The following is a 134,314-nucleotide window of genomic DNA, read 5'->3' on the forward strand; positions in this document are numbered from 1 at the left end:
GGAACCCAACCTATAGAGGAGACATGGAAGAGTGTGACTCTGGACTATAACTCCCAAGAGGCACTGGAGCAGCATTTCGGAATTGAAATTTTTCTGTTCTCAAGCAAAATATTTGAATGAAAACTCAACATTTCCTTTGAGGAGATTAAAAAAAAATCAGTTTCCAACCAGCTAAAATAAGTTGGAAATACAAACTCATCCATCTCTGGAGTCCAGAAATCATGTGAGAACAGGCCCAGTATAAGGTTCTTAGCTGATGGGAAGGTAAACGTAAGAACATTGCACTGGAACTGGGCTCACCTAAGCCTGTTGCAGTGTCTCGTTTGGGCTTCATTCACATTCGGGCATATTACACAGCTCTGCAGTGCAAAGGGACCTTGTAGTATGAGTACGCCAGGCCTCTTTGCAAAGCCGTAGCCCAGGGGTTGGCAGCCTTTCAGAAGTGCTGTGCTGAGTCTTCATTTATTCACTCTGATTTAAGGTTTTCCGTGCCAGTAATACGTTAACATTTTTAGAAGGTTTCTTTCTATAAGTCTATAATATATAACTAAATTATTGTTGTATGTAAAGTAAATATGGTTTGTAAAATGTTTAAGAAGCTTCATTTAAAATTAAATTAAAATACAGAGCCCCCCCGGACCGGTGGCCAGGACCTGGACAGTGTGAGTGCCACTGAAAATCAGCTCGCATGCTGCCTTTGGCATGCGTGCCATAGGTTGCCTACCCCTGCCAGGGCCTTAGCCTTGTCTGCATTTGAGAGTTATTTCAGATTAAGTATCGGGGTAGCCGTGTTAGTCTGTATCCACAAAACCAACAAGGAGTCTGGTGGCACCTTAAAGACTAACAGATTTATTTGAGCATAAGCTTTCGTGGGTAAAAAACCTCACTTCTTCAGATGCATGGAGTGAAAGTTACAGCTGCAGGCATTGTATACTGACACATGAAGAGAAGGGAGTTACCTCACAAGTGGAGAACCAGTGTTGAGAGGGCCAATTCAATCAGTGGATGTGGTCCACTCCCAATAATAGATGAGGAGATGCCAACTCCAGGAGAGCCAAAGTTGCTTCTGGAATGAGCCAGCCATTCCCAGTCCCTATTCAAGCCCAAATTAAAGGTGTTAAATTTGCAAATGAATTTTAGTTCTGCTGTTTCTCTTTCTCAGATTAAGGTAGGTCATGAATTTAAAGCACAATAACTATTCTGGAATAAGCGACAAAGAGTCCTGTGGTACCTTATAGACTAACAGATGTATTGGAGCATGAGCTTTTGTGGGTGAGCATGCGTCTGATGAAGTGGGTACAGGCAAGACTTGTCATAGGCGGGGGGTCCGTTCCGTGGTTATCGCGTAAAGCGAAAACTGCATATAGTCAAAATTATATCCCCAAGCCCTTTAAATCCCGCCCGCAGCTCTGGCGGCTGGGCCAGGGCAGCATTTAAAGGGTTTCTCCGGGCTGCCGGAACTGCGGGTGGAATTTAAAGGGCTGCACTGGGCTTCCTGCTGCGTTGGGGAGCCCGGAGGAGCCCTTTAAATCCCACCCACAGCTTTGGCAGCCTGCTGGGCCTGGCATTTAAAGGGCCCGGAGCTCCACAGTTCCTGGAGCCTCGGGCCCTTTAGTTTGCCACAGGGGCTACCAGCCACCTCTGCAGCTGGGAGCCCCCTGGATGATCTAAAGACTCTGGGACCTTTAAATCTTGAGGCCACCCCCCCCCCAGCTTGAGGCCACACCCCCGTACGTGTAAAGTTGAAATCGCACATGTTAAATGCGCGTAGGTTGCGACAGACCTGTGTTCACCCACGAAAGCTCATGCTCCAATACGTCTGTTAGTCTATAAGGTGCCACAGGACTCTTTGCTGCCTTTTAAAGATCCAGACTAACACAGCTGCTACTCTGATACTTGACACTATTCTGGAACAGTTTTTCATGTGGGCACTCTTATTCTGGGTTAATGTAGGGTGTTAATTTAGTGTGTTATAATTATTCTTTGGTTAATTTCCTCATGTAGACAAGTCCTTTAATGTAAGTGAGAATCGCTCCCTTTTGGCTTGGATGGAAGTAAATGTGGGTGTGAAGTGTGTGACTTTGTTCATAGTTGGCTCTTCTTGACCATGGCATGAAAACAGTGAGGTGAATGAAGTAATAGCCCCTCGTCTCTCCCCACCAAAAAAAACGTAGACTCAGATCTGTCTGTTGTTGTTGTTGTTCCTCTAGGTGATGGAGAAATGCCTGCAGCTGGGAGCAAAGAAAGTCTTTTACATCCAGGCCGATATGTCTTCCCCTCAAGCCCCGGAAGAGGTGATGCATTTTGCTTTGCAAAAACTGGGTGCGTATTGGGCTGTCTGAAGAAAGGTGACTGATGCTGGGTTCCGTGTAAAAGTCAGGATGAGACTTTAACAATTCCAGGTCCCCAGGGGCTGGAGGAGAATATGGTTGCAGCTGTCTTGTTCTGAATGGCCCGGTGGGAAAGGTTCCCTAATAATACCGAATTCCTGGGTCTGATTCTCATTCATACCAAGGCTCCTTTACACCGCTCTGCTAACGTAAAGCGCCCTCGGAGTGGGTGTACATTCATACTCATTGCACCCTGCCAGAGCAGCATTAAGGGGCCTTGCCTCAAACGAAAGTCAAGCCTTCTGTCTTTCAGGAGCGTTAGCTGATTAACCCTCACGATGCTTCTCTGAGGAAGGGGTGGAGGGAAAGGTAGTATTGTTCTCATTTGACATTGGGAAACTGAGGCACAGCGCAGTTCAGGTCACTGCTTCAAATTCATACCTAGTTACTATGGTGGCTGGTACCATATAAATACCAGTGAGATTAGATCAGACAGGTCTGGCCTAGCTGCAGACTGTTTTTCTCATGTAAGTTGTGTGCGTAATGAGCTCTCAGTCCAGTTCTTAACGGACACACGTCCACATCGCAGACATCACCATCCCAGCTAGTCTCAGGTGCGCCTTCTCATTGGTAGCCTCTGCAAGGGGGCCAAGGACTCATTGGGCTGTGGAGGTTGAACCTTTGGGAGTGGGTCCCTCTGGATTGAGGTGGAATCCAATGGGTGGGACAATGCGAGCAGACTTTCCCCAGGCCAGGAGGGAAGCCAGGCTGCAGAAGGCAGGAGCAGGGTTTAGCAGAGGTCTTTGTCCTCCAGAGATGCCAAGGCTGGAAATGAAGGATGGCCCAGTGATTAGAGTATTAGCCTAGGACTTTGGCTTCATTTCTCTGCTCTGCCACAGCTTTCCTAGGTCACCTTGGGCAACTCACTTCATCTCTCTATGGCTCAGTTCCCCATAATACCCTGCCCTGTTTCGCAGGGCATTATGAAGGTAAATACATTAGAAAGTACCTTAGATGGGTACTCATGTGATTCTATCTTTCTCTGGATCATGCCTGGCCCAGTTGCTCTCAGGCTGCGTCACACCCAGCACTGGTAACCCAATTAAGGGCAATCTGAACTGGGAGCTGCCGTCCTGAGGAGGTCTCTATTCATCCAGCTCCCTCTGAACATCCTGCCTCCATACGGGTAACGCAGCAGGAAATTCAAGATTCCCAGGTCACAAGCCGCCAAACGGCTTCCCTTGCTGTGTGACTCCCTTGAAGGGTTTGCTTTCATTTACTACAAGCATGGGGGCCGGGGGCAGTGTGTGGCTTTTCCTGTCCTGTGCTGGCTCTGCTATTGATCCATTTACGCCATGTTGCCTTGGTTGGAGCCAGGGGAGTGGGAGTCAAGACTCCTGGGTTCCGCTCCTGGCTCCAAGGGTGACCTGGGTTCTTTCTCCTTTGGCCTGACATGTCTTCGTGGAGCCCCCATCGCTGTTGTGGCTGAGTGCCTCGGTGTCCCCACCTCAGCCATGGATGGGTGTGTGAGGAGGGTGCCTGGTGTGTCTGTTCCAGCCTGGTAGTGGTTGCAGTCTCAGCAGTGCCTTTGATTGATAGCGGGGTGCGAACTGGGTCTAGCCAACTCCAGCTGTCTAGCGCCCAAGGCACAGCTTGTGTCCCAGGGGATACTCAACGAAGTCTGCACCTACCCTCCTTTTTGACATGGAGATGCAGCTTGCAGGGACTTCCCACTATGCAATGCTTCACTTGGAGGCAAGGGACACTGGAAAGAGACACCCACAGCCATCTCTCTAGGTGCTGCCTGGGGGGTCCCAAGGAGTTGCCTTGACTGGGCACATCCTGGGCTCCAGCTGATGGACCTCTTTCCGGCAGCCCAAAGGAAAGAACTGGCTGGTTTGCTTTCACTTTTGTGTTGCATCTCTTGACCCAGGGATGGTCCCGAACCTGACCCTGACCCCGACCCCCATCCTGCTCTGCTGCTTACAGTGGGACTGGATCACCTGGTGCTGAACCACATTGGCGGGACCCCTTTCCGGATGTGGGACGGAGACGTGGAACACACCCGCTGGCTCATGCAGGTGGGTTTCTGCAGCCTGGGATCAGCCTCGCCTTGAGAGACGCAGGGCAAATTCAGACTGGGGACAACTGAAGTAGGGCCCCTTGACTCTAAGCAGGGGTGAAAGGAAAAGGTCTGTAATGCTTTGCTGCTGATTGAGAAGCCTGCAGAGATGTGAGGGAGGTGGATGCAGGTAGTTGATCTGGTTAGGTCATTGCCATCTATCTATCTAATCTGGTCTCTCTCTCGGCCTGTCTGTCTGTCTGATTTCTAGGGCACCAATCAGTGTAGTGGCTAGTGAGGGTGTGTAACATGGCAGTCAGTGGCTCCTAGGACCCTGCTTACAGATGCAGGGTTTTCTGTTGAATCACTCCAGTGTACAGCCAGCTATTGTTCTATAGATATATGGGCCTATGCCATGGTAATGAACTGATTTATATGCTAATAAGCTTGAATTAAGAGGTCTTGTAGGAGAAGGGCACCCCAGCATTAGTAGGGTGAGGAAATACAGACAAGGAAAAGGGGCTCAGACACTTACTGAATGTGCATTAGGCATAGCAGGCATTAGCGTAACCTCTGATTAAAAGGTGGCACTCGGCCCATGCACTCCAGGGAGATTTCCTGGAACGTGCCAGGCCAAGGACCACTCGTGGGTCATCTTACCTACTACGGGGCTCCCCACAAAGGATGGTATGAGTATGCAAGTTCTGGCTGCTCGTTTTATCTACAACATAGCAAAGTAGATACAGAGTTTGTGATAGTGCTGATTGTACTCATAAAACTGTTGCAAATTCAAAAGGTCTTCCCTAAGTCTGAGTGTCTCTCTCACGTACGCCAGGGCCCTCACTCTGAAATTAATTGTAATACTGTGACGGATCTAAAGGCAAGCAAACACTGCCAAACCATGGAATGTTAAATAGGGAAATCAAAATAATACCTAACCAATAGGTCAGGCAATGGATGTCAGGTTTTAGGACCCTAGAGATGCTGAGCTGTTTTACTGACTCATCTGGGAGGCCAGATCAGTTGAGTCCTACTAGCTCCATTCCAGGATATGAAAGGGCTTGAGCTTCTTTTCAGACGTAGTAGTAGGGGTCAGGGGTAGAGAGATCCTGGAGGGAAAAAAAACAGGTAAGCTCAGGAGAAATCTTAGACCGAAGGTTATTCTTTGTTAATTAAGTTCACAATAAAGGTAAACCCAGGAATTTTGGACCAAAGCCAGGGTGTTAGGAGCAAGGTGGGGAATGCCACTGTCTAGCAGGCTGAAAACCAGAGAACAGCTAGCTCCTCCTTGTTATATGTAGAGACTCGAGGAATCCTTGGGTATATGTGTAGCAATAACCTTAACTCTGATTCCTCCTCGTTAATCTGAAATCTTAAAGCGCCCAAAAATGTAATGTTCCCATTATCCTATCAGTCCAGACCCCCAGATAGGCGCAACCTTTCCCTGGATGCTTTATATAGCAAATCAAGCACCCCGCCCCCTTCATTTCATGACCTCTGTAATGGGTAGGTGACCCTGTCCCCAGCCCTCTCACTGAACAAATGTTTAGTTTTGGCCTCGGCTGCCACGTTCCCATTCCTTTCATGTCTCATCTCCTTTCATTCCAGGTGAATTTCCTGAGTTACGTGGCTTTGGCATCTGCAGCTCTTCCCATCCTGGCTGAGAGTAAAGGATCTCTGATTGTGGTTTCTTCCCTCACAGGTCAGTGCTTGAAATCGGCACAGAGCTATGGCTGATAAAGACTGCAGTCCCCCACATGCAATGTCTCAGCTTGATCCTGAGTGAGTTTCTAAGCCCCGCCTGCTGCCGTCTTCAGAACTGCAGTGTGAATGGGACTCTGGCCCTTGCCAGGGCGTCTCTGGATTACATCATTTCATATTCCTATAGGCCTTCTCACCTTCAGAGCACTTCCCGGGGCATATACTCACTGCTGTGGCTGAGTGTATGCAAACCACCACACTAGATATTTTGGCCAAGAGTGTGAACTGATTGCTACAGGCCGGGGGGCAGCCTGAACAGCAAGGAATCTTTTTCTCCCACATGCATGACGATTGTCCTGGTGCATTGTGGGATTGGATGTTTCCGTTTTCTGATGCATCCACTGCTGGAGATGAGGAAACTTGTCTAGCTGGAGCAATGGTCTGATGCAATGTAGCAAATCCTCTGTTCCTATGTATTCCTTCTAGGGGGTTCTCTCCCAGCTGTGCCCTCACCCTCAGTTAGGCTCTGCCAGCTGTTTCATTTGGTTTCCTCTCCTTGTGTTTTCCTTTCTAGGGAAAATCTCAACTCCCTTCACAACCTCTTACTCTGCCACCAAGTTTGCTCTGGACGGATTCTTTAGCTCCCTGCGCCATGAGCTTGCCATGCAGAAGCAAGATGTGTGCATCACACTCTGCATCTTGGGGCTGATCGACACCGAAATGGCTTTGGAGAAGACGAGGTGCGTGTGTGCACAAGAACATGTGCACATGTATGTGGGCGTTTGCACGTGTGCAAGAGAATGTATGGTGTGAGAATGTTTGCATCGGTGTGTATTCCCGTGTGTGCGTACATGAGTGTGAGTGTAGCATGCACATGTCTGTGTATGCATTGGTGCATTCATGGATGAGTGTGGAAGGGTGTACGGGCATGTGCGTCTGGATATGTGCATCTCGGTGCATTGGTGCACGCATGTTAGTGTGTACAGCCCTATGGAGCTGGTTTTCATCTTTCACTCCTGAGATATCCGTTCGCACAGCGCGGTGATTGGGGTTTGTGTGACCGGGTCATTGTCCCCTTCCAGGGGCAAGGTGTACATGAGCGCCTATCCTGCTTCTGAAGCTGCGCTGACCATCATCAAAGGCGGAGCCACCAGGGCACGGGAGGTGTTCTACCCCTGGTGGCTGGAGCTGCTGTGCTGCCTGCGGGATTGGTTCCCCAACCAGAGGGATGTCGTTATACAGAGCTTCTATAACTACACCAGCGCCTGAGGGACGCAGAGCCGCCATTCGCTTTGCTCTGCAAATACAGGCACAAGGCCCTCGCCTCCTGCTGAGGTGAAGATCAGCCATTGGCTTCCGTCCGACCAGCATTTGGACCTGGAACAAGAAATGTCAGGAAATTCTTGGCTAAGGGTCCAGTAGCAGCCTTAGCTCTGACCCCTCCTCTGTCCCCATCAACCTTAGCTCTGACCCCTCCTCCATGCGTATCAGTGTCTGACCCTTCCTTCCTCCCCATCAACCAGTCTCTGACCCTTCTTCCATCACCATCAACCTTAGCTCTGATCCCTCCTATGTCTATCAACCTTAACTCTGACCCTCCTTCCATCCTTATGAACATCTGACTGCTCCTCCCTTCCCATCAACCTTAACTATGACCCCTACTCTGTCCCCATCAACCATAACTCTTTATCCATTCTGCTCCCTGTCTATATTCCATGCATGCTCCAAAGACCTTACACTGTTGTCTGATCGACGCTGCCTCAGCTTCTCATACTCCTGCCCCTTGCCACGTTGACTCCATCCTCTGTGACCTCACCCATCCATTCACATGGGCTGGAGTCTCCCCTCTGCCCCAGCCCACGATGTCCCAGGGCTACGGAGAAAGACTCCCCACTTCTCCGATGCAGGATAGAAACCATCCTCCCAGCTGTGTCACCCCCACCTCAAAGACAATCCCCTCTCCCCCGTAGGAGGCAGACCTCCCCAGTGGGATAAAGCCTTGAGTGCCTCCCACCACATTTCCAAGGGCTCAGGGCCTGGGATTGGCGAGCAGGGGGCTTGGACACCTTTCAGGAGCGATATATGTTCACCGTAAAAGGTGGACGATGGCCCCTTCCCCAACCCCAGGCCAGCTCCATTCAGCCTCTTCTCCCCTTTCCCTACTTAGCCAATAAGACGTGGGTGCTAGTCCGGGTGTCCCCTCCCATGGGTGCTACTTCAGGGGGCCCCCTTCCCCTCTTGTCCAATAAGACATGGGTGCTAACCCAGAAGTCCCCCCTGTGTGTGAGTCAAGTGGTTCCCCTTGCTATCACTGAGCAAGGAGAGAGTGGGGTGCTCCACTCGGTGCTTGGAGGTTTCTCCGCTCCCTGGTTGGCCAGAGCAACAGGCAGAGATGATGCTCCCAGATCCTGCCCCCTGCTGGCTGGTAATGAAAGGGAGTGTGGAAGAACCAGTATGCGCCCAACGTGTGACCACATCCTTCCGGCGGGGTCCAGGGAGCACATCCTTCCCAGCTGCGCTCTAAGATCCTTACCCAAACTCACGTGGAGTCAATGGGATCAGGGCCCAATGGCCTGATTGTCAGCAGCACCAGCCCCCCACAGCTGCTATGGAATCCAGTGGATTTTGTGGGTGATCCACCTTTCTGTAAATCGGGCTATACTAAGACCTGTGCAAAGCTAATTTGAATGGGGCAAGGCAGCTTGGTCACCACAAGGTGGCAGTAATTAGCAGCACAGAACCCATGTTGTGACCAAGGACAGTTCAGTGGCTTTCACCAGGGCACGGGGCTGAATACGATTCAGGGAAACTCAGGGAATTCACATAGTGCTTCTAGTCTGGCAGCGTAACGATAGCAGTGAACTGGGCCTCAGAAGGGTCTAGCCCTCAGACCAGTGTTGGGCCTGGTGTTTATAGCTCAGGTAACTGACAATGCACAAGTAATGGTCGTGCAATAAACGAGTTGTTCTCTTGTGAGCCGCGTTGTGTTAGATTCGTTCGTGTGCTGCCTGGACGGGGAGGGACGGTGGACAGCTGCCGGGTGCTCTTTGAAAGAGATGGGTGAGACGGAGAAAGTAAAAACAGAGCAGCCACCAAATCCTGCCACCATGGAATTTTGCTGGCAGCCAGGGGACGAGGGATTTAAGAAGGAAGGGGCTGTTTGAGTGTGCGTGGCTACTTGGGAGTGGAGACAGTAGTCAAATCAGAGAAATGTAGGGCTGGAAGGGACCTCAAGAGGTCACCTCGTTTAGCCCCCGGTGCTGAGGCAGGATTAAATATACTCGTCCCCAAAAGTTTACCATCTAAGCAGAGCAGAGGCAGATTATTATCGCCCTGTTGAACTGAGTCCCAGACAGATGCAGTGACTTGACCAAGGTCCTCCAGGGATTCTGGCAGAGCTAGGAATCAAGCCCCAGGACCTAGGCCTTTAATCACAAGGCCGCGCTGCCAATGGAGCTGTTCACAATCAAGATGAAGGCAAAGGAAATAAAGCGGAGTTAGGCAAAAAACCCCCAGTGTTATGTTTCCTGCAGGCATGCTGAGCCCAGCCGTCCAGCTTCCAGACCCATCAGAAACGTCCAACCTTAGGCCCACGCCAGCAATGCATAACAACAGTTGGCCCCTGCTTGGCTTTCCAAAAGCAGCATCATTTCCGGTCTAGGCTGCAGGCTGTGGATGTCTCAGCGCTGCCGGGTCCAGAGTGCCTCTATCATTCAATTCAACCCCTTAAACCGGACGTTGGGGGCCTTTCTCTCCATTTGTGAGCAGTGGGGCTGGGGGAGGCTGAGGGTATGTCTTCCAGCCGAGCAGAAACTGCAGCTGAATCCTAGGGATCCAGCCCAGAGTTCGGCTGCTTTGCTTGTGCTGCACACGGTGGGATTCCAGCCGCACCACGCAGGCTGGAGAATGCCCTTTAGGGATGTGCGGAGGGATTTGGAAGTGGCCCCAGGGGCCGGCCAAGCTGCACAGAATGGAAAGAATGTCTCTGCCCTTAGTCACTAACCTTTTACACTGGAAACAACAGGGAATGTGCGCGGTGACTCACCGTCACTGGGCAAACCCACTGCAGTGGGTATTTGTTAAGCAGCCTGTTGTTATTTTAGCCCTGTGTGCGGGGAAGTCTCTTCAGACACTCTAGGCATCCTGAGCATGACATGCAATCCTGGGGAGGGAGGGGATGGGATTTCAGCACATGCAGATGTGCTCCCAAGCTAATGTTTATCTAGCAAGCAAGGGTGCTACTAGCAGGGAAGCCACAGCAGCATAGGCTAGCCACCCACATGTGTACTCAGGGTCCCAGGAGAGCTTGTACAACCCGCTCTAAAGCCAGTGCTATTGTTATCTGAGTTGGCTGGGTCAGAACTAGCTCAGGTATGGCTACCTGTGCTTCAGTCACACCTCTGACTGCAGTATAGACATACCCTAAGTTACAGCAGCCTGTGGGCTGCTCTGACTTAGTGAGGCTGACAGATTATCTGCACGGATAGCTCTTTTTACCAGGGTGCTTCAGAGTCCTTCCCAAAGCTGGGTCAGTACCATTATCTCCATCCTATGTTTGGGGAAATAGAGGCAGCGGCTGCTCGGAGAGTCAGCCACAGAGTTACAGAAGCAGGAATGGCTCCGGCCCTAAAGGGAGCATGGCCGAGAGGGATGGGTCTGGGGGAGTAGACCCCAAAGGTTTGGCTTGTTGCAATACACACAGTTGGGTCCCCAGCCCTGCAAATATGGGGGGGGGGGCTCCCAATTCACTAGTCCCAGCCGCTTCTCTCCACTGCCACTCATCCCTCGCCACACCAATGAAAGTGCATTGAAACTGATTGTTTCTGTCCGACGTGCCGTACCCTTTTCTGCTCCCGGTCATGCTGGGGTACATCTAGATCCACTCCCTGGGCCTCAGGGGATTTACTCTAGCGTAACAGAGATCAGGATCTGGCTCGGGGGGTTTCAGAGATGTCCATTTGCTGGGGAACTTTGCTCCCCCGCAAAAACCAGGTCAGCACCAATGTGACTTTAAACAGCTGTTGTAATATCCCAGTGCCTAACTTTCTTGCTTAGTTCTCTGGCGATGGGGAGGGGGAAGAGGGCTTATTTCACCCCCCTACCCCGAATTCCTCCATGAGGTTTTCTTGGCTGGAACCAGTTATTGCCTGCCGATGCCTGCCCTGCCGCCCCCTGGTCCCGGGTGAAAAGCCAGCTCCCCGTTCTCCCAGGCAACCTGTCTGGAAAGAATGGATTCTAGCATCTTGTGCACACAAGGAAAGTTTTCACTGGTGCTGCAAGGAGGCGATCTGCCTTGGAGGGGGAGCGGGGAGGGGAGTAAGAGAGAAGCAAATTGACAAAGACTAAGAAGTGACCCATGAACGCTCTCCCAGCAAGGCCCGACAAACTTTTCAAACAAGGGCTGGTTTTTCCGAAGGCAGGAGAAAAGCCTACAAAGTGCCAATTAACAGTGAATCTCTTCCCCCTCCCGCCACCTCCCCATCACCTCCCTTGCAGAGCCTTGACAGCTCTGGTGTCTGGGTTAATACCAAAGGGCTTTGCAGGGGGAATTAGAATTCTCCTCTTTGTTTCAGGGGGCGCGTTTCCAGTTCACTGGGTGTTCAAAGGCTAATCAAACGGGACTTTCCCCATCATGCGGCGGCAGCACAATAAGCGCTGTAGAAATTATACAGTTATCAAGAGAGAGGCTTGTGTGGGGGGGCCTTGGCGAGCTGGAGGGGGATTTTAAAACCAACCCCTCCCACCAGTACCAGTGCCTGCTCCAGCTCTCAAAACCAAGTCTCTTGCCAAAGAAGGGAAAGGAGTAAGTGTGAACAGGAGGGAAAATGCGCAGGGGGTTGGGGGAATGACCCCTTCCCTTGCTCCCAAAAGTTTGCATCTGCAACCACTGCAGGTTCCTGGCAGCATGGGGCTGGGCAGGGCCAGGATCTCCAGGGTTTCAGGCTCAACGGGGAGTGAGGGGCGTTGTCAGAGAGCTGGGTCTGCTGGGCTCCAAAATATTCCAGGAGTTTATTTAATTCACGGAGCAGGCATCTGCCTCAGGCCTTCTCCTCTCATACAGCGCAGACTTTAGCTACGCTTTGGGAGGAGGCACTGGATTCGTTTCCCTACCCCCGCCCTCTTTTAGCTAGTTTGTAAATGCCCCCTCTGTACACAAAGCGCCTGCTCCTGCTTCCGTCTAACTCAATGGGAGTTTTGCCATTGGCTGCAATGAAAACGGGATCAAGCCCGAAAATGTTCAAGTTCGGTCCTTTTCCCCAGTGAAATCTATGGGTGTCTTCAACAAGGAGCACTGGCTTGGTCTTTGGTGTGAGGTGTTCCCCACAATCCATTGACAGGTGTCTAGCGTTAGATCCTCCTGGTCACTAGGTGTCAGCAAGGTCAGAATCGGGGCTGAAACTCTGGCCCCATTCAAATCAATAATAAAATTCCCATTGACTTAAGTAGGATCTGGCTTTCACCCCAAGGCCTGGGTGACCAGGCAGGCCAATGCAGCTGGCTGGCACAAGGGTCCCATGCCAGCAGTAGGGGTGGCAATAGACCTTTGCTGCGTGTGCCATCTTGGGGCAAATTTTCAAATGTGCCAGTTCAGATTTGCCACCTCGCCCATCTGTCCCAGCAAAAACCCGCCTGTGCTGTGCACAGATGAGGGGTGAGGGGACTTGGTGCTCTCATTAATGTTGTCCTTTTTCTAACAGACTTGAAAATTTGTCCCTTAAGATTTGTTGTTGTTGTTCTCAATTGTTTCCTGTTGTAGAATATTTGCCCCTGGCATAACCCAGGTAGCTGGTTTCCCTGTGGAAGAGGAACAGGAGATTTTAGGGTTCGTGCAACCTCTGGTAACTTTCCTATCTGTGTTTTCTTGTGTTGCTTAAATCTAGAATCAAGGTTATTAGATTTGGGGACCATCCTGCTAAATCACTTACATATGTTCCAGTGTGATAATCCAGATAGACTATTCCTGGCCTGTTGCTGGTGTTTGCTGAACAGCTGTTGCGTTCCTCCCCATAGGTGGCTGCATTCCAGAGTTGGGAGAGGTGATGGCTGGGGAGTTTTGCCATTGACCTCAATGGGTGCAGGAGCTGGACCACAGTTGGTGAAGAGCTTTTGGATCCTTCGAGATGCAAATTACCAAGCAAGGCATGGTCTTCTAGAGTGGGAGTTAGCCACCAGTGCAAACCCCTAGATGCAAGCCCATAGCAGTGACACTGGATGGGTCGGGGGAATAGTTTTATCTGGGGAGTCAGTTGCCAGCTGGAGGTTCTACAGCCAAAGAAGTCACACATTGGATTGGTTTTGTGTCGGTGGCATTTCGGCGTCTTCAGAGGCCTCTGTTCAGGTGGCGGGGATGTCTGTGTGACAAGGAAGATATGGGTATTCAACGGTGTAATGATGACACTGTCATATGGGGCAGAAACATGGCTGGGGAGAGGAATGGAACAGTTTTTAGTGTCAAAAGTTCCGGCATATTCATTGCATCGGTTGGCTTGATTTTATCACAAAGGAGGAGACGCTTAGACAATTCAGGCGCACTGCAGTCTTGCAGCAGTTGGGAACTAGATGAGTGCAGTAAGGGCGGGTGGGGATCATGTCCAAACTGCAGAAGAAAGTCCACTTTTCCAGAAGATTTATAGTGCGGAGGTCAAAGAAAGTAGAACTCAGGGCCACCCAGAACAAGGTTGGAAGATGCAACTTGGAAGGATATAAGGAACCTAAATCCTCCCATAATGACTCTTGCTGAAGGACGAAGGCTTGCAAGGGACTGTTCAAAAAGGAAATCCACTGCACACACTGCTCTGGCTACATCCTAGCCACGTGACACATCTGCTACATGCTGCAAACCCCCTAGTGTAAACACAATTCACAGCAGTGCAGCACGATTTGCACCAGTGCACCTTGGTGGGTGGGGTGTCACCAGCACAGATGCAAATGGAGCTCCGCGGGTGGAAATTGTGTCTTTGCGGAGCATGTTGCACCGCGGGTCTAAAATCCCGGTGTGAGTATGTGTCTCTGCACACACCACTGGCCTGAAAGGGAGTGAGGGGCCCAGGGTTTAGAGATTATCTTGTGGTCCTTAATGTGAAGAGAGACGCACCAAAGATCCCTCACTGTGGCGTTACAAACCTTTGGACTGATCAGCCAGATTTCTGCAGCCTCCTTTCATAGCCAGGGCTCCTGGTGGCTGCAGACAAAGCACCAGAGGGTGAAACTAGGGCCACTGTGGCCCAGCTCCTGCCACTCAGCCGACCGGGGTGAGTGAATGACTCATTATTCCTCTCCTGCCATTCACAAGGTGCCTCCCTCTGAAGCGCCAGAAATTTCAATGCTCCTGCCACAAAAGGGCGTTTTTTCCACTGTAGGGATCAAACGCAGGGGACACAGAGGCATGTGAAATGCCTCTTTTCCCTCCAGAGCATGGGCTTCCCCTTCCCACCCCCCGCCACCATCCTCCCCTTTTATTTAGAAAGAAAGGAAGAAAATAAGTTTTGTTGGGATTCTGTGCTGCTCCTGGGATCACTTCAGCATGCTGCCAAAGGGGGCTGCGTGGATTAGAAATCACAAGGGGAAAAGGAAGGAAAATGGGACTTTGGGGGAAAATGATTAGTGGTGGTGGTGTTGTGTTTATCTCTAGCACCCAGAGGATTGTGCTGGGTGTTGGATACAAATATGTTTTACAATAGAAGGTCTCTGTCCCAAAGTGCTTACCTCAAACAGGCGAGAGCAAGGGAAAGGAAGGTGTGCACCCATAGAGCGATCAGTGATGGTTAGTAAGTGTTGTGTTAGTTTCACGATGATTGTGGAGGGTATTTCATGTTTTCTTTGCTTTATACATATGCACCAGGCACACACTCTCTGTTGCTCTCTTTCCCTCCCCCCCACTTACACACACACACACAACCATTCACATACTTGCACAGTCATACATAGACACTCATACATACGTGCACCAGACACACAAGCACCACTAACAAACTTATGCAACACGCACTACATTAGTCACACAGTCACTTGCACATACCACCCGTACACCACGCACACACAACATAGACCCACATACACCACACACACACACACAACATAGACACACACGCACCACACCACACACACACATAACATAGACACACACACAATATAGACACACACATAACATAGATGCACTACACCACGCATTCTCATACGGTCCCAGAGACATGCTGACAGCTGCATATCACACTCACGGATAACCATGTTAGATGTTTAATGGGGTAAGGAGGACAGCGTGAGAGGGTTAGTTAATAGGAAAAATAAGCAAGAAAAGGGCAGAGCTGTTTGAAAAATGAAATTTTCCTTTCATGGGAAATCTCAGCATCTCAAATTAATTTCTGTTCCATGTTGGAGCAGAAAATTGAACCATGAAAAACTTTTTGCAACATGAAAAAAATCCCCAAAAGTTCCCAATAGGGAACGTCAAACTAGGGACATTCTGCGTTTTTTCCATGGGAACGAAATGATTTTGACACATTGAAACAAAATATTGTCTTTTGAAGCCACATTTGAGAAATGAAAATTTTCCTTTCAAACTGACGTTTCGATCAAAACGAAATGTGTCCATTTCGATTCTCCTGAGCTGAAAATCAAAACATTCCATCACTGTTTCCCCACAGAAAATGTCAGCGAAACCACTGGAGTTTTTCAGCTGAAAAATCTGGACTATCTCTAACTGTGGGGAGGAGGGTTAGGGGAGTACAAGGGAGGAAAGTGGAGGTCAGTTAGCTAGGGAGGGAGAAGTGCTGATTTAAGCATCCCCAATGGACTGTTTGTTCCTTGCAGGGCCACCCAGAGGATTCAGGAGGCCTGGGGCAAAGCAATTTCAGGGGCCTCCTCCATAAAAAAAATACTATACAATACTATATTCTCATGGGGGCCCCTATGGGGCCCGGCGCAAATTGCCCCACTTGCTCCCCCCACACGGGCGGCCCTGGGAAAAATAAACCTTCTGCATCTCGGCACAAACCTAGTTTTGAGAAAACTTTACAAGGTATCACTGGTTCTCAGCATCAGCTAGCGCTAAAAGGCACTGAAGCTCATTAAAAGGGTTGGACAAATATTTTCCATCAAAACTTTTTCTGGATTGAAAACTAGAGGGGTTTAAAAAGCAGAAAAAAAATCACAGACAATATCTGCTTTCCTTCAAAATTTGTTGTGGTTTTTTTAATTGAAAAGCTGAAATTAGTCTGCCAAAACCTGAATATGGTTTGGGGTTTCAGAAGTCTTGTCAATATTTGCCCTTGCCTCTGTTTAAAACACAAGTAAAAAAATATTCTGCTTAAAAAAAGTCCAAAACTTTTGAACCACCTCAGCTTGTGACCAAACGTCCAAGCCCATCCAGTCAGAGATTTTTTCCAGGTTTCTGATACTCTGCTGGCTTCCTTGACTCATATCTGTCTCCATAACTTTGGATTCATTTAGGTTAGAACATAAAAACAGCCATACTGGGTCAAACCAAAGGTCCATCCAGCCCAGTATCCTGTCTACTGACAATGGCCAATGCCAAGTTTCCCAGAGGGAGTAAACCTAACAGGTAATGATCAAGTGATCTCTCTTCTGCCATCCATAGGCTAGGGACACCCTTCCTTACCCATCCTGGTTAATAGCCATTTATGGACTTAACCTCCATGTATTTATCTTTTTCCTAGGGACTGGCTCCATGGGGTCCCTCACAAACAGGAGACGGTTACTGTGGGTGTGTCTTTAGTATTGCTTATGTACATACTCCACAAACTGAGCATTTGAGCTTGTTCCTGAATCTGGGATGAGCCTGTGTTGTAAACACTAAAATGGTCAAAATAGCACATGCATGTGAATAGACACAGCGTGCTAAAATTAAATTAATCCAGGGGTTCTCAAACTGGGGATCAGGACTCCTCAGGGGATCACGAGGTTATTATTGGGGGTTGTGAGCTGTCAGCCTCCACCTCAAACCCCGCTTTGCCTCCAGCATTTATAATAGTGTTAAATATATAAAAAAGTGTTTTTAATTTATAAGGGGAGGGTTGCACCCAGGTTTGCTATGTGAAAGGGGTCACCAGTACAAAAGTTTGAGAATCACTGAATTAACCCCTTTGAAGTCTCAGGGAATGCAGGGGAGGGGGGTCTCCCTTGGTAGGGTTGGGAAGGATATTGCTCTTCTCATGTGATCACTCCCCCAGTGGCTATTTTTAAATGAAGCTACCCATCCATGCCATGACTCTCCCTATGGCACTGAAATTAAATATGGACTGTAAGCTGGCATTTGAGAAGTGAAAGGAACAGTAGCCCTAATGGAAAAGCTTGGCTCATCTGCAAGCCTCAAACTGCTTTAGAGTAGGGAAGGCTGTGCCTCCCAAACAGCCTGGCCCTGCCCCCTAGCCGACCCCCACACACTTTCTGCCCCCCACTGCCCACCCCCCTCAGAATCCCTGACTCATCCTGCTCCTTGTCCCCTCACCGTCCCCCAGAGACCGCCCCCCAACCACCACCCCAGGACCCCATCCCTGATCCCTGTCCCCTGACTGCCCCGACCCCTATCCACCCCCCCGCTGAGTCCTGACAGACCCCTAGAATACCCACAATCCAACCCCCCCCATTCCCTGTCCCCTGACTGCTCCCCCAACCTCTGCCCCCTCCCTGTCCCTTGACTGTCCCTGGAACTACCTGCCCCTTAGCCAACACCACCCCCCCCCCGGCCCTGGCCCCTTACCCCCGGCTCCCCCCTCACCCCGAGCCTCAGCGCATCCAGCAGCTTCCCTCGACAGAGGAAGCGTGGCTCCGGCGGGGCCCCTGAGCCCTGCCCCGCTCAGAGCCGCATGGTAACGGGGCGGGACTGCGAGTTCCAGCGGGGCCTGAGCTCCCTCTGCTCAGCCTGGAGCTCGCAGCCCGGCCCCCAGACCACATGGCGCTGAGCGGGGTGGAGCTCAGGCCCCGTCGGAGCTACACTGCGCTGCTGTCCCGGGAAGCTGCTGGATGCGCTGATGCTCCAGAAGAGGGGCGGAGATGGGGTTGAATCGGGCTGGGACCGGGGAAGGAGCCTCAGCCATTCTTGTGGGGGCCCCTGCGGAGCCCAGATCCTGGGGCAAATTGCCCCACTTGCCCCCCCGCCCCCGGGTGGCCCTGGCTGCTTGAAACAACCTCACTTCATATTGTCTCTTTTATCTTAAACTGGGTGGCTGGACGCTAGACACCTGGAGTGGGAGCTCAAAATCATGAGAAGTGATGGGATAGAAACCAGTGGGATGATCTGATGGTCTCTTCGGGGCTTAAAATCCATGGAACACTGCAAAGCACCAAGGTGATTTAGGAGCACACATCTCATTGGACATTGGTGGGCCTGTGCTCCTAATTTACTTGGGCACCTTGGAAAATCTCACCCCTAGATATTATGGTGAGGGGCCTGTTAGCAACACAGACAGAGGAAGGTGCAGTGTCACTAAGGCCTGGTTAATACAGTTTTTATATCGTAATGCCAATGTGGATTCGTGCTGTGATTTTTTTTTTTACTGCTGTAGTTATACCGCTAAGGTCCCTAGTGTGAACACAATTATAAAGATGCCTGATAGCAGTGTAGTTAGTGATACAGCGATACTGGAATAAAGCACCGTTACACCAGAATAACTGCAACCACACTAGCTAGGGTGGTTGTCTTGCTTTAATTATACTGGTGTAGTTAAAACGGGACAACTCCTATGTGTAGACAAGCCTAACTAAGGACAGATGAACCAGTTTGAACCCACTCTTTGCCGCAAGCCACAAATGAAACTTTTTTTAGTTTTGAAAAAATGCCAATAGCTTTTCTCCTCCTTCCTACCTCTTTTTTCCCCCTTCTCACCCAGTCTCTGCATGCTGTGATTTGATCTGGAAGTGGAAGCGTCAGACTCCAGCGGACGGGCACACTGGCAGCCCCCTGCTTCTTTTGTGCCCTTTCATTTGTCTCCACCTGCTCTCTGGGGCTGCACAGCTGAGCTCTCAAAAATCACCCCCATGTCCAGATGCCACTGCAGCCTGGAGAGGCATGTACCATAGAGACTGAAGAGATGCTGGGCAGCCAGATTCCCTCCTCAGAAGGGTCGGCAGATTGGGAGGAAATGAAGGTACCGTAGGCGGTGAAAGAGAATCGAGTGGAGTTCCCCTTGGGGCACAGAGATATGAGGGCCAGTTCCCCAGTGAGTGTAAAGTAGTGTAGCTCTATTGAGTCTAAGGGTCTGGACCAGGTTTTAGAATAAAATCCAGCCCTGTTGTAAGAAAGATCATTTCTGCGGAATTACCCTTGCTTACCCCACCACCTGAGTTTGGCCCTTTTCCTGGTGGGGAGGGGTCTCAGGCACAGGGGCTGACTTTTTTCTTCCCAGTGGGTGCTTCACCCCTGCCACACCCCCAGCCTGTTCCTGCCCCTGCTCCTCCCCCTCCCCCTCCCCTGAGACTCCACCCTTGCTCCATCTCTTTCCCTTGCCCCCACTCCGCCTCCTCCTCCGAGGTCCTCCCCATGCGGCCACCGCTCACTCCTCTCCTCCTTCCCCAAGTGCCTCCCAAGAGCCACTCGCTGCTCCGTTGGCTGCCCTGGGGCCCTCTGATCAGCTGATCGGTGGCCAGAACTGCTTTTTTTCCCCATGAGGACTTGAACAGCGGAGCACCTATAGCCAGGGATGGAAAGTTGATAAGAGTCGTGACTGCTCATTCCCAATCATACAATGTGGCTGCCTCTGGGGTGTCAGGCCCAGGGCTGCCCACTGCAATAGGAACACAGAAATGCCCATGAGTGGTTCTCAGGGCTTCGTGAAGATTTGTTGGGGCTTCCCTTGAGGGGGATGGACGTCTCTCGGAATCCTTGAGTAGCTGGGCCTGTGATGTTTATAGATGTTACCCAGAGCTAGGGGTTGGGAGACCTGGTTTCTCTCTCCAGCAATGCCACAGGCTTGCTGAGTGACCTTGGACAAGTCTCTTCCCCTTTCTGTGCCTCAGTTTCCCCTCCCATCCTGTGGGGCTCCGCTGGGGTGGGGGTTTGATGCCTGTAGATGCTACTGCCCTATGAATAATAATAATACTCTGAATAAATAATATCAGTGAGGGTTTCCATCTGTGTCTTTTATAGGCTTTTCCTCCTCCTAGTTGCTTCTTCAAGTGGACGTGTCTGAATCCTCTTCCTTTGTTACTGATTAGCATGATTATTACTTCATTTGTATCGCTGTAGCTATGAGGGGCCTCTCTCCCAGACCAGGTCCCCATTGTGCTAGGCATTCTGGATTCACACCTTCCCTCTGACCCCCACGTTAATTTTGAGGTTGTCTTTTGAAAACAGCGGGAGATTGAGGAATAGAAAAAGAGAATCGGAGGGAAAGAGAAGGGAAGGGACAGAGGAAAGGTAAATAGCATTGTCCCCCAGCTGCTCAGGTTTCAGAGATGTGTTCCCTGCTCGTGCTCCATTGGTCCTCGCCTGCCTGGACTGCAGCCCCGTATTGACTCCTGGCTTTTTTTCAGAACTCGACAACCAGCACTTGGTGTGTGAAGAAGGTGAAAAGTTCAAGCTAAGATCCCTGTAAAGAGACAAGTTTGGTCCCTCTAATTATCTACCAGTCAGGGGCCTTGGCGCTCCGGACGGGTTCAAGTTTGGTTCACACTTGTTCGGTATCAGAGCCTCGCTTGGCTTCACACTGGCTGATTAAATGTCTCTAATTGTCAGTTCCCATTATCCCAGAGCTCTGCAGTCTGCTGGGCTTAATTGTCTGCCCCTTGGCATGCTTGTCCTGTGCAGCATTGTTCCTTTTGCGGGTAAATGCTGGCCTCAATTAGGGTTCACACACACAGACATTCACCACACACAACATACACAGCATATACACAACACAATCACAGCACACTCATTCACCACACACAAACACACACAACACATACATTCATCACACACAAATACACACTACCCACTCATTCACCACACACTCCCAGACATTCACCACACACAACATACACAGACACACACACAGCATATACACAACACAATCACAAGACACTCATTCACCACACATAAATACACACACCACATCCACAACACATACATTCACCACACATAAATACTCACTCATTCACCACACACACACACACACACATTCACCACACACAACATACACAGACACACACACATTCACCACACACAGCTTATACACAACACAATCACAACACACTCATTCACCACACACAATATATACATAACACATGCATTCACCATACACAAATACACACACCACACCCACAACACATACATTTACCACACACAAATGCACAGTATACGCTTATTCACCACACACACAGACATTCATTACATCAGTGGTTCTCAACCCGGAGTCCGGGGGCCACCTGTGGCCCAATCAGCACACAGCTGCGGCCCATGTGACATCCTCAGAGCCACACCAGTAGTATATATATTGTGTGGATGTGGCCCACATAACATGCAGAAAGCTGCATATGCAGCCCACAAGTGGTAAATACATTGAGAACCACTGCACTACACACACCAGAAAGACATTCACCACATACAATACACACACATAAACATAACACAGAGATATTCACTACACGCAATACAACGCAACACACACATTCAACACACACACACATACATTCACTACACCCATCACACAACACGCACCTATTCACTATAAATATTCACACACAAACACACAGCACATAAACTAACGCACATGCACACACTGCATACTCTAATAGCTCACATACCCATATGCACACACTGGCATATGCAAATACACACACACAACACACATTCGCTCACTCATACTCACGCACACACACCACCCTTATACATATGCACACAGAATATGTGCGCACACATACACACACTACAAGCTCAAGCACACACACCACACAGCTTCACAGCCACACAAATACACAGTCACACATACACAATCACTTCCACACACCTCACTCTCATACGTGCACAAGCGAAAACAAAATCACACACTCTCATATACACACGTCAGACATTCTCATGTTCACACACACAAAAAGTCTCAACTATGCAGTCACATATTCACACTTCACAGGGCAGCTCTTCGAGTGTGTTGTGAAGAGAAGGCTGGTGCTAGTGATTAAAGGGATGTTCACAGTGCTGGCCCTAGGTAGCCTTTTCCTAGCCCCATTCTTTTGAGGGGAGCTTCATTGTCCCAAAACAAGACAAAACCATCAGCTTTATGCAACCCACTTCCTCAGATTGAACCAGCCTGGTTTAAATTTGCAAACAGAGCTGGTCAAAATGGGGATGAGGAGGGCTGAAAAGGTTTTGGAGATTTTTTTGGATAAAATATGGCTTTTTGGATGATACAAGGTTTTTCACACACCATTTTCCTATTGTTCGAAATGTGTACATTTTCTGTACAAGGGGGAGGGAACCCCAAATTCCCCTAAAAATGACCCTTCCCCCCCAAATATTATTTCCACGAAAAATCTAAAATTCTCTCAAAATACCATCTTTTTTCATTTCTTTCTCATTTTTCTTCCAATGCCTTTTTCCTCTCACCAGCCCTATTTGCAAAGAACCAAAGCCGTGTTGTCCTGCCCATCTCTAGTGCTGTCCTCTCATAGCTATGACGCCCTGCATTCCCCGGGCCAGGCCCTCTGGAGACCTGCCCCTCGCCGTTCTTGAAGGTTGAGTAGCTCTGCCCACTTTGAAATCTCACACAACTTGGTGTTGCCCAGAGCTGGCCGGATGTGAGCGCCCAAGGTGAGGGATCATAGGGGCAGCGAGTGGGGTAATTCATGATGACCTTGGATTGAGTACGTTTTCTTTCAATATCAGCTCTGTTTTGCTCAGTTCTGATTGGCTACCTCAGACAGGCCGTCATGTTTCTGTTCCCCTGATTGGAGGATTCAGAAGCCCATGCCTGTAAAACTCCGCTTGCAGGAAACACAAAGTAGTGTGAGCACAGACGAAGTGACAGCATTACAAAATCCAGTTGAATAGCCATGGAAAATCACAGGTATTATTCAGCCAGCTGTTGTGAAGTGTGCAAGAAGGTCTTGTGGTTACAACATTCAACTGGGCTCCAGGGTACCTGATTTCAATTCCCAGCTTTGCTGCAGGGTCCCTTTGTGTCCTTGGGCAAGTCATTTAAACTGGCGCTGCCTCAGTTTACCCCGCTGTAAAATGAGCATGGCAATTTTGACCTATGTCACAGAGATGTTCTGCAGTTAGACCTGTCTGTGTTTGTGAGGTGCTCAGATATGATGGTGATGGGTGCCAGATAAGCAGCTGGATGGAGGGGCTATCCCTGTGAGGCCAAGGAGAGATGAGGCCCCTGCGTGTTCTTTAGAGCAGGCCCTGCCAATTAGGGGTGATTGATTTTGATGGGGCGCTGCCATGTGTTTGCAGCAGATGCTGATGAGAGCAGACAAATTGCTCCGGAGAGAACATCTCATTCATCCTTGAAACAAGCTCTCCTTCCCTGAAGCGCTCCCAGCCCCCTCTCAATAGCCTCTTTGTTATTCCCAAACCCATGCCCCAAGCGTCCAGATACTGAGACAACAAGAGACGCATGAGTACAAGAGAAACCTTCCTCAGCTGCTTTTCATTTGCAGGCCCAGTGCAGGAGAGCAGCCTGCAGGAGCCCAGAGGCAGCAGCAAATGGTTCGGATCCTCTGTCCTCCTGGCCGGATGTGTCTCACTGCCCCAAGATCGTTTCGCTTTTCCGGCAGCAATTCCAGCTCATAGTGGTTAGCACTAGGGTGCAATGGGGTGCAAATGTGTGTGTGTTGGGGGGGGAGTCATTCTTCGTAATGCCGTGTTCAGCCCGGCAATAGAGGGGAAATTCCACCTCCCTTCGCCTCTCCATCTGGCAAAGGGTTGAGGCAGCCCCTTGGGATTCAGCCCCATTCAGGGGCTTCAGGCATCTCCAACTCCCACACGAGGTGCTGAGCAGCACAGGCTGGTGCTGGAGACGAGCCAGAGAGGCCCAGATTTTCATCTTGCCGCCTTGTAAACCCCACCGAGGCACCTCCCCAGCTGCACCAGAACGGCCCGACTGTGTGGAGGAGGCATTGTGTTAAAAAGATGGACGACCCGTTTCCTGGGGGGCCAGAGGAAGCTCCATTTTTTTGCCCCGGGGTAGCCTCGGTGTTGGCCTCCGTCAGTCCGAGAGCCCCCAGCCTTTCTGTGACGCTGTGAACTCAAGGATCGTTTGAAATCTGCCTTTTCCTTTCTCCTTTCAGCATTGCCACAGGTCTGTGGATGCTGAGGAAAGGAACAGGGGTGGGGTGAGCTGCCTAAAGGGGTTGGGGTGCAGAACCCTTCTGAGCTAAATCACCAGCTCAGATCCAGCCCAGTGACCCAGAGGGGTTATCATCTGTCTGGTGCCCGTGCCACAGAAAATGCCACCAAAGGTGGCCTTTTTGCAGAAACTCCTAAGAAAGCCAAGGCCTGAATGGTCCCTGGGTGCTTAACGCTTCTCTCGCAGGTGATGAGCCAAAACCAGAAGGGAGTCCAAGGAGATCTAAAGGGAGCATGAGCTGGCGTGGCCTACCCCTCCCACCGAGCCCATCAGTGTGAGTGTGCACCAGGAGAGCCATGACAGCCAGGACAGTGACTACCATCTACCTCCCCCCCTCCAACTACACATCACCTCTGAATCTGGCTTACCAGGCCAAATCCTCAGCGGGTGTAAGCTGGCAGAGCTCCCCTGATCTCCGTGATGCTGTGCTGAGGAACTGGTGCCCGGAGTCAGAGAGCCCAGGCACGTGTAACTCAGTTGCCCAGGGGCCAGAGAAGAGGGGCATAGCAAGGAAAGACGCTGCTAGCAGTAACGCCCTCCCCACCCCAGCCTTCTTCAACTCTGTGCTCCTGCCTGCGTGGCATGTAGATTACACCACAGTGGCCGGGTGCCCCCAGATCTAAAACAGCCTGTGTTAGTGTCAAGGGGGGTGGATTGTGTCTTCAGAGGAACCTGGGCACTACCAGACTGGAACAGACTCTTGGGCCATCCAGCCCAGTAACTCCAGCACCAGATGCTTCAGAGGCATATGCGAGGACCCCCGCAGTAGGATAATCCCCAACCCCATCCCACCCCCTGCCCCCGGCCATGAAGGTCTCATTGCCTGCCCCTCTCTGCCTCTCCCATTTGGCCCCTACTCAGCAGGATTTCCAGATGGGACAGTCCCTGGGATTTTTCTTTTCATGGACGAGCACTTCAGTGGATGATTTTCCACCCCCTCCCCTATTTTTTAATGATTACTTCTCTCTCTCTGCAGTTTCTCCCCAGTTGCCTTACTGAAGCCAACATGAGGCAGAGCTGTGCTGTCCCTGGAAGGAGAGGGTGGTGTGTGTATGTGTGCAGAGGGCACAAGCAGTGCTGAGTGACAGGCGGCTTGTTTCCACACCTGTTGCTGCTCCACAAAATAAGGTCAGGCCACACCCCTGTCTGTAGGGTGAAAGGGCCTCCCAAAGGTGTCATTCCCCTGTCATTTACTGCGCATTGGTTTGGGATGGAAATCCCACCATCAGCCCCTCCCCCACCTGCCCTCCAAAAAATGAACCAGGACTTTTGGAGCAGGGGCCCAAGACAGGGGTCTGCTTTAGCCTCTGACAAGGCTGGCAGCTGCTGAGTGGGGGAAAGGCAAGGTCCATCTCTCCACTCCCCTGCACTGGCACAGGGGTGAAGTGCCCCTGGGAGGGTAGCTGGTGCTGCCAGGATGCCTGTAGTCTGCAGGACTCCCGTTACTTTCTGGCCCTTGTGTGACACTCCAGTGCTTTGATTCCAGAGCTCCGGGGCAGCAATGCCCCTGAGAGCAGGGGCCGGGTACCTCATCAGTGCGTACCAGCTCTGCTCCCCGTCTCCACCCACCAGCTGAGCCCTTCCCCTGCCTGCTGGCTGGAGCGGGAGCTGGGCAGGCTGGGTGTGAAATGAGCGATGGTGCCTGCTTGCAGAGAGCAGCAGGCAGAAAGGAAATGGTGCACAGCGGAGTGGAGACTTTACTGAGCTCCTCACTACCCCAGCGGCCTCCATCCGCCCTCTCCACTCCCAGCTGCTCTCGCTTCCTGCCTTAACCTCCCTGCGATTCCCTCACCTTGTGCCTGCTGTCTGCACGACCCCGGCCTCTCAGCCTGTCCCCACCCCTCAAGCAGGATGGAGGTGGCTCTAGCCAGCTGCCGGCTGAATACGTGGAGAGCTCTATGGGGTGAGTGAGGGGATCCGGCTCAAACACTGGGGAACTTTTGACCATGCGCCTCGGATCTCAGAGTTGTTAACCTGCCTGCCAGACAGGATGCTGAGCAGCAGCACCTACTCAAAGCCTGAGCCAGGTTATGCCCAGGTAAACCCAGAGCAGCTTCACTGAAATCCATGCAGTTTGCCACAGCGGGGCTGAGAATCTAGCCCTCCATCTCGGAGGTTGCAGAAAACCAGTGCTTGGAACGGCTGAGGCTTCCAGTGTCCTCACGTAATACCCATCCATCCCAGGCATTTGGCAAGTGTTGGTCATCCCACTTGGTTGCAAGGGCTGGGATGAGTTTAACTAAAGGGCAGCTGCGCCTAGGCTGACCAGACAGCAAACAAGAAAAATCAGAACAGGGGTTGGGAGGTAATAGGAGCCTATATAAGAAAAAGACCCAAAAATCAGGACTGTCCCACTGCAAGGGAGAATGTGGCAACCGCCTTTGTCATGGGTTTGACGGTCCTGCAACAGCTCCTAGGCAGGGCCGGCTTTAGGCCTATTCCACCAATTCCCCCGAATCGGGCCCCGCGACTAAGAGGGCCCGCGCCCAGTGAGAATCTCTTCTCTGGCTAGAGGCGCCTTTTTAATTTTTACTCACCTGGCGGCACGCCGGGTCTTCAGCGGCACTTCTGCGGCGGGTCCTTCACTTGCTCTGGATCTTCGGCGGCACTTTGGCAGTGGGTCCTTCAGTGCCGCTGAAGATCTGGAGTGAGTGAAGGACCCACTGCCAAAGTGCTGCCAAAGACTTGGAACACCGCCCAATGAGTACAAGCCCCACGTGTTTTTTTATGTGTTTTTTTTTTTTTTTTTTAGTCATCCCTGCTGGCGACCCATCGAAACTGTTTGAATTGGGCCCCACATCTCCTAAAGCCGGCCCTGCTCCTAGGCCAGGGAGTGAATCCTTCCCCTCCTCTACAGGAGCAGCAGGATTTGGGGGGCTCGCATGGGGCACACTCTGAAACTCTGCCCGGAGGAGATATTGGGTGGGGCTGAAGATGCCTTGGGAACAGGATTCCCCTCCCCTGTCCATGAAGAGACCCACCCCCATCTTTTTCTCCGCCCAGTGAGGGCCAGAGAGTGAGGGGCGTGCGTGCGATGAGCTCGATCCTAAGGGATCTAGCTGCTTCCCTAGTGCCTTGCACTTTGTGTGAAAAGCTGCTCCCTTTGCACTGGTGCAAATGGCAACACGAGGGGAATCAAGAATATTTAGCCCTAAGTGTAGACGGAATCGGAAAAGGAATACGCCAGATGAGCTGCTAACACACGTGAACCAGGGGAGCTCGGGAGAGGTGGGGGCAGGGGGAGAGCTCCATTTCCAGCAGCGGCTGTTATGTTTTTGCTCCCTGGTTCAAGAAATTCACCGTTTCCAAGATCGTACAAAAGAGGCATAAAAAGCCTCATTTATCCTGCACACATTCCACTCACGAGGAATTTCTTCCCTGTAATATTTTGCAGGCCCCCTTCTTCCTGCCTCTGGCCCCTCATAAATAACCCATTTTCTCCGGGATGGCTCTGGGGGGTGAGGTGGGGGGATAGAGAAGTTGCTGAGTCTGTGAGAAAGGTGAACCAGCTGTAGTGGCTGGGCCGGGGCCGGGCGTGGAGATACCAGCCAAACTCTGGCAGCTGTGCAATGAAAGGGGAAATTGTGCTGCCGTGGGGGTCTGAGATGTTCTCTTCCTCGAAGGCAGGGGGAGAAGTTCTGACATTCAGAAATAGCTTCGAAAAATCAATCTGGTAATTGACTGCATCAGGGCCAGATCCAGATCCTCAGCTGCTGTAAAGGAGCACAGGTCCACTTGGGCGCTATGCTGCATTACACCACTGACGAGCTGGACCTGATAATTTAACAGCAGCTCTGGAGTGTGTGTGTACACCACCAACACCGCCCACCCCCCACGACCCAATTTCCTGGGGATTTCCTTTGAGCTCCAAGTCTATGAGTAATTTGGCAGTTCTGTTTCCCCCATCTGTATTTCCCAGCTCTGTGGCTCGTAATGACCCCCAACTGGGCAATATAACTGGATGCTTTTTTAAAAAAGCCATGAGATCAGTCTCTATAATAACATTAGTTTGTAATATTTGTATTGCGGCAGCATCTAGTCGCCCCAGTCATGAGTCGGGGCTGCAGGTAATAGGTGCTGTATGAGCATAGAACAAAAAGATGTTTCCTGCCCCCAAAGAGCTTGTTACTTTAAAAATATTAGCAGTGGCACAAGCAGTGACACCTGTAGTTAAGGTCACCTGGCACATTATAAAGACTTTGTTTTCACAATAGTGCATTATAAGACTTTGTTTTCAGTTCTTTATAACTTTGGCAAACTTGAACAAGTCAAGCTAAAATTTTCCATGCCTGAGGTATCTTCCCAAGGCTGAAATATTTTGGAAAGTTTCAGCTAAAACGGTTCAGCCATCTCGAAAAACAAAGTAAGGAAAAATATGCTGTTTGCCCATGTTAAAAAAAAAAATTCTTACAACCATTTTGGTGAGAAAGTCTAGCACCCCCAGGCTTTGGAGCAAGGAATTGAAATTTGGCAGAGGGGGTCATCTTTATGCCAGGCAGATGCCTTTTGCTTTCCTCGCGAAATGCACCCAAATTTGGCCAAGTTATAAGTCTCTAAAAGTCTCAGTTTGCACATACTCAGTAAAGACTTGTTAGAGTTTTGCAGCTGCATTCTCTGAAGAGTCTGTCTGCACTGAGCATGCTCCATCCCTTCACAGCTCCTATACACGACCAGACTGGATGCACCATTCTCACTGAGCCTGCTGCGAAAGGTGAACCAGCAGTGGAGGGGCTTGAGCAGGACTTTCTCTGCAATTATTGCTCTCAACTGCTGGAGACCCGGAAGCCACTGGACAGAGAATCTGGGAGACCATCCCCTGGTGGCATGGAGGAGGGGAAGGAGGAAACAGCCTGACTCGAAGGCCAAGGGGTGAGGAATGGAAAAGAGGTGCGGGATGGTGGGGGGGAAGAGGGTTAGGAGCAGGAGCCAGGAGAAGGGACAGAGGTAAGAGCAGAGGGGGACCTCAAACGGCATAGGAACAAAGGATAGGGGAGGAGAGGACCAGGAGAGGAAAATGGTAGGAAATGAGAACAGGGCTGGAGCCAGGGCCAGAGGCTGACAATTGGGTTGGGCCAAAGCCAGAGAGGCACAGGGGATCTGTAACCACTAGACATGCTGCCCCCCTGAACACGGAACTGGCCCCCTTATTCCTGAGTCTCAGCATTCCGCTACTGTCTAGCAAACAGCTGTGAAACCCACTTACTCTGTTGGCTCAAGTGTCAGAGTCTGTGCGGTGGATAAAGAGCTCACCCTGCTGATGACCTATGTAGGGGGTCAGGCTGTTCCTATGTGATGATTTCCCACACACACACACCACTTCCAGTTTTTAAGGTTTTAAAAAACTTGTGAAATTACCCTGTGACCTGACTGAGGCAGGGATCCTGTGGGGGAAAAATAGTATGTGAACTTGTGATGGTTTTAATGCAGGTGCACAGGGAGGCCAAATTAAGGTTGCATGGAGGGCCATGATTTCGAGGTCTTGACTTTTCAACCTTAACGTGCTTTTCACACAGTGGTTTTAAAGTGTAAGTATTAAAAGCCCCAGCTGAGATCAGGCCCCTGTTGTGCTTGGTGCTGCACAGACATAATAAGAGACAGTCTCTGCCCTGAAGAGCATCACAAGACAGAAAGCGGAGGAGAAAGGAAGGATTGTTATCCCCGCTTTATAGATGGGGGAATGGAGCCACAGCAAAATATAGGGCTTCTTGGGGCTGCTCTAACTTACGCGCTGCTTCCCATGGCCCCTGGGAAGCAGAGACTAGCCACTGTGCAGGGCATCCTGACCAGGCGGCTGATTTGCTCCCTATTCTGAGGAACGAGGCTGCTCCAGAGCCTAACAACACGTCTGCATGACCTGGAGAAGTCCCATGTGGTGAGCATCTCAGGGACTGTTTCCCCTCCACTTCAAGGCCCTTTTGCAGTCAGAGCGGGATGAGGCCCTCATTGTTTGGCAGGGGCTCCCTCTCTCTCTCTCTCTCTAGCGTGTAAGTTCTCAGCAGTACAAGCCCTGCATGTATCGCATCTCCACCTGCAGCGCCTACCTCAGGGATAGCTCTGACCTGCAGGGAAGTAGCAGGAATCTGCCTGGGGAAGGTATGGTGTCTCCAGCTTTCCTCGCTGCTCACCCAGGCCCCTTGTTCCTTCCTCCTCCCGTACCTGGGCAGTGAGGGGAGGCAGCTGGATGGAGGCTCGGGGTGGGGTGGTTGAGATGAGGATTTGGCTGTGCTTGGACAAGTGGGGATAAATCGGCGACATTGCTGTTGGCAACGTCACAGGGGCGGTGGTGGGGTCAATGGCAGCTCTGTAACCCTATCCTTCTGCCCAAGCGAGGCTGAGCCGCCTGGGGCCAAGGGTTAAAAGAATTGGCTGAAAGCAGTGCAGGCATCAATGCCCATGACCAAACATCCGAGGAGAAAAGGCCCATAGTTCTGAGTGTGGTTTTGAGAGGGGATGGATGGGGCTGAGGATTTTGTGGGGGTGAAAGTCGAGCAAAGCAATATTCGTCCTTTTATCTTCTACTTCTGGGCCCCACTGAGACCAGTACCCTGGCTTGGATACTGGGTGGGTAGGATCCTGGGGCAGTTGGGAAATCATCTCTGAGCTGGTTTCCAGACAAAGTTTGGTAGACACCAGGCCTTCAGGAATCAAGGAGCAGCCCCTCTGTCCCTGCTGTCAGACACAGATTGGGGGGGGGGGGGGCTAATAAAGCTAGGCGGAGCTCACTTTTCATGGCCCAATCAATCCCAGGCCCCTTGGCTGAGTGCCCTTAATTTTTCCATGCCTCCGTTCCTCCTCAGGTAAATAGTGATAATAAGACTTCCTTTCTCCCACAGTTTGTTGTCTTGTCTATTTAGACTATAAAATCTTCAGGGGACGGGCTATGGAGCACCCAGCACAATAGAGCTGTCTCCAGACCCCCTGGTAATACACATAATGATAATTAGTTGCTACCACCCTGAGGTGGATTTGATCTAGCAGAATCCTGTGAAAGGCTCCATTTTGCCAGTCCCCCCAAGCCATGCAGCCCAGCTGCTGCAAGTGTGACAGCTTTCCCCACAAACAGTTCAGCGGCGTTAATTCCATCCATCACCAACAGCCACCCTCAAAGCACATGGCACGATCACGAGCCAGAAAGCCAGGCTCCTTTGTTCCAAGGGACGGGGGGAAGCGGGATGGACATCAGGTTCCCAGGAGGTTTATTTGTAGCGTTGAAACCAGACTCCAGCGGAGGCGATTTCATTCTCCAGATGTCTGAGTTTATTCACACACCCCGGCATGCACTCCTCTCTCTTCCCCAGCCTCCTGCTTTGTGGAGAGACAGGTCTTTCAAAACACGCTAGTTCCGCTGTGCTTTTTTTTCTTTTTCTGTTCAGTTTAAAGCGAGACCTGGCAGGGTGACAGTAACAAGAACTAAGAAACTCAAGGTGGGGAGAAAGCGGAGCCAAGACAATGATTTAAAGGCCTGCGGTTTCAGGCTGCCGTGGTATCTGGCTTTGCACACATCTCCATCCTGGCTAACTGTGAGGCCTATCCCGCCTGGGTTTTTAATGTTTTCCTTTCCCCCCGCAACTGATTTCAATAATCACAGACTCCAAGGGCAGCTGCCAATTTGCTAATTTGGGTTAATCGCCGCTCCGGTGATAGTGTAGCTGGTTCGCTCTCGACCGCCGTCCTTTGAGACCCCCAGGGTGGAGGCGTGACAGATTGTCTTGCAGCTAGGCCTCAGCGTGGGGCTGCGGCTTCACAGTCCCCTCCGCCGTTGGCGGGGCGTGGAGAACGGGAGGTGAAAGGTTAGCCGATGGGGACAGAGGCACTTGCAGTTCAAGTCTTTATGAGGAAACCATCTGCACAGCTGCAGAGCTGTGAGTTAAGAATTCCTGAGGCCTAACTTCCTGTGCAGGAATACCAGGCAGCCTGTAATAGCCTTTGCTCGTTAATGCTTTGTGATGTCAGGGCTTTGTGGTTTCTCTTTTTAAACGCTAACAGGTGGGGATGTCTGGGTTTTTGTTGCTAGCTTTTTTGGGCGCCAGGTTCCTGATCTGCTTGTCTCCGTTGCTTTTAGAAGGTTCAGCTTCTCTGTCCTTTCCCCTCAGGGAGGCCCAAAGACACCTTAGTTAAAACACAGCTCTTTCCTTGGGTCAAGCATGCTGGGCAGCTCTGCAACCAAGGAAGACGTGCTCTCCTCCTGTTGCTTTCCCACGTCCCTTCTCTCTCCCCACCCTCCCTCCACCTTTTCCATGCTTCGGCCACCTGCAGGAAAGCAGCAGCTGCCGCACAAATCCCCCCCGCCCCCTTTCCTCCACTGCATTCCCCAGTTTACTGCCTCTGGTCGAATTCCTCAAGAGCTGCAAAAGGTTCTTCTTGGCCTCCATGAGGGAAGGAAGGACCTATAGGGAGAAGTGGGGTTCCAAGCTGGACTTCCTATTCACAGGCTGCAATTGATTTGTAAAGTAGATGCACCGTTTATATTAGTATCCACTTATAAATCTCACCCTTACTCCCACCACTGATAGGCAGCCACCTCTGGAGTGAAGCATGGCAGTAGCTTAGCACAGGAAGTGAAGAATAAATGTATCCAGCCAGAGCCACAAAGCGGACTATGGCTAGACACAATGTAATTGCTTATGTTGGAATCTGGCCAGTGTGTCTGGGGCTAATCCCCCAGCCACAATGAAAATTGCTGCTGGCTTTTTACTGACCCCAAGTGACATGGGGCTTGGTTTGATGTCTCTCCTGAAAGATGGCACCTCCATCAGCACGGTGTCCTCTCCCCACAGGATGGTGGCGTTGATTCATCAGAATCGCCATCAGCACTTCATGGAGCACACAGGCGCTCTCTGGAGATCTCCCGTTCAAGTTCCAATGTGACCCACCCATCCTTGTGAAAAAGGACAGCCTGCTCATGGGGGAGCGAATGGCCACTGGGCACTGGATGGTGCCCCCACTGGAAAGAGAAGTGCAAGGGGTGGGGGGAAGAATTAAGAGTTAGGACAGTTTCTGAAATTCGTGGCCCTGCTTCTCAGCAGGTGTCATGCAGCATAGCTCTGCTGAATTCAACGGTGCAATGTCAGGTTTCCCCCTGCTGAAGATCTGGCCTCTAGAGATGTTTCTCCTATATGAAGAAACAGCGAGCGCAGGCAACAGTTCAGAAATGACAACCACACTTTTTCATCCGTGGCCCCTTCCCGCCGCTCAGCCTGCTGCTGACCCATAACCATCCCTCCCACCCCACGTCAGACCTGCCATTATGTGCCATGTGATCACACAGAGAGCAAGTAGACAGAAAGAGATAGCCGCCTGGGAAAGGAAGGTTTGGTGGAATGTCAATAAATCTGGCCAGTCCACGTAAAAAGTGCTGTCCTCCTGAAATTAAACACTGAATCCTGTGGGGTACATGACGCAGGCTTCTTATGCTCATGAGACAAGTAGTCAGAGAAGGCGCTTGGGGATATTGTGTTTGGAGTATCCATCTGTTTGTCTCCATATGTACCTTTCTATCAAAGTGTGCAGCTAATCTATCAAGCTGATCTCCAATGGTACCCTATGAGAATTATTATCTGCTGTGTCAGAGCTGACGGTAGCTGCAGTGGAGGGAGAGTAGATTGGTGAGCTAGCTGGGTCCTTTACCTCTGAGATCTATACTTATGTCATCATCTCTAAATCACTGTGGGATGCCAACTCCGTGGTGTCTCAGGGTCAGGCTCAGGCAACAGCTTGGCATGCATTGCCACACATACTCGCAACTCCTCCGTCAGTGTGGGTTCAACCTCTGGGGATAGGATCAGGGATGAGGGAAAGCTAACAGTGCCCCATGTCCCCCGTGAGCAGCAGGCCTTGAGAAGGAGCTGACTTTTGCCCTTACCCACACACACGTGCCCTGCAGCAATTTAGGGTGACTGCAGATAACGAGGCTAGTTCTGATCTCAGTGGTGGGTGGAGGCAGATAGTTGTGGTAAATGCAGAGACTGGAGTAGGAGCACTACCTGCCATCCATCTTGCTGGGCGTCTCTCCCCGTCTCCCTTCTCACCCTGACTATAGCTGGGTCACATCATTGGAAGTTTCCTTCTCGGTTTGTTGTTGTGGATCCCATCCTGTGCAGAGTCAGGTGGAAAATCCCCCACCATCCAGATTTACAGCCGAGAGGGGGAGGAAAACAGCTTGGGGTTCTAGGAGGGAAGCCGCTTGATATTCCCGCACATTGGGATTAGCAGCTCACTGGGGTGTGGGAGTGGGTAGGGAGGGTGTGTGGGGATTGGGGGGAACGCCCTCTTGGGCTCAGCCTCCTTTCACAGTTGAGACCTGGAAAACAGCAGAGGGGAAACGTCATAAACAGGCAGGCCCTACTGCCTGTGCTGTCTTTTTGTGTAATTGGCCTTTTCTCTTGTGTGCAAAGGGTGCTGGGGTGGGTAGGAAGGCTGCTTGATGGAGGTGGAAAAGCATGGGGCAGACCTGGTCCCTCAACACCATGATGCCAGCTTTTCCTCTGTGTTTCAGCTGCTTCCATTGTGACCCTGGGGCCTGGGGAAGTGTCTGCCTCTATTTTATGTGTGTGTGTGGGGAGGTTTTTTTCAGGACCCTGACAGGGCCTGATGTTGAGAGGTGCTGAGTACCCACAGCTCCAGGTGTAGTTAATGGATGTGGGGGTACGTGGCACCTCTGAAAATCAGGCCTTGGGTGTTTAAGTCAGGTGGCCCCAAAACAGTCATTACAAGGGAAATCTGGCCTTCGTTACTAAGCTGAGTTAGACTGTGTTCGATGGACACAGGCTTTCCCCAGGACTGTAACCCCCAGGTCTGGTGGCAGTATTATCTGTTAAGCACAGCTGTCAAGACCCTCAACACCTGTGGTCAATAAGGTTTGTACTGAATATTTGAGTACCTGATCTCCTGCTGGGACAGAATATCTGTGCAGGAAACCAGCTGAGAAGCTGCTGCAGAGGCCTTACCGAGATCGTTACACATATAAGCGTGATCATTTGTGTGCAGGACGGAAGACAGAGGGGTGTGGAGGGAGGAGTGAAGGGCCAGCATGGGGATTGGACACAGGTAGATCTAGAAGAAGGTGCTGCAGGGAAAGGGATCTCTACCACCTGAGCTAAAGAAGCCACTCCCGGAGCTGGTAGGAGTAGTAGGCTGTTATCCTCAGTGTGCACCAGCCACGAGAGAGGAATGCTATACACGCTTTATCAATGTGTTACACAAACATTGGTCACTGCTGCTCATGGCTCAAAATGGACAGTTTCTGCCCCACATTGCTCATCGTCTGGGAGATTGAATGACTGGGAGAGTGCTAGTTTGGAGGATGCAGAGGGATCTCCCTGCATAGAATCAAGATGTTGTCTGGTAAAAGGCCTGGAGAAAGGAGTGAGAGCAGGAAATGAACAAGGCACCGGAGCTGGCATGTTGGAGGGTTGAGGTCGGGGAGAACATGATGTGAGATGAGGTCCAAGGGGTAAGCTGGAGAGGGTCTATGTAGGGGCTTTAAGACATTAATGACCAAGGGGGGAGGGATAGCTCAGTGGTTTGAGCATTGGTCTGCTAAACCCAGGGTTGTGAATTCAATTGTTGAGGGGGTTACTTAGGGATCTAGGGCAAAAATCTGTCTGGGGATTGATCCTGCTTTGAGTAGGGAGTTGGACTAGATACCTCCTGAGGTCCTTTCCAACCCTGAGTCTCTATGAAAAGCATAATGAGGCAGAACTTGGTTGATTCCTGTGCCTTCCGCCCCCCCATGCTCGACTTCAGTGCTCCTTGCTGACTGGGGCAGATTGGTCTATTTCCTTCCCCCTGTCCCCTTTTCTGCAGCACCTCCTTGTAGATGTGCGAGCCTCACACCTATCTTGTCTGTCTAATCACCACGCTGGCTCGACATGGGAAATAATCAGAGGTCTCCTCCTTCACTGCTCCATCCTGGCCCCTCTCTCTCTTTCATCCCATGCTCATTTGTGTAGCAATATCTGTGAGGGCTTTCCTGCTGCATCTCAGCTGGTTTCCTGCACAGACGTTCAGTCCCAGCTGAATTTTAGGAAGCCCTTAGGTGCTCAGAGATGAGTGGGATGAGCGTGTTATAAATGTGTGGATAGATAGATACTTTGGAACTCCACTTCAAGCAGAGAAATTCCAGGCGGGGCTCAGCTTGTCTGAGTTTGGCTGCTAAAGCAAAGCTTGTTTAAAAGACTAGACAGAGATTAATGAAAGGCTTTTCATCTGCAAAACAAAAGGGTCCCTAGGCAAGCCTGCATCTAAAATGGTGCCAGCAAGATGAGATCAGAGCCCTGGACAAGTCCGCAGGGGCCATGCATGGATGTAATGCTCTGCTTGGCCTGTTACAGTTCAATTTAGGACGTAACTAAGTGCACCAAGAGAGAAGCTGCCATACTGTTTCGTTCCCCATTAGGAAGAGAAGGACAAAACGTGGCTCTGTGGTGAAGGAAGCTGAGAGACAGGTAATAAAGGATGGGTGAGTTACGTGGAGAAAGTGGGGGTGGGATCCACACAGATGGGCTGAGAATTGTGATCGCTGCTTTACAAAGAGGGAAAATAACTTGCTCAAAGCCAGAGGACTAGATGATGTCTAGCCCACTGCTCTCATGATGTCTAGTCTGCTGCTCTAACCACTAGACCACACTGGCTTCATCATTAGAGTCTCACTTTCCTGCCCTCCCCTCCTATAAGGTGAGGGGGGCAGGTCACAGTTCCTACCAGGGTTCTGCATCAGCCAGGAGTGCCCTGATCCTCCTCTGAATTTGCCTGTGCTTTCAAACAGTTGTCCCCAGGGTTTCCAGTAATCACAGCAAAACTAATGCAACCCTCCAGCTCCAAATGCCTTCCGTTAACCCTTTTATGCAAGGGCACAACTTCACTTCGCACCCCACAAACAATAATCCAGGTCCTTGAGTAAAAGAAACAATCCTTTTGCCATAGAGACACCTGAGGACAAGGGACCAAAATCAGCCCTGGCACAGCACCAGGACTAAAATTGGCCTGAGGAGTTAAAAATATCCCCTAAAATGGTGATGGAGTGAGACAAAGAACTTGAGAACAGCTACTCTGGAGAAGATGAATGGTCTGTCCATCAGTCCTAGCTCAGACAGAGGCCAGTATGCAGCATTCCTTTTTGCAAGCTCCCCCAAAGCCTTCCTGTATGGGCTTTTCCTGACTGGTCTTCATGTCCCACCTCAGCCTGCTTTGAATGAAGATATGAACTCAATGTCTCTTTGCAAGGAGAGTGTTGAGATCGGATCCCCTGACGCTGCTTATTTGTATCCACCCAGCGGAAGACAAAGGGGTTTTTGGCAAGCACTTTGATTCACAGCAGCGAATGCCATGTAGGGAGGAGGTAAATCTGATCCTTCAGTGGTCCCTGTATGGCGTCCCCTGACAGGAGAAACTTGGTCCAAAATCAGTCCTCAGAGAAGGCACAGCAGCCTCCTTTGCCCTGGTGGTCTTTATGCCTCCTTCTGGCCCCCTTGTGTCAGCCTGGCTGGTGTAAAGGAGCTGCAGGACAAAGGTGAACCAGACCCCCAGTGAACAGGCAAGTCAGTGCAATAGAGTCCAAAGTAACGTAGAACTACAAAGTGCAGGGTAACAGTTCATCTTCCCACTAACGTCAGCTGGAGTTGCACCTGAGCAACAACTGAGTGAGGACTTCAGGATTTGGCCTAATATTCACAGTTGTCACTTAGCCCCCCACTAAAAGGCAGTCACCTCTGGGATGGAACATGGCAGCTGTTCAACAGTTCCCTTTAGGATAAGGCGTGGACAGAGAATGTATCCAAATACGGTTGCAGTGGGTGGATTTTAGATAGCGGAAGGTAATTATGCCAACAGGAGTAACACTTGGTCTTGCCTGAAGAGCCATGAGATTTTGAATGATGACAAGTGCTCAGGGTTTCAATTTTATGTCTCGTCCAAAAGACAGGTGGGTTGAGGTCAGCTCATGGGAAGGTCTGTGTGAAAGTCAGAACTGCAGGGTTTCTGGGAGGTTCAGAACCGGAGCTTCTCTGAGGGAGCTAGGAAGGTAGTCAGGCAGTGGCTGGGGATTTACAGTGACTAAGGTAGGTACTTGAGGTGAGGATGCGGAGTGGTGCTGGCTAGTGCAGAAGTTCTCAACTTTTTTCTTTCTGAGGCCTCCTCGATATGCTGCAAAAACTACACAGTCCACTTGTACCACCACAACTGTTTTTCTGCATATAAAAGCCAGCGCCAGCATGAGGAAGCAGCAAGCAGGGCAGTTGCCCAGGGCTCCACGCCACAGGGGCTCCTGCAAAGCTAAGTTGCTCAGGCTTCAGCTTCAGCCCCAGGTGGCTCAGGGCCTCGACTTTCTGCCCTGGGCCCCAGCAAGTCTAATGCTTGCCCTGCTTGGTGAACCCCCAGGGGGTCCCGGACCCCTGGTTGAGAACTACTGGGCTAGTGGACTGAGACCAGACCTGGGAGTCAGGAGCTCCTGAATTCTAATCCCTGCTGCTCTTCCACTGACTTACTTAAGGGCTTTGGCCAACTCATTCATCCTCCTGTCACCATCTGGAACATGGGAATGATGCTTATACTGTAACAAACTGGCTACCTTATATGTCGGTGGCATCACTGCCCAATCCTGGTTAGGATCAGAGCCCTTCAGCTCTATAATAGGCCCCGTGCCACTAATAGAGATTCTCCTTTGCCTCAAGGCCTGTGGTTTTCAAAGGGCAGGAATTGAGTTCTCCTCCTGGTCGTGCCATGAGGTTGTGTGTGGCCACAGTGTGCAGCAGAGCAACAGCTGGGAAATTCGAGGGGGCCTGAATGTGACAGTGCATGCTACGTACCTCACATGAGTTTGTTAGAATTAGTTAATTGGCTAAATTCTGCTCTTACTTACTCTGGTGTAAATCTGGAACAACAATACCTGCAGTTGCTCCAGATTTTCATGAGTATGAATGAGAGCAGAGCTGGCTCCAGACTTTGTCAAGTGTCCAGAGAGATCACATGCAATTTGGCCTAGCGAATATTGGGGTTCTCTTCCTGGCTCTGACACGCTGTGTGACCTAGAGCAAGGCCGTGACCTCTGTTTCTCCTCCCACCCTTCGTCTTTCTTTTCTATTTAGCTTGTAATCTCTTTGGGGCCAGGGCTGTCTGTCTCTCTGGGTTTATCCAGCACAATGGGGCCCTGATCTTGGTTCGGGACTTTATGGTAATGCAAATAATAATCAGGTTGCTTGCTCGCTTCTGCAGATCCATGCATTGATTTAAAGTAGATTAATCCATGAGCTACCCTTGTACAGGATTTCTCTGTCCCACCCTGTTTTAGGAGAGCAGCACCTTGCACCTACAGAGGAGAAATTAAAACGTTAAGAGACAGTGAGAGAGGAAGCTTCCAATTTAGCCCAAGCTGCCTCTCTGCCTGTCCTCCATTACCCATCTCCTACCCTCCAACCCCACTAATGTTACCCTCCCGAATGTTTAAAGAGAGTTAATAAAAACAGGAGCCCTTTGTTGTCAGAAGGCCAGCCTCCGATCTAAAGCCATCTGAAGTGAAAATCCAGCTTTGGGACCTGGCGGGTGTGGGATGGCTCTTGGATCCAGCTAAGGTGCAGGGCCCCCTCTGGCTGCACAGCTGATGGGCCAGGGGATCAGCCTGACTTCACAAGAACAAAAAGCAGCTTTAGGGGGCTTTATCTGCCAAGCTCCCCTTGTGGAGCTTTGGCAAACTGGTCTGGAGTTAAAGAAATGTCTAGTTTGTGAAGAGGGAGGTCCTTTAGCAGAGCAGTGCAGGCTGTTCTCTATGTCTGCACGTCTGTATACGTGTACACACATCTAGATGGTGGGTATGTACTTCGGCACGTGTGTGCACACAAATGTAGGTTTGTGTGTATGTGTTTACTGATGTTTGTACACGCAAATTTGACTGTGCTCGTGGGTTTACATGTGTGTTTATATGCAGGTTTGCTGTTGCGGAGGTTGCATGGATGTATGTGCATGCAAGTATTTAGTGGCTTTCTCTGTGCACATTGTACAGTTTTACATGGACAGGTTTGACTGCATACACCTGCGCATACAAACATAACCCTATTCTACTTGCAGGTTCCTGATTTAGAGCAGTTTTCCTAAGAGCGTGGAGTGGAAACAGAGTGGATGATCCTAGAGACCAGATTTCTAATTGGCGGCTGTCCCTAAAATGAAAGCTCCCTTCATTCTCACCTTAAACATATGCCTTCAAACGTGGCTTTTTTCTTTCTTTCAGCAACAGAGAAATGGAGACTCTCCAGACAGACCCACCACTCAGTGAAACGCAGCACACAGGGGGACCCTGGCACAGAGAGTGGGTTTTTTCCCTGCCTAGCCTTAAAATCAGGGCAGTGAGTCCACTCTGCAGCTTTGCAAAATATAATAGGAATCACCCAATCCCTCCATTATTTTCTCCAGTGCGAGGAGTTCCTGTAATCACTCTTGGAGCTGACAGAAAGGTCATAGTGAGATCTGAAGCACAAGTGGCTGTAGGCAACGGGGAAAGAATTACATTTGCCTGGATCATGTCTGTGATTTGTTGCTGGCAATAGCTGTTTGGAGGGGAGGCAGGGCACAGGATGAGGGAGGTTTGGAATCCATTCTTCTTTTAAAAGAAAAACTGTAACAACACAGACCTTCTGCCACACCTGTCCCTTGTAAATCTCGCAGCACGGTTTACAAACAGAAATGAATCAAGCTTGATGGCTGCTTCCACAAAATGGGGAAACTGAAGCACAGATTGGCTAAGCGCCTCATCAAGTCAGGTAGAGAACCCAGAAGCCCTGACTCCCACCCCATCACTGGGCCAGGCTGCCTGTTAAGGATGGGGGTGGCCAGGTGGGACCGCTTAATGTCATTCTAAGGATAAGCGGATCATGTCCTTGGGGCTTGTGTTTTGTAGGGTGCCACTTGGGTGGGATAAAGCCTTCTTAGGGGTTTGCGGGCGGGAGAGAAAGCCCCTGTAAAGGGTCATGGGGGGAATAAGCCTCCTGTAGAGGTATCCGTCCTCTCGCCCCACAAATAAAACACTATGATACATGCCATGTGGTTCCACCTGGCGCACTCCTAAGGCAAATATTTGCCCCATCCCCAAGTGTCTCTCTCGCCCCCACCCCTTCTGGCTTCATTAGACCCAGTGTGCAGCAGCTCCTCTCTCTCCATTGCCCTCAATAGCAGCTCTCTTGTCTTGAAGGACAGCGCTGTGAAACAAGATTGCCACGGATTGGCTGAACGGTAATGAATATGCAGATTAACGGGGCCTAGGTGCTGTCCCATTGGTGAAAGGCTAATTGTTATGCAGATTAGCTTGGTCTGGCTCTTTCCCTATTTGCTGGAGGTTCCCATTTGGAGCTGCCCTATTGGTTGGAGGCTATTGAATATACGAATTTGGGGGCGCTGCTTTCGTGCCCATTGGTGGCAGGATAATAAATATGCAGATTAGTCGGTTTTGGCTGCTTTCCCATTGGCTGAAGCCTTATTAATATGCAGATCCTTGGCAGCCTCTGCTGCTCCATTGGCGGCGCTCGGGTGACGGAGGCGGCTGGACCCTGCAGTCTCTCCCGGGCCGGCGGAGCGGGGCGGACTGGGCAGCTCTGCTCGGAGCTGGAGGCTCCCGGGCCGATGGCTGGATGGTTATGGGGCCAGGCAGCCTCCCCCCGGCGGCTGTGGAGCGGCCCCGGGGGCCGCGGCGGCGGCCTCTGCTCAGCGTGGTGGTGCTGCTGGTGTCCGTGTGCCTGGCCCCGCCGTCCGCAGGTAGCGGGCGGGGCGGGCGGTGGAGCCTAGCGGTATGGGGATTACTGCGGGTGGGTGGGACGGGAATGAGTTGGGGCTGACTTGGGGCTGCTGGGGTGGGTGCTGGCGCTTGGGGCAGGCGGAGGGGGAAGGACGGGCTGGGGATGCTGTGGATGGTGGGGGCTTGTTTTGGGGTGTTGGGTGAGAGCTTGGCGCAGTGGAGGGGGAAACGGGGCCAGATGGGGATGCTGGGGGGTGGGGGGACTGGATTGGGGGTGGTGGAGGCTGGGCGGTGGAGGGTGGAGGGCCTTGGGCTGGGGCTGCTGGGGGTGGGGGACTCAGATTGGGGATGGGCAGAGCTGGGGCAGGTGGAGGGAGGACCTGTGGGCTGGCGATGCTGGGGTGGGGGATGATTGGGGTGGGCGAGCTGGGCATGGTGGGGTGGGGGCCGGTGGGAGGTGCTGGGCGACTGGGAGGGGGTGCAGGATTGATTAGGGGTGGGGGGCTGGATGGGGAGTGACGTGGGGAAAGGGGGACCGGGCTGGATGCTGGGGGCCCGGGGACTATGGGGGAAGCCGGTCGGAATGTTTGGGGTGGGGGGTGGGATGGGATGCTGGGGGGAAGGGGGGAGCTTGGCTGGGACGTCGGGGGGGGAGGGAGACCAGGTTGGGTGAGGTGGAGGGGCTGGACTTGGGATATGGTAGATGGTGGGAAGGGGGACTGGGCTTGGGAGATGCTGTCGTGGTGGGGAGCTGGTGGGACAGGTTATGGGGGAAAGGAACGGGGGACTGGGTGGGGAGGGTGCGTGAGGCTGGACGGGGCGATAGGTGGGTGGTAGGGGATGCCGGGGGGTGAGGAGAGCTGGACTGGGGCAGGTTGGGTGGGGATGAAAGGGGGACCCGGGTTGGGGAGGGTGAGGAGAACTGGACTGGGGCAGGTGGGGGGGATGGGGGACTCAGATTGGGGACGGTGGAGGGAGCTGGGCTGCGGAAGCTGGGGGGAGTTGGACTGAGGGGATCTGGGTTGGGGGAATGGGGGAGACGGACGGGGGATGCTGAGAGCTGGACAGGAGCAGGTGGCGAAGAGAAGGGGGAGCTGGAGTGGGGCAGCGAGAGGAAGGAGCTGGGGGCAGGGTAACTGGAGAGGAGCTGAGCTGGGGAGGAGGGGGTCAGAACTGGAATGGAAATTCAGGGTAGGGGCTGGGGGGTCAGCTGATGGGAACAGCCAGAGATGGGCTGAGGGAGTAAAGGGGGAGATGGGGTGCCCATGCCTTGGGTCAGGGGGTACCCAGGCAGGTGTCTCATTTGAGGGGCTGCAGGGAGCACCAGACCATGTGCCTTGGCTGCTGGGCCCCATGGGAGAAAGGGATCGCCCAGAGCACTTGCTTAGTGGGAGAGGATGAGGGCACCCCCAGTTGGCTGCCTCTTTTGGGGACCCCTCTGTCTGGGAGCTGGGATCCTTGCCGGGCACCCCTCGGTAGTGGCGGCATAGTTGGAAGCAGGGGTCCCAAAACACATGCCTTATTGGGGGGCAGTATGGGGGGCTGCAGGGTGTCTGAGTTGGGGGGCCGTTCTGTGGTGTGTGCTGAAGAGGAGCCTGGGTGCTCAGCTTAGTTGGCGGGCCCTCCTGTGTGTGCGTGGTGTTGGGGTGGACCAGCCTTTTCTGGGAGGTTTGTTTTTTCTATGAGGAGCGAACATGAAGCTCCTGCCAAAGCAAACAAGGCGGCTGCCTGGAGCACAGAGGCGCCTTTCTGCTGCCGGCGGGCCAGCCAGGGACAGCGGCCCAAGGAGGGCTGGGTCAGCTCCCTCTCCATCTCCTGGGCTGGGGACCCCTTCCCTGGCAGGGGCTGCACAGCGCTGTCCTCTCCATTGCCTGCTTTTCCAGACCCCCAGGCACTAACCAATAAAACCTCCCGGGACTCGAAGGTCCCACTGGGAGGTGGGAACTTTCCCAGCCCTCCCTGCTTTCTGTGCCCAATTCTGTTGCCCATGGGCATGTGAGCACAGCCATTCCTGGTAGGGAGAGGAATGATCCGCCTGATAACACTCCTGTCACGGGGGATTTCTGCTAGCTAAACATGAAATACAGCCCAGTAGGTACAGGGTTTGCACAAGATGTTCTTGCATCCTGTGTGAAGAACAATGATGTGGAAGTAGGACTGGGTCCTCCACCCTGCAGTCACTTTACCCCGCAGAGGGGGTGTGCGTGTGGAAGATGTGCTAACTTTGTTCTGTCAGAGCATTAAGGTTTGGTTTAAACCTAAAGTGAGAGGGGGAAATATGTTCTTAGTAGAGGTCATAGTATCTTTGTGACGCTGTCTAAGAACGTGTCGTTTTATAACAGATTTCAACTGTTTCCTCAGTTGCTGTAACTGGGAAAATCCCTAGGCCACTGGAGTGAAGTGTCTCTCTTTAGTATTGGTTTTTAAGCAAAAAACTGCACAAGGTGCTGAGCAGAGTCTTTAAAATACAATTAATTGTGGAAGCAGTCGAAGTGTAAACGAGGCATAAAGGTGGGGAATGCAGTGAATGACTCGCGTTCACTCCTAGCAGATTTCACATGTGGTGCAGAGCACTTAGGAAGGTGGATAATTATCCCTATTTTATAGATGGAGGGAAAAATCAAAAATATCAAATGTGCAGTAATTGGGGGGGGGGGGCGTCAGTTCTTCGATGCTCCGCTGGAGATGACCAGGGCCTGACTTCTGAGGTGCTGAGCACCCAATGCTGTTACTGAGTTCATTGGAAGTTAATGGGTGCTCAGCGTTTCGGAAAGTCAGGCTCCAGTTGGGCATCCAGAGTTAGTGGGTGATTTTGAAAACTTCAGTTTGAGTGATTCCCCCCCGCCCCCCCAAGAGCAGACAAGACAGTGGCAGAACTGGGAATAGAGCTCAGGAATCTTAACACCCATCCTCTGTCCACAATTCATTATTCCAATTGCCAAGAAGCCCAGCTATAGAAAATAACTTTTTTTCTTTTCCCTGAATAGAAGGGAGAGGGAGAACTGTTTTGTGCTTTAATGTAAAACCTAGCTAAACCTGTGACAGCAGTATGTTCACACATGGCTGTGAGATGCTTCCAGGGAGGTGGATATTGTGTTTAAGATCTGCAGCTAATCAGTACAGATTTGCATGCTGAGTCTAAAATTGCTGCATTGCTGATATCTGCCTCCGGGGAGGATACTGGATGAATTTAATAACTCACGTGTTTTGTCCTTTAACATTTGTGGGCTGGTTCAGGGTAGCAAACAGTGTAGCTTTGTGTGTATAAGAATACAACACAGTGCATTGATATTTCTGAATATATATAGGAAGAATAACAGTAGTCTAGACGTCTTGTAGATTGTTACAGATTTGACACAAAGTGGGTGGATATAAATCAGCCTTTCAAAATTCTGTTCACTTGAGGCTTGGAACTTTATTTTGAATAGCAAGTAAATCATCATTTTTTTTTTTCTTCTCTTCATAATGGTAAAAACAGGCAGTCGATCTTGTGACTTGGCTGGTAAATTTCAGTGATAGTTTTGCCACATTTGTATAGTACGTATATGAAATGCAAGTCATTGCGTTGCACTGCCTGATGCTGTCTTACGTATGTTTGTAGTACGTTGTAGCTTGTGTGACATCCATGTAATGCACAACACCTATTTTTCTACAGAAGTAACCCTGCTCCTTTATTTTCACTCTGTAACAATTTTTTTAACTGTGATTATTTTTTTGCTCTGCCTCACCTTAGAGAGAGGGGGATTTAGTTAATAAAAACCACAAGGAAATGCTGGTGATACTTAATTCTTGCTTAATTCTTGTCTGGCTCAGGAGTATTGTGATGGCCCTGGCTGGTAAAGTGCTTTGGAGATGGAGCGCTATCTTAAGTGCAAGGCGTTGATGAGTCACAACAGCCAATAGGTAGCATCTAGATCTCAGTCAAGCTGTCATGAAGAGTTTGGCCTCTGTGTTTTCTCTACCTATAGGACTTCTTTTTTAAGCCTCTGGACAGGAGCTTTCATTGCAGTGTCGGAAGGAGGGAAATATCCATCTTTATATGACTTGTGCTTAGGGCAGATCCTACCTTTCTAGTTGCTAGTTAGTGGGCGGATCATTGTCACCCATCAAACGCTTGCTATTGATCAGAATGACCTTTTCTCCTTGCAGTGCATGGCCAGCAGTGCCGAATCCAACGCTGCAACGCAGACTACGTGGCTGCCACATCTCCTAGCCATGCCTTGCCGGAAGAGACACTGCTGGACGTGGATTATTGCATTGCCTTGCGTGCATACTCCGTGTGCACCAGAAAGACAGCCAAATCCTGCCGGGGAGACCTGGTGTATCACTCCGCCGTCTTCCGAATCAAGGAACTCTTTACGCAGCACAACTGCTCCAGCGACGGGCCAACTTCCTCGGCGAAAGCCCCTGGGACACCGGACCCTCTGGTTTCAGAGCTGTGCAACTATGAGAGCCGATCTGGCTTTCAGAAGAAATTTGCCCACTGCGGATTATTTGGGGATCCTCATTTAAGGACCTTTAAAGATGAGTTTCAGACATGTAAAGTAGAAGGAGCTTGGCCGCTAATAGACAATCAGTACCTGTCGGTCCAGGTCACCAATGTCCCAGTTGTTCTGGGATCCAGCGCCACGGCCACCAGCAAGGTAATCAGACCACTTTTTAAAAAAACAAAACAAAAACCAAACCACCCCCCAACTCCCCACCCTTTAACTTAATAGCTTCTGTTAGGAGGGACTAAACTGCTGTGATCATCTGCTACCCCCTTGTGGTCATCGGAGGAAGTGAATTTCAGAGTGTCTATTTAGGAAACAGCCTCTGCTAAATGGGGGCTTAGAATTGTGTGTCTGTTCTGTACCTTTCTCGCAGGTCTGTCACGTTACCGTGGTCTTCTGTAATTACAGAACTGCGTTAGAGTCCGCATGGTGTCCTCCGACCCTGTGGGAGGTTGAGGGCCTGCCTCCATAGCAGGGCTGTGCAAACCTTCCGTGTGTAAGCGCCCCAAACCTGCTGAGTTTTGCGACAAACTCAAGACCGGTTACCAAACCTTCAGGCAAGCCTGGCTTAACTTCAGGGCTTTAAGTGAGGGACGGGAAAAGTGAATCTGTTTCCAGCTGAGTTTTTGTTTTGAGATCTCTAGAGTTGAACGAAGTCTAGAGAGGAGAGGCAGCGCATCTGTGAGCTGGAGCTGAGGAAGTGCGGGGGCTCTGTGTAGCCCCAAACCCTCTGTACAGTTCAGGTCTTGATGGTGAAAAATTTTTATTCCATCCTGGTTGGAGGCGGGCGGCTTTGGCAATACTCCAGGTGGAAGATTAAAAATCGTTGTTTAAAAACCCCTTGTCCTACATCCTTCTCCTACAGAAAGACAGTCAAGGACCTACTGGAAGGCAGAGAAATTGTGATTTGTGACAGATGTTGCTCATGCTTCTTAGTGTACCACTGGCAGCTGTTCAGATCTGCACTGATGAGCGCAGTAGCAGAACTGGACTAGAAGAGAGCCCCTGTCAGGACCCTCTTTCGGGTCATGCTGTAGGGTAGGACTCCGTTCTCAGCTCAGGCACTGACTTGGGATGTGAATATGGGCCTGTTAATCTGAGACCACACTTCTGTGAAGCTCTTTGAGATCCCCAGAGGAGAGATGGGCTCGGGACAAAGTATGATTGACTCCAGTGTCCTAGCTAAGATCCCTTCTTGATCGAAATTGGCTTTCATCTCCAACGCGGTGTGTGACTGCTCCGATTTTCTAGCTGCATCTGCAACAGTATCTGCTCTTTGCTACGATCTCCCAAAGCTTCAATATGAAAATCCCAACATCCACATTTTTCTGTCTTGCTTCTAGAAGTGTTAATTCGTGCATGTGGGTAGCGTTGGACTGACAACATGGCATACTGCAGCTTCCCTCTTTGATCTGATGGAAGGGTACGGCACCAACATTCACCACGCAAGCATCTTTCCCTGGCCTTGCAGGCTTCTCTGCCTGTCTGCGTGACTTAGAGCGCCAGCACCAGGGGCTGTGGCCATGGTGAATAGCCGGGTGTGGGAGGTGGCGGGTTTTGTGATGAGCAAACCAGCATTCTAGGAATAAAGCCATTCACTTGGGTCACGTGCTCTGCACGCGTCTGATGGTAACGACCTAAACTCTGCTCGCCAGTCTGGGATTAGACCCAGGCCTCGACCAGGGCTTCTCAACCTGTTTCTTTCTGAGCGCTCCCCCCCCCAAACATGGGATAAAAATTCCACGTCACAGCTGTGCCACAACTGGTTATAAAAAGCCAGGGCTGGCGTTAAGGGGGAGCAAGCAGGGCAGTTGCCCGCGGCCCCACACCATAGGCACCCGATGAAGCTAAGTTGTTCAGGCTTCTGCTTCAGGACTCCAGGCTCTGGGCTTCAGCCTTGGGCGGCAGGGCTTAGGCTTTCCGCCCTGAGGCCCAGCAAGTCTAACATTGGCCCTGCTTGTAGGGCCGGTGCAAGGATGTTTCACGCCTTAGGCGAAATTTCCACCTTGCACCCTCCCCCGTCCCCAAGCCCCTGCCCTGAGGCGCCCCTCCACCCCCTGTGGCAGCTCTCCCCCTCCGCCCTGAGGCACCCGCCCCTGCTGATTGGTGCCACAAGCCTGGAAGGCAGGAGAAGTGAAGCAGCCACAGCGTGCTAGGGGAGGAGGCGGGGCAGGGGTGAGCTGGGGCGGGGAGTTCCCCTGCATGTCTCCCCCTTGCCCCTTACTTGCTGCAGGTGGGCCTCCCCGCGCTCCCCTGCCCCAGCTCCAGCTCCCTCCACCTAAATGCCAGCGGCGACCGGGGCGGCCAAAGATCCAGCCACCGCGGTCGCTGCCAAAGAAAATGCTACCCCCAAATCCTAGCGCCCTAGAAGACCGCCTAGGTCGCCTAAATGGTTGCACCGGCCCTGCCTGCTTGGCGGACCCCCTGAAACCTGCTCACGGCCCCCCAGGGGGCCCCAAACTCCTGGTTGAGACCCACTGACCTAGAGGCTCCATCCCCCGTTTCCAATACGCCGAGGCCCTGCGCAGTAGTGTGTCAGGAGTCGGTAGCTTTATGCAGGAAGCGTCGCCTATTCCACAGACTAGACCAGCAGCTCTGAATTATGCTCCTCTGCATCTGTGGCTTCCCGGGCTCTCCAGCTACCTTTGCCCTGCCCTTGCAGTTTAACTGGAGGCTATTATCAGCCCCCTCTGGGGCGTGACTGACAAGCTGTTTTCAGTAGCACTGGCCGGGTTAAGCAGAGTGAAGCATTAGAGAGGGGTGTATCTTTACAACCCTTTATAAAGAGCCGTAGTGGCATGGAGATGCCTAACTCAGGGCCAAAATTGCCATTGGGTGGCAAGCTTCCTAGGAGGTAAGCACTGGTCTGCTCAGTCCAGCAACACCCAAATCCCTTTAAAATCAGCCCCTGTGTGCCTGGGACAAGTTTGACAGCAGTGCTGCATTTTACGCAATGTGTCCACTTGATTTTTTTTAAGGGAGGGGAGGAGGGATATTTCAGTGGTTTGAGCATTGGCCTGCTAACCCCAGGATTGTGAGTTCAGTCCTTGAGGGGCCGTTTAGGGATCTGGGGCAAAAATCTGCCTGGGGATTGGTCCTGCTCTGAGCAGGGTGTTGGACTAGATACCTCCTGAGGTCCCTTCCAACCCTGAGATTCTATTGTAAGTGCAATAGCTGTCGCTAGGCAGACAGGGAATGAGACGGGCAGCACTAGAGACACAGCAGTGATGCTCTCCTGGCTCCCAGCCCTGTGATCAGCCTGCTAGGCCACATTACCTCTCCATGTCTCCTGTCTGACAGGAAAATGAGCAGTTTGATCCTGCCTAGGCATCATTTCCCCCCTATACTGGACATACAGAGGGCAGACTAAGAGCTTCTCTTCCCTGTCTGTCTGTCTTTGGTCCAGCCAGTAGAACTCCCTGGCTCTTGGACACTGAGCGGCCTGCAGTGGCTATCTGTGATGCCACCTCCTTTTTCAATCCCTCTTCTGCCACGCCCACTTCCCTCACTTTCCTTCCCTTCTTTCAAGGTGGGGGCTTTTCTTGGCCACTGCTGCTTTAGTGCTTTTATCTCTACCTACCCCCGGTTGGTTTCTGCTTCCCTTTTCACAGATCTTCTCCTATTTGTATTCCCTTCCAGCCCCATCCTGCTGAGGCTCATGGCTGTTTCTCTGGTGCTCATTAAATGCCAGCTCTGCAGATGCTTCCACTTTCTGTTTGTCCCACTTGTTCTGCTTGCTGTGCCTCACCCATACCCTCTGTCCTGACCTCTCTTTGGCTCTCCTGCTGCCGGGGTGACGTGTATTTTGGTCTCAGGAAGGTACCTGCCATCCAGCTGAGCTTGCGAGCCTGGGGGACTCTGTTCTGTTTTGCAGCTCTGACCTCTGACCTGGGCAACCCCTTAGCTGCTCCTCTACTCGCCTCATGGCAGGGCCTCCTGCCAGTGCCACAACATTGAAGACTTGGTGTTGGGTGCTTGCTCAGAGGGGCTCCCCTCCTGTTTCCTCCTGGGTCTTCTCCAGTTGAGTGAAGCTAGGAGGTTCTTTTCCCCTCTGTGCTTCAGCTTCTTGGCGGTTGATTTAGATTAGGGGCTGTCCGCCTGCTTTAACAGGCCAAGCACCCTGCGTGGTCCCTGATATGCTCATTCTCCTTGTGGCTAGCACAGCTAAGAAAGGACGGGTGTTCATCGTCAAGGTTAATGCTCATCCAGCAGCCGCTGTTGCTCTGCTGCAGGGGAGCGTTGGAGGCAATTGCTCTGGAGTTGTAGGACAGGAGGGTAGGTCAGGACATGCTCCCTAGCAAAAGCCGTTGGAGGGGGGCAGCTGGATAGGTGGGCAGGCTGGGGCAGGGCTGTCATTCTCAGGTACCTCACTGAGGACTCTGTCTTTCCAACCCACCTTCCCTTCAATCTTGAGTCTCCGTCTCCCTTGCCACGTCTGCAGGGGTTGGCTCCCGGGAACTGGCAGTAGCAAGCAGGTGTGTGTGGGGGGATAAACCAGTTACAGTGCAGGGCTTAGTTACAGCCCCGATCTTTGTACGTCAGCTGCTCAGTTCTTCATGCTGCTGCTGGGGCTTTCTGTTCGTTAAGGACTGATTTCCCTTTGTGGGTGACCAAGGCCCTCGCCTACCTCCCCACCCCCAATCTCCTAGACTGCTTATTTCTGCCGCCCTGTGCATGGACATCCCCTCTTCTGCGGATTGTTTCAGCTGCACAGCCGGTAACAGGTGAATGTACACCAGAGAAGCCCCCTCTCCCCCGCACAAAGGGAGAGGAAAGAATGCTGCTTGGAGTAGCAGGAAGGAAGGATTCTCTCTAGTTTGGTTGGTCAGAGTCTCTGGAAACCATGAGCTGGGGATGGGTCTAGAACCAGGAGGAACTGCGGCTTGTGGTAGGCTTAGATTGTAAGTGCTTTGGGAGAGGACTGTAAGACCTTTGGGTCACACCAAAGGTCCATCTAGCCCAGTATCCTGTCTTCCAACAGTGGCCAGTGCCACATGCTCTGGAGGAAATGGACAGAACAGGACTGGCATTTTGTTCTGTTTGTGCAGAGCCTAGCACAGAAGGGTGCTGGCCCATGGTTGGCGTTCCTAGGTGCTATGGAGACATGAATAATAAGAGGTGGGGGCAGCAGCTTGGCACACCCCAGGTTGAGACTGTAGGCTGCCCCATGCTGGAGTTTGATCATGGTGTGCTGTACTGAAACCTTCAGGGCACTTGTCCTTACCTGCCTACTCCATGCGTAAGCCCTTTCGTTTTCAGTTTAAACTGATTTTTAATGATTTTTCACCCTACTTTTGTATCATTCAAATATATGCAAAATAACTGGTTTTGTTAGGAACATACGGTACATTGCATGAGATCTATGTATGAAGATAATACATTAGTCTGTGTGTATATGCAAATCTGCCTGTTGAAATAAGACTGTGTATTAGTCTAGAAGATACACACAATAAACAAACAGGCCTGCATGCAAGCTCTGAAGTGTGTGCGGATCTGAAGATACTGATGAATGTCATGCTTGCCACGTACACATCTCACAAGGAAGTATTTGCAAGTTTAAAAAAACAAAACAAAAACAGGAGAAAAGAATGAAATATGTGCAGCAAATGGTGTGGCCCAATTATTAAATGTAAATATTTATAGGCTAATATTACACGTCTGGTCTACGCTACAAACTTAGGTCGACATAAGCTGCATTAAGTCGATCTAATAATGTATGCGTCTACACTACCACATCCCTTCTGCTCACCTTAGTGGCCTGTAAAATCAACTTCTGTTCTCCACCTCCATGAGAGGCGTAGCGCTTAATTTGACAGCCAGAGGTCGACATGGCGTTGTGTAATTCGAATGAATTGGCCTCCAGGAGGTATCCCACAGTGCTCTGCTGTGACCGTTCTGGAGAGCACTTTCAACTCCACTGCACGTCACCCAGGTACACAGGAAACAGTTGCTCCCTTGTTTAAAGCCCCGGGAACTTTTGAATGTTCATTTCCTATTTGATCAGCTGGAGAGCTCGCTAGCACGGCTGATCATGGAGAATCAAGTCCGCAGACATGCTCCGGCATGGAGCACATAGGAGTTGGTGGATCTTATTGCTGGGTGGGGAAGAAGAATCTGTGCAGGCAGAGCTCCGATCCAGCAGAAGAAACGCTGACATCTGTGCCAATATCGCATGGGGAGAAGGGCTACATCAGGGACACACAGCAGTGCTGCGGGAAAGTAAAGGAGCTTCGGCAAACGTACCAGAAGATAAGGAAGGTGAACAGCTGTTCTGGTTTTGCCCCACAGACATGCCGCTTCTATGAGGAGCTGCATGCAATTCTTGGCGGCGACGCCATCACTCCCCAAAATGTTCCATGGATACTTGCCAGGAGCCATGGGCGACCTCGAGCAACGACGAGGAGGTGGAGAAGGTGAGGCAGGCAAGCAGAAGATCCATTTTCCCCGACAGCTAAGAACTCTTTTTAACCCTGGAGCCCATCCCTTCACAGGACCAGTTGGCAGCGGAGCCGGATGCCGGGAAAGGCACCTCTGGTGAGTCCACATTTCCAGTCAAACTGAAGGGGTTACATGCTATTATATTATGTTTAATCTGAACAAAAAAGTAGGTGTAGTGGATGTCAGTGGCCACTCCAGCTACACCGAGGGTGCTCTCCGAAACAGACGGTTTGTGTGCATGTGGTTGACCTGGGAATCCTCCATGGAGATCTCGAGGAAGCTTTCATGGAGGTACTCTGCAATCCTTTACAGAAGGTTTCAGGGAAGGGCTGCCTTTTTGCATTCACCATGGTAGGACACTTTCCCGTGCCACTCCAGTATTAACTCTGCTGGGATCGTTGCGGCACACGGCATGGCAGAATAAGGACCAGGTCTGTCCCCAGACGCTTGCTGCATCTGCTCCCTTGTCGCCTCTGTTACCGTCAGGAGAGTGATATCGCACAGGGTCACCTAGGGGAAACGGGGGAAGCTTTCAATGCTAGCTCTTAAACCACAAATAATTCAGCAAGAAATCCACCACCTGTTGGGTGAAATATGGGTCTCACAACCAGGCTTTCCCAAACGTGCCGTGGTTGTGGTTGGAAGGGATCACCAGGTATTGCAAGCAGCATGGGGGGAAGGGAACAGCGAGGGTGGCGGCTTCTTGTTTGTCTCCCTTCCGCCCAACCCAGTATCACTTTTGCTAAAAAAAAAAAAAAAATACAAACTATTTGGGGGGGCTTTACCCTGGTGCCTGTCTTCAAGCACCATCCAGGTTGCAAGGAGAAAGAGGGCTTTTCTCAAGTTCCAGCCTGTGATCCCAAGGATATCCTCACAAAAGCAGCAGCACAAGGCCTCTCGCCCATGCCTCGTGGCCATACTCACCCAAGCTGGAGCAGCAAACTGACACTTGCAATAGCCAGAAGTTGTGATTACGTTGTGGCTTGCAGTGAAATGCATTGATGGGTGGGGTTTTTTAATTTAAAGACAAAAACATCCAGCTTGCCCCAGAAACAATGTAAGCACCGTCAATGCTACCCTTGTGCTTTGCTGCAGAAACCTTGTCTGTCGGTGCATCCTCCACACCGGGACAGAGACTTTGCCAGGTTAGAAGGCAGAAAAAGAAGACTCAGGAGGATGTGTTCAATGCACGCCTCTGAGAGACAAGATGGAGCTCAGTGCAATCCTCCATGCTCTGTCTGAAAACCTGGACCTGAACAGGGAGGACAGGAGAGCATACAGGGATGCAGGAAGAGATCGTGTGGATTATGAATGAGCAGTCAGACATGTTGAGGTTCATGAAAGGCAGCTGGATGCGAGAGTCCCACTGCAGCCAGTTCTAAACCTGCTGCCATCATTGCCCAATTCTACATCCTCCTCCTCCTCCCCCAAACGTCCTTTTAGGTATGTGCATATGGGGTGTTCTGTATCCCTTGCACTCAACACCAGAGAAGGGTACAAGGACCAGAAGGTGCCCAGTCCCACACCTTTAATTGTTGCAGTGCATCTGTAAGCAAGCTTTCCTTGTTTCTCCCCCCACAGTGTTATCAGCCCTTCTGCCCGACGTTATCTTTCTTTTCTTTGCTGTCTCTGTATGTTTGTAGCATAATAAAACTTAACGGATTGAGGAGAAAAGGCTCTTTATTCATTCAACACATGGTGGTTGATGGGAGTGGAGTTTAAAGGGGAGAAAATGCAAGGAAGAGGACAGCTTGGTAAGGAACAACACAGATAAGTCTCATGTTACTCTGGCTTGTTACTGAAACTGGTTTTCAAAGCCTCACAGAGACGCAGAGCCCCTTGATGTGCTGTTCTGATTGCCCTGGTGTCTGGCTGCTCAAAACTGGCTGCCACATGATTTGCCTCACCTCCCACCCTGGCAGAAACTTTTCTCCCTTTGTTTCACAGATATTGCTGTCTGTTGTGTGCTCCATAATAACAATGGGGATATTGCTTTCACTGAGGTCTAATCTAGTAAGCAAACAGCGCCAGCAACCTTTTAAATGTCCAAAGGTATGTTTCACCACCATTCTGCATTTGCTCAGTCTGTGGTTGAACTGGTCCTTACTGCTGTCCAGGGTGCTGGTATGCAGCTTCATGAGCCATGGAAGCAAGGAGTAGGCTGGGTCTCCCAGGTTCATAATTGACATTTCAACATCACCAATGGTTATTTTGCAGTCTGGACAGAGTCCCTGCTTTCAGCTTTCTGAACAGGCCTGTGTTCCTAAAGATGTGTCTGTGTCATGCACCCTTCCCGACCATCCCTTGTTGATGTCGGTGAAACAGCCCCTGTGATCCACCAGCGCTGGCAACACTATTAAGAAGTACCCCTTTCTGGGTTATTTACTCTTTTTGGCAAGGTGGTCTGGTGCCAAGATAGAACGCATATCCCTATCACTCCACCGCAGTTAGGGAACCCCTTTGTCACAAAACCATCCACTATGTCCTCCAAGTTGCCCAGAATCACTACCCTTCTTAGCAGAAGTCTGTTAATGATCCTGCAACCTTGGATCACAACAGATCCCTTGTTAGATTTATTCACTCCAAATCGGTTCTCTACTGACCAGTAGCAGTCTGGCATTGCAAGCTTCCATGGACCTATTGCCAGTCGCTTCTCCGCTGTTAGAGCACCTCTCATTTTGCTATTGCTGCGTTTCAGGGCTGTGGAATGCTCTTCCTGGGAAGTGGCCTTATGCATTCGAAAGTTCTGCAGCCCTGCTTGTCATCTCATAGCTGCATAACCATGCAGTCCCACCAGGCAGTGCTTGTTTCTCAGGCTCAGAAACGGTGCTCAGCCGTGTCAAGGTGATGTGTGACTGTCACCAGCAACTGTGAATTGCTTCATTCTGCCTTCCAGCAGGGTTGTTCTGTGTGGTGGCTGTGTAAATACTGCAGGAACAGCAGAGTACAGAACAGAGTACAGCGTACCAGCGTCCATGCTTATCATGCTATGGTGTCCGCAAGGATAACCCAGGCTCACGAAAGAAGATGCAAAAAAGGCTTGGCTTGTTTGCTATTGATTTCAGGGAGGGAAGGAGGTAAGTGCATCATGGGAAGCTAATGTGATGTCCCCTTAACCACCTGTGCCAATGTTTTGATCCCATAAGGCATTGCAAACCCAACCCAAAATTCCACTTGGCTATGTGCACTGAGGCATAGCTACCCACGATGCAGTGCTCCATGCCTCGATGCAAGCCCTGCTTGCGAGGATGCACTCTGCCGACATAATGAACGTTGTGTGGACACGCAAGAATGACTTACTTCAAGCGAAGGCTTAATGTCGACTACCATGAAGTCAACGTAACTTTGTAGTGTTGACATGGCCTTAGTCTACTGCAGTAAGCTGTTTATTCAACTGACAAGTTTTAGGTGGGGATTAGAGACGTACTGTTTTCTTACACACAGAGGTGGCATTGAGTTTTCAGTTCTTTTTTTAGTTCTGCAGCAAAGCACATTGATGAACAGAATTCAAAGCCTTAATCTGCTGGATACTTTCCACCTCCCTGTCTTTCAGCCCACCAAAATAAACCCTGATATTTACCCAGGACAATTATTAATAGATTTTCACCTGTTTTTGTGGTGGTGGTAATAAACACTGCTCCATTCCCGAGAAAAATTAAATAACATAAAAATGGAAAATGAAGGGCCCCACCTATGCGCTGGGCCTTGTTCAGAGACGATCCTGTCCCGTAGCACGTAGCCGGCTGGCGCCTGGCTTCCCTTGCCACCAGCCAAGGGCACGGTGCTGATGGCCTCTATGCGCTGGGCCTTGTTCAGAGACAACCCTGTCCCGTAGCACGTATCCGGCTGGCGCCTGGCTTCCCTTGCTACCAGACAAGGACACGGTGCTGATGGCCTCTTGTCGCCTAAGTTTAAACCTGTTCAGGAACCTTGAAACAACTGCTGTCCCTAGCGAGGCCAGGGATGGCCTCACTGAACACTGATGGTCTCTAACCATGAGAGAGGCACAGCAGAGTTTGGGAAGGTCCCTTCCCCACACCACACTGTTGGCTGGGATAGCCTAGCTCAGGTCAGCATCTGCCCACACATAGCCCTTCTGCTGAGTGTGCCCTTGTGAATGCTCTTGAGGCTGTGTGGCCATCTGCCAACCCGGCTGACTTCCTGGTGGTTACCAAAAGCGATGTCGGGTCTGACAGTGGATGAGGTTGGAGTTAGAAGCAACGATGAACTTAGCTCTCCCTGTGCTCTGTGTCCTGGCAGCTGGATGTGCCAGCGGAGGGTTGTGGGGACCAGAGAAGAGCTGCAGCTATGGACAGCTCGTTAAGGTTGTGTGGCCAGTGGCCTCAGGGATCCGGCTGCCAGGTTTGAAACTACTTGAGGCAAGGTGCCTCTAGCAGAAAAGATATTCTGGGGGGCTCTGGGTTCCTCATGACCCACCCCGGCGGGTTTTGGAGCACAGTGGGACAGGTAAGCTTCAGCTCTAGTGGAATGTGTCACTGGGAAGTAGAGAATAGATGGCTTAGGGCAGAGGTCCCCAAAGTGTGGGGGGATGGATGAATGTTTGGGGGAGCACAGCTGGGGACCAGGCCCCATGGGGGATGGGAAGGGAGCGCCACCCAGCTCTGCTCCTGGCCCCAGACCAAGATGCAGACCCTGCTGCTGGCCCCTGCAGCCAGCCCCGCACCAAGTGTCCCCCGCAATAGCTCCACACTCAGGGCTCTGTGCCCAGCCTCGACCCCCTTACCCTGTCCACGTCCCCCCTTCCCGGAGCCGTGACCCCGCTCCCGGCCCTGGCTCCCTGATCCTCGTCAGGTGGGAGGCACTGGAGTGGGAGAGAGGAAGGAGCTGAGCGGTGGGGCCCACTGGTGGGTGCTGAGCACCCACTTTTTTTCTTTTTTTCCCGTGGGTGCTCCAGCCTGGACCACCCATGGAGTCAGCGCCTCTCCCCAAAGCCTCTTTGCGAGCTACTGTGTCACCCGGTGCCTTTCCCTAGTGGACACAGCTGCGGCGGGAGGTGGGGACCAGGCTGCGTTTTCACCAGGCTGATCTTGTTGCTTTCCGTCTCCCCTGCAGATCACGCTGATCTTTAAGAGTTACCAGGGCTGCACAGAGCAGAAGGTTTATCAGGCGACCACAGAGGACCTGCCACTGGCGTTCAGTGACGGCACAAGAACCGGAGGGTGGCAGGAGGGAGCCAGCAGCCTACGCATCCTGGAAAAGCCGGACGCCGGCCAGGTGGAGATCCAGGCCAGCTACATCGGCAGCACTGTCATCATCCGCCAAGTGGGCCGCTACCTCACCTTCGCCATCCGTGTGCCGGAGGAGAGCCTGAACCTCTCGGAGGAGAGCACCGGCCTCCAGCTCTGTCTGCACGGCTGCCCAAAGAATGAACTGATCCAGGAGCATAGGCTGAGCCTGGGGAGCTCCAGCCCCCTCTGGCCCAGCTCCCGCCGAGCCTACACGGTCGAAATGGCCACCGAGCAGTGTCGCCACATCCTGCAGGTGGAGGACGTGTATTTCCAGTCCTGCGTCTTTGACTTGCTCACCACGGGGGACCCCGAGTTCTCCATGGCTGCTTATGGGGCCTTGGAAGACTTGAAGGCCTTGTACCCCAGCAGACTCAAGTTGCATACGGTCTCCAATACTATTAACGTGGCCACTGGCGCTCCGGGGCCTGGGCAGCCTGCTGCCTCATTAGTCTGGTGCGGTCTTGCCTTCCTAAAGCTGTTCTGGTGCTGCTAATGAGTGCGGACATTTTGTCAGTATCTGGCCCCCATATAGGAAGAGAGAAGCCCCTGGCACCTCCCAATCTTGGAGCAGAATGAAGGGTCCAAATTCTTCTCCACCAAGCTGGGCTGCTTGGTCCAGCTGACTCCCCCTCTCCTCTCTGTTGCTAACTGAAGACAAAGTGCGGCTTGCTCAGATGTTCTGGTCTCCACTGAATCCCATAAACTACAGCTGCACCCCTGCCCTGGGAGCAAGAGTCGGGGACGAGCGTTGGCTCTTGCTTTGCCAGGGCTACTGCTTTGTAGGTTGGCCAGACTCTCAACTGCCTCAGGAGACTACGCCATGAAACCTGGCTCCTTTCCAATGCCCCCGAGGAAAGCTGCTGGTTTGAGCAGAAAGGGGCAGCGGGAGCCCTCGCACTGTTCCTCCTGCAGAGCCGTCTAACCTGTGAAATGGTCACGATAGCCTGTCGTAGCAGCCCCACCCCAGACACACACGCCTCGTGGCTTCAACTAGTCCGAGCCCAGACAGAGCCCGTCATGGATTTGGGAGCAGCTGAGCCTGAAGAAACAGCTTCTCTTATTATCATTGCTAAGATGTGTAGATTTGTGCTCTCCAGCCTGTAAATGTGTCTGTACGTTCTGTACAACTGGTGTTCCTCCACGCTGCTGTTTTTTGTGGACTTCATAAACCTCCCCCTCAACCAGCTGTTAATAGCATTTTAATCTCTATTTTAATTAAACCGCTGTTTTTTAAAGTATCCGTGGTCTTGTGCCTGTGTGCAGGGAAGGAGTCAAAGTGCCTGAGCCTTCAGCCTGATCCCCGGTGTGCTCATATGCAAGGGCTGCTGGTCCCTCAGGGTAAAGACGTAGATGAAATGCCCTCTGCAACAAATGGTACAAGAAGAAAGGCGGAGTGAGAGCTTCCCTTCTCCGCAGGAACCAGCCTCCGCGCTTGGAACCTGGTCCTTCATCAGAGGCCTTTACCAGCCCCAAGCCCAGTTTTCCTGTCTGCCGGCAGGTCACTCTGTACCCTGCAGCGTGATCTTGGCTAGGCTATGCAGATGCCGGGGCTCAAGCTGCATTGGCGACGTACCTGCAGTAGCACCGCACAAGCGCGTGCACCAAAAATAGCAGGGGTGGCGAGAGGGGCTGCCTGGTCTTGAGCAGGATCTGATGGGGGCAGGGGGGGGTGCGGAGTGTGGCTCACCCCTCCTGCCATTGCGCTGGGCTCTCCCTTGCTGCCCCACCTCCAGCCTAAGGTAGGTTTTGCTAGGTGAGCTGGCCTTGGAATGAAGCGCACCGACCCCAAGCTGCTCTGCTGCAGCAGGCAGCGGGTTGCTTCCATTTGCTCGCCTCCTCTTGCAGCCCCTTTTCCTCTGCTTCAGCCTGGGTCTGCAGCCTTAGAGCTGTGTCTGCGGGTCTGTGTGAGAACATCTTGCTCGAGCCGGTGGGTGGAGTATTGTACCGTGCTGCACTTCAGGTCTCCGATCTCCACTCTCCCTCCCTTTTCACTTTGATTTTATTCAATAGAGAAATCGTCCTGTTCTAGAACATGCAAGAGCAGAGCTGGGGCTTGACCTGGACAGGATGGGATGGGACAAGCGTCCAGCCACTCTTGGCAATAATTCTTTGCCTGAGGGCCTCCCTGGTGCTTCATACCCAAATCCTCAGTCTCCCCTATGAGCTCGGTGACCATTGCAGTAAACAAAGGCAGGTGGATGTGCGATAACTGACCAGTGCATCCGGTGGCCCATTAGCCACTGAGCCAACAGGGCCCAGGCCCAGGGGCCCTGGGCAATTGAGAGGCCCTGGAAAAATGCCCCCCCCCTCCACCTTAGCCCTCGTCCCATTCAGTGCTCCTGCCAGGGAGCAGGGTCAGGGCATGGGGGCTTGCCCCGCTCCGTCCACCCACCTGGTGCTCCTGCCCCCACGCCGCAACCACACTCCCCAGCAGGGCAAGCTCCTACACCCTGACCCCATTTCCCTGGCAGGAGCATGAGAGGTGGGGGGGAGGGGCTCCCACTTTCTCTGGCTCAGGACCCCAAAAAACTAATCCGTCTCTGAATGCAACACATAGAGATTGGGAAAAGGGTCTCCAATGGTTTAAACATAAACTAGAACAATAAGGGCACTTATAAAGCCTCTGCCAGGAGCACCATGACTTTGAGGGGGAAACATGAAAAGCGAGCCTGTAAGAGCCTTTATTTCTCCAGAACCCTTTGCTTTCCTTGAGCACCTTTTGTAGGAGTAGCCCAAAGCACTTTATAAAGCAGGGCTGCTTGGAAAAGAAACGTTAATTCCATTTTCAGAAGGGAAAACTGAAACCTACACGCAACAGACCAGGGCTGAGCTAATCTCGAACACAAGATCCTGCTGCCCTGGGCTGACCAGTCTCGCTTCCCTTATGCTACAGACCAGAGGAGGGTTTCTCTCTCTCTCTCGGCAGGCTCAGATATTCTGGTGTAAGTTAATAGATGGGCCAGTGTCGAGTTTGAGTCCTGAAGGGCTGGTCCATTTTATTTACCGAGCTGCTGTGGGAACTAATCGCTTAAAAATAAAACAGCTGGACTTTGTCACTAACACATTAGAAGAGTGAGAGAAGACAGTGGCGTAAAGAAAAGCCCATTCGCCTTGTAGCTGCTGTAGGTCACTGAGCTGGGGCTGGTTCTGCCCTGCTGGGGCGCGGGTGATGCGGTTGGCTTTCAGAGGCTGCATGCCAAAGTGTACGATTCTGGCCAGCTCTCTTCGGCGAGACACCTAGAGCTGGGGCTGAAACCGCTTGCTGGCGTGACGCGGTGGCTAAAACACAGCGCGGGGAGTGGGGAACTGACAGGTCAGGGCCTGGCCTCCATGTCCCCAGTTCTCAAATGCTGCCGCTCCCTGTCTCGCAGCGTTCACATGGGCTGGAGCCATCAATAAAGGGCGAGGTGCTGGGGCGGCTATTCTGGGGATGGTGCCATCGAACGTCCTAGAGAGCTACTGCCCTTTAGGGATGCCTGTTCATAAGAACATTTGCTGGCACAAAGCCTGAGTTGGACCCTCCTTTCTGTCCGTTCCCAAGTCTACAGGCCTTGCTGAATACAGAGGGAACCTAAGTACATGCTTGACTGTGGACCAGTGCTTAAGGGTACAGTGGCACTGCAGCGGGCTGACGTGATACCCAGCTTGGGGGGCGACATGCATGTGCTAGCTTTGATCAAGCTAGTGTGCTAAAAACAGCAGAGTGGCCCTGGCGGCTTGGGCTGGCAGCTCACGTATGAGCCTGTTTGAAGTCTTAGGCAGGTGCTTAGAGGTCATAAGACTCCTGCTGCCATGGCCACACTGCTATCTTTAGTGCAACTAAAGCTAACCCGAGTATGTCTCCCTGAGCTGAGGGACTCACATCTCCCAGCTGCAGTGCAGATGTACCCCAACTGATTTGCTGAATAGGGATGGCCTTAAGCCTGTATTTAAATGCTTTACTAATCTGGGTCCTTCCTGACTGTCTTCAAACCCAAGAAACCATTTGGCGAGGGACACAACCAACATCCGAAAACCAGTTACTTAACAAGTAAAACTTTTATTAAATAAATTTCGGATTCTTTAGACCAGAGCGAGGAGTTTGACATTAAGACACAGCTTGAATCTCACCTGCAACACCGGATCGATCACATTGGTAACTGTCATGGAAGAAACTGATCTTAGACACGTAGTTCAAACCAGCTCAACCTAAAATTTCCAAAGTCCTTATTTTTTTTTTGTTTTGCTTTTTGTTGGTAATATTTTTTGTGTTCAAAATTTGATTAAAGTTCAAACTTCATGAAATCACTTGTAGCAGAAATAAAGAACATCGTACAAATCACGTACATAATAGATGTTAAGTATAAAAATGGTATTTACAATCAGTAAACATGGACGATAGAAACGCACAAGCTTTCAATGCTTCATCCTCTCTCTCATGTGTTCTCAGAATCAGACAGCGAGGGTTGGTGAAGATCCACAAATGTACTTTCTTAAAGAGCCTGGGCAATATCTGCACGTGGGAAGCTGGAGAATGATGACAGATTATAAAGGTCCCAAGAGAAACGTAGTCCTCAGTGCTCTCTTCTAAACCTGCTACATCAGTCTTTCCCCACCAACCCTCTGCTGATGTTATTTAAACACACGCAGACACACACATACGCACGCAGACACACACAGGAATGTTCTTCGCACATTAGCAAACTCTGGACTAGTTGTTCAGAAGTTGTTTTTTTTCTTTTGCTTAAACTTATTTTGGTAGAACCTTAAAGGGACTCTTTCAAGTTGTTCAATGGATGCTGCTTGTCCATACGATCCCTACTTTAGGAGAGCTCCAATTAACCAAGCTCGGACCTGGGTTCTGTGCTTAAGTGTATCTATATCTATAGCTATATCTATATATGCTGCATACGGTATAATTTGTCCTTGGAAGGGTGAGGGAATGCTGGAAAAAAACAAAACAACCTCTTTTACAATGTTATCCTCCGTGGATCTGCTCTGAAAAGCCTTGCGGAGGGGATAAGAGGTCCTCAACTGGAGTAAACATCGTTGCCAATGGAATGTTTGGTTTGGAAATGCTAAACGCTTGATAAAAAGCTCTATGTTCTAGCTGGAACGTGGAGGCCATTTCAGGCTTCCATCTCTCTGCTGTAGGATTACAGCGCTGGCCTTTGATAGGTTGAGAAAAATTCCCTGTTGCCATGGAGAACGATGAAAGTCAAGGGTTCTTTGCTGAGCACGGGGAAGGGCTGCTGTTGCCGGGGATGAAGGGTAAAGGTACCTTATTTCCCATTCCAGGGGTGCTCAGGATGGGCTTCAGCGCCAAATTCCAGTAGCCTGGTCTCCAGAAGCCCTCCAAGAAGTAAGACTGAGACCTCTCAGTAGCTTTAATCAAGCTGGTGCTAAGGTTGATGGGTGAGTGAATCTTGAGATGGCCTTACTCCATTCCTGGAGGTATATAGTTCGCTCTCTCCTCACCGCTTGCTAATACCAAGTGGAGAGAGGATCTCCCCGTGGCCACATCCTCTGACAACATCCAGGCCCTTGTGCAGTCCCCGTAGAGGAAGTGCTGTCCCAGCAGTAACACTTTTGCTCCTAACCCCTCTGGAGGTGAGGAGGAGGGAGTCTCTGAATGGAAAAGTTTGGTCCTGTGATTTACGTTAAAAAAAAATAGAGACTGTATATATATATATATATATTATATATATATTTATATTTATATATGAAAGGGTGAAAGCCAAAATCCCGTGAGTTGCTGTGGTGACCTAGAGACGCAACAATTGAGTTTTCTTAGTCCACAGCACTCCACACCTATTCTGAGCAGAAGGCAGCCTGGTCCCCATGAGTGTCGACTTCTCTGGCCCCCTCCTCCCTCAGTAATGGTGGTGGTGGCAGCAGCCAGCTGTGACAAGACTCTTCCCGCTGGGTCGATGTCAAGCCTTCCAAAGCATCTCTTCTCTTTGGAGCATCACGTTTTCGGGGCGGGGGGGGGGCAGGGTGGGACGGAAAGGGGCGGTGTCAAAAGAGTTCTTAAATTTACTGGCCTCTCCTGAAATCAGCTTGAAGCAGAAGTTCTTCTTCCTCTGGATGGTTCCTTTGCCTGCATGAAAAGAAGGTGGAAGGTTAGGAGGCCCTAGGTGAACATCAGGCTTCTCGTTGTCCTTCTCCTCCATTGGAGGAAAGTGACCCATGTTATTAGGGTTCTCCCCACCCCTCCAGCCTTCCCTCAGCTTAGCTGTCTGAAGGCCCTGAACCCAACACCACTGGATCCCTGTGGGCTGACAGGACAGCTTCATTAGCTCAAAGGCTGTACCAGACTCAGAACCCTTCATACATGGTCTAGCCACTAGAACATTGGGGGCACACCCACACTGAAGGAGTATGGCTGACGTGGGCTGAGAACTTGTTTGGCTGCCAACAAAGACAGGGCTTCGCTGCCTTCCGTCCTGTGGCAGCACGAAGTCCCCGGAACATGCTCTGTGATGGGGGTGAAACATCTGACGCGAGTGTTGGAGAGGGCCAGCCCCAAATGCTGCAGTAACAGTAGTGCGAGTAGGTGCATCCGCGCTGGCAGCCAAAGCAAGTACCAGGCGCCGTCTGAGAGGATGGCCAGGTGTGAGCGGTGGCTGACATCCACCATCCGCTAATCATGTCCCTGCTGAAGCTGTGGCATCCCTATAGTTCCTAATGCAGCATCCCCGGGGAGAAGGGGTTCTCACATGGGAACAGCTGCAAAAACCAGCATTCGCTGGGTCCCTGATGCCACACAAATTTCACCATGCTCCAGACCCTTCCACCAGTGCCCTCGCTAGCAAAACCCCTCCAGCCTAGGGTAGCCAACAGAGAAAAACAAGCTGTCACCGCAGAAGTTCAAACCATGGCCAAACTAAACAGCAGAAGTGGTGCTTCACCCCAGCCCCTGGTTCCTAACCCAACGTATTGTCCCAGTGTCCACAGAAAGCAGAGATGGAAGCTCTTTGGCTTTCTGGCTGTATTAGGACATAAGAACCCTGGGTCCCTGTCTACTCCACCTAGCTGGATTATTCCCTCCAGTGAATGCTTCAGTCCATTTTTAAATGACCCAAGTGCCGTGGCTTCCACCACTTACCTTGGGAGACCGTGCCACAGGCTAAGCCCACGCCACGCGCACCACCTGAAAACAATCTCTCAGGGTTAATTCCTACCTCTACAGCAGGGCAGACAGGATGGACTGAGGCTGCTGAACAACTGAGAGCTGGTTAACCTGCTTCTGGTAAGGATCTCTCAGCTGTAGAGTCACAGAGCAGCGGTGGAGGTGGACCTGGGTGGAGGAGCAGGAGCTGGGAGGTCTAATGCTTTACCTGTGCTGCAGCACTGAATCCTGGCTTCACATACTGTCAGTAGGGGTGGCTGGCGTCCTTGGGTCGTTTTAACTGAACTTTCAACCTCTTCATTCCGACCTGGAAGCCGTTCATGGCCTGGATGGCAGTCTGGGCACTGGACGGGTTGTCAAAGCTCACAAAACCTGCAGAACGAAGACCGGGGAGACGGAGACTGTCGCAGTTTCTCATAGATCTAATGCCCCAGCATCCGACTGAGATTGCTGGGATGCACTGGCTCAAATCCATCCACCTAGGGTAGCCATGCCAGTAGAAAACATCCCCCTTCCAGCTGTGACTGGGCAAAAGGCTGCGCCCCGGCGACTAGATTCAGGCTCTGCCACAGTGATGGGCACCTCTGCGTGCTCCAGGCCTGACTGTTGAAATTCAGGCTATCTAGGAATGAGGCTGCATGCCTTGAAAAAATGCTCCAGCTGGGGAAAAAGGCAGCAGCCTGCCTGGTGAGCACCCCGGGTTCCACTCTGCATGGGCTCCCCGTTCCAGTTCCAGGTCTCTGCCCTGCTATTCCATGGGATCATTCTCTGCTGCCCGAGAGAAACCTCGTGCCCGGCAGCCATGATCTCCAAGTTCCATGGGTGCTGCTGAGCAGTAGCAGGAGACTGGGGATGGCAGCAGATAGAACTGGCCCAGGAGCTGGGCCTAGACGGTGAAATCCGCTCCCAGCAGAGAGGAGAGACCCCCCCCAGATGTCGCCCTCCTCCGAGCCACAGTCAGTGCAAGTCTCAGCCCACCCCCGCCATAAATTCTGTACATGCATAGCAGCAGACATCCCTCCACCAGTTCACACTCATGCACAAACACCGAGCACACACACCAATAACCGTAGTGACCAAAACAAGCCCCTATAAATGAACCACACCCTGTGTCCTCTAGGTTGGTGTGCTGACATATTGCTGGGGGGAAGGGGCATGTATGTACCTACACTGATAGTGTGGACACACACACACACACACACACACACACACACACACACACACACACACACACACACACACACACACACACACACTGCACTCCCAGATCACCTGGTATATACACAGACACATCCACAAGTTCATACACATACATCTCTTGGTGTGTGCACACACCCAGTCTATACACAGCCCCAGTCCGCATGTGCGCGTGCACACGCACACACACACACACGCACGCATTGCTGAGCTACTCTCTCACACTTCCGTTGTAGCCTCCACTCCACCCAGAACCAGATGCAGGACTTCGGGTCCCCCAAACGCCTCTAGCTCAGAGCGCTCCATGCCCCAGGGGAGTTCATCTCCTTTCCACCTCGTGCCCCAGATGGCTGCTATCTCACTCAGCCTTGCCCCCACTCTGCCTCTCAGGGCCCCCTGCTGCTGCGGGAAAGGGGCTTGCTTACCAAAGCACTTGCTCTGGTTGGTGGCTCGGTCCATGAACACCTTGGAGGAGATAATGTTGCCAAAGGGCAGGAACATTTGCATCAGCTCGTTATCTCCAAACTCCTGAGGGAGGTGGTAGATGAAGAGGTTGCAGCCTTCGGGACCTGCAGTCAGGGACGAGGAGGGGGTGGGAGGGAACAGGACACAAGTGTGCACAACCCCCGAGGGAAAAGAGAAAGAAACGGGTTCAGCTCAGAGAACAGAGAACCTCTGATGGGCCACCTCCGCCTCCCAACCCCCCTACTGCTCGGCTCTCACCACCGGTTAGCTTTGGATTTGGGGTGGGGGGTGCTGAGAGGGCTGCCCCCACAGCCACAATTTGCGAACTACTTATCCCAGCAGTACCTTGGGAACAACACATGACTGCAGGGTTCTGCAGAGCAGCTTTGGGTCTCCCAGCCCCCAGTTCCCACCGGTGACACCGGACATCTCCCTCAGTGATGTGCCAGAGCCTGGGCACTGACGGGTTTGTTCCATTTGCGTGAATTTAGCCCTGGTAGAAGCCGTTGGGTTGAGAGCCCTGAGGACTCATTGGTGAGGTCTGACCCTTGGATTTGAAGTCCCATCTGAAAGACGACCACACAGTAAACCTCAAGGATTGCGCTGGACACACACGGGGAAGGGCTGAGCCGGGCAGCTTACAGATTACAATCCTGCTGCTTAAAGCAGTGAACCATGCCCTCCATGGAGCCTGCTGCATTGAGCAGGGATGGCTGGGGGAATCCACCAACGCTCCTCCCAGAAGAGCCAGGAGGAGCCGCTGCAGAGTGATGCCAGGGGCTCTCTCCCCATGCTGGGCCGGTCTCAGGAATCTGATTTAAACCTTTGGCATGGCAGGGCAGAGCAGTAACTGCACTTCCAGTGCAGGGTGAGAACAAAATCCTCATCTCTTTCGGGTCACATTATTGAAAGTGACAGGCTGAGAAACAAATCCCAAGGCCCGGAAAGTCCAAGAAGTGCAGAGACTTCACTGGAGTGCATCTCTTCCCTCTCTCTCCCCACTCATCAAGGGCCTGATCCAGGCTTTCCACTGACTTCCACAGGCTGTGGAGCAGGCCCTGTGTGACTGGGGACGACCCCAGAAGAGGGCTTGTGCAACTGGCGCGGTTTGGTGGCACCAACGCTGCCAGCTTTGAAGCCAAGCCATGGCTCATATGTCGGGCTTCTCCGGGACACTGTGTGAAGCCTGCTCACCCTCCACAGGGGAGATCAGAGCCCATGAGGCTCAGCTCCCCCAAGGGAATCCCATGGGCATCAGAGCGTCAGCCCCCAGACCGGAGCTTCCCGTTGTCCCAAGTCCTCACCTTCTCGCTGCTGCTGCTGCAGGATGGGATGCGGCTGGGGGATGGTCTGGGCTATCGGGGTGATGGTCGTGGTCGGATACATGGCTGTGGTCAATGAGACGTAACAAACCAGTTATCCAACGGGACGTGAACACAAGGGAAGGCTGGGGAGGGCTGGAAAAGGGGACAGGTACCTGCATACTGCTGAACCCCGGTAAAGGCTGGGTGCAAGGTCTCTGCCACCGAGGGGCTCTGAGCTGGAGTGAGGGAGAGAAAGAGAAAGGAATGAAAAGAGAATCGTGGGAGAGCTACACATGTGCTCTCTGACTCTGCCGCAAGCCCAAGGGACTCAGTGCGGCTGCCAGGAGCTATGAGAAACTCCTTGTTTGGAAAGCCAGGGAGGGCTACTAGTTCTGGCTCCCTGAGGTCTCTGGGTTGTGATGTGTAGCTAAGCCCAGACACAAAGACGGGGAGAGAGAGAGATCTAGATCAAGCAGGGATGGGGAGCGGGAGGAGAGAGAACACACAGCGTAACAAGAGGCACAGCACTTCATTGGGGAGACGGTGGAGTCGATCGGATCGTCTGGCCCTACGAGTCAGGAAGATGGCAGTCAAGGGTCCTCCCCTCCCTCCATACCTGGGTAGGGCACGAGGCCGTTGGCGTAAACTGTCTCCAAGGTGGGATGGCCGCTCGGGAAAGGCACCACCCCAGTGAACCCGTTTGTGATTGGCGCTACCAGCCCCGGAACTGCGGCTGTGCCCAGGAGAGGAGGCGAGTGTAGCCCTGAGGGAAAAGGAAAACAAATCCCATGTTAGCTTGGCCTCCACAACCCACCGAAGACTCTGCCCAATGATTCATTATCATCTGGCTGGCACTACTGCAAAGAAGCTCACAACCATAGAATTACCGGACCAGGAGGGACCTTGAGAGGTCTCCTAGTCCAGTCCCCTGGGCAGTGCCGTGGGGATAGGTGCACAATGCCACAGGCCTAAATAGCATTAGTAGGGCACTGGAGCTCTGCAGGCCAGGGACAGGCTACTATTCTGTTGCCTAGCACAATGGGGCCTTGTTCTTGGTTGTTACCTAAACCCTGTATAGGTAAATAACAGTAATAACAGTAACTCTGCTCTACTCAGAGCTGAGAGTGGTGGGCACCTACCTGAGGTCGGCGCAATCGGGGTGGCTGGTAGCCCGTTTAGACTGACGGCGCCGATCTGCTGGATATGGCATGGGGAAAAGGTGACACCTGGGCTCAGGTAGCTGCCATGAGATGTGGAGAGAACCGTCGTCTGCTGCTGCATCAGCTGCGAAATGAAGCAAAGAGATGTCCCTTCAGCCCTGGTGCCAGGGTACGTCTAATAAGTTACTCAGCCTCGGACTCCAGGGCCAGACACCCCCCGTTCACACAGCGCCCACATGCAAACCCCACCCCAGCTACTAACTCAGCCACAGGATCTGAGAGGCAGGTTTCATCTCCGACCAGCCACTAGGAGGCACCAGATTCCAAGAATCCACCCCAAATTCTAGCGCTCAGACGGCTGCTAAGGGAGGGAGCAGCCTGGCTGGCCAGGCCGTTCCTGATGATGGGGCTAGGACAGAGCTTCTTTGCTCCCTGGATACTCACCTGAGCAACGGCTCCTGCAGGGCCAGCTCCAGGCCAGCAAGGCACCGCAAACACAACCTCGCAGACAAACCCCTCCGAGCTTCAACCCCCAATTGGCTCCCAGGGACGTGAGCGTGGGTCTGATTCAGCAGAGGAAGGAGCCGATTCCCTGCAGCTGGGTTGGGATGCAGCCGGACAAGCTCCCGAGAAGAGCCGCTCCCAAGAGGTTTATGTCAATGCCTGACCCAAACCCTGGCCTCGACTGAGCTCCCAAACGCCAGGCTAAGCCAGATCCAGCTCTTAACATCACTGCTTCTCTCTGGCCCAGCTCTCTAGTACTGTAACAAAACCACTGCCTCCTGGGCCGTTTCTGTGCTGCACACCATGACCCCTCATGGCAGCAGCCAGGTTAGAACTTGAGGTGAGCTAAAGGAGAATCACTGTTAGCAGTATGGGGTCAACGACACACAGTTGAAAAGCTCTGATTTCTGTTCCACAAAGGGTAGTGGTACCGCATACATATTCGCCAGCTTGTTACAAGAGAAGCCCACAGGCACTTGGATGCATTGTGTGGCGATAGAACCGCCTCCACCCCATGCTCCTCCTCCCAGGCTTGTCTTCAGCTACTCATGAAGGGAGACCTTATAAATGAACCAGACAAGTGAGAGGGGCTAAAGGGTGAGTAAGGCATTTCCTTCCAGCCCTCTCCCACCAGGGGACCAGTGCAAGACTGCCCTCTAGGAAGCATTCCTTAGTGCACGGTCCGGTATGGTTTTCACTAGCCTGAAGGATGGGAATTCTACTAAGCAGCTCTGTGAGATCACTCCCCTCACACCCTGCCCATTGCCAGGAGCTGGCGGTTATACATTTGTATTTTGCTCAGACACATGCAGTCCCTTTTAGCCTCCACACTAACAACACACAGCACTTGCTGGGGCTGAGATCACATCACAGACTTTGCCATACAAAATCAGAGCAATTTTGCCTCCAGAAGCAGCCTCTGCCTGGTGCCTCAGGGGAAGGCAAACTCCCTTGCCCCCATAATGCACCCGGCTAACTAGGCAGTGATGCACATTGGGGTAGGAGAGGGGGAGGAAGGGAAAATTCTTCCTGACCCCTGCGGCCATCCATTGATTCTCTGAAGCATGAGATTCGATTACATAAATATTAGCACAAATAGCTGCAAAAGTCATGAATGGCCACCAAATTATCCAGCCCCTTTGTAGCCCTGTGATAGCATCAGACGCCGTCGTTTCTCACAGGCAAGAATGACAGTGAGTAAATGGTGCAACATTTGCAGGGAGGAAGATGATCCACGGTGCCCAGGCTGGGAGCTAATGAGCCGGAGAGAACCCTAAGATCTGTCTATGTCCAGAAGCCTCAGTACAGAATCCCCTTATATTCACTCCCCTCCTGTCTCTTCTCAAGTCTAATGGATACTGCAACTTAACGCACCCTCTTAAGAAGACTGAGCATATTCAGAGCCTTTGCAACCAATGTGGCCCAGAGATCAGCAAACACAGGGGACCAAAGCAGTGAGTTCTAGAGTCAAGGAGCTGGTAGCTCGTATACGTATAAATCTAGCTTGAGCACCTCATCCTATCACTGCTGTTGAGTCAAAATAGGAGTTAGCTAAGGTGTGGCGTCAATGTCTCTTTAGAGTGGCACGAGCAAGGCCTGCTGGAGCAGTATACAGCTTAGCAGGGCAGCGGTGGGATGGGTGGGAGAATCATAGAATCATAGACATGTCAGGCTGGAAGGGACCTCAAGAAGTCATCTCACCCAGCCCCCTGTGCTCAGGCAGGACCAAGTAAACCTAGCTTTGTAGCTCCCATGAGATCTACGGGGGGTGGACAGGGACTCAATAAAGTGTTTTGGCTTCTGGGTAGAAAATTTCCTTCGCTGCAGGCATCTGCACATCGCACACACCACTCGTGTCGCTTATCCATGCAGGGTGCAATATTAGTGGGAAAGACGGTGCAGTCTGACTGCCACATCCTCCCACCCCAAAGGAAACGCCCCAGGTGAGGATAGTGAACCCCGCACAATGACCACCACCCCAAGGCCTCTACACAGAGCCCTCTACATGCTAAGGGGAAGGCCATAGAGCCGCTATCTGGAACATCACATGGATGCTCCCGGAAGAAGCTGCTTGTCTGCCTATGAACTTGGCTTGTCACTATTCCCGCCCATGTGGCTTTTCCAGTGGCCCCCACTTCTAAGCAAAGCAGGGATAAGCTTGGAGGTTACTGGCCTGGGAGACCTCCTAGGCCAGGCAAGTTGGGATTGGGAGTTCGTGGGTATCTCAGTAGGTAGAACAAGAGATGGTATCAAATCAATACCCCAGGTTGGTGCTACGTGGTGCTGTGCTCCTGGAGGTGCTGTCTTTGGGAGGTGATGTTAAGCCAAGTTTTAACCACTCATGGTTCTTACTCAGGGTCACAACTGTTTTCCTTCTCTGCTCTGCGTAGGGGATTACCATCTGCATCTTTCTAACCTGTCTGATTGCTTCGGCCCAGAGACCTAGCGAGTCACAAGCTGGCGAAAAACTGCCAGCGTATTACAGAGCAGCCAGATCAAGGGAGGTTCCCTTGGGATCATGCAGCGCCACCATCACTTGCTGCACTGATACATTCTAATAACAGCATCCACTTGGCCAGGGAGTAGCCACATGTGTCAAATCTTCCGCGTCAGTGCTGCCCTGGAAAAACTTGTCGCCGTTCCAGAGATCAGCTGAGCTCTAACTCACCACAAGCCCCGTCACTCGAGGCTGCTCACTGGATTGACGTTCGGAATACATCTACAAGGACTCTGCTGGCAGATCCCTCCTCGGTACTTCCCCCTCCGCAGATGATGGGGGGGGGCACTTTGAAGGGTGAAGACTGCAGAGACTCACGACACCCTGATATAGTCAGCATGAGAACAGGCCAGGATCCCACCTCCAGACAAAGAGAACAGGCCAGGATCCCACCTCCAGGAGAAGCCAAAGATCAGGACAAGCCCAAGGTCCAAGGGAAGCAACAGTCCAAGATTAAAGGATCAGGGCTGGGCCACAGTCAATGAGAAGGGGGAAGGAAAGCAGGCCAAGCCAAGAGTCAAGGAGGAAAAGGCTAGGAATGAAGTCAAGGAGAAGGAGTGGGAGGCAGGGCAGCCAAGAGTGAAAGAGAAGACGAAGGCCAAGCCTAAAGTCAAAGACCTCTCACGCCATGACCTCCCTGAAGTCCCACCCCTGCCTACCCCACAACCTAACACACACACCAGAAACGTGTGTGGACAAAAGCCCCCACTGTGCCAAGGCTGGCCCCCTTTGCTAGGATCTAGATCAAGGGGTGGCCAGTAATTGGATGGGGGAGCTGGAAGCAAACCCTGGGGTGCTGGAGCAGGCGATGCTGGTAGCTCAGGACAAGGCACTGTCCCGTCCAGGCCCTTACTGAACCAGTATCCCAGGCACAGGGTGCTGGTGAGAGGAGGAGGCATTGTCATTTGAATGACACATAACACCAAGGTCCTGACCGGTGCTGGTCGTTACAGATCCTGCAATCATTTTCCATGAGAACAGTCCACTAGCCAATCCTGGCCAAGGCCCAGCTCCCTGAACTCCCCACTGCGCAATGGGCAGAGGTGGCTGCATTGGGAGGAGGGTGCGGAGCGAGTCCCCGGCGGGTACAATTCAAACTGAGAGCCATGTAAACTGCTGACATCAATTGGGGTTAGGTCCAGGCAGCTTCTCCTCCCTCCAAACTCAGACAGGGTTCTTCCCTCGCGTGTGTGTGCGCATGGTGAGGAGGGGTCCATGGGACAAAGGGGACTGAATGAAGATTGTACCTAACTCCAAATCTTTTGCTCCAGTGTAGCCTTGAGCAGGTCACTGAGGGTACGTCTACACTGCAGTAGAAGACCTGTGACATGGCCCCAGCTGACCTGGGTCAGCTGACTCAGGCTTACGGGACTTGGGCTGCAGGGCAGTGTGGACATTTGGGCTTGGGCTCTGAAACCCCACGAGGGGGCTGGGTCCCAGAGCCAGGCTCCAACCTAAGACCAAACATCTGCACTGCAATTTGTAGTCCCACAGCCCAAGCTCCGCAAGCCCCAGTCAATTGTGCCAGGCTCTCAGACTTGAATCTGTAGGTTTTTTATGACAGTGGAGACCCATGTAGAGTCTCTCTGGGCTTTTCTACCATATATGAAGTAGTCAGCTGACCTGAAGATGAAAATAACCAACCAGAGTTGGCTGAGCCACAAGAAGGTAGGATTTGCACTGTCAGATGGGACCATTGGTCCATCAGGCTTGGAATGCTGCCTCTGACAATAGCCCAGATCCCATTGAAAATAACACTACTGCCATCACACAGCTCTTTAACAACAGTGTTCTGCTAAGGTAGCCCTGGTCTGCAGTCAAAGGACCTGAAACCCCGCAGTAGGTCTTGAGTCTGAAAACATCCACTCAATGTGCAGCGGCAGTCAAAAAAGCAAACAGAATGCTGGGAAAAATTCAGAAAGGGATAGATAATAGGATAGAAAATATCATGTTGCCTCTATATAAGTCCATGGTACATCCACATCTTGAATACTGTGTGCAGATATGGTCGCCCCATCTCAAAAAAGATATATTGGAATTGGAAAAGGTTCAGAAAGGCAACAAAAATGATTAGGGGGATGGAATGGCTTCCGTCTGAGGAGAGATTAATAAGACTGGGACTTTTCAGCTCGGAAAACAGATGGCTAAGGGGAGATATGATTGAGGTCTATACAGTCATGACTGGTATAGCGAAAGTAGATAAGAAAGTGTTGTTTACTACTTCTCATAACACAAGAACTAGGGGTCACCAAATGAAATTAATAGGCAGCAGGTTTAAAACAAATAAAAGGAAGCATTTCTTCACACAATGCAGTCAACCTGTGGAACTCCTTGCCAGAGGATGTTATGAAGGCCAAGACTATAACAGGGTTAAAAAAAGAAGTAGATAAATTCATGGAGGATATTAGCCAGGATGGACAGGGATGGTGTCCGTAGCCTCTGTTTGCCAGAAGCTGGGAATGGGTGACAGGGGATGGATCACTTGGTGATTCCCTGTTCTGTTCATTCCCTCTGGTGCTCCTGGCACTGGCCACTGTTGGTAGATAGGACACTGGGCTAGATGGACCCTTGGTCTGACCCAGTAGGGCCATTCTTATGTTCTTATGAATCTATCCAAGGCTCAACCAGCCAGGAGAGAAATATAGCAGAGCCAGGTACGTTCTCCTTGATTCAAAGACTCTCCTAGCCACTGCAGGCCATGTGATCGGACCAGCAAAGAGAGAAACACTCCAGAACCGACTGTGTTGGACTAGATGTTGGGATTTTCCTGAGCACTGCAGCAAAACCTAAGAGAGAGAAACCCAGAAGGACCCGGCTTTCTAGGACTCACGACCCACCATGGCACAATCATTCCCAAGGGCTAAGAGAGCAATACGCCCAACCTACGGACACTGCACCGAATGCTAGAGGAATACACCACAACGTGAAGACTCTGCATATCCAGGGGACAAGTTCCAGGCAGCATGGCTCCAAACTGCCCACAAACCTCAGGAAGGTCTACACAGCAATCGCGGGGTGTGACTGCAGCTTGCGCTGAGGTCTCCAGGATAAGCTTTAATCTAGCTAGGCTAGGTCCCGGAGCAGGGAAGAGCAGCACACCCATTAGCACTGGGTAGCCTGGGACTGCAGCATAGTCAGGCCCTACCAGAGAAATACACCAGGGCACTCTTGAGCTGCCTCTCAGGACTCCCAGACACTTCAACTGGTCCACTAGCTACAGCAGGCACTGTACTGAAGCAATATGTCACAATTCAGAAATGAGACCAGATCTCTCCTGGGGGACCGTCGGCCAACCAGTCACACCCACTAGGAGAAACACACCGGGGCCAGATTGTGTGTCTCGCTCAGGCCCTGCAGCACAGCCAGCACAACAGGCTGAGAAGGAAACCCAGGAGACCACAGCAAACCGCTCCGGGAGCCGGTTGGTCTCCTCCAGCCCTGGTCTCCGTGGTGTCACGCCACGGCAATAGGGCCCCGCGATACTCACAGCCTGCGCGTACGCGCTGTACGGGCTGAACGGCAAGGTGAGAGACGGAGTGAAAATCCCCAGCTGCCCCACCATTTGCTGCATCCGACGTAGGGTCCTCTCCTTATCGGTGTCAGCAAACTTCACGACTAGACTGGAGGAGGCACCCTATGCACAGAGAGAGGAGACAGAGAGACAGAGACAGAGACAGAGAGAGAGAAGAGCACAGCAGTGAGGGCATCGAGCGGCGTTGGTGGGAGCGGCAGCACAGAGAGGAAGAGAGGAGGAGGGTCAGCAGAGCTGCAAATGTCAGAGTGAAAGGGTCCGGCTGAGATCCGAACCCGAGAGCTAAGGGGAGCCCTGCCCAGACACACAAGCTGGTGGACACAGATACAGACACGCACACAAGAAAACACGGTTGCTGCCGCAAGGATGCCCAAGGGCGCCCAGCCGCAGGTGCAGCACCGAACATGCGGCTGTCTCCACACCCACATGACACACAGCCGCAGATACTGGCAGTGAGGTGACAGGAAGGCACCAGTACAGCACTGGTGTACAGAGCTCATACACACAATGGTGTATGCAGGCAAACACGCCACACATGCACCCTAGGATAACAACCTCCTGAGCAATGCAAAGTCCCACCATGCCCCGGGTGACACGGAGAGAAAACGCACAACTATGTGGCAGCCATCGCTCCGGCACACAGGATAGATGTTGTTTCCCGCCCCCAAACATGTACGAAGCATGTATACCCATGCACGCCACACCCCAGAATACTCACAGTCACACCCACTCTGGACACAAACACATGCTCCTTTCTACACACACCCCAACCCCAGGTGACGGAAAGGCAGACAACAGGACACGCACACCGCCATATGTCCAAGCAGAGTAGATACAGGTGTACTCTGTCCCAGGGCACCCCTAATCACACCGACCCCAAATTAATCACAGATACACAATCTAACATCCAGGTAAGAAGGCGGCACATCAGGTCACACACAGCCACATGCCTATAGGAGCCCAAATATACACACACGCCCTGCCCTGTCTGCTCACAGTCAGACCTACCACGGCAAATACAACACCATGATCGCCACCCCTGCCTAAGATAGTCAGGATGATGGGATACCCTGGGCACACACAACCGAACGCGCAGGCAGAGCAGTAACACATATTGTACTCCCACACAGGTCACAACTCATGCATGTGCCTGTTGCTCTGCTGAGCGGTGATGGGGGTTCCCAGCCACAGGTGGATGGGGATCGGTCACTTGAACAGAGATGGGGGGCAGGGCACGTGACGGGTACCTTGGACTCATACTCACAGGCATCGTCTGGCTGCCGTGCAGTGCGTGGATTGCTGCTTGAGCCTCTGTGTGAGATGAAAACTTTACAAAGGCGCAGCCTGGAGAGGGACAGAGAGCAAGGGAGACTGCAGGTGAGAGCAAACCTGAGAGGGACGCCGGGAGCCAGGCGCCACCTGTGTACTGGGGAGCCGGCCCGAGGCTGGATCCAAACCAGCCCAGAGTCTGAGATCTGGATCCTGCTGCTCAGGCCAATCCCTACAAAGCATTCCAGGGCCAGGGCCAGGAGGACAGATGGAGGCAAGAGGCTGGCTTGGCAGGTGCTCCAACTGATTCAGGCAGACAACTGGGCACATCAACGTCTGCTGACCCAGGGACTTACCCCAAGCCATGCTCCCCCTCTCCGAAGCAGGCCTCTCATCTTGCCTGCCACCCTCCATCTTTGGCTGGGAAACAGCCCTGACGTACAGACCCGCCCAGCGCCGGGGTTGAGGTGGGTGCACCCCAGGGCGCAGAGACAGCAAGGCAGAGGCCTACCTGTGAAGCAGGCATGACAGACAGAGGAGGCTCGCACCTTTACTGTTGCCATCAGGTCCCCGGAGCACGGTACATTCGTCAATGACCCCAAAGGGTTCAAAGAGCCGGAGCACGTCATCCTCAGACTGCTGCTTATTTAGCATCCCCACAAACAGCTTCCTGTCCCCTAGGGGCAAACACAGAAACATCAACCTTCTGTGAGTCTCGCGGCTCAGAGGACAAGGACACAGGGCATCCGGCCTTGGGTATGTAACACACAGGGCAGGTGAGTTACTTTCCTTGGGCCACAATTCATCCTGGACAGCAATCCGATGAGGTTCCTGTGACACCAAGCAGGGATCCAGCCCCCTAAGGGTTAATAATAGCTCCTTCCATCGCAGGATCTCAAAGCACACTGCAGACGTTAAAAAGTGAAGCCTCGCAGGCCCACCCCCTGCAAGGTGGGCATTATCCTCCCCACATGGCAGGTGAGGAAATGTGATTTGCCCAGCATTGCACAGCAGAGGTAGGGAATGGAACCCAAGAGCCCTGAGTTCGAGTTTCCTGGCGCTCACGCCTGGAGAGGGACTAGAATCCAGGGCTGTAGTTCCCAGCCTCCGCAGGCTTTAACCACTAGACCTCCCTCTCCAGTGTCTTGAGACAGAAAAAGAACCCAGGTGTCCTGGCTTCCAGTCTCCCACACTAGAAATGTTGCCAAAGGGTTGGCACTAATGCCAGGGAGATGGGTGGATGTGGGGCCAAAGGGAGGACGAATATCCCCTCCCCTCCCTCCCACTGTCCACAGGACATGTCTTGAGGGCTCAGCACACTCTGGCCCTGGGGGGGAGAGGGGATGAAAGGCACAAGGCTACATTCACGTTAGGCAGCGAGTCGCTTTGGATTAGTTAATTGTAAGGGAGAAACTCAATTCAAGAGTTTATGGGGATGGGGAGGGGGGAGCGGAAGTGATGACAACGGGGTGCCTTCTTCCTATTCCCACCCTCCCCTACTCCCTACTCCGTCACCCCACACAAAGCGGCCCCCCAGCTGGCCCAAAGCCCAGGCTCCGATGCTAACATCTTACAGCCAGGTGTCATTAGGCCGGAGACAAACATGGCGTCTGCTTGCGTTGGCAGCATAGAGCTCTGGTCTCTGGATCACACCAGCCGGTTACTCATACTGCCTGACCCCAGAGATGATCCTACTCCCCGTCCCGCAGAGGGGTCGTGTCACCGAAACGGTTAAATACGCCCCCTGGAACGTGCATAGGCGAAACGCCCCACAGGGAATGGCTGTGTCAGGATGAGGTTTCGGAGGAGCAGCGAGGGAGGATTCCTTATTGTTAGTGACAGGATCAGAGTGGCCGGCTTCAAACAAAACCAATTGAATGTGACGTGTGTCAGGGAAAATAGAGACGAGGCTGCTAGCTGCTTGAGAGTGCAGTGACCTGAAAAACAACAGGTTTGCAAGCTACAACAGCACAGGGGAAGTGTGTGTGTGTGGGAGGGGGGGGCTTTTGTGCTGCGGGCAGCACCCATCGGCTTAGAAAGTGGCTCCCCACCTAGGTAACCCAGTGCTCCGTCCCCTCCCCCCCACACACAGACATGCGCATGCATTGGGACACGTGAGGGGAGGGCCCACACGTGCCGGCACACACTTACAGAAGAGCCCATTGGGAGACACATGCGCACAGCCATAAATAATAGACGTGACCACACATGGACTCATGCATGCCCGGCAAGATGCGTCGCACAGTGACTCCACGGATGCTGTCCGAGCCACGTTTCCAGAGAGCGAGCGAGAGAGACGTGCAGACAGAAAGATCGACACTCCTGCCGTACAGGCAGCACGGGGAGACAGACGTACAGCAGCGTGCACATAGGTGCAGTCACTCACACAAACACACAGGTCTCATTCAATGTCAAGGTATTTTCATGGGAAAAAGCTGCCCTCTGATCAACTTGATTGAAAGGGTTAAAAGTCACGGGTCTGGCTCTTGATTTACAACAGGGTGGGTGACCAGAAAATCCAGCCCCATTTTTTTTAAAGACAAAGGTTCCTGACCAATGCTGTTTGCAACGCTCCAATGTATTAGAACTGCACAGAGTTTTCAACATTTCCATTTGCTTGTCGCTGTTTTACCCTCCTCTCTGCCCTTGGACAATGAAAATAAATGGGACAGTTTCACTTTGGAGTGCTTAGTCACGTTCATATTATTGTGAGTATTTATTGTTTGTATCACTAGCAACCCTACTCCAGAATCAGGACCCCATGATGCTAGGGCATGTGTGCCAAAGGCCGCAAGCAAGCTGATTTTCAGTGGCACTTACACTGCCTGGGTCCTGGCCACCAGTCCGAGTGGGCTCTGCATTTTAATTTAATTTTAAATGATGCTTCTTAAACATTTTAAAAACCTTATTTACTTTATATACAACAATAGTTTAGTTATATATTATAGACTTATAGAAAGAGGCCTTCTAAAAATGTTAAAATGTATGACTGGCACACGAAACCTTAAATCAGAGTGAATAAATGAAGACTCGGCATACCACTTTTAAAAGGTTGCCGACCCCTGTGCTAGGGGCTGTACAGCCACCTAAGAAGGAAGACATCCTCTGCCCCAGACAGCTGACAGGCTCGGTGCTAGTCAGGAAGCAACAGGTGGACAAGACAAACAAGTGGGGTGGAGAGGCTAGGGTAACAAAAGGAGCAGAATTTAACAAACAATTGAAATATTTCAGGGTCTCATGCACACGTACGAACGCTGCAGTGTCAGGGTTGCAAACACCGCAGGGTGTATCTTTAAAAACACGTCAGTGCTCGATCGACCGGGGAAAATATCAGGGAAATATTTCGATTGATCTGAGACACTGTAAAAAGTCAGAGATTTTAACAAACACCTAAACTTTGGGACAAAACTGACCTGCTGAAATCCCTTTAAGTACATTCCTCAGACACCCAGCGCTAGGAGCCACTAACCAGTCCCAGTTCCTGCTCACCAGGCTATCCTTCCTGCCCAGAGATGGTCAGAATGGGACGGGGCAGCAACTGGGGAGATTTATATTTTAAAAAAAAAAGGTGTTAAGTTCATAGATTCCAAGGTGAGAAGAGACCTTTGTGATAATCTAGTCTGACCCCCTGTGTAACATGTCCCCCAATAATTCCTGTTTGAACGAGAGCAGATCTTTCAGAAAAATATCCAATCTTGATCTTAAAACTGCCAGTGATAGAGAATTGGGTTGGGATTTGCTGTTGCAAGATGATTGGCAGTTTGGATCTGGATCTAATTTTATCCAAAGCGGGATTATTTTTGGCCAGGGAGGGGGGAATGAATGGGGAAGGGGAGTGAGGATTTCAGATAAACTGTTCCATTTTGGGGCCTGTCCCATATTTTAATACAAATGCCTGTTGGTTGCAATTGTCCCAGCGAGAATGATCCCGGGCAAAGCGATATTCCTTTGGAACTATGAGGCACTAACTTGCATTGCACATGTATCAAAAAGGGACACCATCAACTTGAAATCAGTCAGTTTAAAAAATCAATTGCAAGTTGTTTCAGGTTCGCCACCAGCCCTCTGAGCCCTGTGGATATTTTGTTATGGTTTCACTATCACATTTTTCCTGTTTTCTTTTTTCATAAATGTTCCTCTCTGTCTTGTCGCTGCATGAAAGACCCACACAAACACCACCTAATGTTTCCCACTCTCCCAATTTTATCACACGTCTTGCAATATTTGCTGGGGACATTTCTGAAATCTCCAGCTCTGGGAGTCCTGCAATTATGTGTGAATCTCGCTTTCATTTTTTTTAAATGTAAGCATCTATTCCTCTTAGTTGTGGCGTAAAGCTTGAAAAAACGAACCCTTAAAGACCCAAACAACTGAAAGCAAATAAAACAATCTCAACTTTTTTTTTTTTAGCCTAATTTATGAATGCTGGAAATTGGCAATACTGCAACAGGGGAAACTGACAAAGGACAATATAGGGGAAATTTTATAGTCATTTTATAGTCACTGGGGGGAGGAGAGAGAAATAAATATTTCCCCCCTTTAATCCTTTTCTGTTAATAATGTGTTTATTTTGATGCCGTTGCTTTAATTAAAAATATTTTAATGATTAAAGCAAACCTCTCATTCCCCCCCCATCCCCAGGCCAATGTCGCAGCTAATGTTCTTGATTGCATTTTCCTGGTAAAAGCTGCAGCTCTTCTCCAAAACTCCTTACCTGGTTCCTAGTCCCTTCCTATTATGGGGGTGGTGGGGTGTCAATAATCACTTTGAAGCTGAGCATCACTGACTGAGCCTGCATCGCCCCCCCAGTTCTGCAGCTGGCCAAGCCACCAGGAGCCCCTGGCATCTTGCAATATTTAGAACAGCCCCTTGGATCTGAGGCATTGAGGCTTTTGCATTAGTGCCCTGGCTCGTGGAGCTATTGCAAGCCAAGCTGCAGGTCTCTCTCTGTCTCTCCATCTTCTTTCTAGCTCTTCTTTTTCACCCTCTGATTGGTAATTTCCCAGGCTGTCCAGCAACCACGAAAATTGTCTCTTATCCCCGACTGTTGGAGTTTGAGTTCCCATGGAAACCCATTCTCGGGCAGGCCGTCATTCAGGCAGGTTGGGGAAGGGAGAGCGCAAGGAGGGGCCTAGCGCCAAGCGGACTTCTGATGGAGCGATGACGAGGAACACTGGAGGGTTTTAAGGCTGAACGATTCAGCCATTAGAGAGAGAAACAGCAGGGGAAGCTGCTTCTGTTTAAAACCCAGTGGAATTAGGTCATCTGGCCAAACAGCTGTTGGCGGGGGCGGGAGGGGGAAGAAGAGCAGGGATGGCTATCGGAGAGGGAGGCGACCCCCTTGCGCAGCCCGATACGGATGGGATGGTTCCCACGATAAATCTCACTGGGAACGTGGGAGCATCCTTGTCACTAATACAGTGCTAATGGGCTCGGGTAAGCAACCGCTAGCAGCTCAGAGCAGCAGAGCATTCAAGCCAGCCCATGATCCCTGCCTTGCAAAGGACCAGGTGATGGCAGTCGCCAAAGAGGGACCCGGGTGCCAATTCGCCCTCTCATTCAGGGCCCTCCTCTCAGCTCCTTGCTGAGATTCAGGGGCCAGGCCTAACCCCCGGGATCCACAGCAGGCCACAGGGGGAGGCAGTCCCTGAGCCACATGGGGTGGAGAACAGGGCGTTCCTTCTCCAGCTCCATCTGGGTGGATAATTCACTGCAATGATGGTTTTAAAGCTGCCCCAGGCCTGGCTTTTGTCCTTTTCTTCTTCTTCTTCATCATCATCATTATTATTATTTTCTAAAATCCATCAGACTCATGTAAATTGCTGATTATTTTCCCCTGCTCCGGCCTCCCTGTCTCGGTCTCTTTAGCGCTTCCCTTCTCCTCCGACCCTCTTTCCCTGTACGATTTCTTTGCTCTGTTCTTCCCCCCTTCTCATTTTATTCCTTCCCTTTTTCATTTTTTTCCCCCTGATCCCACAATTTATTCTCTCTTTTCCCCTTCTAGCCCTGCTCTCTCTCTTCCTTCGCTCCCAATCTTTCCCGTCTCTCCCTAGCCCGCGTTCCTTTCCAACTCCCCCAGCCAGATCAAAGCAGCTTGATTTCACCCAGCTCAATTTCCCCCCCAGCCCCCATTAGCCCCTCCCCAGCCATGCCATTCTGTACAGGTTTCTATGCCACCGCAGCATCACCACGGCGGCATCTGAGCACCTTCCAGCAGTGCATTAAGTGCCATGACTCACATCTGTCACATGTGGTTTGTTCTCCCTCTCTCATCCTCTCCCCAAGGGGAGAACTGGGTGTGCAGGGGATGGCTTGCTTTGGTGGTGGTGTGGGGGTTGTTTTGAAATGCAGGATGCAGCTGTGTGTTTGTCGGAGAGGCGTGCTGTGCTGGCCACGTGGAGTGGAAGGTGGGGAGGTTTATGATGACCCCTAATTCCTGGGGAATTCATGCCACAGCTTTGGCCTGCTTCCCAAGAAAGCTCTGCCTCCTGCCCAGATGAGCTTTCCCCCTACACTAATCCTGCCAGGCTATCTTGCAATTCTGGAAAAGCGCCTTTCCTTTCTCAGGCTCCAACTGACTGCCTGGAAGATGTGTTCTGTACTGGTTTAATAACATCATCTTTGCAGTAACTCCTATCCGAATACACTGATCTAACCCATAAAAACCACTCAGTTTGAGACGGATGGGGGATCAGGAATGAATTCAGTTCCACCAGTGGACAAAAGGTGTCCTCAGTTAACCTGTAGGGCTTGGGTATGCTATGCAGCGCAGCAGGATCTTAGGGCATTGGATGTGCCATATCCAATCACACCGCTAGTAAATCAGCCCTAGCATCCTGCTTGCTGTCGTGGCAAGAATAGGGGAAAGATTCCTCTCCCAGTCATAATGCACCTAACCAGTTATGTAACATTCTGTGTGCATGGATGTATGTTTTACAGTGCATGTCATTCATGTCTGCGGCACGTTGGAGGAATATAACGCTAATACTTAGCACTTCTTAAAGCACTTTTTATCTACAGCACCTTGGTCAGAGAGGTAAGTATTGTGAGCTCCCATTTTTTTATCAGATGGGGAAACTGAGGTACAGAGGGATTTATTAAAGGGGCAGTGTCAGGACAACGTGGGCTAAAAAAGCTGAACACCCACAGAAACATTTTGAATGTTTTTTTTAAACTTCCAGGGGGAAACTTTTTATTTTTAAAGAATAACATCCCCCTGTTGTGTCAGAGGCTCAAACCCTATCAATATTGGGAAAGCACCAAAGAAACTGACTAAGACAAAAGTAAAACAGACAAGCCCAGAGGTGCCAGACCCTTTGTGCAGGAAGGGCTGAATTCCAGAGATATTGGTTCAGGCTCTCCGCAGACTCAGGCAGAAAGCCCTGCATTAGTTTATACTCGGTTCACATTTGAAAGGTTAGCTGTGCAATCATGAAGCCTAGAAACTTTTTTTTTCATGAAAACTGGGATTCTGCAGAATCCGAATACGGCATGAGAATCACCCACATCCACCAGACGGGCCAAGTGTTTGCCACCACCAGACTAGTCCATTTGTAGAAAGTGAGAGAAAGGCTAAAAGTCTTAAATAATGAAAACCTACTTCAATTTTAATTAGTTCCCCCTCCCCCTTTTTAATAATCTAGGGTATTCAAAGAAACAGGAACGGAACATAAAATATAAGCTGAGATTTGCACTTTAAGTGATTGGTCTAAAGCCACTGAATCAATATAAGAGCTGAGATTAATTAGAGTGTAAGCGCTGGTTGGGGTAGGAATCAGTTGTGTGCTGTGTTTGTAGCAGTGCACAACAGGGTCCTAGTCCGGGACTGGGGTTCCTAGGTGCTGTCATAATACACCTCCCATAATACAACTCAGAAGTTCCTGGCTCCCAGGCTACACCACGCCTCTGAGCGGAGGATTCATGCACACAGCTGTATCAGATGTATGCAGGGAGCTCTCAGTGTCCAAGGATGGCTGGAAACCTGGGACAAAGGCCCAAATAGTCTCAAGGAAAATAAACAGCTGGGGAAGATTCAGAACATGCCACTCCCTGTTTTGCAGGGCCCCGGTTCTGCACTGGTGATGTCACTCATTTACAAGAGACAAAGTGAAAGAACCCCAGGCTTGCATGGGATGTGGGATGGTATGGCTGAGTCGAAAATATGCAATCCAACAGAGCACCAGGCCAGTGGGAGGCAGAATATACTGAAATGTGGTGCCTGCCGTAATTCAATCATGAAAAGGCCACTCCCTGGAATCCCATGGGGCAAGTTGGCTCTGGGGTGACCCCAGGAAAGCTCTTCTGGTGTTTCTTTCCAATCAATGGCAATAAACGGCACAAGACTGCTTGGCCCACACTCAGCGTTGCTCTCCAAGGGGCAGTGGGTCTCCATTGCTGTGTAAGACCTCTCTATCCCGATCTGCGGATCGTGTTGCGTCTTCTCCAAGAATGGGGTTCCCGCAGAAGACCTTGGAAACAGTACTCTGATCGCCAATTCTTAGCTGGGATGAATCTAAGAGTATGGCCCTGGCGGGAAAGGGTCTGAGGCACAGCTTGAACTCTGCCAACTGGCTGGATCCATGTGCCCCAGATCTGCACAAAGAACAAGCCGTCAGGATGTCAAGGGGCAACCACCCCTGGAGTGTTAACATGGTTACAAACCACAGAGGTGAGATCAGCCTTGGGACGAAAAAAAACAAGCTGGGGTCCAACAGTGACCCCAGGAGCTGCCCCGGCATGGTGCTTGGGGATATCCTGTTGCTGGGAAACACCCTGTTTGGAATGAGAATCAAAGCTAATTTCCAGACTGCTTGTGGTCATTAATGATCCCCTGGCATTCTTCACGAGCTCAGGGCACTGAGCCCCAGTATCACAGCCAAATCCGTGTAGCAGAATCTACATTCTGCCTCTCGATTTCCCACGCCATTTCGGTTAGATACAATATTCATCTCCCTGCCCTAAACTGCTGGGTGGCTATTAAGCGGCTGCTAAGTTCCAGAGGTGGCTGTATTTCAGTGGTGAGTGAAGCGATCCCAGTCCACCATCATAAAGCTTTGAGCTCCTTGCTATGGAAATGCAAGATATTATCCCTTCCCTGCAGCTGAGAGAGAAGCAGCCCAGGTCCCTGCTTCAGTTCTGGCTCCCCAGCCTTCATTCTCCTCTCCATCAAGGTCTCTTGCAGGAGGCCAGGCATATCTGGGGGTTGCTGTTTCAGTCCTTTAGCTAGGGGATGGAGTTTTTCTGGTCCCTGTGTCCATGAGGACAATAGTCAGTATCCTTTGAACACAGTTTCAGCTGTATCCATATGATGCATGATCACTGGAGAAGCAACCTCATTGAGACTGTGCCCAGGTGGGAGGCTGGAGTCTGACACCCAGCGTGAGGTGGCTGGGATTTCATTCTAAGAGCATTAGCTTTGTTTAAAAGGCCAGGACCACAGTAGATTATGGGAAGCTGCAGTAACTTTTTGCAGAGGGTTTGCACTTGTATCGTGTGATGCTTAGGATTCCTTCTCCTCCCCTCCATCCAACTCCGTTCCCTGCAGACTTGGTAGTAAACTCCTTTACTTGAAATCTGACAGTGAAACAATAAAGTCCATCTCCTCCTGCTGTCTGCACGAAAGGAGCTGGGGGCATCTCAGACAGAAGGGAGCTCTGCTGCGCCTGGGCTGATGGGAACTTGCTCCCAGCTCCTCATTTATTCCTGCACTGTCATTCCCAGACAGGAAGGAAGATTTGCAACGTAAATGCAGGGAGGAAAAGGAAAGGAAGGGACATTCTCTGCCTCCCTTGCAAGCCCATTGGCATTAATGGCTGCAACTCAGGGCAGAATGGACCGTTGGACTCACGGAACACCCCAGACAAGTGTGAGGGGCGGGGGGTGGTAATAAAGGAAAACTTCAAGAAAGGAAGTAGTGCTGTGCTGGAAAAGGGGAAGGAAAAGATGGCTTTATGCCAACGTTGTGCCCTCTGGGTTCTGGGCTGCCCCAGGCACTGGTGTGGAAGACAGGGGTCAGTATCGAACTCCTAAATGCAGGCAGAACTTTGGATTAAATGGCCATAGTCTTGTAGGATGGATCTAAGCAGAACCTAAATGAGGATCACTATTCTTCTCCCATGCCACATGCACACACTTCATTGCAAACTCCCCATTACCTCTTAGATCTCGATAGCAAATTCTCCTTGTCACAGTGAAAAGCTGCAGGCGAGTTCTGGGCCTCCATCAGTCCCCCGCCCCGCAGAAGTGGCTGCGTTTCTGTGTTGTCATGTGTATATAATTTGTAGATTTATCGGAGAAAATTTGAAACAAAATTCAGAGACCTAGAAAATCAAGACTTCTGCCTTCCGGCTTTGAATTTCTAAAAATAGTCCAAATTTTCAACAACAATAATAAGAACAGGAAAAAATGCTAGCGAATTTCTTTTTCAGGTTTCATCTTGGAAAAACTGGAGCCTTTTGGAATGGAAATAGGTCCTGCACCCAAAAAAGAAGATCTTGTTTCCAATGCAAAAAAACTTACAGCAGTTTTGAAATGCAAAGTCCTTTGGGCTGAAAATCGATTTGCATTTAAAAAAGTGAAATCTTTTTATGTTGCATTTTTCTTAAAATGTGAAAAATGGCCATTTTGGCATCAATATCATGAGAAGGGAGGGAAAAATCCTCCTCTGTTTCAGAGCTGTGAAAATGGAAATAAACTTTTTTAAAAAATCCACAAATTAAATAAACATTTTTGACTCCTTTCTCCCTTCTCTAACAGCGACTGAGATGCTTTGGGATGGAAGTTGCAATAGAAATGTAAGATAATATTAATATTTAATAAAACAGTCACTAGGATTTTTTTTTAAATAATAAAGACCTTGCTGTAGAGAAGGCAAAAATAATGAAACACCAGTTTGTGATACTCTGACTCCATCTGAATAGTGCTTTCCCCATGAGCACCAAAGTCAGTGGCACTACTTGTGGAGTAATAGGTTATGGGTTGTAACAGGATCATAATCTGATCCTACACAGGGAAAGAAATGTCTTCTGCAAACACCACTGGCAGCTTTGAACTCAATTAAGTGGTCTAAGAAGCAGCACACCTCCTTTTGCTCCCCAATTATTATTATTTTGACCAGCCACTACAGCATTCTTAGCGCTTTTTCAAACATAGACAGATGCATGGTCCATGCCCAGAGGAAATTATGGTCCAGCACAGATGCAACAAGCTGAGGCACAGATAGGCCCTGATCCTGCACTCGACTCCCTGCAGGTGGATTCCTGCACTGATGGGGCCCTGCATGGGGAAGCAGAAATAAGTCTCAGATTGCAGCTTCAGGGCCTTAATTAAGCACGGCAGGATTCAATTTTCAATCGGTAAATGTCGGCGATCATCGTCAGCGTCTCTCCCCACTCATGTGTTGCGGTCATTGGCAGAGTTCCCTGGGCAGCTTGAGAGGACGAGCTGGCTGAATATTAACTCCATCCTTCCCAACACATCAGCAAGCTTTTATCTGGGCATTCAGCTTTCTGGCTACCTAAATCCATGTGTGCTCAGTAGTGCAGGTACGTGGTTCTAGGCAGTGCAGCCTAGAAGAAACAATCTTTTTCCTTCTGTAAGGAAGAATTTCCGTCACTGATAAGGGACATTTACAGAGAGGGGAAGTTATTTTTTTTTAATATGGCTTGAGGGCTTAATAAATGGATATGAGTTTATCTTTCTATTTATTTGTGCATGTGTATGGCTGGACTTGTGAATGTAGCTGTGTGAATGCACTCATGTCTACCAGTGTTGGATGTGGATGTTTTTATGTATCTCTGTGGTGTCTGTTCGGGTGTCCATAAACTTGTCTCTCTGAATATGGCTACATATTAACTGTGCACCAGAATTTGTGTGTGGTGTCTGTGAGCATCTGTGCATGGTTACTTGTGTGTACAAGATTTTGTAGCTCAACAAAGACTTCCATAGCCAAAACCAAGTGAGGCACCTGAAGCCCATTGAAGATCTGGGCCGAAGTGACTTAGGTCACTTATCCCACACCTTGCTTCCTACAGGCTCTATGGCTTGGATTTTCAGAGTAGCCTAAGGGAGTTAGATGCCTGAGTCCCACTGAAATTTGGAAATCTAACTCCCGTAGGCTCATCTGAAAATCGCAGCATCCGTTTGGAATAAAGGACTATTAATAGCAGACTTTTTTTAATTTTGATTTCCTGCTGATGCGAACATTGAAATCAATACAAACAAAATACTTGGAAATAATCCTTGAAAACAAAAACCAAATCCTTCCAATCCTAGACATGGTACATGTGATGTTCCTTTCTAAAGGGGAAAACAGCCCACCCAAATTCCACCAGCCCTACCACATTGCTTGATAAGGCAGCACAGGCAAATGAAGAGAAGGAAGGATAGATGCAGGAGTGTAGGAGGAAGACGAAATGGACGGTTAAGGCAGGGAAAAGCAACAAAAAGGATCTGTTCATTTGCGACGCCAGGGGGTTACACTTGCTCCAGCTGAAGAATGGCATCTGACAGGGGCGTGATCTCCAGTGTAAATTAACGCAGCTCGCCGCATATTCCAGCTCATAACCGCTTAGCATATGTTACTGCTGTCATGTTAATGCTTGCTAGGCCAAGGGGCTAACCTGCCCCGCTGAGGAGAGCTGTGCGAATAGCTATCGGCCATACCGAAAAACCTGTTTCATTTAATTTCTGAGGGTTTTTTATTTACTTTTTTTTTTAAATAAAAGGAAAACAAATTTCTAAACAAAAATTCATTTCGAATGGGAAAATGAAAATGTTTTGATATGTTTCTGCTTTTTTCTTTCTTTTTTTTTTTGGACTGAACACTTTGGTGAATTTGACCCAATTCACGAAATGGTTTGGTCAACCCAAATCTGCATTTTTCATTGAAAAAAAGGTTCCAATGAAAAAACTGGCCCAGTGCTATGCCTGAGCCTCCCGCAAACGTCCCCATCATGCTTGCCAGGCCCCAGGGCCGATGGTCTGCACAGTTCCCAAGTGCAGCACATGTAGTCTCGGCCTGGAGCCCAGCAGAGAAGCTGTGAGCTTGGCATACGCGGACATGGAGTGTTTCACCAAACCAGGAGCTCCCAACAGGAGCCTCTTTGTTCTATCCATAACCCAAACCCAGGCCCACAATCACCCGTAGGTGCACAGCAAGGGCAGGCCATAAACACTGGGTCTCTCTGCCTAGCAAGAGTGGGCCAGGAGGGCAGCTCTCAACAGCTACCAGCTGCCAGCAAAAAGACAAGGAGAAATAACAACTACCTCCACGGCTCTCGCTGTCCGCCGGCTTCACCTGGATTGGACGGGCCATCTGCAACGAGAGAGAAAGATGGGGAATGAGACACCGCTGCCCGCCTGCCAGTCACACGGTGGCGCCAGCAGCACCGGGGAATTCAACAGCACTGCCTTAGGGTGGAGAGATGCAGCTAGGAATATTACCTCCTCCCCATAGTGATGCTCTCAGGCCTGTGCAGTGGTATAAGCCCTTGGGCACTCCGTGCCCAACTACTCTCCCATTAGGAGCCCCTCTTCCCGCTGTGCCAGTAAGCGCCTGTCATGCCCGTGTGGAGAGTGTCCTGGGGATGTGGAGATGCACAACTGCAAGCCAAGACCCATGACATGATTGCAAGCCAGGACCTGCAGAAAGGTGCCAAAGCAGCTTCTTTCAGATCTTCTTGGAGGAATGCAGCCCCCACCCCTCCCTATCCTGGCAGTGCAGAGAACACCCCTCCTTTAAATACACACAGCCTGTACCAAGGAACCCTGCATCTTCCAGGCAGCGGATTGCTGGCTGAGAAAGACTCAGGGCCTTGAAGCAAACACTTCAGCATTTCAGAATCTAATATCCAGGGGGCAGTGTGGTCCAGTGGTTAAAGAATAAGCCTGGGGACCTGTGAGCTATTCCTAACTCTGCCACTGACTCAGTACGGCCTTGCGGAAGTCACTTAATTGTGTTTCCATTTCTCTCTCTGTCTTTCTGTAAAATGCGGGGAAACAAGACATCCATACCAGGCAGGGGTGGTGTTTCATTAATGCTCCTATGGGGAACTGAGATCCTTGAGGGATAACTCTAGAGAAGGGCTTGTGCCCAGTCATCTAATGTGCATGCACAAACCTGATCTGTATGCACAAAGGCTGCATGTATTTATGCAGGCGGACCTGCTGGGGCCAGTAGTGGAAAACACTGTTCCCAGTAGTGTAAAACACCTCAAAGCATCATCCGCACAGGAGAGGAGGAGATTACCTAGTGTCACAAACCCCTCCAGCTCTAAATGGTGTTTGGGCTCTGCACTCGTCTCACTAATTCTGATCTAACCTGGAGTGACTCCCGCAAAGTCAACAGGATGAGAGGACAATTAGGTTATTATCGGCACGGGGCGGGGGGGTGGGGATTTTCAAAGCACCTAAGTGACTAAGGAGACTGAGTCCCTTTTCCAAAAGCACATCTTGTGCTCGGGAGCCTGCGTCTCACTGAAAATGAATTCACAAGCAATATACCTTCTCCCTCGAGGAGCCCAAAATTGGAGGCCAACAGCCTCCACAGTTAGGATCTCTTGCGCAAGAGGCTCATTTCCATAACTACGTGAGAAAAATCCAGCAGCCTCAGTCCTCACTCAGGCAAAGCTCCCATTGACTTGAGTCGGTAAAATTTTTTTGCCTGAGCAAGATCTGCTCACATCCTAGAGGATTAGGTCCTCGACTAAGTTTGGTGGTTGAAGGCACAACCGTGATGAAAAACGTATAATGAAGTCAAGTGCAAAAAAGTTATGAACTGAAGTCTATAAAGAGACTATCCCCACTCACATACACCCATTGCTGAGAGATTCCAGCTCCAAGTGACTGATTGGTCACATGCTTTGTGACTCCCAAGAATTCAGCATTCTGGTGCTTCTGCTCCTGGGTCACATTTCCAGCTGTGTCAATGTCCAGGATGTAACTGCAGAAGACCATCCTTACCTGGGCAGAGAGATTGAGCATCTGGCTGCACGCTTGTGCCCAGTCATCCAATGTGCATGCACAAACCTGATCTGTATGCACAAAGGCTGCATGTATTTATGCAGGCGGACCTGCTGGGGCCAGTAGTGGAAAACACTGTTCCCAGCCAGCGTCCCTGAGGTTAATGGTTTCAGCGAGATATGTGCATCTCTCTTTCCGGCACCTGATCAAACCAGGGAATGAAGATTCTGCCTCTGGCCAAAGGGGTGATGAGTTGGAGATGGAGACCACACAGAGGGGAACTATTGGGCCCTTTCTGCAGGAATGGGGTTCTACCTGCTGGCTGACCGAGAGACAGATGCACAGACTTGCAATGCCTCCTCCATACCATGCGCCAGCTCCCAATGTTTCAGTGCACCAATTCGGAATGGTGCTTTTCTCTCTGCAGGCAGCACTATCATCAAACCTCAAATGCCCCCCGCGCCAGCTGATTGTTGCAGTCCCCTGCGGCATCCCGGGACTTTGTTGGCTAAGCGCTGGTCTTTGCATTAAGCCAGTGACTGGGCACCAAACCCAACCTAGCCTCTGATTCACTCATCCCCTTATTGCTACGGATTGATTGTATTGATTTATGGAGCGCCTCTGGCCATAGCCACCCTACTAGGTGCAAGCCCCAGCATGAGTCAGGCAGCAGTATCCAGTCTCCAGCCCAGTGCTGCCGCCCGGATGTCTCTTGGGTGTCCGTTTGGGTAGGCGCGGATGTAAGCGGGATTCCCAGAGAAGGACTCTCATCCAGACCGTTCCCCCAACACCCAACTGAGAGATCTGAGCAAAGCAGTGGCTGCTGCTTGCCGTCTGCATCAATAACCTGCGCAGGTTGGGAAGCTTTGTGCTGTCTTTGTGCACGGTCGGGCAGCATCGTCCAGATGTGCACTTGGGAACAGGCTCAGGGGAGGGCAACAGCTGTACTAGTCACACACACACACCCCTCCCACCCCTGCTGCATCCTCAAGAACCAGCTTTATTTCTAGCCAGGAAGAAAACCTGGGATTAAGATAAACAGATGGGGAGGGAAATGCAGGAACTGGACTCTGAGCTCAGCCCCACCAGTGCAAATCCGGGGGGGGGGGGTAGGGAGGGGGAGGCTTCATTGAAGCTCATGGCTTTACGCCTGCATATGGCAGAATCCAGAATGTTTAACGGCAGCAGTGGGAGGGGGAAGGGAGGAGCGGGAGAGGTTCAGGAGCAACCCCAAGGGGAATTCAGCACCTGAGAACATTCTGCCCCCTCCACCCCCCACCCCGGCCGCCCATCCCCCCACAGGCCTGTCACTCCAGCTCGTGGCACCTTGGGTAAAGGAGTTGTCGTCATGGAAACGGTTATTCACCACATGGAACCTGACATTTGTGGTTGCCATGGCAACCAGCTCTTAGGGGCATTCCCTCCGCTTTGCACAAAAGAGACATTTTGATATGATCTTTGGCGACGGGGCTGGTGGGGAGGAGTGGGGGGACAAGGGGGACAGGGCCCCCCCCCATTGCTCCCAGTGACTCTCTAGGCTCTGCCAGTGGGACGCAACCCTCGCGGGATCGGCAGGATGAACTGGCATTATATAAACAGGTCCCTTGGCCACCAAGGCCCCAGCTGCTCCATACGGGAGCCCCAGTGGGGCAGACCTTGGCCAGAAGCAGCCCCCGGTGGGAACTGCAGAGCTATGGCATACAAAGCCCTCTGAGCCCCTGGCTACAGGGGAGTGGGGAGAGATGCACTGAGGCCTGGGAGTCAGCTGTCTAGTCTCAGATGCCCTGGGGTGCATCCAGAGCAGATTTCAATGGAGTTGCACGAGGATAACTAAGAGCAGCATCTGGCTCTGGGATTGTGACCAAGATGGCCTGGGGGGCTCCCTGAGCCGCTCTTCAGACCCCAGCTCGCTCTCACCCCGCCGCCTGAGCCACACTGAGGTCTCTCCTCTGCTCTCACTCATCTCCGGGAAGCTGACCCAAGCACCGCTCAGACCCACTCCCACTGGCTCGGGGCTGCAACCAGAACCAGCCTGACCATGAGATGACCAGGTTCTGGCCAGGCTGAGCAGCCCCATGTAGCTCCCAATCCCTAGCCAGTTCTAACAAGCCCCACTTCCCACTTCCTCTCCCTCCAGTTGATCCGTTGCCAGCAGAGCCGCGAAGGGGCGGCTTGGCTCTTTCTCACCTGCTCAGGGAGACGTGGGTAGAGATGCAGAAGGCGAGATATAGAAGCCTCTCAAAGCAGTGAAAGGCATTTATATTTGGAGAAGAAATTCAGACTCCTCTGCTTAACATTTGCAGCGAGAGGTCTCCACCGCCGGCCTAACCATGGAGGAGGCATCATGCTTATCGCTGGAGTTTCCTGGCAATGGCAGCACAGAGCTAAGGAGGCACCATGACCTTAATTCCAGCTCCACCACTGCTATAATGGCAAACAAACTACAAAAGGCCCCACAAGCAGAGACGTAAATGTCAGGAAATTCGATAGCAGCTTTAACTTGGCCCATGTGTGTGTTCAGGCTGCATAGCCCAGAGACACTCCACTAGGAGGGGTGACCAGAACAATGAGCCATATAGAATAAGTGGCTTGATACCAGGTCTCAAGCCACAGCACCTTACGCTGACAGGTGAGTATTTGCTCCTCCCATTTTACAGAGGGACAGACCGAGGCATGGGGAGGGAAAGTGACTTGTCCAAGGTCACCCAGTGAGTCAGTGGCAGAGCTGGAGATACAACCAAAGTCTTGTGCTCCTCGTGCCCCGCTCTAGCTGTCATGTCCTACTGCATTAGACATGATGTGGCATGCACATCCACACATGTACAGACCAATGGGCACAGCTATGTACATATACGCAGCTACGTTCACGGTGCCCAAATGAACACAGAGACCCACCATGAACACATGCAGTCAGGACACATGCGTGCACACAAACACAAACATATAGAGGCAGGCACCCCTGCACAGACGTGTGTATTACACACAGACATGCCCTTACACAGGCATGCATGCATCTCCCACACACATATGTGTGAATCCTCTGAAGTATCTGACCACTGGTCTGGCCCAGGATGGCCGTTCTTATCTCCCACGTGCACGGACATATGCATGCATGTACCAGACCCACCCACCCAGACACATGCATGTACTACACACGCCCACACCCATGTGGCTCAGAGGATTTTTGATAGTGATTTATGAAGCCGAGCCTGCCTCACAGACTGAGCTTGATTTTCCTCATTAAATTATTTAGATGAGCATTAAAAATTAACCTATTTATTCATTTCTGAAGAATATCACATTAACATTTAGCACATGCTGCTGGGCCGGCAAGGGCCACGCTCCCCCGCCCCTCACCGCCAGTGCCTCGCAGCGCTTCCTACCTGCCGCTAATGATAGGCAGCGTTGTCAGCTCTGTGACCCACCGGGCAGGGGACCAATGGCCTTGCAAAGCGCTCCCAGCGACATGGTGGTGGTGTGGCCAGACACACCAGCAAGGGAACATCACCTGGTTAATCAATCCCTCCCTCTCTCTCTGTCACACCACCCCCCCGACACACCCACTGAGTGTGTCTCTCCCCCTTACCCTACTTTCTCTCTCTCTCTCTCTCTCTCTCTCACACACACACACACACACGCTCTGTGTGTGTCTGTCCCCTCACCCTACCTCGCACAAACACACACCACTCTGTGCATGCATCTCTTGCTTTCTTTCTCCACCTTCTTTCTCACACTCACACACTGTGTCTCTCTCCGGCACTACCCCCTTCTCTGTCACATGCACACATACCAATCCATCTGTGCGCGTGTGTGCGTGTGTGTCTCTCACACACACACACGCACACACACAGAGTGCCTATGCATTTCTCTCCCCTGGCCTCCCACTGGGCAGCGCCCAGCCAGCCTGGCTGGGATCGAGGGGTGCACTGACCGCAGGTGCGTTTGCAGGCTATCTGCATTTGGATGATGGAAAGCTCATCCTTCAGGATTCATGCCGATCCCCAAGTGGTCAGGAGCTGCCTTGTGGGAGGAGCAGAAGGACAGCCTGGAGCAGCCAATTCCTTTCCCGGTGAGGGAGACAGTAAGAGGCCTTTACGATGTGGCTCTGTATATATTAGAATATAAATTGCACCCTGCTCATGTAGGGTTTGGACTCTGAAGCCCAGTTGGGCGAGGGATTTGGTGGCTACTCTAGCTCCTTTACTGTGACATTCCTGCTCCTGTTTTCTGATGCAATTGCTGAGAATGAGGATGACTGGGATGAAATTCTGCCACAGGAAGAGAGTGGGAGTTTTCCTATAGATTCCAGTGGGGCCAGGATTTCACCCCTGGAGTCCCCCTACCTGTTGCCCTGCCCAAGGGCCAAATCCTGAGCAGATCCAGGCAAAACTCCTTTCGAAGTCGATAGGAGGTTTCCCAGTGAGCAAGGAGTGAGTAAAGCCCCTGGGCTTTGATTCCAGCTGATTACAATTTGCTCCACAAAATGCGCCATTTCCCCCAGAGTATTCCTGGGGATGAGCAGCCCCCAAACGGCCACACTGATGCACCGAGTGAGCGGCCACCCCAGTGACCCAACAGCCCAGCCCCCATCCTGCAGCCATCTCCTCCAGGAGAGGGAGAGACCGTCCCCTCCTGCTTCCTGGGACGTCAGGTCGGGATGCTCAGCAAACCATGTGCTGCAGAGAGGCCCAAGGGAGGAGCAGGCCTCGCTCTCTATTAATTACGTGTAAGTGATGTAGAATAGCCCCTCCGGTGCAACACAGGGTAACCCAGCGGCGTTAAGTAGGTCAGAGGCAGCGTGTGCTGGCTCTGTAGGGCCCTCACTAGAAACAAGAACACTGAAGCACTCGCCAGGATCAGGGCAGGGGTCTTCAGCATTGAATCACCGGTTCACTGCTGGCCAGTTTAGAACTCCCTGCCTATTGGATCACAGCCACTAAACATCCATTCAAAGCACCAGGGTCCGGAACCTCACTTGCCCATTCAGCTCCTGTATCTGGGCAGGCGATGATGGATCAATGCCCCAGAACATGAAGGGCGAATAGCAGCAGAGTGTATCTTTCTGCATGTCCCCACATGCTACTCTATCAACGGACCTCAATCCTGACCTGGCAGATGAAAGGAGAGTTTAGTCTTCATTGATCTTTCAGTCCTTGGTGGTCTCCATTGAGAGCATCAGTAAGGTTGGCCATTAACATGGTACTAACCGAACGCTGCTCTGGCACATCCAGCTGAGCATCTCAAAGCGCTTTAAGAACGTTAAAGAATTCGACCTCCCAACTCCCCTCCCCCATCAGGTAGGTAAGCATTGTCCCCATTTTGAAACTGAGGTGGAGGAAGTGACTTGCCCAAAGTCACACAGGAAGTCTGGAACAGAACCAGGAAAAGAACCCAGGGGTCCTGGCTCTACGACTCCTGCTCTAACCGCTAGATCCAACCTTTGTGGAATTAGTGCCAAGAGTGGTGGTAAATTGTCCTATGAGAACCGGACTGAGAATCCCCAATTCATTTCACCTGAGCCCCTGCTGAAGGCCATCATTTCAGGCAGAGCAGGATGGGTGTCATCCTTTTCCTGGCTCAGCTGGCTGTGAGTGACAGGCAGGTGGAGAGGGAAGCTGTCCCCGTGCCTCTGGAAGATGAGCAGTGAGTGAAGACAGATAGCAGTGTGCAGACATCCAGGCTGAGTGAAGGACAATGACACACAAGATCAGTCGCTTCACCTCCTCGGGTGCTCTGCCGCTTCTTACTTTTTCCTTAACACAATCAGTCACCCCCGTCTTCGCTCCTGCTACTCCGCCAGCAAGGCGAGCTCCTTATCACTGTGACTCGGAAAGTCTTTGGATTTCCCTGATATCCCTATGGAAGTGACAGCGCCATTACTGTGCATTATCATCAGATAACCAACGGGGGAGTCCATCTCATCGCAGCAATTATGAGCCTCTTTGCACAGCAGGCTCTTGGGCAGACACATCCTGAAGTGGGCTGTTTGATGGGGTGAGTCACTGGCCATTCTGCCCTCACTTGACCCTCTCCATTAGCGTGCCTGAGGGCAGCACGCCTGAGGCCACGGACACCAAAGCTTCCCCGTCACTCTGGTCCTTCCTTGCCCTTTACAATTGGTCTTATTGGAGGTAAGGGTCCGAAAGGTGGTAAGAGGCATGTTCCAGCTCTCCTGGAGTCCTTTTCACATGCTGCAAAAGAAATCTAAATCACATTTCCCAAAAGAAATCTAACTCATGGAAAGTAAAATCCAAAACCAAATCCAGTTGACATGGGTGTTGAAGTAATGCCACCGACTTCAGCAGGAGTCATTCTGAATGTACGCTGGGCTAAATAAGAGTGGAAGCTGGCCCATAACCTCTCGCCCAAGCCTGCACTGACGTAACTAAACACACTGAAAGTTTTTCTAGAGCAGATTCATTGATTTGAAGGCCAAAAGGGTCCATTGTGATCATCTAACCTGACCTCCTGCGTAGCACAAGCCAGAGAACATCATCCACTAATCTCAGCATCAAGCCCAGAACTTCTGCGTAAGCTATAGCCTCTCTTTTAAAAAGACATCCCGTCTTGATTCAAAGACTTCAATTAATGGAGAAGCCACCCCATCCCTAGGTATGCCAACGGTCAATCATCCTTTGTGTTGCAAACATGCACCTTATTTCTAGTCTCAATTTATCTGGCTTCAGCAGAGTTCCCAAGACCCTGCCCTTCAGGGGTTTTGTTATGTTTTTGTGGTTGGGATTTTATTATTATTCTATATGCATATTGACACCACCCAATGCCATGGCATCCCTTAGACTACTCGCTCCCAATCTTACTTGAGTGGCCCCTCTGTCTCTCCTGCTCGCTGCCTGTGGAAAGGTCTTTTGGAGAAATGCTCTGGTTTAAGTCCCTGGGTTTCATATAGGCGTATCTGGGTGAAATTTCATGGCCTGTGACATACAGGAGGCCAGACTAGATGATCTAATGGTCCCTCCTTAATAGTGAGCCTCTGTGCTGCCCCTCTCCTATTTGACTAGTGATGCTTTAACCCACAGGGCTAGGTCGCTGCTCAGAGCAAAGTGAAACACATCAGGCAGGACCGGAGGAAGAGCAAGGGAGCTGCATTCATAAAATGCTGCGGTGCAGTCACCTCGTTACTCCCACCACATAACAGGAACAAGACGGAAGGCAGGGGGTCGGGCGCATAGCTAAGCGTCTTGGTAATGCAATGAGAATGGTGCGATCTCCACCTCTGCCCTACCCTATGCATTGTAAGGGAGCAGGCATGCAAGGGACCTGAGACTCACTACTGCTCTGTGCAGCACATACACTTCATGCTCAGCCTCACCTGAGCCCCTGCACCGAGTCCCATCGTCTAGTGAGCCCAGCTTCACGCCACTCCCGGATCTGCAAGATCATTATCACCAGGCTTCTAAAAGCTCCCGATTCATGACTGGGAGCTGACCATAATGCCAAGTAGGCTAAGGCAGCTGCAGTGAGATGGGCGGAGGCAGGCATCTCCAGCTCAAGTCTTCACCTGCCGTTGGTACAGATGCACCAAGAAAGTTTCTCCATTCCCCGTGACCAGGATCCCAGGCTCCCCTAGGCCTGAGGAGAAACACCCCACTAGGGTAATTCACCCCAAGTATTTTCAGGTGGCCTTTTACTCCAGGTCCTTCTGGTCTTGACAGCTTAGTAAGGGGAAGCCAGCTACCCCCTTGCCCCAACTGAGGTCCCGGGGGGGCGGAAGCCCGTCCATTCCCCCATCTCCTATTTTTCGCTAGGTCACTCTCGCTCAAATCCAGGAGAAAAGCTCTTCTGGGGATACTGCCTCCATTTAGCAGACACAGAACAAGAAAGAGTCCTTGTGACAATCTGAAACCCAAGACTTCCGATGTTGTTGCACAAGGATAGATTGGGTGAGGCGATCAGAAACCACAGTACCTGTGCTGTTCAAATGCATTAAACTCACCCAAATCTACAGGGCTACCACTCTGAAACCAATCTTACTGGTGACGAATAAAGTTGTCTGATCCTGTTGGGGGACATCAAGCAAGGGATCTTCCCTAGTGGGGAAAATTACCATCACAGCAGCCTCCTGTATGAAATTCTCCTCTATACTCTTACCAACAGCATCCTTTCCTCCTCTCGCCCACTCCTAGTTCTCCCCTCTTGGATGCTCTCCATTTGCATAAGAAGGGTCATCACCCCCTTTGGTCTTACTGGTACCCACGGGGGGGGGGAGGGGGATTCCTTTTAGTAGTGTTCGGGGCAGTCCTGCCAATGATGCTTAATGAGAGAACCCTGATACTTCCCTCTTGGAAGGCTCCATCATCCACCATCTGCCCCATTTTCTCTCTGACTCTTGCAAAAGAATTATCTGATCAGATACATTGAGTCCTCCCTGCCTGGAAGGAGGCTGGATGACAGTAGGGCTAGGAACTGACTGGACAGGACCCACTGCTCCTCTAGCCAATTCTGCATCACTGCGAAGTGTCGAGATGCCCTCGGACATCCCACCTGAAGCCCCTGGAGTGATGCTGAAGGTCCTGAGACCTCAGTGATAGGCCCAAGGGCCTGAGAAATTCCCCAGAAGCTTTAGTCTCAGGCCAAGAGGCTGAGATCAGGCAGGAATGGTTAGAGGGTTTTTACTAAGGCTGGGAGAGGAGTGGGACCCATATCATGCCCCTCCAGAACAACATTATTCAGACCTGCGAAGCAAAACTTGGCTCCTGTTTGTAGGTATCTGCTCTTCTCCAAAGAGTCAAACCCAAATGGCTGTGGGACATGGCAGCACCTGTTACACAGTCACCCCCTCCCCCACTGCAGCTTAATTACAGTGATTTGGGAGAGATGGGTCCCTGCTAATTTAATGTTCTTTTGTTGTCGAGAAACAGGAGGCCGGTGGTTCTGTGCTTCAGAACTAGGCTATGATGGGGACCTCTCCACCCAGGCCTCTGCGTACAGGCCTTAATTAACTCCCAGTTCCCATGGTAACCACTAACGGTGCCGCTCACTTCCTGACAGCCAGGCTGCTGCAGCTCCTCTTTCCGACCGATGCAAATAGAGAGAGATAGAAAACCCTCCTACAACAACAACGCACACATGGAAAAACCAGGCCTGGATGGAAATCCTCAGCAGCGCAATGATGAGGGGCCAGGGTTTGAGTGGGGGAAATTTGCAGTGGCCTGAGCACATGTGAAGGCTGGTGTGCTCCCGCACATACGTGTATATAAGTGAGGCTGGGGAGGGCCCACATTTGAGCATGCATGGAAAATGTATGTACTCATGTCTGTGTATTTGGGGAGCATGTACGTGCCATTGCATTGGGGAGCGTGGGCGTGTTTGGGAAGAAGTGTGTGTACGTGCGGGGGTAGGTGTCTTCGTTCACACACGTGGGTGGGAGCCTGCTCAGAGAAAGATACCTCCAGCTGAGCAACGTGCCCACGCTCTGCCATGGGCACTGCATACGTGCTTGTGCATTTCTGCTTGGGGAGAGCACCCACTGGCGCGCAGGAAGAGAGCACAGGCGTGCCCTTTGAGGCAGCATGTGGGTGCTGGTGTCGACCTTTCAGTCTTATTAGCTCTCCAGTTCCCAATGTTTATCCTGGCAGCCCATTTTCCCAATGCCCATTGTATGCATGCTTCTGCTGCATCTTTCGGCTAAGCCCCTCTATTCCCCTGCACTCCCCTTGGGGCAGATTCACCAGTGGAATAAGCTGATGGGATTCCCACTGAAGTGAATGTGAATTGCAGTCTCTTCTTAGCCAGGGCTGAATCTGGCCCTGTGGCTTCATACTGTGGCACTGTTTCACGGTGCCAGCCCTGGTGTGTTCCCTGCATTGCTATGTTCTACTGCTGGCGTCACTGTGAGCAGCCCCCTCTCTGGTGGACTCAGAGCTGGGGAAATGTGCGAGATGCTGAGGATTTCTATTTAAAAAACCCACAAAAAGGGACGGTGCAGGCAATGGCCGCGCAAGCTTCCCTCACCCTGCGCTGATGCTGGACCACTGCAGGAATGGAAGATTGGAGTCCAGCCTTCACCTCCATTCAAGCTCCAGGCCCTAAACCGAGCTCCCGAAAGCTTCCCCAGGCACTGTCAGTTGCAGCATCCTGGATGAGCACAGCTGGCTCAATAGGTCGTGAATGGAGAGGCAGCTTTGGAGATATTGACCTAGGCTGGATTCACCCCAGCATTAGAGGTGAATGTCTGGCAACCCCACGATTAGCTCCCTTCAAGCGAGCCAGTCCCACTCTGTTAACTGCTATCTCTGTTAACCTCAGTGCATTGCCTTCCTCATGGGCGGGCCTGAGCCAGCGGTGATTCACACCAGCGCCAGATCAGGAGCAAGAAGCAAATCAGATGCCATGTCCTTACGTTCTAGTGCTGCTCCTTGTGCACCCTCCACAGGAGCCAGCTTTGCTGCATCTCAACCTCTGGTGCATTCCCAGCAACTCTCTGCTCTAGTGTTGCTGCCTCCCTGTAATTTTCCGTTCTCGTGTCCCTGCATTCCCAGGCTCTCACCATGTCCATGCATCTCAATACACCCACTGCTGCTCTTCAACCTACCCCTATTCCCTGCTTGGATCAATACCAATTCCTGCCACTTATCTGCCTACCTTTCAGCAAGCCCTTCTTTGTTCTGCATAGATATAAAACTGATACTGTACCTTGCCAGAAGAATCACACTCCCCCCTCCTCCCTTTCCCCCCCTCTTTTTCAGGAGCAATTTCATGCAATTTGCAACTGTCTGGCTGCAGATGAAAAGAGACACAAAGCGTTTCTCCGAAATATTGAAAAGCTGGCTGCTTTTCCCTCAAATTTCACTTAGTGAGAAGCTTTAACTTTGGCACGTGTGATCACTGCATGTCATTAATAGCCTCTTCGGTTCCTTTCAGAAGTCGGTAAGTGAAGGCACAATCATGAATCAAAGGCATGGGTTATTTAGATATAATATCACTTCAACCAGCCAAGGATAAGTGCACTGGGGAGCAAAGAGAGGGTGATGGCCACTGCACCTACATACTGATTGGCACCCTATGAGTACAATAGATTAAGTAGAAGCCGAAAGGCCTGGTGCTCTGCTGTTCAGAGCCAAAGATCCTGCCTCCATCCAGACCTCCTAGAGATACATTTCTGTGGCACTTGTAACCCTCAACAGCATGATCTTGGGAAAGGAGTTTAGCTACTATCCATTTCTTTCTCAGGATGATCCGCTCCCACCGGGGTTGGGGCAGAGTCAGCAGGGATCATGGGACTTGCCTTATGGAAAAGATTCCATCTTGGCTCTGAGGTTCCCCAGTCAGTCTGCAGGGCTGGGGAATTCTAAGTGGGAGGTTTGCAGAGCAGCTGTGGAATCCAGAGGCCAACTCCACATCTGGAGTAAAGGGCAGGATTTTGGAGTGCCCTCCACCCAATGCTGTGCAGGACCCAGCTCTGTGCCTGGCATAGATGGTTGCCTAATGGGGCATCCACCTCGGCTACTAAGCCAAGGATGCATTGAAAATTATAGGTCAGAAGCTGCAGTGCCTGTGGGGCGTTGGGGCTAGGATGAGCTGTTTAGATCTCTTCGGTATTTGTGATGGTCCACTCGCTGTAGATCCCAAACACAATCAGAGAGGCCCACTTAGCCCAGCTTGGTATTATTCAAACTTACTCTTACGATCCGAGCTAGCCTGCCCAAAGCTGTTCCCGGAGTACCACATGTTGCTTTGAATTCCACACAGTCAAGCCCTATGATGCCTTAAAAATAAACCCAGATCTTCCAAAACCTTCCACTAGCTGGAAGATGGACCTCTGTCTATATTCAGTTCCATGCCACCAGGATCTTGACTGATTGAATCATGTTCCACTTGTTTAGGAAGAACTAGGCAAGTATTTGTTTAAGGTGATCTAGTCTCACCTAGCTAAAGGAGTGTGAAATCATCTCTGGTTGATTTGAGATTTCAAGAGCCTAGGAGGAAAATTGCAAACCTAGTGCCAAGGGTGACTAGATGGGACTCTATAGCACAGAATTGCAAAAACTGTACAGCAGCGAGAGATGAGACTGGCTTCTAGATAACTACAGAAGGCTCTGGAAAGCCATCTTGGTTGGGGTTCCCAAAGCTTAAGGGTGTTTGAGATATTGTCCGTTTGGATCGTGGCCATGTCCGGGGACAGTTTTGAACTTTTTCCATGTAGAATGAGCTAAAATCACTCCTGGTGCAATAAAATTGACCTCCAGGGTGTTAAACTAGGGTGGAATTTAGGGTGTCACAGTGCATCATATTTCCAGGGAGCATCTGATACAGCATCACTCTGAAACGGCACATGTGAAAGGTTCAACTATGGGGATGAAGAACATTTTTATGTTGGAAATAACAGAATACTTTGCCCTTGTAGAACACTTCTCCTCTAAGGATCTCCAAGCACTTTTCCTTGCCAGCCAGGCAAGTATTATTACCCCCCACACTACAGTGGCTCCAATCCTTCCTCTCCAACGGTGCTCAGAGAAAGGCAACAGGTACTCAAAAGCCACTAATCTGCGGCATCCCACTGGCATCCATACTATCCCCTCTTCTCTTCAAAATCTACATGAGACCACTGCGAGAGCTAGTGAGAAGCAGGCACTCAGCTACCGACAATATGCCCATGACATTCCACTGCAGATCTCATTCTCAGCTGATGCAAACACCACGACTCACATGTCAGAATGTAAACTGAAAATTAGCGTTGGGGTTAGGTTGGATGGAGAACAGCTGGCTCAAGCAGAGCCGAGCCAAAGCCCAAGTGATGCCATTCAGAAAAGCAAAAGAACTGGCTGAGATGTTGAACTGGTCTACACCTAAAACTTAGGTTGACCTAGCTACATTGCTCAGGAGTGCAAGAGAGTTAAGCTGACCTAAGCCCTGGCATAGACACTGCTAGTTTGACAGGAGACGTCTCCCCACATTTTGAAGGGTGGACTAACTACAGCAACGTAAAAACACCATCCATGGCTTTAGCAAGCGCTTGCAGCACCGGAGCTGTGCCACTGTAGCATCAGTACTGGAGACATGGCCTGTTGTCTCTATTTTCCAGTGAACACACATTGCTTCCATTCATCAAAGTGGGGTGAAAATCTCAAGGTCCCATTTGACTCCTCACTAAGCTTGGATGACCAGGCAGCACCAGTAGCTAAAAAGGCCTTCTTTCCCCTCCCGCTCACTAGGGATCTCCACCCCTTCTTCCCAGACCAGAATCTGGCCACAGGGATCCACGCACTGGTCACCTCCAGGCTGGATTAGTGTGAATCACTGGATCTGAAACGGAATGTGCAGATGATGCACAGGCTCTGGCTGGTACAGAATGTAGCTGCTGGCCTTCTCCATGGCTCAGGCTGCCATGAGGATGTCAGACCCACACTCCAGGCCCTCCGCTGGCTCCCAGTCAGCTCCTGAATCCAGTTTAAGGCTTTGGTTTTAATTTTCAAAGCAATTCATTGATCAAGCCTCGGCTACGTTAAAGACTGCATTTTGATCATGAACCACTGCGACAGCTGCACCCCTCTGGGACAATGCAGCCCACAGAGCTCAGATCAAAGCACACGAGAGCATTCTCTGTCGAGGGGGATCCGGCTCTGGAATAAACCCCCAGAGGGGACCAGGTGAACCCACAGGCTGATCATCTTTAAGAGATGCTGCAAAACCTTCCTCTTCAACTTTCCACCATACGAATGACACACAGAACACAGGCTTCCCCCTTCTGTCCAGTAAACCTCAACCAATCACCAAATAAATAAATAAAAAACCTTAACGCAAGCAGAGTTGTGATCCCAAAAGGGAAGGACTGCCCAAGACTCTAGGAAGTCCTCTGTGGACTTTACCATTGGTTTTACATGGAAGCTGCTCAGATATTACAGTGATGGCCAGCAGAATAAACCCCCAATAGATAGATTTTACGTATGGATAAGATGAGATACCACAGGCTGGATTCCCATTTATACCAGGGCTGCCTTACACTGCCTGTGCAAAGGGGCTTTAGTGTAAGTCAGAATAAGGTCCAGAGCGGGTTAAGTGGCCTGGCCAAGGGCACAGAGCCAACCAGCAACAGAGCTCAGAATAGAACTCAAGAGTCCCGGTTCCCAGTTCACCACTCTAGCCAAACTGCACTCCAGAGAGCTGCAAGTAAACAAATCAAGGCCATTCCTCTTTGAACCCAACCTTATAACCCTAGTTCAGGCTGAGAAATCTATAGATTAATACTCGTGTTCCTTAACGGGCAAGATCAATCATTGGTCTCTGTGTTGAGAGAGCCAATCAGGAGGCCAATTTGTGCCAGCTGTGGTGATGGCTTTTGAGACGTGGACAGCTGTCCGCTGGGAAGTGGACTGGACCAACTGAATGCAATTTAGGCAGGCTACTAAACAGCCACCAGGCAACAACAAATTCAGCTGGAACATGGGTGGTGGTGAAAGGTTTCATATTCTATCCTCGGCCACCTCTCCTTTTTCATTCTGAACATGAAACCTTGTGATTCTGGATTTTGGCTAAGGTTAGAGGAACCCTGCACTGAGGCCAGTTTATCCCAATGTTAACTCTGAAGCCCAATGATGACATAGTATCAGAGGGGTAGCTGTGTTAGTCTGTTTCTGTAAAAGAAGCAAAGAGTCCTGTGGCACCTTATAGATTAACAGACGTATTGGAGCATGAGCTTTCGTGGGTGAATACCCACTTTGTCGGATGCATGTCATGTATCGGATGAAGTGGGTATTCACCCACGAAAGCTCGTGCTCCAATACGTCTATTAGTCTATAAGGTGCCACAGGACTCTTTGCTCCTTTTAATGATGACATAGTAATTGTTAACTGTTTTGATACTGATCAGTTTAGGGACAGCCGGCAAGTGTGCATTTCCCAGAATCCCCAGCAGCTACCTATGCCCCCCAAATACCGAAAGTCTGACATATCCTCACATCGAGATGCCAACAACCTTCAGCTTCTCTGACAAAGCAGTTTTGCATTGTCAATTCAAAAATAAAATCTGCAGTTCTGTCAAAACGTGGGGATAGTATAAAATAACTTGCACTTACTCTCACACTAAGCAATGCAGGGGCTACCGTTTGTCCTGTTCTTTTTAGATTTAATTCACTAGGAATCTGCATTTTGAGCGTAAATGAAGCTGAAGTGGAATCCAGAGGCCTTGCTGCCAGATTACAATGAAAGACACTGAGCCTTGATTATACTGTATGTGGGCTTGCTCTGCAGCTCCTGTACTGATGAAGTTCTTGTCCACCGTGTGTTGAGTTACAGCACTAAACCATGCCCTGTCTGATTTCTATACTGGTATAATTCTTCCTCACTCTTTAGATCCCATGCTGGTCTAATGCTTGTGGAAGGTTATTAAGGCTTATCCTGAATGCTAACTTAGCCCCCGAAGAAAATTAAGTCAAATAATATTTAAGAATATATTTCTCTTCGGCTCTCATCTGTGCCCTAAAATAACCTGGAACACCCACAGCCAATAACAGCAATGACAGCTTCCAAAAAAGACCGCATTAAACTGTAATTAAGCCATGTGAGCTTTCCTGCCTATTGCAAACACAGATCCATGCAGAAAGCGAACAGTAAAAGCTATGGGTGGCTCTAGGGGCTGGCAGAGGTGAGGGAAGCTTTCTGGTCCTGCAGGAGTTAAAGGGAAAATGTTATGGCTAAGGATTCCTAACCCCTCTCCAGAGATCCCTGGTTTACATTAATTATCCTGCTGCCTTAAGCACTCAGGGTCTCCGGTGAGCTTCTGTCTATAAGTACCCAAGTCCTCCGCCTACTCACCTACAAAGGAATCTTTTCGGCGCACTTGTTCAAACCCCAGAACAGGGAGAAAACAAGCCTAGCCTAGCCAGGGTTCTTCTACCATCAGAAAATGGGGACGGCAAAGTTCAAAAAAAAAAAACAAAAAAACCCAATAGCATCGCCTTGCAACAGAGAGGGGCAACCTGTGCATGAATATGGGTGAGCTGAGGGCTGATCCCCCCATGCCTCAGAGCGTATCCATGTTGAACAATCCCTCCGGTCTCTCCATAGAGGTTTCATACTGACCATAGACAGCAGACAGGGCATAGGGTATGGAGGGCTACCTACAGGCATCTAGAATTCCCAGTCTCACCCGGTCAGTGGATTTCTCTTCTGAACGACGGGATGAGTCTGCGTTTATGCAGGGACATTTTTCCTCCACTGTCTAGTCAGCCGCGGTAATTGAGCTCAGCGTCATGCCAGGCTCTACATCGCGACCCTGAACAACCGGGCCAGTCGCTCTGGCAGGGGAAATGTGCGAGGGGCTGTAACGGATGTGCAAACGAGCCTGGGGGAATCTGGGAAAAGGTTCCAGCATCACATGCTGTATCTCATTTCCTGCTCCACCTGACTCCAACTCACAGGCTGCCCATCTAAAGAAAGTACCAGCTTCCTGTGCCACATCTTCCACCCTGTAACATGACCGTTTCTTGGTGATATGGGTAAGCAGCATTAAACCCCTTTTTACAGATGGGGAAACTGAGGCACAAAGCAGCGACGTGACTTGCTTAAGGTCATATAATAAGCATCTAGTAGGGTCAGAAATCCAACCCAGGGGGTTTGCCTTCCAGCTCCCTGTTGTAACCACCAGACTAAGCTCCTCTTTGAGAGAGAGAGAGAGAAAGAGGAATCAAAGCCAATGCTCCCTCCAGTCTGTAGCCCAGCTCAAGCCAAGAAACCCACAGACCATAATTCAACAACCACTGGGACTTACCCCCGGCAAAGTCTTCTGTTCGTGTAGTGCAGTCTGGGCTTTGATGGCAGAATCTCTGGCACAGTATGTGAGAAATGCACAACCTGCGGTGGAGACAGCAAATGCCAGTTAGACACACAATTGCCTACAACATGTAACAACATAAAATCCCCCCCAGCCCCACATATCCACAATAACAACATGTTCCATGAGTTCATGGACTAAGTGCCTTGCCATCCCCTCCCGCCGCAGCCCACAGACCCCTGCTCTAACCTTCCTGTACTGAGTTCAGAGACAAGGAGTCAAGCATGGTGCAGGCAGCCCTGGTAGGCCCACGTTTTTATCTAACATCTTTATTAATTACCTGCAAGAAGGGGTGAAGACTTGTTAATTAAAGGTGCAGATGTTACTAAATCGGGAGGTGTCGCAAAACACCAAGAACGAAACTAGATAAATCATATAAAGGGGCATAGGGGCCTGGGCCAGATTTGTCAAGGTATTTAGGCACGGCTGCACTCAGTTTTGCAACACCTAACTGATTTAGGAACTCAAGTCTCATTTTTTAAAAGGCTAACCCTCTTTTGAAAATGAGACTTAGGCTCCTAAATCTGGTCAGCATACCTAAATACCTTGAAAAATCTGGGCCTCCATCCAAAGCCCATTGGAGTCAAGGGAAAGGCTCTGTGGGCTTTGAATCAGATGGGGGCAGGAGAAATGCAAGCTGGCACAGCCAGTGGAAGGAATAACCTCAAACCAGTGCTGTAATGAGGGCAAGGCGAGTGAGGCACTTGTCTTAGGCGCGGAAGGTGAAGGGCGCAGAAAGTCTCTCATTTGGTGGCAATTCAGCAGCAAGTCTTTGTCCAAGAGGGACTGAGGGATCCGCCATCGAATTGCTGCCGGTCATCAGCAAGGGAGAGGGGCGGTACATCCGGCTCTTCGGCGGAAATTTGGTGGCAGGTCCCTCAGTCCCTCTCGGACAGAAGGACCTGCCGCCAAATTCCCACCAAAGAACGGCGGCAATTCAGCAGCTGGTCCTTCCCTCCAAGAGGAATCTGCTGCTAAAGAGCTGGACGTGCTGCCCCTGTCCCTTGCCTCGGATGCAAAAATCCCTAGTTACGGCTCTGCCTCAAACAGAGATATTCAATGGGAGGGTGAGGCTTGGATCAGCAATTCCAAAAAATTCCCAAGGAGTCAGAGCAGGCAGCAATTTAGATACCAGCATGTCATGGTGTATGGGAGCGGAATGTGATTTTCAGCTGTCAATGCAGAAGTATCTTGTCCTGGAGCAGGAAGGGACTATATGGCAGCAATGAGACGGTGCAGCAAGAGCAGTCCTGGCTTTCCGTACCATACACACATCTACATATGCTACACACATACACACGCACGCATGGCAATTCAGAGAGAAGCAAGCACGACAAGTATTGCAGGGATTGATTTATGAAGAAAGATTAAATAAGGATCAGGGCCTGAAGTCTTTACTCCAGATTTGACCCAGCATCTTTGGCTAAAATCGTGACGAAAGCGGGGGAGAAGCTAGCTACCTACACTTATTAAAAAGGTGTCCCGCCCAAGGAGAGGGATTGTTTTAGGGTGCTCTGAGGTGGCAATGCTAAGAAAAAACAGGATGAAGCTGAGCAAATTAAAAAATGTGTCTGGTTATCAAGGAACGTTTCCTATCAGAGAGATTTATTAGACTGTGGAATAATCTCCCCAGGGAGGAGCTGGAAGTCCCGTCACTTGAGTCATTTCAGACAAAGCTGGGCAAAGCACTGAATAGACTCTAGTACAGGAATGCATATCCCCCCCACCTCCCCAGTCCCATTGGCATTTAATTACAGGGCAAATTTTGTCCTGTACGAAGGCAGAATTCATCCCTGTGTTAGTTAGGGCTCTCAGACTGCTACAAAATGTCTTAACCCGCAGTGCCAGTCCATGTCACAGACCCCCACTCACAAGGCTTTGGTCCAGATAAGAGGCCTGATCTTGCAATCCAATCTCAACAAGCTTCTCTACACCCCAGCATTGAATCGATTCTCCCATGCTTTGCCCAGCCGAGTCTGAAATGATTCAAACTCAGGTGAGCGAGGGCTGCAGGACTGCGTCTATTCTGGCAGCCACCCCAGAGTCCCGCGTTGACTCAGATGATTTTTCTACCATGCTGAAGCAAACTTTGCAGAACAATCACCACTCTTGAGTGTCCTTATCCCACGTATGGCAACAAGATTAAGCTGCCTTCCTTACATTCTGCATCCAATAAATTGCCTCTGTGAAACAAATTATACCTGGCTCTGGAGCTCTTGCTGGAAAAACAGCACATGAATATTAAACATATCCGACAGGTAATTAAGACTCCTTGCCCAGCCTTCGAATTGAGGATGCATCGTGCCAGGCTCGGTCTCAAGCTTAGCAAGTAATTTAACTAAGGAACACGGGACTGGGAAAAAAACACACACAGACACACACTCGCTTCCTATGCCAAATGCAGTATCTGGCGGGATCCTTTGTGAAAACACAGGCTGACAAGTATCCCAAGGTTTTTCAATCCACTCATTCCTCTGACAGCTGTCAAGTGGACCAAAGGTGAAATACTCAAACGTGCCTAAGTGACTTAGGCACTAAGTCCTATTTTTAAAAGTAACTTAGACACTTGGGAGCCTAAGTCCTACATATCTAGGGGCTTCCAAGCACCTAAGTCACATGGACTGAGGTTGCCAAAGTGATTTAGAATCTTTTGAAAATTCCCCCCATGTTTATGGGGCAGGGCCTGTTCAACCTGCATGTTCAAAGAGACCTTGCGTCCGCTCGTGTCTGACGGGATTATAATTATCTGTATTGCCCTAGTAACCAGTGGCCCCAACTGAATTTGGGCTCCCGCTGGGCAGGTGCTCTACACACCCATAGGGAGGAGATTATCCCTTCCTCTAACTGTTTACAATCTAGCAAGACAAGACAAACGGGGGGGGGGGGGGGGGGGGGGGGGGGGGGGGGGGGGGGGGGGGGGGGGGGGGGGGGGGGGGGGGGGGGGGGGGGGGGGGGGGGGGGGGGGAGGGGAAGCAGAGGGAAAGTGACTTGCCCAAGGTCACCCAGCAGATCAGTGGCAGGGTTGGGAACTGACCCTGGCTCTCCTGACTCTCAGTTCAGTGCCCCTATCCCCATTGGAGGCTCTGGAGACAGAGGTAGAGCGAGAATTATGGAAAGTACCAGCAGGTGTAGAGCTAGATTTTCCAAGTGCGTTTTAAAGGCCTAACTTCTGATCCCAGTGAAGTCAATGGGGAACTAACTGCCATGAGATGAGGATTTGGGCCGAGGTGCCCATTTTAGAAGGGAAAATGCATAGAATTCCATATGCAAAACCAGAAAGGTATTTCTAGGGGCAGCTAAAATGTGGGATTTGCAAAGCTCAGTTGCAATCCTGAGAAGTGGCGAGCACCCATAACTCCCATTGACTTCAGATTTGGGTTCTTACGTCTTCCGCATTGCACATGCAAGCTACAGCCGGATATTTATTCTAGCTTCTATATTTCAGGGATCTGTGTGTGGATTTAGCACTAGTGATAGGTGCCTGGAGACCGAAGCCCTCTTTCTCCACAGATTGGGTACAGTATGGGCAGGGACCACATGAGTCTTCCACAAACTAGCCAACCACGATGCCCCAACCCCAAGCTAGAGGTGCCTTGGGGAAAGGCAGTGTAATCGCTCCTGTGGTGGTTTTTGCAACACGGGTATTTGTTCAATGAGAACTGGACTGAGATCAAACTCATTTCACAGAAACCACCGAACAGCAATTGTATGGTGGGTAGCAATTTCCAGCAGCTGCCGGCCTGGGTTGGATCTGAACTCCCAACCAAGCAGCAAAAGACTCAACAGTCCATTGCCAATTCCCTGAGCAATCCTAATCCAACAATTTCACGGACACACTTGTGCATCTGCAGCTGCATGCTGCCCAACACCCAATCTGATTATGAACACATATGCCCCCTTCTACTCACGTTGCGAGGCAAATAACATTGACCTTCTTCCTCCTCTTCCTTCACACCAAAGCCCTATTAGTTAGATCCGTAGATCTCAAGGAGCTTTGCCAAAGGAAAGCCGGTATCATTATTTACAGACGGGGAAACCGAGGTACCAAGCGGGGAAGTGTTTTGGCCAAGCTCATCAATTGATGTGGTATAAACCCCAGGTCTCTTCCATCCATGTCTGGTGCCCTCTCTCCTGGACAGCACTGCCTGCAAAGCTAACTGGGGCCTTTCTAAGCAAAACCCTGTTTTAATTAGCACTGAAATTAACCTCTTGTTATACTCAAAATGTCTATTGCTCTGGAACATTTTCATAGAGTTATAGATTCCAGGGCCAGAAGGGACCAATGAGATCATCTAGTCTGACCGCCCTGAGAACTTCCCCAAAGGGATTCCTACAGCGGATCTTTCACATGACTCTGGGTAAATTGTTCCAATGGTTAATTACCGTCACTGTTAAACCTGTCCCAGCAGTATGGAGGTGTTGGATAGATTATCATCATGCATTCTTCCTCCACCTCCTCTAATTCCAAATGGACATTAGATTTTGCTGCTTGCATCTTAAAGTACCCAGTTCTCCGAACCAGTATTAAAAAGCCTTTCCCCCTCTACCTCTATTTGTAGGGGAAAATGCCAGCTGTTCATCCCTCCCTCTGCGCTCACCACCCACGAAACACAGGAGTTCACTGGACTGTATATAGGCAGCTTTGGCTGTCTTTTGTATTTATTTGAACTGCAATATATAGATCAATCTCTCTCCAAAAAAAAAAATAAACTCTCTGTTATCTGAATAAGTATGTGTGAGCGGATCAGACACAGATAAGGGGTTGCTGTTATAACTGTGTGTTGGATGGTGCAAATCACATTGTTGGACGTTTCTCTGCAGCGATGACTTAATTTGCTTCCTTCCCGTTCCATCCCAGCCACACACACACACACACACACACACACACACACATACACTTTGTCCCAGTTGATTGCAAGTTATTACAGTTGGCTTTTTAACTAGAGGTGGGACTTCACCAACCCTTTCCCCCTCTCATCTCTAGACAAAACCAGCCCCCAGACTCTGGCTAAGTTCAGAACCTCCATCAGGATCTGCAGCCCAAACTTTGCCGGCTCGGGCCCGGTGACTATTTTTAACTTAGGATAAAGGAGATTTTAAAAAGCAGCAATGAAAACATTTTCTAAACATGTTTGCAATCCAATCAGCCCCTTGGTAATTTGATTTGTAGGAAATGGCAAGTGAGGCACTGCAAGCCGAGGATTGAAGGTACTGAGGTCACTGGGCATTTTGCCAAGGGCTGCAGTGGGAGCAGGATTAAGCCCAGATACCAAGGTGAGAGGCACTTTATACATGTGCATTATAACACTAAATAGTGAATGTTCCTACTAGGGTTGGTGCAGGGATGTTTCGCACCCGAGGCAAAACTTCCACCTTGCGCCCTCCCTCCCCGTGCCCCCACACTGAGGACCCCCCCCGTGGCAGCTCCTCCCTCTGCCCTGAGGTGGCCCCCCTGCGGCAAGTTCCCCACCCCCGCCCTCCGCCGGCTACTCCCTAAGCCCCAGCCTACCCCGGCACCACCCCTCGCAGCGCAGCTCCACTTTGCCACAGCTTCCGTGCCTAATCAGCTCACCCCTGCCCTGCCTGGGAGCGAGGAAGTGAAGCACCACAGCTGCTCGGGAGGCTGGGGCAGAAGGTAAGCTGGGGCGGGATTCCCCTCGCGCGCCACACAGCCCCCTTACTGCTGCACGGCAGCCCCCCGCGCCCCCTGCTCACCAGCTCCCTCCATCTAAATGCCGGCGGGCGACCGGAGCAGCCGAAGATCTGGCCACCGCGGTCGCTGCAAAGAAAATGCCACCCCCCAAATCTAGTGCCCAGCGACTGCTAGGTCACCTAAATGGTTGCACCGGCCCTGGTTCCTACACAGATGGTCACTTCCCTCCAGGGCTGCTGACTTATTGCTGCTCCCTACTTGCAGCTGGAACAGATTCGGGGCTGCCTGTTGAAACCATTTAAGTGCTCTTGTGCTCCAAACTGGGAGGGGGCATCATTGCCTTTTGGGGGGCACTAGCTCAGCAGCATCCTTTGGAAAAGGCTATTCTCACCATACCATCCACATCCAGGGCCTCTAGGAGCCCCTCATCATTTCACTCCAACATGTGGAGGCAGGAGTCACTTCAGGAGCTAACTCTACTTCGGTTGCACCTACATCCTGGTCAGGAACGCTGAGGGGGAACTTGCCAGGACGTTATATTCCTTGCTGCCCAATTATGTAAATGTCAGGGGAATGAGAATCGCCCCTTGTCCCTACAGAGATATGGCCGATTGCATATATGAGCTACTGATTACTGAGCTACACCCCCCACAGTAAAACTCCAGCTGCATTGTAGCCTTCTGTCTGGTCTCAGAGTTCGGGAGAGCCTGGAGAACGTAACAAAGCCTTAGGAAAACAGACATCTGGAGCAGGGAAGTTCCTCTCCCCGAGTCAGGGATCCCATTTGCCTTGTGGAAGGCAGGTGTCTCTGGTTCCTAAACCTTCAGTCTGAGATGACCACCTTGGAGTTGAGGAGGGACCCTCTCAAAACCAGAGTTGGAAGCAATGTGTAAAGAGGTATCAGTGGGGGTGAGTCTAAGTCTAAGCCAATTGATGTTAGGGTTTTTGGGGTAACATTTCCCACCATTGCTAAGGCCACTACATCCACCACCACCACCCGGGGTAGGGCTCACGCAGCTGAAGATGATTTTAACAGTGTGTCAGCTAACCGTGCTCAGAGAGGGGCTGCAGGATGTGGTGCTAATGGAAGCCTTTGCTATACATGGTTTCTACGCTTTTCTCCCATTCTGCTACCACTAGCTGAAACACTGGAGAATCTGCCAGTAAGTGGCCTCACGTAGACTAGGCTGCAGTGGGAAAAGAGACATTACACTGCCTTAGACTCACCTCTGAATTTGATCTGGAGATGGGATAGGTAAGCCTCCAATTTTCCTAAACTAGCCTTCAAACCAGACAGTTTGACCAACCCCCTTCCACTCTTTGGCTCAGGGCTAGCTTGTGGGTGTACTAAATAGAACATGTGTGGAGTATGGCACTCTCTGTATTTGCCCTTAGCACCACCCACCAGCTATAACAGCAACCACCAGTGGCTCAAATACCCAGAGCAAGAGATGTGTGGAGAGACCAAGAAATCCTGCCCCTAGTATGCAGGAACTACTCTGTGGTCCTGCTGCTAGTTATTATGGAAGCCCTGGGAAGAGAATATAGCAACGCTCCCCGTTCCCGCCCCCGCTAGCCAAATGTTCTCAGAGCATCCAACAGGAAATCCCAGTCCAGGCTATCGGCGCCCACTGAAATGATCAGAGATGGCACATCTCTACTAATGCTGAAATGTTAAGGAGTCCACTAGATGCTACTAGAGGAGCGCTTATTAATAATGATACTGGACTCGGTTGCCCTCCAGCACCCACTGTCTAAGATCCTCGAAGCACGTTACAACCGTTATTTAGCTAAACCTCACAACAAGCTAAGGGGAGAAAGCGTCATCAGGCCCTGAAACACAGCAGCTGTTGAACAGCCTGCAGCAATACACAGAAGTTTGGGGCAGCAAGTGAGGAATGTGGCATAGGACTGAAACAGCAGGGTGGGGGCTGTGCAGGGAGACCACTGGAATGTGGCCAGCACCGAGAGGTTAACTCCCTTACGTTTATAAAGCGTGACATGGGATCTTTAATGATAACAAGCGGTCAGAATCTCGACTGTAGACAGAGGCTCAGTATGAATAGTGGGGAGACCACATGACACCATCAACACTTCCCGCAGTGCCGAGGTCTTCCAGGGACGTCGACATCCCAACATGATCTAACCTTGTCTAGCTTGCGAGATCACCCTGGATCACAGCAAAGGATGTCTGTCTCCTCCCGCACTGGCTACTGGAATGATGATCCCTGGCTACATCCTAATGGCTACTGCTGTCACCGATAGCCTGATGGCATGTGTGAGACTCATGTCTCCAGATCTTTGGTTTGCTCAAGGAAAGGGAAGCATTCAGGCTTCCATTGCTGCATAATCATAGACTATCAGGGTTGGAAGGGACCTCAGGAGGTATCTAGTCCAACCCTCTGCTCAAAGCAGGACCAAGCCCCAGACAGATTTTTACCCAGTTCCCTAAATGGTCCCCTCAAGGATTGAGCTCACAACCCTGGGTTTAGGAGGCCAATGCTCAAACCACTGAGCTATCCCTCCCCCAAATCCATTATTGCATTGGCTGGGGCTGGCTTTGGGGGAAGAATAGCCTTCCACTGATTTCTTTAACCGTCTTAAGCGTGTCAACCTGGCATAAGTTGTCAGACTTACGAAGCAGCCCGCTCCTATCAGCACCCGGAACATGAGCTGAAAACACAGCGGTGGAAGGGGCCGGTAGGCAGGGTGTTGCTGCCTCCTCTGCCCATGGGCAAACCATGGCGCTCTCTGCCTATTCACACACCCAGGTTTAGACTGTTCCTCTGCCATTTCCTCCTTGGGGTCTGGTTCAGTATCTCATGCTTCACAGCCTCTCTCCTTCCCCTCCCGTAGACTCCGTCATGAAATCCACCCAGGAAAGCACGCAGCAGATGCTCTCACAGAAACCTCCATAAGCCCAGTTCTGGAATTTAAGGCCAAAGATTTTCTTTGGACTCCCCCTCCTTGTCCACCTCCCCCAGCGTATGTGAAAACACTTCCCCGCTCTTCCCATGGAAATAGCAGCTCGATGACAAATATTGCCGTTAAGATGCAAATATATCTGCCATCATTAACATAAATAGAAAAACTGCATCATGAATAATATCAGGGGGAACTGGAGCAATATCAACCACCGAATAGGATGCTGAGGTATTAATATTCAGCCGCTAATATGAATATATAACTGTTTCCTAATAGCATTGACTTTAAGGCACTAATTCTTATACAGGAATGGAGGAGCCTCCTAGAGCAGTGAGTTTGTCAGTTCTTGACAGTCAAGGAGGGTGAGGAGAGCGCTGAATATGAGCCCACGAGAAAGGTAAGGTACTCTGCTGCTGTAAGGATGGGTGATGGCCCAGGCCTTCCACTGATTGTGAGCTAGGAAACTTTGGGCACCCAGCCTCCAGCTCCTACCTTTCTCTGCAGCTGCAGGTGCCTGCTGGGCCCAATCCTATGAGATTCTGACTGTCCTCAGTTCCCACTGAAGTTGCTGCCAGTGGAAGTTCAGCAATCTGAGGGAATAGCCCTGTTATTATTTGAGGAAGTGAATGATCCAACTTCAGCCATGTGAAGTCCACTCACCTCCCACGCTGATGGCGACCTTATAAGCTAGCGCATTAATAATAACAGAAAAATGAGTAACAGTGAAACCTGATACAAAGAAATGAACCCAAAGTTTCTATGTGTATAAAACAGGGAAGGAGGAAGAACCAGAAACCCTGGAAACAACCACAGTGATAACCTGAACTTTCAAATGTCTTTCCCTGGAAAGAAGCATTGAGAGAAAAACAACATTCCTGCAACGCCTGCATCCTCTCAAAAATGTCAAAGCCAGGGGGATTGGGGTGTGGGGGGGGAGGCTACTCAAATCCTGCATTTAGCAGCAAGTTAATGTCACAAGGATTGGGCTAACACCAGCGCTGCCCCCTCTAATTTCCATATCTGAGTGGCAGATCCCTGGAATCTGCCTTCTGCCTTTAGCCTGACCTCAGCCTACAAACGCAGCCTATATTTAACATGTCGATTGTAATGAAATGTGCGTTTGAGTCGTGCCCCCACCTCATCCACCTCCTTGCTGCGTTTGAAAGGCGGGTTGCTATCAGATGGTAACAGGTTTGTTCAGAGACACCCGTGCGCGCACACACAGACATATGACTGTTTTATTCTGAAATCCTGATTGAAGACAGAAACCCTCCCTGGGCTAAAGTCAGCCATCGCAGCTCCTATTGGCTTCAATGGGAGATGATTCCCCCTTTACACTGGAGCTGAATTTGGCCCTTTGGCTGGACAGATACTGGTCTGTTAATAACACTTCCTTTTGTCACCCTTTCCTCTGTTGGGCTTGCAACAATCAGATGTCCCTGGGGGAATGCTGGCACTTGCGGCTATAGGGTGTTTTGCTTTTCAGAGCTACACCCTAAACTCAAAACCAGCTGCATCAGAACCGGTCTGGGCTCCTCTTCCCTTCAGTGAAAACCCCCAAATCATGACACCACAAATCATTTTAGAGCATACACGGCCAGGCCGATTGCTGACAGCTTTAAAGGTCTTTACTGTATGTTCTCTGCCATTTAGTTTTAAACCTGTCAAGCAATGGGGCTTCCACAACCTGTGTCAGGTCTTTCAACGAACAGGTTCTTTGATTTCTCTGCCATTCCCTTAGTGGTGGTGATCAGAGTATTCTAAACTTGGAAACATCTACCCAGGGCCAGTCTTAGGGTGAACGTGGATTCAAGCCACAGACCTGATACTCAGAAAACAACAAGCTTTTAAAATGTCAGATTTAAAAATTAATAATAATTACAGCCTAAACATGCTTTCCAAAACTTGTTGGCATTCTAAAGCTTCTAGGATAATCGGCAGCTCAGGATGGCCTTTCATCCACTCTGGATATCACTGTGAAGAATAGATTTGCAGTTTATAATCTTTGTTGTGCAGATTTTAGAACTGCAGCATGATAGCCTGGTAGGAGGTTCAGTACCATAGTCCAGTGACTGCTGGTCTTCCACTTTGGAGACCTGCTTCCACATCTGCTCCAGGCCTTAATTGCAATGAGTTTCTGTGATCTCAGCCTAGTCTGTCCTGTACATCTGTCTGCATAAAAAAACCCAGCCATGCAATTTGTCACGACTGCTCGTCACCAGGCCCAGTAGCAATACAGAGGGTCCTGCAAATCAGGACTAAAGGGTCTGGCACAGCTATACAGAGGGTGGGGGGTTAGGAGAGCAGAGGATGCTGCAGGTTAGAACCAAGGGGCACTGGATAATTTATGTGACACAGCTTTCCTTGTTGCCCTCAGGGTTTGGGACTGAGGTGGACTGGCAGAACAGGGGGCCAAGGAGAGCCCTGGGGACCTTCCCACACAGCCACTGCTTGGCTGTCACCAGCACTATCATTCCTTCACTCCAATTCCATTCCCACAAATCTGGCAAAGGGAAGTGGGGCGGCAATGCAACTTCTCCATTTACCCTATTGTAAAAAGATGACTGTGTATATCATTCATGCACACTGAAATACCATGGTCTGGGAAAGCCCCACACGAGCAACCAGAAGGCTCTAATCGCAGACATAAGTTTTTACAATAAACACTTTTACTGGCATATATTGAATGTACTCAAACAAAATTCCCATGATATGCATGGTGTTGTAGAGTTAATGTCTATAACCATCTATGTATAAAGAGGGTCATTTTTAGCACTATACACATATCACCTAGCTAGAGAAGCTGATTTCAAAGCTATAACGTGGCTGCTATTTTCTATAAGTCTTAAGATTTCAAGGAGTCTTCCACACACCCTCCCCCTTCCCCTCGTTATACTATTATATTCTACAGTAATGGACCAAAAAAACTACAGCTCACAGAAATGTTACTGCAGCATCTTGGATCAATAATCTTCCGGGGGAGAGTGGAATGAGGTTCATCTATGAAACCATCCAATGGTTCACCCTAAATTAACTTGAGTCTAAAGGGGGGAGGGGATATTCCCCTTCGTTTGGGGGAGATCTTTGGCCAGAATTGGACATGGGAAAAGGAGCCCGATAAATGGGGAAAGGCATCGGGCCCAGAAGGCATGTGAAGAAGTATTAAGGACATGTCACAGATTTCCCCAGACCCAGGCACAACCCCATTTCTTTGTGGCTCCAACCCTGCCTGGAGCAGAGCGAGAGTCTGACAGTCTCAGCCTGGAGGCAAGAGGAGGGTCGAAGCCACCAGGGCCCCTTTGTGAACATTACAAATGTAATTCTGTTCTGAGGATTAAAAGTTCCTGGCAGTCCTGTCAAAAGCAAATGAATGAAGGAACGGTTGGAATTGCCAGCAGCCCCGGAAAGGCGAGGAGGTGGGGGGAGAAGGGGCTGGGACGCGGGGGGATAGGGGGCTCTAGAAGTTTGTGGGGGAAGAGGGAGACAATGGGAGAGAAGCTGGGGAGCAGGAAGGGGGGGAGGGGAGATGGCTGGCAGGGGGGTGGCTGGAGGAAGAGGATGCTGGGGGGTTGAGGGGGGAGGCTCACCCTTGTGCATGCCGGTGTAGCGGTCCTTGAGCACGGTGAGCTCGTAGATCTTGCCGAACTGCTCGAAGAGGGGCTTGAGGTCCTTCTCCTCCAGGTTGCGGGGGATCTGCCCCACGAACAGCTTGATGGCATCCAGGTCCTTCATGCTGTCCGGCTGCGCGGGGGGGTCCGAGCTGCTGCTGCTGCTGCTGCTCATGGGGGAGGCTCTGGGCTGCAGGAGCTGCTGCTGCCGCCTCGCCTCGCCCTCGGTGAGTCTGGCCATTCCCCGAGCCCGGCGCAGGATGCGGACGGGGGAGGAAGGAGCTCGCAGCTGGAATGGGCTCAGCCGCCAGCGGCGGCAGCATCAGGACCACAAAGAGCCGCTCCATAGGGACACCTGCCGGGCGCGGGGCGGAGCTGCAGCCTCTAGGAGCCTGGCACCCGTCCCTGGGGAGGCCAAGCCGGCCTGGGGCTGCGAACCAGGTGGGGACCGTGCCCCAGGGGCTGCCAGCGCTGCTAGCCTGCAACCCCTGCGGCCAGCGCCCGCTGCAGAGGGAGAGAGAGAGGCAGGGACCATGCCCCAGCCAAGGGGGGGAGAGGGGCAAGGCTGCCTGGGAGCACCGGGCTGCCAGCAATGCAACCTATGGGATGGGGATGGCTGAAGATCACTGCATCTTTGCCCCCCACCCCCAGAGTGAGAAGCACTGCACCCCCAGGGAGAATAAAACCTACACCCCCTTCCTAGACCAATGCCTCTTAGAACCCAAACACGCCATCCAGTCTCCAGGGTAGAAAACAATACTGAATATTGGGGGGGGGGGGGGGGGGAAGTCCTGCCCCTCACAAACTGGGGAGAGGAACTCAGCACAGCAGCAAGGCACAGAGATCCATAACCCACAGCCCATTCCGTGCCGTTCTGGAGAAAGACGGATGGCTAGCGCCGGGAAAGAGGGCTAGGAAAACCCACTCACCTTGGGCAGAACCAAGGGGCCCCAACCCTATGCTGACTGGAGGAAGGACACAATCCAGAACAGGCTGGACAGCTGCAGAGCCAGTCTACAATTTTTCAGACTGGAGGAGGAAGACGCTGTCCAGGAAGAGGATGGAGTCTGGATGCACACTGGGAAATCAGATAGGCCGGGGACAGCAAAGGCGGGCTGATATAATCTAGTACTATGCTGAGGAGGAGCACAGTGGATGTGAAAAGGAGCCCAGAAACCTTTCAGCCTGGAAGGGAAACGCTGTAGGAATCATCTCAGCCTGGCCAGAGAGACAAAATCTAGAACAGCGCCATGAAGACTGCATTGAAACCATCCAGGCCTATTCAGACGGGAAAGAGGAACCATGTATTTCAGGGATGGGCCCAGCCCACAACTCTGCAAAATACTGGAGAACAATTTACAACGCAACACAATTTAGCCTGGACTGAAGCCCCACAACCAGACCCATGCAAATGGAAAAAAGAGGACCACCTTACGTAACCTAGACACCTGCAGCTTGGGTAAGAGGGACACAGAAAAAGCAGGCAATCTGGCACAAAACAGATTCAGCTGCCTCCCCCTGGACAAGTAGGAAACCTAAAGAATTTTTTTTTTTTTTGGTCATTGGAAAGCAAGTGTATGTTGGAAACAGAGAGCTTAATTTTCAGAGGTACCAAGCCCCAGACAGAGCCAGCTGGGAGTCGGGGATGCTCAGCACCAATGAAAAATCAAGCCCGCGGTTCTTAAATTGTGAGAGGGGCTGCTGTGAGTGGCATTTCTAAGGTTCCTAGAACCGTAGTGTCTATGCTCCAGCTGTTGGTAGCACAGCAGGCGCCAGCATCTTCTGCAGAATAAAGGTCCAATCACAATTTGCATAGGCGGTGTGAGGTAAGGACAGATGAGAGACATATCTTCCTACTGAATCCCTATCTGAAATCGCATTGTTTACAGCCTCACCTCTCCCCACCGCTACTGTAGCGCCATTGTCTGTAGGTGGAGAGGCAATTCAGGCTACAGGGTTTATTTACCAAGTCCCTGTCCACAGAAGGAAGCAAGTGGTAATACAGTGGAATCATGCCCTGTGACACAGAGCAGCTTCAATGTGTTATGTTGAGGCAGAAGGGGGTTGGAAGCCACCGTGCTCTGTGCAATCTGGGAGACAGTTTCCCTGGGGATATTCTATTCTCTTTACAAAATTGGTCTGCCCCTGCCAGGCCTTGTCCAGATTGCACCTGATCGGTCGAAGCTGGTAGTGCTAACCATGCTTAGATGCAGTTTCACACAGCAAGATGAGTTCCCCTCACCACCGTGAACAGAGATTTTTTAATATATATATAATTGTGTTATCAGATTCACATTGCAGACTACCTAAGGGATGTGGATCTACCTTCAGCTGGGCAAATGTATCTGCTAGCCCTAAAATGCTGCCCAGCACACATCCTCAGTCCCCCGGGGACATAGCCCAGTGTGCCTCCCCAGTACCTGTGGATACAGCCCCATTATCACAGGACAGCACCCATGTGCATTGCTTCTGCGGCACAGCGTGGCTCATATCTCCATGCCCATGCGTTCCAGCCTGGCATTCTTCCATAGCATTGCTGAAGATAAATGGCTTATTTACCATAGGGTTGGGAAGGAAGGAGGGAGCTTGATTGTTTTACACACAAATGGAATGATTTGCAGAGGTGCTGAGCTCCCGTTGACTTCAGCAGGCTGAAAATATCAGTCCAAAAGGCTTTGCAGAAGGAACGTGAGGCTGGCACCAAAAAACCCTGCTTTGTGGCTCTGTTTTAGAAGCTTTTTGTCACCTTCCAGGACGCTCACCTGAATCCTGCAGATAAACCGAAGCAGCGATTTGAAGAGGGGAGGAGGAGAGCACATTACCCAACATGTAGCAAATGCGACATCTTCGCACTAGGAAATGCAGCCCTCCCCCCCCCCCGCATCCCGTGTATGTACACACACACACACACACGCACACCTGCCCACTCAGCCTGAGATACCCTCCCCAAGTGCAGGCAGAATGAAACACTGCCAACACTTTCAAGTCGGATTTAACCCAGAAAGCAACAGGCACAGGCCCCAGCCCGTCGTGGCCTAGCCTCAGGGCTGATTCAGTGCTGCCAAACCTGCATCAGGTAGAGGGTGAAATGCTAATGAGGTTCAGTCCCCAGTAAGACACAGCGTGGGCTGAGACCTTGGTCAGGGAACCAGGGTCACCCCTTGTTAGCTCAGCATTGGCCGGTGCGCACTGCACATTGCCCTCTCCGCATGCTTAACAGGAAACCATCATCTACTGTTCCCCTAACTCCCAGCACAGACATATGCTGCAGGTCTGAACATTTTCCTTTTGGCCCTGGCTGCCCCCTGCACCCTGAATCTCCTATCCCCTGGGTTGCCAGGTGTGAGAACCTCGCAGAGCAACCGTGGTGTTTGCAGCTTATATATTATCAAATGGAGCCAGGCAGTACTACCAGACTGAACCTGCCCAGCATCCATGGGCCATCTCTCAGTTACAGAGCAGCAATCAGGGCAGTCTCCAGAGAGGCACTTTGACTTCAGAAGCCAACATCATCCAAAACATCAGAGTAAAAATGAAAAGCAACACCCCCCGCCCCCACATCATCCACTTCTCTTCAGTCCTTTGTTGCATAGGCCACCAGAGATCTGCCATCACAAGCCTTGCCACTAATCCAAGCAGTGGTATCCATAGGAAGACTGTATCCAGTGTCTTTTGGGGTCACTCTGCCCCAAAATGGAAAGATTACAATCATCCCTGACCGCAGAGTAAGACAGGAATGAGAATATTGCTGGTAAATAATAAAAGATAGCAGCTGTCAATTAGTGCCCTGAAACAGTTCACAGAATAAGGTAAAGAATTATATACCAAAGCAACAGGATTAAGGAATAAATAATGAAGGATAATAGTTGTGGAATTACTATGAGTATTAGAGGGAGACAGGAAATTAGTAGGCATATGCAAAAGAGACAAGATATGGTTGATTTTCAAATGAGATTGGAAAATCACCAAGACAAGGAGATTCAGAAGACTTGTGTAGGTGCCGGGAGTTGCAGGGGGCAAGTCTCTCATACCAGAGTAGCAAGGTTGCAGAGAGGCACAGAAAAGGAAGATAACACACACGTGTGGCTGATGGTGCCCTAAGGAGGAAAGAGCAGATCCCCAAAGGAAAGGCAGCCCTTTAAAAAGTTATTAAAGGAAAGGAAACCGCACATGGTGAAAGAAGTTTCACGGCTAATAGAGGGACATTTGCAGATGATCGAAACCCAAATTTGATCTCAATTTCTTTTCAGCATGTGCCAGCAATGTGAGGGTAGGAAAGCATCCAGTTACTGTGATTTACAGGTGAGTTTAAGCCAAGGGGTCCAGAGGCCCTATCCTGTGCCATTAAAGTCACTGAGGCTTTGGAGATCAGGTTCTAGATTTGTAAGATGCACTTTACATTAAAAAATCCTACAAACACCCCCCAGATCTTTCAAGATGGCCTGTTTGGCTATTTTCCCTTACCCACCAGTTCCCAAGGAAAGAGGAGGTAGGAAGAAAGTACGAACTCCTGGCAGAAGACATCCAAGCGGGGTTGTTGCATCTCAGTAAACTACCAGCTTGTTCATGCAAAACAACCGTATCTATTCCGGAGCACAGCTACTGCAGGGAAATTGATCAGGAACTGCCAAGCTGATAGCTTAGAAAACATCTCTGTGGAGGAGAGAACAGGAAATACGAATACGCTTACATCTTAGCTTATTTACCAAAGGTCTACTGGTTTCAGAGTGGGAGCCGTGTTAGTCTGTATCGGCAAAAAGAACGAGGAGTCCTTGTGGCACCTTCGAGACTAACAAATTTATTTGGGCATAAGCTTTCATGGCCCATGAAAGCTTATGCCCAAATAAATTTGTTAGTCTCTAAGATGCCACAAGTACTCCTCGTTCTTTTTTCAAAGGTCTACTGTTAACCTATTTCAGGTCTCTGTTATTTATCCTGACCAATTTTAAATGGGCTTTTAAATATTTTTTTTATCTATGCAACAAACCAAAACCAAGACCGTTTTAAATTCTGTGAGTTTATAAGCATAAATTGTATTTTTACAGTGGGTGGATTGGAAACAAACATCCATCAGCAACTCTCAGGCATCTTTCTGATCAGAAGCAGCTGTTCCTTGAGGATTTAAAAAAAAAACAACCCAAAACTTGTTATATTATAAACTAAAAGTACTGGGCTGTTCCTTGACTTCAGTAATTCACCACTTTTTTAGTGCTCCTTTCAGTTTTGGATTGAGGAAAAAGCCAGCCAACAAATACCAAAACAACCTCAAATCCATCACACCCCCTCCAAAAAAGATGAAATTTGCATGCTTTCAGAACTGCGAATTTAGGCGCTCTTCCGCATTTCTTTTGCTAACAAAATTTTGTTTGGGGCCATTTTAATGAGTTAAATTTTAAGCCCTACTTACCCGATTTTCCTTATTTCCTCTCTCTGACCACAATAAAATCCCTACAGAAATTATAGGGTGGAAGGATGGTCTTTTGGTCAAGACACATTCTGAAGCAGCAAGCGAGCTGGGTTCTGTTCCTAACTTTGCTGTGTGACACTTGTGTCTTGGTTCACTTGCCCCAACCCACAGACAACACTGATGCCTGCATTCATATATTCAAAGCGTCTCCCAAATTCTTGCCTCCCACACGTCCTTGTTTGAAAGACAGTCACCCACCACCTCCAATTAGCCTCTTTCTGCACTGCCCCAAACACAGGATCATGCTGGGGCAGGATGCCCCAGGGTCACTCTAACTTTTGCTGAGCGCTACATCAGCCATCTGAACAGGCCAGTGTTAGGGAAGTAGAAAAATGGCTTGAAGTCATCTTTCCCCTACCCCAGCCTGGACTCTGACTCTCGTGCTGCACCTTTTAAGGGACACAGCGAAGCATCAGGACGCTGCCCATTTAGACTGTAAGCTCCTTGAGGCAGAGAGGACACCATTTTGTCAAGTACCTAGCACACGACGGGTGCCATACAACGAAACTTCTGCAAGTGCTGCACCGCCTTCCCCCGCACTGTCCTATTCACCTCCACATTCAGTTCACCTGCCCTGACTACTCTCCAGATTACCCAGACTCACTCCCACCGTCAGTCATTTTTTTCCCCTAGACACTCATTTCCCTGCTCTACTCTGAGCATTCTCTGTTCCCTTCCCATCATTTCCTTTCCCGCTTCTCCTCCTCCTCAGTCTTTTCTTTTGCCTCTGGCTTCTGACTGAAGAGTGGTTTATGGCACCATGTGCAGTATTAGCAATGGCTGCAGAAGTCAGATTGCAGCGCAAAACATGCTGGCTGTTGAATATGCTGTAAATTGAGTCTAGTACCCAGGGGCCTGCTCTTGATTGCTAGAACAGAAAAATGTTAAGCGGGGCTAATATCTGGCCAGAGGAAGGATGCTCCAATAGGCTAGTTTAGGATTTTGGAGAGCCAGGTTCAATTCCCTGCTCTACCAGAGACTTCCGGTGGGTCCTGGGGCAGTCACTTTGACCCAGGTCAGTATCTAGAACAGGGGTCCCCAACACAGTGCCCGCGGGGGCCATGGCGTACTGGCCAGCGGACGAGCATCCGCTGAAATGCCGCTGACAAGCTGTGTCATCCACAGGCGTTGTTGCCGAAATGCTGCCGATTTTCGGCAGTATTTCAGCGGCGATGGCTCTGGATGACGCTACCTGTGGGCGGCGACGCCTATTGATGTTGCCACTTGGCGGCGGAATTTCGGCAGATGCTCGGCCGCCGCCACGGTCCTCTCTGGCCCATCGAAAAAGGTTGGGGACCACTGACCTAGAACCATGTCTCCCATTGAACTCAATGGAAGTTAGGTGCCTCAGTCCATTTGAGGATCTGACCCTTGTTCCCCATCTGTAAAATACAGTTAGTATTTCACCGGGGGGTTGTAAGGATAAATATATTCAAGAGTGGGAGGTGCTCAGATACTATGGCAACAAGGGCTAGATAAGTACCTGAAATAGAACGTGAGCACTAGATGCGGAGAGGCTTTGCTTGTCCCCCCGTTGATTAACAGTATTCAAGTTTGTTTAACCTTAAATAACAGGAATACTCATGCTACCCGTTCAGTGTGGGGCCCAGGAAGTTTTACGGTGATTTTCCTCCACCAGAGGAAGGAAGGTTCTCCCTTCTTCAGCTTTTAATTTCCCTCTTTAGTCATTCGTACGCTTATGAAGTAATTACTGCCCCTCTGACAGAATAGATGATCTAGTTGAGGGCCTTCCGTGGCCTGCGCTATTTATTATATTCTGCCAAGAGAGGTATCTCATCAATTCTATATAACAAAAGTTAGGGGCTCTTTTAAAAAAAAAAACGCCAAAAAAAACAAATTAAACGCCAAGGCAAGGCCACTGCTCAACCACTTATTTTCCCTGTAGAAGGAAATCTGACACCACTACACAGCTAAGAGGACAAAACAGAGAATTAAGTTACCAGCAACAGGGAAGACTACACTTTTTTTTTTTGTAATGCAAACAAGTTTATTGGGCATATTCCTCCACTACATGCTATTTTCCCTGCTGAAGTGCTACAATCCCCGTCTTCAAGGGGATTGGGGGGAAGAGACAGGAATTGTTCCAAACACAAAAGCTAATGGAAATAGCCAGAATGCTGTATGCAGCGTTTCCAGAGCTTAGATGAGGTGGAAGGATGGGAAGGAGGTAGCTGGACTAAACTGCTTACTAAATATTCGGCCAAGTGGAAGATCACAACAGATGTGGAGCAGCTAGACAGCTCTGCGTGATAGTCAATAGCCATTTAGTTCAGGAAATGCCAGTTAGAAGTCAGACTCTTACATGCAGCAGATCACTGATGGGATCACTCACTATGCAAAGCATTAGGGACAGGCAGGGGCTGAAGACGCTAAAGGCTCTTTTAGCAAAACTGAATCTAGGTTCATGCATTTGTTCCACATTATATTTTAAAACCTTAGAGCAACCGCTAGCCCCTTGAGCATTATCACGATCTAAACAAATGAACCTTTCTCGTGGATGGGATCCAATGCAGAACAGCAATTAAAACAAAAACAAACAAACAAAAAAAACAGGAAAAATACAGGATTTTAAATAAACAACATCTTAGAATTTCTTGATTGCAGCATCAATATCTGGAATGATCTCCTTCAAGTGGATCCACTGTTCGGCAGATAGGGCAATCCCTAGAAACAGCAAAGGAGAAGGATTACAGACATGTCTGCAGATCCAAGTAGAGCAGAATCAGCAAGGTCCACAGCCAAGGTGGCTCCATAAAGGCAGTTATAAAAGGGAAATTTATGATCTGAATCAGATCCCAGAACAGAAACTGAGGCAGCCTTTTAAGTAAAGCAGCTCCATGTTAACACTGTAGCAACTATGAAATGTGTGCTTCTGTGGTACTCCCCTAGTACTACAGAAAAACGGAAAGCTTTAATGCTCCCGTGAGATGGTTTCCCACATTTTACAGATGGGGAAAAGAAGAGGAGGAAACTGCTAAATGGCCCAAGGTCATAGCAAAGCTGTAAACAAACCCTAGGAGCCCTTACTCCCAGTCCCTGTCCAGCAATTAGAGTCCCAGCCTTCGTGTTGGCCAAATGGGGAATGCAAACTCCCATCCCAGCAACTGTAAATTCAATTACAAAATCTACCACTAACAACGGTCACTGTGGTGGCTTAAACGTGGCGGAATTGGCTTCTTTTTAGCTTCTTAGGCAGGAGCTAAATAACCACCCACAGAGAGAAAGCCAGCTTGATGTAATTTGCCTTTTCCACGGAAAAGAAACATGGTCATGGACATGGCCAGGTTGGTTCCACCTGGATGCTGTCCACTTGTTTCCTGAGCAAAACCAAAAGTAACATGTCCTGACACTTAGTCACACATTTTATTAAGTCTTAGACAAACATCGGTGGCTAGAGACACTACATCAAAACCGAAAAGACAGCATTCATATGAACATTCCTCTACAGACCCAAGTTCTGAGTAGCAGACGAACAGATCTTCTGTCTTGTATTCCGGGCAAGTTTCCTACGTGTCAAAAGAGTTTAATCCCCCTTCTGTCTCCCACTCCCCCTAGACTGGCACAGAAAGGTTTCAGGAATCTGTTCCTGCTTTTCATTATAGAATAAGCTGTTTGCTTTAAGTGAGTAATGTACAGTGGTAACTTCTTTGAAGGAAATTAATTTCTGGAGGGAAAGCCATGCTTAGTGTGCGAGGGGCAAATCAAGCTGAAAGAAATTCATCTGCACAGACACAAAATCAATAATGAGAACTGAATGATTCCTGGGAAATTTCGTGTAACTGAATCTCTGCTGAATACCCCAACACATAGGGCAGAAGAGGGGAATGACTTACAGACGTGGCCTGGGAACTTAGAGTCAAGTGAGTCAACTAAGCAAATCACTGTCAGACGGAAAGTTGTAATGAAAAGGGCCATGAATGAACATTAACTCAGCAGTGGGAGAGAAGTTCTAGAGTGAATGATGCCCCTGTTCCATAACAGCCTTTAAATTACTTTCTGTGCTGTTTTCCTCTTTCCTTTGTGGCATATAAAAATTACCCCATCAGATCATGTTATTCCAAGGACCGCATGACTCTTTAAGAAAGGGTCCCCCAAACTCTATTCCACTGCGGGTTGCACTGGGCAACTTGCTAGGAGCCTCAGGTATGCACCTTACGTGGCACGCTGCCATCATCCTTGCTTTAGTATGGAGGGATAGCCTGGAGGGATTATGAAATTCCAGTTTCCGCTCACATTGAGATGAAATATCATATTTTGGGATCGTGCAGTCCCTGCTGCCTGCAGTTCCATGGTTAAAAGATTAGGGTGAATGCACGGTACACAGTACAACCCCAGAGTTCTAAGAGGCCCCCAGAGTTCTAAGAGTGTATACGGCTTCAATATAGATTTCGTTTTGTCTATCAACAGCCGGATGCTGGACAGTGGTGTGTGGGTTACAATTTTCAACTTTCCTTTGGCCTGTCTTATTTTACACACTCAATTGTCCCCCCGAAGAGGTGCTGTTTATAAGAGAAATGGTTGGAGGGGAGAAAAAGGGAGCAGGAAGGGTGAAGTTTGGTCAAATTAAGGTACTACATTCCTGCAGTGGAGCCTTATGCTGGCTATCAGAATAACCCCATCTTCGATCATGTTCCATCTCCTGCCTTTTATCTGATATTCAGTCTACCGACTGTCCATGTCCTTCCTCAGTTGAAGTCCCTCTTCAGAAACAGGCAGGGAGCCAAGCTTCACAGACTAAGGTCACTGGGCTGGTTGCTCTTTCATTAATAGCCCATCATGGGGCCGTGCTGCTCACTTCCCAGCATCAGAAGGCAGTGGGAATATTGGAGACTTTCAGAAGATGCTGAAGTCAGTCATTTAAGAATAATGTAAAGTTTCCAACTCCTGGATACAAAAAACTGCCCTAGACTCATTCATGATTTTAATTGTGTTGGAAATGAGATGACTATGATGCATTACTGCCACCTAGTGGAGATGTCTGGTTACCTTTTCTCCCAGGTTTAGTGTCCCCTTCCTTATCTATGTAGAATTCTCGGATATCCACAAGAACTTTCCCCTTAAAGCAGGACACTCGGACATAGCGCATCTTCCCAATCTGCAAAGATATTAAACCACGGTTACAGAAAGGGCTGGATTTGAGTTGAGGAATGCTGCAACCAGCGTCCCATACAGATATTTAGCTACCGTCCATATTACTTCATCTCTTTACTTAAAACTCCATTGGGTCAGCACAGATTGTATTTAACTGGCGAGAGAAAGGCCACACCAATGCAAGAAACCAGGAAAGAATTCTGATTTGGCTAGGAAATTAACGAATAGAAATCTGTGTGTGTATGTGGCAGGGGGATCTGAAGGAGGTGACAGAGGTAGATTTGTTTGTAACACCTGATCCGCTCCCCTTCCACCCATACCTGGAACATGCCCTCCTCTTCACTGTCTTGCCCTTGACTTTTTGTTGCCACCTTGGAAGTTTTGGCCTCAGTTTTTGGTCTTTTCTCTGGCTTGGACGGCATCTCTTTTTTCCTTTTCTGTAAAGAAGAGGTTGCAATTAGACAGCTCCCTCCGCCCCTTGTGATTGGTCTAGTTCTCAAGCCCATGCGGCTTCTAGATAGTCCAGATGATGGGACTTGCACACATTTCATGAAATAAGATCTGACGGCAAGTCACTCACAGCCCCTTCAGACGGACATACTAACTGCAATACTAACATGGCACTCTACTGTTAACTACACTAGCAACCAGCAGTACTTGAGCTAAACCTGTCTGCAACCTCTCCAGACTAGACTGCAGCCAGTAGAGCGGGCCCAACCTATGAATAATTACCTTAAAAACTACACTAAAGGAACGTTCAGGCTGTAAAGTCAAGCCCTGAAAAGTTAGGAAGTGCTAGAAATAAAGTTGTTTGTGTGATCTTCACTTGCTGCATTATGATCCAGCCTTTAGAAGGCTGAAAGCCATTCAGGTCTGGAAAGCAAGGAGGGAAATTACTCTTCCCTTCACCTGCTGTGACTTTTCGAGTAACATTAGAAAACCCCCAAAGCCTCTTCTGCTCTGCATAGATGCAAAAGATTGATCCCCTGGCACTTGTAAGCATAGGGTTGGCCTCAGTGCCAAGGAGCACCCTAACCTGCACAGCGGCATGACATGGGAAGGACACTTAGTTGCCGACTTTCACCCCAGAGCTCACTCACTGGAATTCAGGTTACTGTTTGCATGACCTCAGAGGATTAACTGAAATACCTGGAACACTGCTACTTGTTTCCCCACTGGAGGGACGTATGTCTAGGTGGGGAATACCTGATGCGCGGGAGCAAAATCAGTCTCATTCCCCCACTACTGCAAACCGATACCTTTTCATTCTCAGCATCAGATCCACTGTCTGAAGTGGTTGTTTCCACAAGCTCCTTGGACTTGGGCATTCTGGAAGACAAACACCAAAGAGGCAGGCTGAACCCTTCACCTTCAACCCCATGCTGAACATTTATAGCAAAATAACCCCCTCCATAGCTTGTGCCTCCCGCTGATGGCAGAGTCACTAGGCTTAACTTCATGTGGAGTAAATGACAGAGACATAACAATGGGATCCCTGCTCCAGTTCCAGTCATCTCAATGGGCAATTCAGTCTTCAGCAGTTGTCTCGGAACGACCATTAAATCAGATGTCCTGTTCTAAAGCCACATAACATGGAAGTTGGGCAAGGAAAAGAGGGATAAGAAATGACAACACTCCTTAGAGCTCCCCAACATTTCAGCATCTCTCAAATCTTTCTAAGATGCCCATCAGCGCAACAGTCACCACCTCTGAGACGCAGAGTAAGAACTCCGTAGTCATCACAGCGGCCAAGGAACAGTTCAAGGGATTTCTGCCCAGGCTCCTTACCACAAGGAAGATTGAACTAGGCTAGCTGGGGTGAAAGAAACTTTGGTGGCTCTATGCTAATGGACACCCATTACAGAACTAGACAGAAGGAAGTGGAAAAAGGAAGGAAAACGAGGGAGGAGGGTTGGAAAACTCCACATGCTGTGGCCAAGCCAAGGGGAACTGGCAGTCTGAGATCCCCATGCCCAAATCAGATCCAATAAGGAGGAGGATGAGCAGGGTGGTTTCATGGGGAGAGAGGGGATTAAAGCAGGTCCCCAAAGCTGCTCTTTGAGGGGGGTGGACACCATCTCCAAAGCTGTGAGCAGCAGTGACGAGACGGTCGTTCCAGCGTAGGAGGAGGATGGGACGAACATGGGAGAGCCCCCAGAAAGGAGAGGGGCAGCAGGAGGAGAAGGTGGGGATTGAAAACTCTGCTGCCCTTCAGCAAGCCTTGCCCGTCCTCCCAAAGGGAGCGAGAGCAGCACGGAAGGACAAGGCTGGGATCCGAAAAGGCCAGGGTCCCCAGAAGGGACCATGCCAGCACTGGGAGGGGGTCCCTGTATGAGGAGCAGAGCACATAGCCCCTTCCTACAGCCATGCCTGGGGCTGTTGATGGGGGGTCAGAAGCAGGAGGGCCAGGGGAGGGGGATTGTTGGGGGGTCTGGAGGAGATAGGGAGATGGGGCCTGTTGAAGGGGGGTGCAAGACAGGAGGGA

General features: G+C 50.7%; 4 protein-coding genes across 6 annotated transcripts in view; 2 read left to right on the forward strand and 2 right to left on the reverse strand.

Annotated features, from left to right (window-relative positions):
• HSD11B1L (hydroxysteroid 11-beta dehydrogenase 1 like) overlaps window positions 1-9,061 on the forward strand; it is a 17,751-nt gene extending 8,690 nt beyond the window's left edge. For both annotated transcript variants that reach the window (XM_032778493.2, XM_032778583.2), the window contains 5 exons: window positions 2,211-2,322; window positions 4,320-4,411; window positions 6,001-6,094; window positions 6,668-6,833; window positions 7,176-9,061. In XM_032778493.2, the coding sequence (XP_032634384.1) occupies window positions 2,211-2,322; window positions 4,320-4,411; window positions 6,001-6,094; window positions 6,668-6,833; window positions 7,176-7,362 (651 nt within the window). In that variant the 3' untranslated portion in view covers window positions 7,363-9,061. The remainder of the gene's footprint in view (window positions 1-2,210; window positions 2,323-4,319; window positions 4,412-6,000; window positions 6,095-6,667; window positions 6,834-7,175) is intronic.
• A 32,863-nt stretch (window positions 9,062-41,924) lies between these two features.
• LOC116823811 (repulsive guidance molecule A-like) lies at window positions 41,925-59,073 on the forward strand. The gene is made up of 3 exons (XM_032778707.2): window positions 41,925-42,116; window positions 46,246-46,739; window positions 58,101-59,073. Exons 1-3 carry the CDS (start codon window positions 41,993-41,995, stop codon window positions 58,767-58,769), a joined length of 1,287 nt encoding a protein of 428 aa, XP_032634598.1. The 5' UTR covers window positions 41,925-41,992; the 3' UTR covers window positions 58,770-59,073.
• A 4,791-nt stretch (window positions 59,074-63,864) lies between these two features.
• CELF5 (CUGBP Elav-like family member 5) lies at window positions 63,865-121,523 on the reverse strand. 2 transcript variants are annotated; one of them, XM_032778904.2, is made up of 13 exons: window positions 121,230-121,523; window positions 109,002-109,084; window positions 90,582-90,630; window positions 77,864-77,992; window positions 77,311-77,390; window positions 76,002-76,148; window positions 69,493-69,637; window positions 68,970-69,116; window positions 68,527-68,589; window positions 68,354-68,437; window positions 67,010-67,153; window positions 65,596-65,759; window positions 63,865-64,355 (listed from the first exon to the last, which is right to left on the reverse strand). In XM_032778904.2, exons 1-12 carry the CDS (start codon window positions 121,489-121,491, stop codon window positions 65,632-65,634), a joined length of 1,461 nt encoding a protein of 486 aa, XP_032634795.1. In that variant the 5' UTR covers window positions 121,492-121,523; the 3' UTR covers window positions 63,865-64,355; window positions 65,596-65,631. The 2 variants fall into 2 exon arrangements, with proteins under 2 accessions (XP_032634795.1, XP_032634721.1); XM_032778830.2 differs by having other exon boundaries at window positions 90,579-90,630.
• Window positions 121,524-128,704: 7,181 nt separating this feature from the next.
• LOC116824119 (activated RNA polymerase II transcriptional coactivator p15-like) overlaps window positions 128,705-134,314 on the reverse strand; it is an 8,112-nt gene continuing 2,502 nt past the window's right edge. Inside the window, exons 2-5 of the mRNA XM_032779231.2 lie at window positions 133,089-133,158; window positions 132,150-132,266; window positions 131,725-131,833; window positions 128,705-129,402 (exon numbers count right to left, since the gene is read on the reverse strand). Coding sequence (XP_032635122.1) covers window positions 129,323-129,402; window positions 131,725-131,833; window positions 132,150-132,266; window positions 133,089-133,157 — 375 coding nt within the window. The 5' untranslated portion in view covers window position 133,158 and the 3' untranslated portion in view covers window positions 128,705-129,322. The remainder of the gene's footprint in view (window positions 129,403-131,724; window positions 131,834-132,149; window positions 132,267-133,088; window positions 133,159-134,314) is intronic.

The sequence above is a fragment of the Chelonoidis abingdonii genome, chromosome 11, assembly GCF_003597395.2.
Source record: "Chelonoidis abingdonii isolate Lonesome George chromosome 11, CheloAbing_2.0, whole genome shotgun sequence".
Lineage (NCBI taxonomy): Eukaryota > Metazoa > Chordata > Testudines > Testudinidae > Chelonoidis > Chelonoidis abingdonii.

Excerpts from the sequence above, each read along its gene's own strand:
- LOC116823811 (XM_032778707.2), top strand. The coding sequence starts at position 41,993 with ATGGTTATGGGGCCAGGCAGCCTCCCCCCGGCGGCTGTGGAGCGGCCC. Across the intron at positions 42,117-46,245 it reads CCTGGCCCCGCCGTCCGCAG|TGCATGGCCAGCAGTGCCGA; the intron begins GTAGCGGGCGGG and ends TTCTCCTTGCAG. Across the intron at positions 46,740-58,100 it reads GCGCCACGGCCACCAGCAAG|ATCACGCTGATCTTTAAGAG; the intron begins GTAATCAGACCA and ends TCTCCCCTGCAG.
- CELF5 (XM_032778830.2), bottom strand. The coding sequence starts at position 121,491 with ATGGCCAGACTCACCGAGGGCGAGGCGAGGCGGCAGCAGCAGCTCCTG. Across the intron at positions 77,391-77,863 it reads ACCTGATGGCAACAGTAAAG|GCTGCGCCTTTGTAAAGTTT; the intron begins GTGCGAGCCTCC and ends GTCCCTCTCCAG. Across the intron at positions 68,590-68,969 it reads CGGCCTCGTGCCCTACCCAG|CTCAGAGCCCCTCGGTGGCA; the intron begins GTATGGAGGGAG and ends CCCTCACTCCAG.